This window comes from Protobothrops mucrosquamatus, unplaced genomic scaffold (assembly GCF_001527695.2).
Source record: "Protobothrops mucrosquamatus isolate PMUCROS unplaced genomic scaffold, P.Mucros_1.0 scaffold_38, whole genome shotgun sequence".
Classification (NCBI taxonomy): domain Eukaryota; kingdom Metazoa; phylum Chordata; class Lepidosauria; order Squamata; family Viperidae; genus Protobothrops; species Protobothrops mucrosquamatus.
In genome coordinates this window covers 463,210-578,004 of record NW_015386114.1, presented here as the reverse complement: position 1 = coordinate 578,004, position 114,795 = coordinate 463,210, and the positions used below count along the sequence as shown (strand labels likewise).

The following is a 114,795-nucleotide window of genomic DNA, read 5'->3' as shown; positions in this document are numbered from 1 at the left end:
CAAGATAGGTCCACAAAAGATGCTTCACCCGTTGACTGAATTAACCCATTTTCAAGGTGTGCCCTGCTAATCAAAAAGTAAGCAAACACACCAGCTTTGCACCCGCCCAGCCAAATGAAAGAAACTTTAAGCAAAGCAGAAACTGACTGAAAGTGGTGTGGATGCAGACATGGGCTTTGTACTTGACCTCATTAAGCAAGCTGCACTTCAGCGAGAGAGTTGCTCCATGGATCGGGAAATTGCTCATCCTCCTTTAAAGCAAGCACCTTCCTGAATCTTTGGTATGATTCTAAAATGTGGAATTCAGTAAGGTGGTTTCTATCCCCAAACCTAACTTTGTCTGCTTTCTCTCCTGGAAGAAAGAGAAGAGAAGAGAAGAGAAGAGAAGAGAAGAGAAGAGAAGAGAAGAGAAGAGAAGAGAAGAGAAGAGAAGAGAAGAGAAGAGAGGATAGATATGAGAAGGGAGGGAAGGAAAAGAAGGAAGGAAGGAAGAAGATGAGATGGGAGTGAAGGAAGAAAAAGGAAAGAAAAGGAAAAGGGAGAAAAATAAAGAAAATGAGAAAGAAAGAAAGAAAGAAAGAAAGAGAGAGAGAGAGAGAGAGAGAGAGAGAGAGAGAGAGAAGGAAAGAAAGAAAGAAGGAAAGAAAGAATATGAGAAGAAAGGATAGGTTAGGGGAGGAGTGGATAGGAGAGATGAGATAGGATAGGATAAATATGCGATGGGAGTGAAGGAAGGAAAAGGAAAAGGGAGAGAAAGAAAGAAAGAAAGAAAGAAAGAAAGAAAGAAAGAAAGAAAGAAAGAAAAGCATCTAAAAGCATCTTTCCCCCAAGTTTTACTGTATCTTTTGAATGTTTATAGGTAGGAAAACGCAAATCTTGCTCAAGGTAAGTAGGAGTCCGCTCAGCTACATCTGGGCAGAGGAAAGAAATGGGGAGGGGAGGGGGGGCTCACCTCTCTGCAAGGAAAGGAAAAACGCGGCTTAATGGGATCCTCGGAATTCCGCTCGGAAGGGCGAAAGAAGTGCCCGTCCGCCTCTCTGGTCAGCCGGGGCGAAGAGGGGGGCGACGGGCGTAAAACCTCCCGGGTCGAAGACTGCAGGAGATCGCCGACTCTTCCGCCTTTATGTAGCCCTCCTTCTGCTTCTCCCCACCCCCTTTTTCATCAGCGATCCCTCGAGGCAAGCCGAGGGGTCGAGGATGCCGAGATGGCCTCGGGAGGAGTTTCTTTAACCCTTCCCCTCCCTGCCTCTTCCAAAAGTCTGCCAGGAAAAAGGGGAGAGGGAGGGAGGCAGGGAGGGAGGGGGAGAGAAAAAGGGAGGGAGAGAAAGAGAGGGAGGGAGAAAGGGAGGGAGAAAGAGAGGGAGGAGGGGGAGAGGGAAGGAGAGAGAAAGAGGGAGGGAAAGAGGGAGGGAGAGAGGGGGAAAGGGAGGGAGAGAGAAAGAGAGGGAGGTAGGGAGAGAGAGGGAGGGAGAGAGAGGAGGGGGAGAGGGAGAGAGGGAGGGAGAGGGAGAGAGGGAGGGAAAGAGGGAGAGAGAGAGAGAGAGGGAAGGAGGGAGAAAGAGACGAATCCAAGACGAATCCAATCTTTGTTTCTTAATTTATTTACTTCTGCCACCATCAGCCTTTCTTTTCATTTTCTCCCCCAAAGTTCCAAGTCAAGACAGCTAATGTCTTGTAACTGACAAGCCTGGCAGGGGATTGACAGGAGTGCTCTTGGGCAAACAGGAAAAAAGAAAACAAACCGAAATGGGGTGGGGGGTGGGTGGAATTTGGAGAGGAGATTTTCTGGAGAGTGGGGTTGTCCTGCATTCAAGGGATTTTTTTCCAGTGGCTTCCATTTTTGGTACAGATTTTGTAGACCGTTCCAGAAAGTCAACCCTTTGAGGTAGACCAGACTTGAATGTTGAAATTATGAATACTAAAGCTGTTTTTATGTGCCTTCTCCTTCCTTGCCTTTAGGTTGGAGAAAACTAGGGAGAGTCACATATGAGATGCTTTCTCACATTACATTGCTGCTTTGGACTCCGATTTCTCTTATCCAGCCTAGCCTCGCCTCTTCCTCTTGTTCTCTCAATTGCCTGTAGTCAGTGCCAGTTATACAGGATTGAATTGGTCAACAGTTGGACCTCTTTGTATGCTTCTTGGCATCTGAAGGACCTGGGTTCAGTTCTTAGCATCTCAAAATGAGCTTGGAAAGCTTCCTGACCTTCAAACTGCTTCTGCTCTTCAAAGTAGGGCTAATTGCCAGTGTGTGTGGATGGATAAGAAGGGTAGAAGAAAAAAGAAAGACATCTGAAGGATGAGGAGCAGAAGACTGTGTTGTATGGACTGGCCAATATTTCATTTAGTCCAGCATCTTCTCACTAAGGAGATTTAGGAGACACACAAAAGCAGAGCCTTGAAGTCAATATTCTAGGCCAAATGACAATTTTCTATGCCAAATGTTTGACATTTTGGACACAGTTACTTTGAAGGTTCCATAATAAATCTCTCGTGTTTCTAGTAGCCAGAGATATAACCATTTTGGAAGGACCCCAAGCCAGATCCCATTGAGTTTAACTACCACGGTGCTTCATAAACTCTAAGTTGGTAGATTGCTTTACCCAAACAGGCTAGGTCGGAGGATGTTTATCCCTAAAAGGCACTTCTGATGATCTTCATTTTACTTGATATTTTAAAATGAAAATGAGAAAAAAAAGAGTTTGAGATTAAAACTGAAGTTGCACGATATTGGAAAGGAAGTCTGATCCTGTGTTCCTTTATTCAAATGTTTGTATGGAATAACCAATTAAGCCGGAGATTCTCAAGTGAAACTCACTCAGCTCAAGAATATTTGTAATATCAGGTTATCCACAGACAGTTACCAAGATGTACTTTTTGAACAACACTACTTGTTCCATGACAAAGAATGCAGAAAGAAAGCTCCATGCACAAAAACCAACACTGTGGTTAGGTGATAACAGTGTGGTGACTTGCTCAACAGTATTAGCCAATTCTGAATTTATTTTTTTTTAGTTGGCATTATTCTTGGCATCATTGCATGATTCTTGGGCCAAAGTTTTTAAAACAAATCCTTCAGCCCTCCCCCATCCCACCCCCACTCCCACAATCCCTCCAGTTCTGATAGTTTCAACAAATCAGGATTAAATGAAAGCTGCCCTTCATGTACTTTAAAAAAAAAACCCTTCTCCTGTTATAGGACACGTGGCCCTGGTATATTTGAAAGGACTAAGTTTCCTTTAATTAGCGAGCAAGCAAGACAGAGAAAACTTGCCCAGCTCTCACTTCAGGCAGGATGTTTCATTTGTAAATACGTAAGTCGGGTCCTCTTTCACAATTTCCTTCCAGCCTAACACATCATAAAAGAATCCCCTTCGAATAAAGTTCTTTTTTTGCAGCCTGTTTCAGGGATGCTTATTAAAAACAAAGATAGCAAATAAACGTGCCCGAGGTAATTGAGAACATTCTTCGCTATTAGCAGATATTGCGAAACAAAACGTTGGAGTAAGTGTTTCCTAATGTGCACATTTCTTCGGCGAATTTAAAAAAAAATGGAAACGTAAAAACTTCAGGACAATGATTAACCTGGGTTTTGCTAGTATCTCAGTCTTTCAAGAAATAGTTTTAGCAAGAGCACAACAAACAGGAAAAAAAATGCTCCAAGTTTGCTTTGATGGGATCTGAGCTAAGGTGAAGAAGGAGCTATGATAGACACAGCATAAAAGCTTCTGGCTAAGATTCATTTAGAAAGAGTCTAAAAACAAACATGTGATTTAATATTTATTTGCTATGTATATGTAGGGATGTGGGTCTATACATATGTTGTTCATAGTATGTTTAGGTGTGCGTCATGTATGTGTTTCACTTTGAGAGCGGGCAGCTAAATGTCATTTTTGATATGTGCCGTTGTGCCCACAGTAAAAAAAATGACAATAAAGGTTATCTTATCTTATTCCTTTCTACAAATTGAAACTATGGTGGCAGCTTAATATAGTTCTCATCTTACCAGGATGTCCACACTAAGATGAATGAATACCCTGAGGTTTGTTTTAGGACAATAAAACCAGTTTAAAACCATGTTGTGGGTTTGTCTGCCACTGTGGTTAGAGTGAATTGCAACTGGAGACATGCAGCCCTTTGGTCTTCTGGCATATGCTTGGGGTTTTTTTTCTTTTCTTCCTCCTCCTCCTCCTCCTCCTCCCCCGTTGGCACACAGCATCCAGATATGGTTGGCAAGTTTTTTTTCCTGGAAGTAAATCTTTCCAAAGTGGTTGTCTTATCTCTTATTTCCCGTCCAAGACTTTCTAGCCAATGCCCAGACGTTCCAAGGGGAGTGGGGACATTTATCTCGTCAAACATGGCTGGATTTAAAGCACACTAAGCCATGCTTGGCATTGGATTTATGGTTTACCACACAGGATTCCAAACTTTGGTAGAGTTGGTGAATGTGGCCTGTGGCTTCTTCTGGCACGAGGGCTCCAGCGTTGCCACATCAGTTTGGGAACCTAGTTGTTAAGAGACTGAACAGCCAGTGGCAGGAGTCCAATCATGATGGTGATTTCACACAAATCTACCTTCATCTGGCAAGGTGATCATCAGATCATCTCAAACCGTCTGGCACCAGTTCTTTGGCAGATCCTCCATCCTGATGCCTTTTAGAATGGATTCCTACAACAGGGCACCTTATCTCACTGGACCCTGGGTTAAAACTGGGAATTTCTCTGTGGACGTTCTTGAAAGGCAGTTCAAAACACACCCTCGGGATACGGAAAATTCTGAAGGGATGCTAGGTTTTGGAAAAGGATTGTACGAAGTTATTTGCCAGAACCACGTGGTGCCTTTGCAAGCCGTCCACCAAGAGACAGGTCTCTTTAGTTACTCCTAATCTACACCCCCCTCAAACGCTTTTAATAGCAAAGAGAGGCTTTCTGTACAGGATTTATGGGTGTATGGAAGTCTCTTCTGATGTTCCCAGTACAGCTCATGTGGTGTACTGGGGTGGGGAGATGCCATCTTGATAAGCCAAGCCAAGCGTCCTCCATGGCAATAGAAGATGACTGGTGCTCACACTCCTGCCAACACATAGTATATAAGGCAACATACAAGACTTAGTAACTGTGTCACTGCTCCAAAGCCTCTTTCTGGACACAGGTTCAAGATGGAAGGACTTCCTCTTCTCCTAATGAAGTTGACCAGTAGTTAAGACTGGTTATGGAAGATCTCCTTGGCTATCCACCCACGCCAATGGGCCTTTGAACCGAGTAAAGTCCTCCTTTCCCACATATGCTTTTCATCTGCTTTTTCAGCACCAGTCAAAAAGGTCTATTTGTCCAAGCTTTTTTCAGGGGGGAAAGTCTGGTTTATGTTACATTTTATGGCTTTGTGATGTCTTGTTTATTGCAACTGTTATGACCAAATCTTTAAAAGGGCACTTATTTTATTCTAAACTGCTCAAAAGCCATTAAATTCTTAAAGCAACAGATCGCATTGCCAAGACATCCTGCAGCCAGAGCTCAGCTGGAGTATCTGTTCGGCAATTGTACAATATCTTTCAACACAGGCTGTGGAGAAAGGGGAAGCTTCTCGCCAATGTAATGCCCATTGAAACCCCAGCCTTTTATATGGCCAAATTAGCTGAAGTTAGGACAAATAACAAATGTGCCAGCTGTCTCCAGAATGGGCATTATCTACTGATCTTTATGGCCCATCAAAAGGGTCTTACATTGGGTGAGGTCTGGGCCACCAGAAACTCACGAATGACAACCACACCTTCACCCCACCTTGAACTTGAAAGCCAGAAGACACATTTCAGAGAGGGGGGACCCCCTCGCTCATGTCCAACCAAGATTTGGTAGTACAGGCCAGTCAGCATTCTCATCCATGGTTAAATTGTGGACGAGGGAGGCTTTATTACATACTGACCTAACATGTAGCAGCAGCGGGAGTCCAGAGACACGAAAACTCTGGCGATGAGCTTCTGGGGTGAGGACAGGAGACCATAAGGTGATATTGGACTTGAGCAATATCCTCCTCCCCTCATCCTTCTCCCCAACGCAAAGGAACCCATCTTAACATTTATCCACAGATGAGGGTAGAGACATAGACCTGGTCACAGGTGCTTCTGCCTTGCATTTAGTGCCCCGTCCCTTCACATCTTTGAAGAGAGAAATACTAAATCACAAGGTATCACAGCTGAATTCTCCAAAATCCCCCTTCCCAATTTTGCAGTTCCTCCCAGTAGGGAGTTCCTAAGCAGTCCAGAGGACACGCGGCATACGCACAGATGTTCTGGCAGAGGGCTGTCCAAAAGGGAAGAACCAACACGATTCAATTGCAGAAGAAAACCTGAAGCCCTTATGCCTCTTTCGAAGATCCAAAAGGCCTGCTAATTCTTTTGGTCACTCACTCTGGTAATCCTCACTAAAAGCAAGATATAGAATGAAAAGGATACTTGGCTTTTGGCAAAGCGTCTCCTGGAGTTGCGGAGACAATTGTTCTCCCATTCTTCCCCCCCCCCCCAAAAAAACAATAAGCCCAGCCTAGCGGCTAAAAGTTCTACTTGGTATTGTTAAAAATATATCCCTGTATGGACTAGATAGCCGTCTCCTTGGCAAAAGCCTCATGTTCTAGAATAGGGACGCCCAACCTTGGCCACTTTAAAGACCTGCGGACTTCAACTCCCAGAATTCCCCAACCAGAATAGCAGGCTGGGGAATTCTAGGAGTTGTGGTCCACAGGTCTTAAAGTGGCCAAGGTTGGACATCCCTGCTCTACAAGATGCCTTCCTTGGAGACACACTCGGGCCTTCTTTGTTTGCATTTCCTCTGATTCTTAATCCACGATGCCTCTGCCTCCAGTTGTGTTACATTTGTAATTAGTTTGGCATTGTTGCTCCTTCTCATTTATCCTTCGGGGTTCCCTGTCCAAGTCTTGATCGGGACAGTCTACTCTAGAATTTTAAGTAAATAATTTAAACCATTTGTGGGGAGTGAAGATGGGAAGGAGAGGAAACCTTAAAATATGTGATCTTTAGAAAAGGAAATACTAATTTATATCCTTACTAATGTACAGTATTTTTTCCCAGCATACCTACTACAACCACTTGCCTTGATCACGCAAACTCAAAGTAGAACATGACCCATTACACTTATCATTAAGAACCCAGTATCCTGACATCTTCACCCAAATGGATGAGATCCAAGATCTAGCTTATTTCCACATAGAGGTATCTGTGACAACTTATAAGGCAGGTCATAACTAGCTTGCTTCCCGGAACCCAGTGTTCAGATTTCTGAACATCCTTTTCAATTATTAGGGCCACCTCAACAAACACAAAAAATGGGAGGCGCTTCAATTCCATTGTCTTATTTATAAAGGAGAATATTTGTAACTCAGGGGTGACATGAGGGGGTCCTTGGTGCTCTCTGAGCTGGGTTGTTTTCCTGCAGACGTTTCATGACCCAAACTAGGTAACATTATCAGTGCTAGCGATGATGTTACCTACCATAGTTTGGGTAATGAAACTTCTGCAAGAAAACAACCCAGTTCAGAGAGCACCAAGGACCCCTCATTGTCTTATTTTTATCACACCTTTTGGAGCAATTGGTATTTGATGGCCCAATTACTTTTCTCAATACGTTTGCCTCAAACCACGGCACAAAACTGCATTTCTTTGTGTCTATCTAGCTTACAGTTCAGTCTTCATTTCAGCTTTCTCCCCTTCTAACATTCTATTGTGTTTAGATGAATCCCCTTCCCCAAAGAACACTCTTAAAAGCTTTAAACCAACTTTGTGACTTTTTTTTTTATTGATGGGCGACAACTTTATACTCCTAGATATCACTACACTGTGTACACTTAGGAACTCAACATTATAGGAGAGCAGACAGCAAAATTAAACAAAGCAGACTAAAAGAAATATCAACCTTCATTATTTTGCCCATTTTTTTTGTTTTAAAATCCCATGTACACAGAAGCATAAATGCAGTTTTGAAATCTCTTAATAGCAATAAAGTTACAATCACCCATCTATATAGACTAACATTTTAACTCCAAATATTTTGATCTGCAATGTGTACTTAAGCAGTTTTCCATCGCACAATTATTAAAATGAGTATTTTTTTTCCTCATATCAGAAACCAGCAACTGTATATTGTAATTTTTTTAAGAGTTTTTTTTTTAAAGGAGAAACTTTTTTTTTCCTTGATAGACACTGGCTCATTTTTTTATCATTTATCAAAAAAACTAATGGGAGAAGATGTAGAAGGGCAGGTCTCTTTTTTTTAAAAGTTTTTTTTTTAAGTAAAGATAAAACATTTTCACAGAAATCTACAAGTTTTGTTGCTGGTGCAAGGCTGTTCCTATTATGCATTTAGAAAGTGGGAATCAATTGCAAATCCCATTTTAATCTCTTAGGACTTAGCATTAGCGCCAAAAAAAAAAAAAAAAGGAAAAGAAAGGAAAGGAAAAGAAAGAAAACCCTACAACCTCCATGTGATTCACAAGGCTTGAATTATGTAAGCCCAAAGACTTCATTCTGCCAAGTCAACAAACAACACCAAACTGGGTTGTGTTCACACACCTCTGGAAACCCTTTCCCTCTACTCAACAGTTGCAAAAGGGGGGGGGAGAGAGAGAGAGAGAGAGAGAGAGAGAGAGAGAGAGAGAGAGAGAGAGAGAGAGAGAGAGAGAGAGAGAGAGAGAGAGGAGAGGAGAGGAGAGGAGAGGAGAGGAGAGGAGAGGAGAAAGGTGGCCTCTGAAGAGCACGGAAAAGGAAAAGGGGAAGGAGAAAGGAGAAGAGAGTTGGCATTCTAGAAAGCAGATAATCTGGCAAACACAGCAGAAGATTGGAGGTTTTCAAAGCAGGTCAACTCGGCGATAGTACAGGAGGTAGGCTGTGCGCTCGGCTGACGGTTTTACCACCTGGTGTTGAGTAATTACTTTGACAGCTTGGTCATCTATGCGCAGCCAGCCATTAAGACCAATCTGAAAGACATCTGTAGTATAGTGTCCACCAGTTGCGCTGTTTCCATGATGGTAGACAACTGCCAAGACATTAAATTAAAAAAAAACAAGAAAAAAAAAACACAATTGTTAATGGGAAATGGGTAGGCAAAGCTGGACCGACAAGTTGCAAAAAGAGCCGGTTGGTCTAAAGCAGGGGTCTTCAGACTTGGCCCTTTTATGACTTGTGGACTTCAACTCCTAGAATTCCTCAGCCAGGCACGCGTGCCTGGCTGAGGAATTCTGGGAGTTGAAGTCCACAAGTCATAAAAGGGCCAAATTTGAAGACCCCTGGTCTAAAGCAGGAGTGAGCAGCTATGACAACTTTACTGCCTGTGGACTTCAACTCCCAGAATTCCTGAGCCAGAATTCTGGGAGTTGAAATCCACAGAGTGTAAAGTTGCCATAGTTGCTCATCTTTGTCTAGAGGCTGGTCCATTTCTGCCATCACTTCAGTATGTTGATATGGAGGACTTCTAGAAACAGCAGCATGGCCCTCACCATTCCCATACCTAGGCATGAGCCCAAAGATTTGAAGACGTGACCAAGGATGCACTGAGATATGTAAGAGCCATGTCTAGCATCTTGTTCCTCTTTAGCTAAGTGAAATAAATCTTCATCTCTCCCTGAAACTTCCTTCGTGTTTGCTACAGGCTAGTGAAAACCACAGTGATTTCTTTAACACGTGGTGATTTTACAGAGCAGTTAGAGGCAGGGGGAAAAAATCTTATTATCTCTTGCTTGCATAAGTTATCTCACCAAGGAGGATCCCTTTTACAAATGATCCCCTCTGGAGTGTTTGAGAGGACATGACAGCTATTCTTCGTAGCAGCTGTGCAATCACCCAATTTGTGTAATTAAGAAATGATTACATTTCAGAAATATCCTCCTGCCCAAACCATAATCCAAGCAACTTTCTCTCCCAATCCATAGCTCCAACTGCTAATGTTACATTTTTACCTTCACAAATGGGAAGTCTAGAACGATTTAATTAGTTCCTTTGATTTACAGAATAGGATCTAATTAGGAACTTGACTTCAGGTCCTGGAACTTCACAATTCTAAACTTTTGCTTGTACAATTATCAACTACTTTAAATTTAGGAAGGAAAGAAACCAAAATGATTTTTTTCCCGTCAAAATTCTTGACCTGAACGAGGTAGGACCACATACCTGCAAAGAGCCGGTAGGTTCTTTGGCCTTTAAAAATCTTACTTTTCACTCCTGGTGACAGCAGCTCTGAAACAGTACACAACAAACCATGTGGTGAATTAGCACCTCTAGAAGACCCAAAAAACTTCTGGCTGTTCTTTTTCACATGCAATCAAGCAAGGAACAGGAGTGAACCCAGTGAAGTCTCAAGGAGGGGGCGGGTGACAAGAGTGTGCTGGCGTTAGCTCCTCCATTCAGCTGCAATGGCCCAAGAGATGCAAAGATTCTTCCAGGGAGTTTTAGTTTAACTGTTTTGCACTTGATAGGGAGGGATAAGGAGCAAACCCACCTTGCCACACCTGCCTCATAACAGGGGTCTCCAACCTTGGCAACTTTACGACTTGTGGACTTCAACTCCCAGCATGGCTGCCTGAGGAATCCTGGGAGTTGAAGTCCACAAGTCCTAAAGCTGCCAACGTTGGAGACCCCCGCCTCATAACATTAAACGCCAGAAGGGCTTGATTTCAGCCAAAATTTGGACAAACAAAACATATGGGATTTGTTTCAATGCAAAACAATTTGGCACACAAGATGGTTGTCTTGGCATGTGACAATGGTAGGTTTTTGTTTCAGGCAAAACACGTTTAGAAGCCACGTAATTTGGGATGCCTGTGTAGGAGTTACACTTTAGTAATATAAAAGTGACTTGGGAAGCAGATGGAGAGTGTGTTGGCTCACTTCAGCTACAATATCCATACAAACACTAGTAATTTAGAAGTTGAGAAAAGTTTAAGGCTGATTTATAATATTGGGGGGGGGGGAAGGGGGATACTAAAGATTACACTTGTCAAAATGGCACAATTAAAGTGTTGCAAGACTTTTAGCCTGCCAAGAAAGAATGTCTGAGGCCTGATAACTGTGGAACTTCTGCAAGGAAAATGTTTTATGAGAAACTTTTAGAGAGAGAAAAGGATGATGATTAAAAAGCTACACCAAAGCAGTAAACGAAAAAAGCTGCCCTGTTCACAAAATTCACCTTTACTTATTTCCAGGTCAACAGGATATTCAATGTTTTTAATGAGCTTCTGGCACCCCCCTGTTTTTTCATAGACAAATCGCTTGAGGTGCAAAACGAGGACAGGAGGCAGCTCTTCCAAAGTTACTCTTCGACTAATCTCTACCTGGCAGAGAAAAAGCAGAATTTTAACTGAATCTCCATTGCCACTAATACGATTGTCAAAATCAATCCAACTGGCAATTGATACTTTATACCGGTGGATTATATGGCTCTGTTGATCCTCATGTTGCTGTATACCAGGGGTAGTCAACCTTGGCTCTTTTATGACTCGTGGACTTCAATTCCCAGAATTCCTGAGCCAGCTTAGCTGGCTCAGGAATTCTGGGAGTTGAAGTCCACGAGTCATAAAAGAGCCAAGGTTGACTACCCCTGCTGTATACTGTCCTTAAAGATTGGGATGGAACACAAACATGGCAAAATAAATAAATAAGGGAGCAAGCTCAGTTTGTCATTTCCATACAATTAAAAAACAATAAAAAACACACAAAAGGAACCTTCAGAAAAGGAGAAAGGCAGAGAAGCAAAATATCACTTTCTTCCAAAAAGCACACATAAATTTGAATTTTCTCTATTAAAAAACAAAACAAAACAGTGTGTGCCCTTTTCAAATGTTTCAGGTCCCTTAACTAGAATCATCTTTGTGCTGTCGGACATTTGTGTAACAAAAGGCTAAAGAAAAATTATGGATAAAATTATGGATAACTCCCTTGAATTTTCATCCAAGACTTGTCAAAACAACAGCAAAAAAAAAGTGTATAGATATTCTGGAACTAAGCTGAGTTCAGAATTTGAGGTCAGCTGGGAAATTTCCAAATCAGGACAAAGCAAGCTGTTTTCTAGATTACCCAGAAACAGTACACTTAAAGCTTGCAATTAGCCTAATTTTCATACGGTCAACTCTTTCTTCCTGGCACTGGCTAAAAATTAATCACTGAGTCAAGCTTAAAGAGATTGACTGCTTCTGTATTATATCCAGGAAACTATAAGCTTAATCGGTACATGTGCGCTTTTATTGTTTTAAAATGTTTTTAAATTTTTAATAGTAATGTATGTTTTGAATTGTAAGCTGCCCAGAGTCATTTACTGAGATGGGTAATTATAGAAATCAAACAAACAAATAAATGTTAAGAAATGCTACAAAGTGCAAAAGTTAAAGGGCGTAACATTCACAATGATTTTAAGGGGTTTCCCCCCCCCCAATGATTATGAGACTTGTCTGCTCCTCTCAGACAGGACACTAACACATAAATCAGACTAGACTAGCACCTTAAAGCGAACATCCTCTTTTCTGGAAACCATAATTGCAAATTTTAGTTTACAAATAAATGAGAAGACTAAAACCACGTTATGTTGCAAACCCCAAAAGTGAGTGGCAAGCCAAGCAAAACGTAGATGGTAAATCCAAAGGAGGTGGAGGATTTCTCCCCATACAAGGAGGCTTCTCAGGCAACAAGGAGATGTTCCCCCACCACCCCTCCCACAAGTGTCAGACAGAAAATCCAGACAGGTTATATATGCCCACACATCATTTTGCAAGGCAACATATTTCTCACTCTGGTTTTTCCAGGCAGATGGCCTCCCCCAACTCCTGAATGCTTAAACAGTGTGGAAATGCCAACTTTTTTTTCTAGCATGTGGTGCATCACTCTGTTTACAAAGATTTCTTGTGCTTCCTGCATTAAGGCTTTTTTTTTAATGATTATGTTAATATGCCAATCTGCTGCAGTGGAAAAATACCACAAGACGCATAACAGTTCCATTAACTGTGCATGAATTTTGCTAATCAATATAAGAAAGCAGCAGGACGTTTAATTTGCTGGTTGCTGCAAGAGGTTCCAGCAACACACACAAAAAAGTGATTTAGGACCGGTTTTTTACACTTACGACTGTTGCAGCAGCCCCGTGGTCATGTGATCAAAATTCAAAGTCTTGGCAACTGACTCATATTTATGACCGTCGTTACGTGATCGCCTTTTGCGACCGTCTGACAAGCTAAGTCAACGGGGAAACCAGATTCACTTAATAACCGTGTTGCTAACACTGCAGTGGTTCACTTAACAATTGTGACAAAGGCCGCAAAATGGGGCAAAACTCACTTAACCAATGTTTTGCTTAGCAACAGAAGTTTTGGGCTCAAATTGTGACCGTTAAGTCGAGGACTCTCTGTGTACAACACCAAGCAGGATAAGCAAATATTTTACTATCCAGAAAACACCTACCTCTTGCTTGGTTTTTGTGGTGTAGCCCTGAACAGATTCTCTTGCTACCAAGCTCTCTAGGGCATCCTGAACGGTACGTATCCTATCCGACTGGATATCCAATTGCAGAGTGAAAAATGGCTGCAGAGTTGCAGACTCTTTCGAACTCTGCTGGTAAACCACAGACCTAAAGAAACGAGGAAGAGTGAAGTGTTGACGAGTTTCTGAAAACTATTTAATTACTGAACCCTGGAAAGACAGGTAACCACCAAATGTCCAGCACTAGGGAAATCAGGAGATCCAGGTATGTCTATAAAGATTTATTGTTAAGTTTAAGCTCTCTACAAGAATCTGAACTACTAACGGTCAAGGGAAATTAGCAGGGACTCATAACTGATGAAGCGTTTGACCTCTCCCTCAGACTCAACCTGGCCATCCCCTACGCTAAATTTATTCCTACTTTTCTATAAAAAAAAAAAAAATCCAGTGTGATGTGCATTGAAAGGAAGATACCCCAAAACCTTTGAGTGATACAAACACCACAACTGGATCAGCTGTTAGAACCAACACAACATTTTTTTCTATCTGGAAAGTCACAACTTTAGGTTTCATGGAAAGACACAGTCAAGATTTAATGAGCCTATTACAAGAAATGGGATGAAAAAAAATGGGAAGTTCGTCACTTGCTGATTAACACTTGAAGACTGTTGTTTCCTTCCTCGCTCCTTTTCTTTAGAGCTGCAAAAGAAATTTTCTACATTCCGAGATCTTCAACCATACTGCTATTTCTGATCCATCAAAGATTTCAGTATATCCATATCCTCATACTGAACGTGCTTAAGTTCATGCATTACATGACATTTTGAATAAAGCCAAGGTAATCCAGTTCAATAAAACTCTGTCTCTTTAATGCTCATACACAGCCACCTTTTTGTACAGGGGCATCTTTATTTCCTGGTAAAAAGCAACTCTTTCTTGATCCACGTTAAGCCCTCATAATAGCACAGCTACTGTTTCTAAAGGGCAACTTGCTCTCCCTATTCAGTTACATTAGTGTCGTCTTTGTGACACTGTATGAACTGCCAGGTTATTTATTCAGACCGAAGTGGGTTCATTAGCCTTGAATAGCAGGGAAGCTGTCGCTGATTCAAATTAGACTATGTTCGCCTTTACAAGGACTCATGTTTTAAATTAGCATTTCAAGAGATGTTTTTACAAAGCACACAGAAGGGGTAATAAAAACCTACAGCGCCTGTGGTGGGTAATGCAGGTGAAAATCATTTCTATGGTTGTTTTTTTTTTTTTTTAAATTGATATATTACAAACAAAGTCAAGCCCCCATTTCACAAAACTGGAACCACTGTTTTTTCTTTAATCAGTGGACCAACCTGGAGCTAAACCTTAAAAAAAATAAAGCCTCCCCTCCCTTATCAACCTAGTTTCGTGTCTCTCTTTAAAAATTGGCCAATTTGAGGATCTGCTCTGAAAAGTGTACAAAAGTCGAAACTGGTGTTGACTGAGGCTGTCATTATAGTGTTTGCAGGAGTTTCTTATTTAGAATGTATTACTCTAATATTGCTTTTACTTTCTACTTAATATGCTGTTCATTTCTCTGCGTGAAAAGAGTGTGGGCCTCCAAGGTCTACAGAATCAACTTTGAATCCTACAAGTTTCTACCTGTCCCCTGAGATCACACCATACTCTATTGTCATCTGAAGTATGGCTGATGTCAAAAGGCCTCGATAGATTCTGGAGTTTCCTCCCTTGAGAGGTCAATCTGGAAATCAGCTTTTAAGCAATTAGTAAAGATAGTCTTAAATGTTATGTGACTTTTACCAGGCGAAGGTTTACTCTATTTTGTGAGTGCTCTTATAGAAGCTCAATATTCTCCATGACTTTAATTCTTTTATAGATTTGTTGTTTGAAATGTATTATAGCTATCAAAAATGCCTTTCGGTATTGCAAAACTGTACATATCTGAACATCCACTTACTATTGGAAAATAGTATTTCCCACAAATTTCAGGGGGGCCCTAAAACTGTGCTAGGAAGGGGAAGATGCTAATTCATCATTTCTGAGAAAGACATGAAAAATGCAGCAGTTTTGACGTTTTTTTTTTAAAAAGCAAATAATTCCTATCTCCACCACTGGCCTCACAAAAAACGCTTTCCAATATCCCTATGAAAGATCCTATTTCTGTGGTGACCTACTTTGTAGAGTAGGATGGGTGCGGCATAAGCAGACAACACATGTGGGAATAGAACTCTGTGGCTCTCTCCTTTGACAAGACATTCTTTTAAAAGAAGAAAACAGGAATCCCTCCGTTTCATCTTAATTGCTTTGGATGTAAAAATAGGACACCATGCTTACCCGTTAACAACTACTGTCAGTTTAAATATACAAAAGGCATTTTGAAAGTACACAAATCTAGTTTTTCAAATGTCATTTATCGAAAATGGCAAACTATGCTCTGTTTCATTCTATTTCATTTCATCTTTCAACTTGATTTTTCATTTTTATATTCTTTTAATTGATGGGACCCCCTTTGCAGTGGTACCCATACTCTGGAATGCTCTCCTGCCTAAAATGCTCCCATCCTATACAGTTCTGGGGTTCCTGCTTTCCTTTGTGCATGTTGATTGCTTGAGGTTTATTTCCCCTGTACCTTTTCAATCATTTTTGTTTCACACTGCTGTCCTTACTACTGAATTCAGAAATGTCAACATACATCACACCCTGATATATCAGAAGCAACACAGAACTCTATTCCGTGATGCTAATAATGACACGATTAGAATACAACATACCTTATGTGCCCACCAAATATGTCTGTTATTGGGGTTTGGACAAAATCTGCCTGTCGAGTGACAGAAGATTTGTTACGTGGACCGACTTGTTCCCATTCGTCCTCGCTGCCTTCACCTTGTTCTTCCTGTTCATCCTCTTCATTTACAAGCTGGGTCTCTGGGCCATTGGAAACTGTTTTTAGAGGACAAAGGAGACACTGTCATCCCTGCCCAGGTTCACCACATAATGAAGGGGAAGGATCATTTTGTTTTGAAATTGGCTGCGGGGTGACATCAAAGAAACTTTCTGTGCAAAACAAAGCATGGCTTCTATGCTGATTTTTCTAAACAAATGGTTTTATTCAAGGGCTACATTTCCTCAGGACAAATGATTGGGTGTCATACAGGTGAGATGGAAGCAATGGGTAGGGACAGAGACAAATGCACAATCACACACCTCCAACCCTCATCCCAAAGCCACAGAAAACAGAAAGATTATTCTTAGCAGAGACTAGATTTTGGGAAGCGGGTGGATATTGAAAAACAGGGCTAAGAGTGATTGAAGGCTGCATATCTCTGCATAGGAATATGGTTACATTTCTGGCCAAATACATCATTTAAATCTATTTAAAAGATAAGTTTCTTACATTAACTACTGTTAAAACTTCATGCCAAGGGACGGAGCAGTGAGGAATTACAGAAAATGATTTCCCAAAGAGACTGGAGAAGAAAGGAACCTGCCTTGACTATGACTGGCAGTGCAGATGCAATACTTAATCTGAATTGCTTTTTTTTTAGCAATTACTTCATACTAAAGGGAAAATCATTAATCACAATTTACATAGTGGAAGAAAAATAATGGCTACTCATGACACACAGTGTTTATGCAGCAGATATAAAGGAATTATATATGAGGGAGAATCATACATGTTAATTGGCTTTTCGAAAACGTACTTTCACTATGTGGAGAGAGCAATTTCTTCAGAATCAGCATTTCCTCATGTAGGCCATTTAGAATAAATCCTAGGTACTCTTCGGCATCTTCTTGTCTACCCTGCATAAATGATTCTGCATTAGGTTACTCACAGTCACTCATTGTTCCAAGACCGGGAGCTGCCTAGATTTGCTCAGGATCTCACTAATGATCCAAAGGCAAAGGGGTACACCTAGCTCCATTATTCTCCCAAATTCTATTCTAAAATGGGTAGGGGTTTTTTTTGGGGGGGGGAGGGGGTTGCATTCCAACTCCAGAATGCATTGCTAATTCAACCCTAAAGAGTTCCTCCACCGAATGCCTATGAGTTTAAGCCAGTGTTTCTCAACCTTGACAATTTTAAGGCATGTGGACTTCAACTCCCAGAATTCCACAGCCAGCAATGCTGGCTGTGGAATTCTGGGAGTTGAAGTCCACATGCCTTAAAATTGTCAAGGTTGAGAAACACTGGTTTAAGCCAAGCAGAAGGAACACATGGAAGCCTCATATCACCTCCTCCTTGGACACACTCAAAGGGTTAAAAACCCTGTTCGGATATTTGTACTAATTGTAATAAACTGAACAAATTTAAGATCCATTCCATCATTGAGAACTTTTAATATGATAAGGCCTCCATCAGAAAGAACCTACAGGTAGTCCTCAACTTACAATCGTTTGTTTACTGACTGTTCAAAGTTACAACAGCAGAGAAAAAAGTAACTTATGACCATTTTTCACACTTACGACCATTATTACCATCCTCATGGTCACATGACCAAAATCCAGACACTTGGCAACTGACTCGTATTTATGACGGTTGCAGTGTCCCGGGGTCACGTGATCCCCTTTTGCGACGTTCTGACAAGCAAAGTCCATGGGGAAGCCAGATTCACTTAACAGCCGTGTTACTAACTTAACGGCAGTGATTCACTTAACAACTGTGGCAAGAAAGGTCGTAAAATGGGGCAAAATTCGCTTAACAAATGTTTCACTTAGTAACAGAAAAGTTGGGGTCAATTGTAGTTGTAAGTCAAGACTACTTGCATTAGCATTTTGGAATTGAGGGCTAATGTTTGCGTGTACCAATTGCTAAAGCTTTATATAACCCTCTTCAGATCTTCTGACTGTAATAAACATTATGATACATAACCCACTTCTTCCCTTCCACATATGCATTTCACATGAACACCAGCGTAGACTCTTATGTATTGTCCTTTCAGCAGTTTAATTCTAAAGTTGAGGGATGGGGGGAGTTGACAGTGACATAGTTTCAAAGTTTGTTTATAGTCATAAAGTAAGAACAATATAATACATAAGAACAAATTTAAAACAAAAGATAAATGAAAAAGGCTAATAAAGGGAACTAATTCTTTCTGAAATATTTAGAAATTGTGAGCAAGAAACATGAGCATCATCAGTCGCTGATTTGGGTAAACATTAATAAAGCAATTAGCCTTGCAACTTATGTTAATCAATTCTCTTGATTCTGAATTCATGAAGTCTGAAACGCTGAAATTAAATTACTGTTTCCTAAGATTGGCAGACAAAGTAGTACCTTGTATTTGACACAATACCGATTATGGTTGATCTGCTCTGAATCTTATCAGCAACTAAGATATTATTCTTGTAACTGTTTCTTTCAGTCTGATATTATCTGGATATTCCAGACCAGGGGTCCCCAACCTGTGGGCGGCGTCCCACTACCAGGCCCCGGGCTATTGGCCACCGGGCCGGGTGAGTGGCTGACCAGTAGCATGTGTGTGTGCACGCGTGGACAGCCCCATCTACGCGAATGTTGCCGCATCTTGAGCTTTTGCAGCCCCACTCAGGTGAGCGTCGCCATGAGCATCGTGGGTATTTGCAGCACCACATGCGCAAGCGCTCACGGTCCCACAAAACCATCCCTTCTTCTCCCAACCTCACCCCCCCCCCACTCCGGGCCGCCAGCCCTGAAAGGTTGGGGAACTCTGCTCTAGACAGAGAGGGATAATAAAACAAGACATATTAAAACACGATTCAAATTCCGCTCCAGCAGCATTACTTACGTGGGGAATCCTCACCTTTTCTGACAGGCTGGATTTGATAACGGTCAACAATCTATAAATGTACGTGGGTTCAAAGGCAGCTCCAGGTCTGATGTCGCGTGCAATTTTATCACTTAAAGCTGCAACCCAAAATTAGGAAAAGTTTCTAACAGCCAGCTGCTTGAGTATATGATGACACAAAAACAGTGATCCATTTTCAATTCACTGTTCTTAAATGTTTTACTAAAAGCATACCATAAATGTGTTACCTAAAGCTATAACCATCAAAAGAGGAGAACAATTATGAATATATGAAAAACAAGAAAGGCTAACTTCTTTGGTTAGTATTGCCACCATATTATAGTGGCATTATTGCAAGACTTTCATGTTGGTAATGCCTACACCAGAGAGCTGGGTAGAAGATATGAGACAGGAGATCCGTACAGAACCACAAACACCAATATTTAAAATAGTCTTTGTTAGTTTTTGCTGGGAACCATGTTTCTTAATCCATTCTTTTATTGACAGATGCCTTTTTTTGGCAGAAAGGCAGAAGATTATTAATTCACCAGAATAAATGATGTAAGAATGCAACAGAACACAACAGGTTCAACAGGTTGTCTTCCACTCAGTTTTGCAACGTATACCAAGTATATTAAAAATACAGAAGAAGCAAATCATCATCATACTTTCTTCACAAATAAGATTGGATTTGTGCTGCTTTACATTATCTAAGACATGCTTCTAGCTAGTTCAGCTCAATGGTTACATTCTCCAGACTCCTTCCGCTTTTGTAGTAAGTAGGATAGATGCTGGTATTTTAATTGCCTACCTTGTTTTGCCTTAGGGGGGACTGGCATGTTTGTAAACTCGTTCATTAGGCGGACACTAAACAGAAAAGAAAACTGATTTCAGAAACAATAAGTCTGGCTTTATCTACAGAGATACCTGTGCAACAATCCAATGATGTGTGGGAAACGGTAAGGATCAAATGTTCTTATAACATTCAGTGTCTGCCTGCTTCATCAAAATCTCAATTCAGAATGCCATTCTGTATGTATTTCATATCTTTTCCTCAGGCAAGACAATTAAAAGTATGCATTTTCTTTGCCAGAATATGGCCAGTATTTTATATTTCCCCACAGTAGCTGGGCAAAATTATTATGCACTGCTTCTTTCTTCTCACACCAAAGTTAGGATATTGCCAAATCCCAAAAGACGAGCCTTCTACTGTTGCATGTGGAGATCATAATGATTGTGGTAACATTAAATACCTATTTCTAACTTTAAAATGTTCCGATTTTTAAAAAGAGTAGATGATCAATTTATAACCCCCAGCATCAACTGATGGGATATACTTACAAGCTGTCGATCATTGGCGTAGAAGTACATGGCCTCTGTGTTTTGGAAAACATCGGAATGGACTTCATTAGATGATACATAGGAGGGCAAGCTACCAAAGCCTGCAGTGTCTAGAGAACTGCATTAAGGAGTCATAAAAACAAATAGCTAGATGCGTTTTATACAAACATCGGACAGCCTTTGGAATAAAATACACATTACTTTTTATAGTACAAGGGAGCCACCGAGTAGCTATTATGACAGCTACTGGCTAATGCTACTTGTAATAAAATCCATTCATCCTTAGTACTTCAGAAACACAAGATATTAACAAACATGGTTAACACATTTTCAAGGTAAGGATACAGCATTGATATAACACCAGTTTCCTTTATTGATCAGCCCTCGTGGTTGCAAGGATACTGGTTTATGTATTAGCTTTACATTTTCCAGTAATTCTGTCAGATGAAAAACAAATTCAAAGACATCAACAAAAGCCTGCTCAAAGCCATCACAAATCAAGTGGGGAAAGTGAAAAACAGAATTTCAGCATCCCCTTGTGGTCAAAGAAAGCAATTTATCACTGTTTCTTGCCTACTACAGCTATGCTTTACTGGTATGGAGTTACAAATAAGGAAAACGGTATCCCATACATGGCGCAGAACTTCACCAGCAGCTGCTCAACAGAATGTGCAAGCATAACTGTTTATTACTTAACAATGCATTTATATTTATTCTAAATATTCCCATTACAACTGCTCTAAGGGCACTTGGAGGAAAATGATTAGATACTGCCATTTCTTTCTAATTACATACATGTTCAGGAGTATGAAAACATTACTTCCCAGCTAATACAATAACCATTAAGCAAAATCAAGGATCGTTAAAAACCGGACTGTGTCACAACTGTATTTATCTGATCAAATATTCAGTCTTGTTCTGAAATGCTTTACTGAAGTTGCACTAGACATTAAGCAAGGCTAGGCAAGCTTCCTTGGTGGCACAAAGTTCGAAGAATCAGACCCTTACTGACCTCAAAGCTCTTCAACCAGCACTAGCAGTAAGAGTCCCAATAATACATATTTGATAAAATCATATTTAATAGAAGACTTACTATGTACAATTTTTATTATAGACATAGTCCTTTGAGATTGAATAGCAGGAAACAAACCTAATAGTACTATTTTTAAAATGCTATAGTCTACATTGGGGGGGGGGGGATTATCCAACTAGTACAATACCACTGCTAGATTACTAGTATATAAAGAATATTGTCAATGCTGCTAACATCAGGTATTATTGCTTTGACAACAGATGGAAATGCATTCATTTTTCTCTTTCACTTTTAGAGCTGATTGATGCTGGGAGGAGGGGATGTGGATGAGAGTCCAGTTAGTCATAACAACAAAAAACTAAGCCGTGGGAACTCAAGGTTGCTGAGCCCAGAGTTGGTAACATTTGGCTGGAGAACTATGGAGAGAGCCTGTGTTTCAAGCTAATTGGGGAATGTGATTTATGACTGTTAGTTGGAGGAGCGAATTGTGCTTTGTTACTTTGTGCTCAGGGGAGGGGAATTCAGTTTTTGGCTTTAACTATGTAGTGCCGATATTTTGCTTCTCGAATAAAAGATTCTTTAAGGTAAACAATGCCTCGAAGTTCTTTTGAAGAGTTTCATCTGTGGGAACCACGACAAATATGAAATTAAAATTGGCCAAATTTTAAAGAGACAAACTGTTAAATTTAAAACAAGAGAATATGTTGCAGACAATTGTGCACTCCATCACCAGTATTGTATGCAATTTACTTTTGGATATTTTACTCAAGATAAAGAAAATCAGCCTAGGAACAAAGGGTGACTAAGCACTATTATTTTTACGTATCTGAAGCACACCAGATTTTATTCCTCACGGTTTGGAATCGATATCAAGCTCAGGATGTTAAATGGCAAATACATTAGGCAATTCAGTCAACACTGGCAAACCCATCCTTTGTGGCAAGATTCTATTATTTTCTGTACCAGGCAGAGTTAACTTATACAAGAAGACTGTCCAGGATGATATAATTATTTTACTGTACTTTGGTTACCAATCTTACTTTATGAAGACTTGGCAGCTACAGGTAACCCTTACAACAATTAAGCCTGGACGTTTGGGTGTAAATCATGGTTGTTAAGCAAGACATCCACATGACTGCCTTGCTCAATAACCACAATCCCTGTCCTCCCCACTGCAGTTCATTAAGTAACTGTGCAGGGTTGCTTCAGGGTGTGGGCAAGTCCTTGGGAGGCCTGACACCCACCAGGATGTGGAAATCTTCCCCGGCTAGGCCCAGCAGTAGGTGGGCCTCCTCCCTTTCCCCCTCCCCTTCCCAAGTGGCCTGGGTCCTCTCCCTGCTCCAACAAGACTGGGTCCACTCCATGGACTGGTTAGCTGGGAATTCTGAGTTGCAATTCTATCCGATCTGGAAGATACCACCTCTAGGCGAGATAAGCAGCATATAATTTTAATCAATAAATATCAGCTTTGGGAAAGCTAAGCTAATGCCTTCTCATTGGTTTACTCATTTGACTGAAGAGGAAATTGAGACAGGTATGATCTACTGTCACTCATTCACAATAGGCCAAGTGGGCCAGGCAAGCTTTGATTTTCCAACTCAGTGTTTCACTGTTGTCTATTACCAAGTGGTTAAATCGCTTTTCTTAAGGGGATCAGAGAGACTCTATTCAACCAATTTTCCCAACAGAGTTCAGTCCTTCAGAACAGAAAGGGGCTAGACTTCAATCAGGACAGTGGGTGAAAAAAATGGGGATTTTACATGTCTGATAGAGTCCACGCAACATCAGGACTAGAAAGAAGTTACACCTATAGCCGTGGTGGCGAACCTATGGCACGGGTGCCAGAGGCGGCACTCAGAGCCCTCTCTGTGGGCACGCGCGCCGTCGCCCCAGTCCTAGGCCTTCAGCTGGGTTTTATAAAACCTTTTCGCTTTAGGCCTCCGCCGCCGTGTGCAAAAAAAAAAAAGTTCAATCAATCAATTTCAACTTTTCACGGGGAAAAAAAAAGATCTCGCAAAGTTGGAATTGATTGATTGAACTTTTTAGTCCCACCCAGTCTGCCGTTAGCACCGCAGCCACGCCCACCCAATGGGCCGTGCCCACCCAATGGGCGGTGCCCACCCAATGGGCCACGCCCACCAGGCACCCGACTATACAGACGTGGGTTTTGGGTTGCAGTTTGGGCACTCGGTCTCTAAAAGGTTCGCCATCACTGACCTATAGTGTACTTATCAACTCAAAAGAATACTAAAAACGTAGCAATGTGGTATCACAGTAACACTCAATTACACACAATCCTCATTTAGGAACTACACTTGGGGGTATAAAACTGTCGCTAAGCCGAAAATCATGTGACCACAATGGGCTTACTACAGCAAATCACTGAGTTAGTTAAGTGAGACATTACGTGACTGCAACTTGCAATTTTACTTCCAGATTCTCCATTAATCCTACTTGAATTGAAGGTCGCAATCTTTTAGATTGCTACAGACTCCCCCACAATTAAATGCTTTAGAAGGGTTTATACCCTTGTAATTTCGAATGGTTGCTAAATGAGGCAACCAGTGAGCACTCCTTCTAATGCTATTTTAATATGTCTATGGAGATTCTCAGTCATCCAGGTCATGATTTTCCAAACGTGCTTTTTTTCAAAAGGCAACTGGACTTTGTTTTTCCTTGGAGACCTTTCGCTTCTCATCCAAGAAGCTTCTTCAGTTCAGTTATTCCATTCCCCACCATTCAGCCGCAACTGAAGAAGCTTCTTGGATGAGATGCAAAACATCTCCAAGGAAAGAACAAAGAAAAAAAAAACACCTTTGGGAATCTTTTTAATATTTTCTTATTAAACCCAATACCATGTCCTTCCACCACACAATTCTCCTCACTTATCTTCGGCTCAAACCTGAGCGAGTGATACCTGCAATCTTTATGGCTACAGGATCCTCAGAAACTGGAACGGGCCCCTCTTTCACGTCAACCTGTTTCTCAGGGACCACGGGAGATACGGCAGGAGGGACATACTTAGTCTCCACATAAGCCATAGGTGTGGAAACCGAGGGCTTTGAGTTGTGAAACAGGCTTGCCCATGATTTTGCAGGCTGATTCACCACAATTGATCCTGGAACCGGGGTGACCGCCTCGGTAGAAGGGGAAGCATCCTCCAGCTTAGCTTGGTCTGAGTCAATGTTTTCCACAGTCTGCAAGTCGACCCCATTGGCAGTTGTGCCCTCGCTAGAGCATTCAAGTGTTTGCCCATTAGTAACACCAAGGTTTTCAGTAGTTTCAGTACAAGGCTGCACAACAGCTGTCCTTAATGGGCTGTCTCTTTCATGATCAGAGGAGACACAAGACTGTTCCAAATTAGTAACACTGCATACTTCGGGCGTTCCTGTAGTTCTGGTCGTATCTAGAGCATTAGAAACCAAATCCTCCGACACAGCTTCACTATTGAAGTCCACAGAATTCTCAGGGCTGTTACAAGTCCTTGGCACATCACCTGCAAAGTCTACATCGTCTATGCTGATGCTATTAAGTCTGGATGAGCCGGCATGTCCGTTTATCAAAGCCTCAACAGGAACACCGTCGCTGACATCCTCCAAATAACTGTAATATCCAGGGGGCCTTTTCTTTTTCTTTTTGCGTTCCCGCTGTCCAAGGCTCCCAGAGAAACTGTCGCTTTCCGCATTAGAACCATTATCCAAAGCAAGAGAAGCATCGCTGAACTGGCAGTCAATGGAGTTGTGGTTGGTGTCGCCAAGGACATCACTGGGTGTCTTGGGGGTTGGCGCACAACCCAGAATGAATTCTGGTGCCTGAGGATTCAGGGTACTTGAAATACTGTAGTCGCTGTTATTCAGCACAGATGAACCTGCCTCAATCACTTCATTAACACCAAATTCAATTCTCTGATATTCCTCTCCTAGGAGAGAGGAAAAAATGTTATAATACATAGCAATTAAGGAAGATGAGGAAAAATGAATAAGGCAGAAAAAAGCTTAGATTTAATGCATGCAAAAAAGCTGCGCAAATACAAATAATTAGCTCAAATCAGATCTTTAGAAAATCACAATAAAAATAAGTATAATCTTGTGTTAATTATCAGTTACCTCCTTAATGATTTAATATAAATATCTTAACTGGGATCACACACACACACACATACAGAGAGCGAATGCATGAGACAGGGGGGAGGGAGGTGAGGCAGAAGAGTGCACTTTGGAGTACCGGTAATTGCACAAGACTGCTCTATGCTGTTCAGTACTAAGTGTGAATTCTGCCCGGTGAGAAACTAATTAATTATAAGCTAAATATATTACTCCTAATATATCAAAGAACACAACCTAACAATATTTTTGTTTACTTCCTATGGTAAAACAGTTTAAATATTTTTCTTTCCCTGTTCAAATAATATTCTTTCTCTCTCTCAACAAGCAAACAATAATTATATAAAAGGTCACTTCCATTTTTCCCAATTTCAAAGATGGGTTTCCTAACTAAGAATCCAGTAATTTTAAGATTTGGGAGTTCCAAATTATGAACAATTATCATGGACACCCAAAAGGGCTCAAGATACCTAGTCGATTTAAAATAAAACTATTCAAAGGATCAGTGAGAAGGTAGGATGAACTATTAGTTAAGCATACTATAAAATAGGAATAATTCTGGTAATTGGGTTAGTAAGCTTAAGCTGCAAAGTAATCCAAATCCCCAAAGCTGAACTCAAATAACGAACCTGCAATACACTGGACTTCAAAAGGTTTGGGAAAACAGTGGTGAAGAAGGAATGGCTTCTTACCATCATGGAGCTCTCCTGTGGACTTAAGACCACATGAAATGGTGTCATTGTAGGGAGGCAGCTGCATAGAAATAAATGAAGAATTGGGGGAAATTATTTTAACACCAGCAAGTTATCTGTTTATTAAATGATACAATCAAAGCATTTCAAATCTAAACCATGGTTAAGATAGTAGCCAACCACATTACATTCTATCCCCATCTCTTTCCTCTTGAATGTTATGTGCTTCTTCTTCTATACAATAGGAAAACATAGGGCTTTTCCTGAATTATTTGAAGTATATACAGTGGCCTTTATTACTGAGACGGTTAAAAGAAATTTATACATCTGATTTATCAGAGGAAAATTATGTTTAATAGACAAAACAATGTTGTAAAATTTAAACTGAAACAGGGCACAATGGCAGTGCTTAGGATTTATTGCTCTTTATAAGAACTAGAACTTTCTTCGCTTTTTAAATTTTTAAATTTGTTCTTACCTCAACAGAGCAACGGGGGGTCACAAAAAACTGATTAAATTCATCAGGACTGAATTCCCCAAAGATATACTGAAAAATAAAACACAATGTAAGTAATTTATGAATTTCAATAGTATCTTGACACACTGTGGCTCTTCAGCACAGGGTACCATAAAATCTTGCCTTTAGTTTAAAATAACCTTACCTTCGGCAGTCCTTTTCCCAGAAAATTAAGAGGATCTTGAGAAGCTGACAATTACCCAGCTCTGTGTCCAAAGTCGTAAGAGGTAACTCAAGTTACAATCTTAATATTTTAGATTCTGGAAAACCAGGCTGCACCTACAGTCTAAAAACCAGTACTAAAGTCAGCTGGGTTAATGGGGCATAGGGCAGTGGGGATCTGGGCTGGGGTTGCTTCTTGGGGCGCACCAAGCACCCCCAGAGCCACGAGGTTCTGGGGCTGCTTGCTGCCCTGCAAGACAGTGCACAAGGCAGCCAAAACGGCAGAGATGGGCAGCTGGGGGGAGTTGGAGACAGCCCCTTATGTAATTGAGGCTCAGGGCTGGGAGGGACCAAGCCTGGAATACTTTGGCTTGGGGTGGGTCCTCAGCTAATGACTGGTAAAATTTGCTTAATGACAGCAACAGGGTTTGTTGCCATTATGTAATGCAGCCACACAAGATGTGTCACTTTACAATTGCATCACTTAGTGACTGAAAATCTGGTCCTGATTGGGGACGTAAATCGAGGATTACCTGGGCTAAAGTAAAATTGGTTTGGAAATCCAGTCTAAAGCGTTGGTTAATCCATTAAGGACTATCTAAGCAGCTGGTAGGTATCAACTATCCAACAACTCAAAGCAATCTGACAACTTAAGCATGCCAAAAGTCATTCTCATATTTCAATGAATTTTCAACAGCACTAATCAAACCTAATTTCAACTGATACTATACTCTGGTAACATTTCAAATTACAAGAACTAGCACAACTTGTTGAACTGTAACCTGAGATGTATTAGATGAAGTTACACAACACAACCAACATTTAAAATGCTGTTACCGCTTATTCCTATATAGACATTCCTCTTAAAGGTTTAAATGTTTAATTTACCACTTTGCTGAAGTGGTGCCTCAAAATATGAACCGATCATTACCCCTGCCCTTTCTTAGCTTATATTTAGGGTGTAACATTTATCCTTCCACGATTATTCCTTCACAAAGAGGCAAGGCACGAAAACCATCTTTCCAACAGCTCAAATCTGCTTGAGAATGGGCTCCTTGCTATTCAATCCCAAAGACATCATACAGCCCATAATAAGTGTCAGGAAAACATGGAGAAATAGTTCCGCAAACTTCATTTAAATACCCTGTGCAGGTAGTCCTCAACCACAATAGGGATCGGAAAAGTTGTTGTTAAGCAGCATGGTCATAAATTATCATGTGACTACACTGATTTTACTACTTTTCTTGCCATGGTCATTAAGCAAATGACCTTCAGGTAACCATGATTTGCAACCTCCTGCTAGCTTCCCCACTGACTTTGCTTGTCAGAAGCTGACAGGGAAAGTGGCAAATAGTGATCACGTAACTGCAAGATGCTGCAACAGTCGTAAATGTGCAAATGGTCGCCAAATTCATGATCACCTGACTGCAGGGTAGCTGCGACAGTCATGCGAGCACCTATATTGTAAGTCATTTTTTTCCAGTGCTGACATAACTTTGAACAGTAAGTGATTGTAAAGCAAGGAATACCTGTAGTAATGTAAAATATCCTAAAACAGTTGCCTTACATAGCTATAGACTATTCTGTTAACAACCCGTCCCCTCTTTGCCATTTGTCTATTTTACAGGCGCAGCAGAATAAAGTAGCAAAATCCTGACATGACAAATTGACTGCACCACTCCACAAGCCATCTTTACTATTCACTGCATAGTAATTCTATGACTGAAAAAGAATGCCTTTCCTGCTGTGCTTAGATGATATCTGAAGAGTTTACAGAATGAGTTTTACTTTCAATACACTACTACAATACAATAGCAGACTATTCTGAACAATCCAGTCCAATTTACAATTCCTTTATTCCAGCCTAGGCATATGTCCAGCTACTTACACCAATAAGCTAAATTATTAGCTTATTGTAATAAACCATTTATTTTGCTATTTCTCCCAGTAAGTCTTTATATGCATTCATTCTGGACAGGCAGCAATCATTTGTTATTTCTAAAAGAAATCTGTACCGCTGTGTACTCGCCCACATTTTGAAATTACTTGTAATTCATGTCTTCCAATTGCAAAAGGTCTTGCCTGTGGAAAAGGGGAAAACCCACTGATATTCTCCTATCAGGCTATTCCAATAGGTCATCTAGGAAGCTGCTTGAATCACTACCCAAGCAAATCCATAATATAAGAACTTATTTTAAAAAATGCCTTTTGTTCCAGCATAATAATCCAAACAGGATGATCCGAGGATGAAAAGACAAAGACAAGGAGTGGGAGGAATTTAGTTCTTGAATGAAACTGTGCTCCAGGCAGATAGTATCTACAAGATTGCGCTAATGTCTTCCAAAACCTGCAAATCCTGCTGGAGAAGTGGCAACTACGATGACAAGAAGTCTAAATATTTGTGGCCTATTTTATCTGACAATTCCCCAAGGACAGACAGTATTGCAGGTTTGGTGTTTTCTGGGGAATAATAAAAGACTTCCTACAAAATACTTCTCAGCTAAAATCATCTCCAGCCAAAATAGCCCATTTAAAATTGGGTGTCACAGATCAGACTACACTAAGGCAAAAGCTGAGACCCAATATTTTGAAACAATGGCATTCATTGAAACCTTTATTTTAACCCAATGGTCGCACCTTAGGATGGAGACAACTGGTTTGGATTTTGGCAGTCTACACGGTCAGACATGTTACTCAGTTCCTCCAATCATTCTTTTTTTTTGTCTTGATCAGTCCAGTCCACCTTCAAGCTTAATCAGATAGCAAGCAATTAAAGCCTCTTATCAACTCACCAATGAAATAGGACCTGATGTCCATTTACCAGCAACCTCTCTGCCTTCACCTTGGACAAACACACTTCACAATTTATTAAGTACAAGGCAGAATAAGAACATCTCTTTCCAAGTCCTAAATAAACTGCTTCAGAGAAAGGATATACAATGACTTTAATTACATTAGTCCACCCATCTATGATGGGGATGGAAGGATGACACTGTCAGAGAAAAACACTTTTACTGCTAGTTATACATTAAATATTTAGAACAAATTCCCATCGCCACATGCTGCTGAAACCGAGAACAATGGTACTTGTCAAACGGTGCCTTAACTATTGCATTTATGATTTAAACAATGTTGAAAGGATTTTTGTTTTGGTCTCCCATACAGCTAACCAGTTCCACAACTGCCACAAAATTACAAAGTTTTTCTTTTGAGGATTACAAATTATGCACAGGGAAATGAAAACATTCTGGTTCTAATTACAGAAGTGTTTTAAAACAGAAAAGTTCTCATGCCGTGAAACACCACTGCTATTTAAATGCTGAGCGTTAGGCTAAATGGTTATATATAAAGCATTATACACAGCCATATATCTACTATTTCAATTGGAGAGAAAAAAACTGCATGTCTAGCAATCTGGGTCTTTCAAACTCACCATCTATTTTGCTGAAACAGCATTAAAGTGACAAATGATTATAATCCAGTGGCTCAAAGCCAGAAAGTTCTAATACAAAGATCTGTAAAAAGGAAAACAAAACCCTGACAACAATAAGCAAAAAGTAATATTATAGTAAGCTGAAACTTAAATATATGTATTAGCCATAGAAGCTCACCACAGATAATTCTGCAGAAAGCATGTTCCATAAATGCACATTTTATAATGCTAATTCTACGGTAAGGCTGAACCAGGAAAAATTATCAAACTTATCTGGAGGAATCATATCAAGCCAATATGATTCCATACACCTTTTATTTTTAAATGAAGGCTGATTTACAAAATTCCTTTGAGAAGTTAGTTATAGCTACCATTAAAATATATCCATATATGCTAAGTCAGAATGTTTAGTCATGGTTTGTTGAACAAGCCATGGTGATTTGAGACAAGCATCCTACGTTGACATACTACAGGTAGTCCCCAACGTACGACCACAATTGAGGCCAAAATTTACGTTACCAAGTGAAAAATTTGTTAAGTGATTTTGCCCCATTTTACGACCTTTCTTGCCGTATTTGTTAAGTGAATCACTGCAGTTCTTAAATCAATACATGGTTGTTAAGTGAATCTGGTTTTCCCATTGACTTTGCTTGTCAGAAGGTCGTAAAAGGGGATCACATGAACCCTGGGCCACTGCAACCATTGTGTGAGTTAGTTGTCAAACAGCCAAATGTAAATCACGTGACTACGGAGATACCACAACAGTCTTAAGTATGGCCATGTCACTATTTTCAGTGCTGTTATAACTTCGAACCGTCACTAAATGAACTGTTGTAAGTCGAGGACGTCTTGTACATGAGTTTCTGCATCATAAACCTATAGTACAGTACAGCTTGGCACTGAGGTTGACAACACTGCCTAGAGATACCAGAGTAACTGCTTATTTCCAAAAAAGATATACTGACTCTACCCCAAATTGCTGAAATCACATTTGAAATCTTGCAAAGCTGCAGCAGTTTTGTGAGAGCTCAGCCATTTTTTGTATGTACAACAAGCCTGTCACAGAATGAAGCCTGGGGCTGAAAGAATTTGGCTGAACATTATGTGAGAAACAACCTTTTCTACCGTTGCATTCTAAATCAAAATGTTGCTCTGTAGATTGCAATCTACATTAAAAAAAACATATTGCAAAAGAATTAAGTCACCATAATTCTAATTTCAAAAAAGTAACCTAAATTCCAAGGAAATTATATTCTAGACATTCTATTTAAACAGCCTGCCAAAAGAAAAAGAAAAAAACATTCTTCAACAACTGCAGTTAGCAGATTGTAATATGAATATTTTCATTTAAAAAGAGTTTAGTACTTTGCTTCCGTTAAAATAATTGTGTTATCATTACTATTTTTGTGTGTGTGTACCTTAAACAAAGTCACACAACTTTTAGAGAGACTACTTTGACAAGTCCTTGCAGTTTTCTTGGTAGGATTTTAGAAGTCAGTTGCCATTGCCTACTAATTAGGTTTGAGACTGGCTGTCCCAGTTTGATTTATACCTAAGGCAGAACTGGAACTCACAACCTTCAAGATTCTTTTTTGATGCCTTAATCACTACATCAAACTGGCTCTCAATCTTGTTTTATCATTCTTTAAAAAAACTCTATACACTATTTAATTATTACCAAGGTAGAATAACAAAGTTAATATGTAGTGTAAGAGAACTGCCAGAAGCTTCAAGTTCAGGCACATCTTAATGTGCAGAAATTTAAAAATCCAGACTCTTAAGAGATTTATAATAGCAAAATGACAGAACCCTACAGATATGATTTAGTTAATATAGTGTAAGAATTCAAGCTAATTTTAGCATAATTCTTCTCATTGAATTGAATAAAATGCATACATACAATATATGTGCATATGCACAAATATTCATGCCATGAGTATACAGTGGTTTTAAGGCAAGTATCTGCATCAAAACCATAGCTTTTAAATTAACAAACAGGCAGTCCAGCATATCATATTACTCATTTCAGAGGAAGCAACAAATGACATGAATTTAATATATGATCATATTCCAACAGGATTTGAAAATATGCTTCTGGTCCAATACATCCCAAAACTAGGACAGGAAAGGCCTCATAAGCTTTACTACAAATAATGTAGCACCTATTAAAAGCTAATTTTCATAATAAAATATAGTAATAGTCATTTACAAACTGCTAATTTTCTATTTTTTATTTCCACCCCCACTATTACTGAAAAGACCAACCAAAAGTTTAAAAAGAAGAGTTCTGGAGAATTGAAAAGATTACACACTTTCCTGGAAAATAGGTATAGCATCCCTAAGCAACTGATGAAAAATTATCCATTAGTCTGGGTCTTAAATGAAATGCTGTAGACGCAGATTAGAAACAGATTCTTTTAGGTGCTTTTTTAAAAATCCAATATAATTACTATTTTTTTAATAAAAAAATCCAGTATGTTTTTTGAAGCAATTTACAAGGTAATTTTAAGGAACAGAACACCAATCCTAAGGCTCCAGATACTAAATAGCCTCACCACAAATGGGGGGAGGGGGTTTCTTGGTGTTCTCTTGAGCTTGGTTGCTTTCTCCCAGACATTGCATTACCCATAGTAACATTATCAATGCAATATGCGTTTAAAAACTTAAAATGTCTTGCCCTTATATTTTCTCATACTAGAGTAAGTAGTATCCTTGCATCTTTAAAGGGACCCTAAAGAGACTGTTGCAACTACGATATCATACATGCATGCAAATTAAGCATTTTTTTTCACTTTCTAGTCCCACAGCAATGCCTCCAGCCTTTCAAAAAGCAAAATATAATCACTTATTCTTTTTCACCGGTTATTCCTTAAATGGGTAGAAACTAAGCACTCATTAAAACATGATCAGTTTTTCCTAAACTACCTCCATATATATACTAGGACTAGCAGTTAAAAACATAATGCCTAATGTATCTCTATGAAATGGATTATACTCAGTGTGCTGTCCAAGGCTATATGGTGAACTTTATTACTGAAAAGTACTGTGAACTTTGCCTTCTCCTGTTAAAATCTAACACTTTAAGCGCTGCACAAAATTGGGTCGGTATTGAAAAATCACTTTTAAGATTAATTTGATTTTAAAAGCCCACAACCTGGACATCTTTCCCTGGAGAAGTTAAATGCACCCTAACTTTAAAATACAGTCCAATTTTTTTTTAAAAAAGAAATGCCTTTTTTCTACTCCTTTTAAAGTCACTGTTACTTACACTGAAAATCAGAAGCAAGATAACCACAAAACTTTCTCCTACTCACAATAACACAAGTAGAGGATCTCCTGTGTTTCATGATGAGAGTTACAATCAATACTGAAACATATTTAATTGAATGAGGATCTACTCAATGGTGTAGTAGTCTTAAGAATTAGAGGAGCAAGCCACTCTTACAAATGTAATGTCAAAAGTTGTTATTGCTTCATTCACAATGCAGAACAAACAGCACGTGGTAGATATAAGCACAATTCAGATTCCTAGCTACATAGAGGCAATATATGAAGTTGGGGCTTAACTGGCTGGCAGTTATTGCTATTTCAATTACAACACCAAAAAGGAAATTTAAGTACAGGATATATAAGATTTGTGTATACAAATATAGGCATCAACTAATTAGATCAATTCAGCAAGTGACACCAAGAAAATGCAATATCTACATAGATTTGCAAGAGCTATGTGTAAATGCATGTCTCCCAGAGCCAAACTGATTGTCTTTTCAAGAAGTCATTCAATTTTAGCTTCCTATGCAAAAATCAGAAATAAAACCTAAGAACAAAGTATGCAACCTATATTGAAATGCTAAACAATAAATCAAGCAGAAATCATGAGAATACCACTTCAAAACATCTGCACTCCTTTTTGGTTTTTTAAATGCACTGATGTAGCGCTTTATATTAAAAACAAAACTTTGATGACATCAACAAAATAACAAGGAAGAATCCTGAAACTTTTAGTCCAAACTGACATGGCCAGCTAACATTCTATAAAGTGTTGCTTTTAAGTATACATATACAAATAAACATAAAGACTGAAGTTCTATTTGCTAAATTGAGTAGGCAGAATTCATGAGGTGCGATACACAAAAGTTGTAAACTTTCCAGAGTTCCATAAATTAAGACAGCACAGCTACCATTTATTTTTTTTACAACTATGTATTTCCTGACTATTATAAATAGGAATGTAACCAAGTTGCTTTTTGGAGTATGTTTTACATCTCATCCTTCAGGCAAAAATGCCACATAAAAATCAAAAGGACATGAGGCACTTTCATGACACCCAAATCAAGAGGTAAAAACCCTCTTCATTACCTAAACAGCATATCATCACTTTAAAATACAGCATCCCAATAACTTTTCCGACTGCATTCCTAACAGCATGTTTGAAAACTTACAACTGTGAACAAACAAGAGTCAGCAAATGAAGAAAACCTTCCCACCCCAGCCATCAGCAAATGCTAAAATGTTCTGCTCAATAAAAAGGGAAGATGCCAAAAATCTGTCCTATCTCTATTCATACCCAAAAATTATTATCCTCCTTTTCGCCCTTAATACACTGCTATAAAAAAACATAAATTTATTACCAGCTCTCCTCCAAAAGCTATTCATCATCCCTTTCTTATATGTATGCATGTATATGTGCATATAGGCGAGTATTGAATTAGTTAAGAACGGTTGAGTGCATATACACACACACATAAAGCATACATTGTATATATATATATATATATATATATATATATATATATATGTATATGTATATGTATATGTGTATGTATGTGTGTGTGTATATATATATGTATGTATGTATATACACACAAACGTGCATGTATGCGTGCATATAGGCAAGCATTGGATTAGAGTTGAGTGGTTGTGTGTATATACATACATATAACACACATGTATTTGCATGTGCATGTGCACATGCATATAGGCAAACATTGCATTAGTGAGATTGTGTGTATACCTACATATAACACATGTATGTATGCAGAGGCAACCATTGGATTAGTGTGGTTGTGTGTATACATAACACACATATATGCATGTGTGTGTGTATGTGTAGTGTGTGTATGTATATGTATGTATGTATATGTGTGTGTGTGTGTGTGTGAGCATTGGATCAGTGTGTGAATACACCCCCCCACATACCTATTCACACAAATACATATGCATTATGTGTGAATAGGTGAATACTGAGCTAATGTGTATGCGCATGTTTGTATACACACACACCCCTACCTCCCCCCAACTCCAATCCTCACCCTTACCTGGACTTTCAGCTCGACACAGCCCAGCCTATGCAAGACAACCGAGCCACAAGGAAAATCAGGCCTGGGAGCTAACCCCCCACCACCACGGAAGGCAAACGGCAGCCCCCCCCCCATTCCCTGGGAAGGAGAAGCTCCGGCGGGCCGTCTTCCACAACCCCAACCCGAGTCCTCCCATACAGACAGCCCGGGCGGAGAAGGTGGGAAGCCGAGCCGGGCCAGGCCGCCCCACTGGGGCCTGCGCGGAAGCCCCTCCACGGGCCCGGCTGCTGAGCCTCCGGCAGGGGCCGACCAGCGGCCTTCCTCCGCCGCCCGCCTCCCCGTTTGACAGAGGGCAGCCCCCCCACCCCATGACCGACCGACCGCCCTCCGACGGGGGCCCCGGAGGGGTGTCGGGAAGGGCCCGCCTCGCCCTCGCCCTGCAGCCACTCCGCCCGCCCCATTGAGCGGCCCTGTGGGGAAGGGGAGGCCCGCTTCGGCCCCCTCCCCGCCCAGCACCACAGCGCCCATCAGCCCCGGCCGGGACGGGCCCCTTTCTCCTCCTCTACCTCCGCCGCCCGCGAGCGTCGCCGGGCCTCGAAGGGCTCCGCGGAGCTGCAGGCACCGGGCAGGCCCGGCCCAGCAGCGTGTTCCCGCCCCGGCGGGAGGGCCCACGGCGGTTTTACCTGCGCGCTGTGGACCGCCATGGCGACCCGGCCCCTCGGCTGAGGGAGAAGGCGGCAGCGGCGGCGGCGGCGGGCTCAGCCGTCTCCCTCAGCGCCTCACGCGGCGGGCGCCGCCGCCATCTTCTCGCTCACTCGCTGCTGGCAAAGGCGCACGGCCGCCACCACACACGGCGGGCGGGCGGGCGGGCAGGGGAGGGGCGGCCGCGGCGCCTGCGCAGTAACGGCACGCGCGCTCGCGGCACGCGCCTTACGCTCCCACAGCCGGGCTCGCCGGCTCGAGGTGAGCCACCCCCCCGCTGCTCTGCGCATGGGCCTTCCGGAGATGAGGCCTGGAAGGGAGGCCAACTGTTGGCTGCGCAGGCGCGCGGGAAAGCGTCGGGGCGGGGCGGTCTGAGGGGAGAGAAAGGCGGGTGTCTTGCGCAAGCGCGGCTCGCCTCCGGAGGCGTTTCCTTAGCCTCAGTCATTGATCGGTGAGGGTCCCGTCTTCCCCGGTTTGGGCCTCGTGGGAGTTTTTATATCACTATGCCCCGAGGAGCGTTGACCTTATTCATTATGGAAATTAATGAATGAATGCGAGGGAAAGGATTGGCACGCATCTCCTCAAGGTGGAGGGGAGCGGGTGTCCATACACGCGCGAGGGGAACGATGGAGACATATTTGCGCACGCGCATTTCGGCCATCGGGAGGGAAGGGAGCCGTCTGCGCATGAGCGCTTATTTGAATACATTTTTGTGCTTTCCCCGAGAGGTGTGGCTCCTTGCGCATGCGCGACGGGAAGGCGATTGATTGGCACTGCGCAGGCGCTGGACTTTACCCAGAGCACGTGTCGGAGAGAGCTGCTTGGATTTTAAGAAGTAGGGAACGGGGTGTTGTCGGAATAGGCCACCTGAATCGAAAGACTGGCTCCCTCTTTGCTAAAAGCAATGTTATAGTTTAGGGTTGAAATGAGGAGTGGTCCTTACTGCTCTCTGAGCCTGGTTGTTTTCTTGCAGACGTTTCATCACCCAAACTAGGTAACATCATCAGTGCTAGTAAGGAGTGGGGTTTGCTTTGGAATTATTTAAATTTCCTACAACATGGTATTACTTTCCTGCAATATTTTACCTCTGGTCAGCTTTTCTCTCTGTGACAGGGAAAAATGATATTGCAATCCCATTTTGGATAGCTGAAGGAAACAAGCATGTTGGGTGTGATCCAGCTGGACTTTTCATATGAAGCCTGGACAATTTTACTCACTTTACATGCGCAGTTCAAAATTATTCACTCCCTCCTTTTCAGAATCCTGATGATGGAAAGCAGCATCTCTGGTCGATCAGTATGAAACAAGCCAACTCTTCTTTGGAAACAGTTTATTGTTTGAAATCCAAATTCAGGATTAAACACACAAAAAGATGTAGAGGAAAGGAGATTATATCGTTCCAAGCTAATATTGAGCATACCTTGTAAAAATGATCAGCTTCATTCACAGGAAAGAATAATATTACTACACAAATTAGTTCTCAAAGATTGTTGTTTCCCCAGTGTTTTTACTCCTAGAGACTACATTGATGAGTTCCTGTAGTTTTTTTAGGCATTGTTTTCAAAAGTAGCCTTTTCAAAAGTAGCCTTCGGCTGAGAGAGGACTGGCCAAAGTCACCCAACTGGCTTTGTGTCTAAGGCAAGACCATATTTCGCTGCTCCCAGCACTAAACTGTTTTTCAGTGCCCAGCTAAGTACGGTATTAGGAAAACAGGGTCTTCTACTAATAAAGGCTTCCTCAAATGCATGAGAAATGTGTTTTGCCTGAAACAAGAATAATCTTTAATCATTTAAACTATTTAAACCTATTTTCCAAAGCACCAGAAGGCAAGTCAAGAAACAAGGGATGGAAATTAATCACAGAGAAAAGCAAACTAGAACTGCGGAGAAATTTCCTGACAGAATAATTAATGGAACGGACAATTAATCAATGGAAAAAGCTTGCCTTCATAAGTTGTGGGTGCTCCATCACTGGAGGTTTTTTAAAAGAGATTGGACAACTATTTGTCTAAAATGGTATAGGTCTCCTGTTTGAGCAGGAGGTTGGACTAGAAGACCTCCAAGGTCCTTTCCAACTCTATTCTGCTAAAGTACCTCCAGATGCTGATAAGATCTTCAGGCAAAGCATATGAGTAGGGTTAAAAAAACCTGTTTCAGGAACCTCTTAGCTCAGGCATGTCAAACTGCTGGCCCGCGGGCCGGATGCATCACGCCAAAACCATACCCACCCCATTGCCGGCAATGGGGAAAAAGTTGTGATACGTTGTGCGATGTCACGTGACATTGCAAGTTTGACATGCCTGTCTTGACTGCTAAAAGCAGTATAAATAAATGAAGTGCTTCAGAACAGTTTCAGAAATCACAATTCAGCCATAAGGGACAGTTGAATGTTATTCTGTCTCATTCTCACTTCTCCATTTTCATCCATTTTTCCCAAAGCAGGATTTTAATACAGGAAGTAAGTTTTGATGGACAGGCTTTTATTGATACGATTCTACCTTTTTAAGAAAAGGAGATCTACCTGCTCCACTTTCTCTGAAGATCTCTGACATTCATCTCCTTAGTTACCATTTGTAAACGCTCTGTGATTTTGTCTTCATAGACTTTGCGCCCTAATGCTGAGGTTACTTCCAAGATGAGTAACATTTATTGGTGCAGCTTACTCGCCAGTCCAGAGAAGCAAAGATGGACAACAGAGGAAATTCTCCAGCCCAAGTCAAGAAAAACTGTTCTGAAGTTTCCAAAACCAGTTCTCTGTACAGGCTGTCCTTGATTTAATGACCATGCATTTAGCAACCACTACGAAAAGTGACTTACAACCAGTTCTCGCACTTAAACAACTGTTGCAGCGTCCTCATGATCAAAAGTCAGGCACTTGGCAGGGGGTTAGGAAGGTTGCAGCATCCCAGGGTCACATGATCCCCATTTGCAACCTTCCCAGCCAGACAAAGTCAACAGAGGAAGCTGGATTCACTTAACAACCATGTGTTTTCCTTAATGACCATGGCGATTCACTCAACCATCACGGAAAGAATGTAAATCGGATACAGCTCCGCTTAACAAGCACTTCGTTTAGCAATGGAAGTTCCGGTCCCAATTGTGATCATAAGTTGAAGACTACTTGCATCAGGAAAAGGTACTGACAGGCTTCGATCCAAGCCAAAATCCATCATCTCCCTCGATCCTGATGGCGTTGCAGTTTGGACTTTTTCTTTTTGTCGTACGATCTGGGCCTCAAAACGCAAACGCAAGCCGAAACGCCGGCTATGGCTTTGGGAAGATCATTCCCTTTTTGCCATTGCTTTGTTGTTTTGTCATAGACCTGAACGGCCCTGGAGAAGACTGTGTTTTCCCAACTGTAGCCTCCCAGAATGTAGATCTTGCCATCCCACGTGGCCACACCGGACTCACTGTTGGCCTGGAGTAAAGGTGCCACTCTTGTCCACTGATTGCACTTGGGGCTGTAGGATTCCACCGACAGAATGTCAAAGCGCGTCATGGTCTCCAGGTGGTCATCGCTGCCCCCAACCGAATAAATGTCGTCCTGTAGAGTGGACATGCTGTGCCAGCCCCGAGCGGTGATCATGGGCCTCCTCTCCTCCCAGCTATCTGTTCGATAATCATAGCACAGCAGGTTTTTGCGATAGGGACCGATCTGATAATCGTGGCCTCCCGAAATGTAGACGAGTTCCTCGTGGACAGCACCCGCGTGGCCGTACGTAAACCTGCAATGGAAGGAAAAGCCAAACAAGACTTTAAGCAGCCCTTCCTAGCAGGAGGAGAGAATGCTTTCAAAACCCCGTTCTCAGATTTAATTATTTACTCTGTGGTGTAACAGGACATGCCTGACTGTGTTTTGAGTTTCTCAAATCCATGAATTAAATTCTAAAGAGAGTAGAGATAACATGAGCGAAGAATCGAAACACACCCATGCAAATTGGCAAGAATAAAGGTTGGCTGTGATCTAAAAACAGGCATTATTTTCTGGAGGTTTTTGCTCTTTTGTAACTCTCTTCATTTTTTATAATTTTAGAATTGTAAGCCACCCAGAGTCCCTTGGTAGAAATTGAATGAATAAATAAACACAAAAAAGGACTCTATTCAGCTGGGAATCTGATTTTACTCAACATATTGCCAAGTCCAACGGCTGCTCTCTTTGATTGCAAGATTATTTTTATTGTATTTTTATCCTACCTCAAGGCAGCAAACATATCCAACACACCTTCCTCCTATTTTCAACAACAACCTTGTGAGGTGGGTTGGGCTCAGAGAGAGAGTCTGGCCTAAAGTTAGCCAGCTGGCTTTTGTGACTAAGATGGGACTTGGATTTTTGAATTTTGTCTTACAGTAGCTGTCTCTCTGGGGCCAGGAACAGAGAAAGATCCTTCCCATTATTCAGTACGTAAATCCATGCAATCTGAACTATGTGTCCCCACACTGAATTATTTTTGACCCCCTGGGCACAATCTTCCGTTGCCGAAGTGCCTTTGGTGATAGATCAGCCGTGACATAAAAGTAAGCAACTGGTAATCTTAAGAACTGGAGGCAAACCCTGACCTAATTTCAAGACTGTTTTGCAAGAAAATACCTGTGGGTTGCTTCAGCTTAGTGCCTCAGGGAAGGAGGGCTGGGACAGAGAATTAAGAACTAAGCAGAAAGAGAAAAAGTAATTGTGTGTGTGTCGGAAACGGCTGAGGTTTCTGATGCTACCAGGTTTTCCCTGCTCTTCTCTCCGGAGGCCTCCTTAATCTGATGCTTCCCAGATGAGTCACAACTGCAGTTGCCTGAATTAACAGAATAACAGAGTTGCAAGAGACCGTGGAGGTCTTCTAGTCCAACCCCCTGCTCAAGCAGGGACTCTGTGCCAGTGATGGCGAACCTTTTAGAGACCGAGTGCCCAAACTGCAATCCAAAACCCACTTATGCCGGGTGGGTGTGGCCCATTGGCTGGGTGTGGCCCATTGGGTGGGCGTGGCTGCGGTGGTAACAGCAGACTGGGTGGGACTAAAAAATTCAATCAATCAGTTCCAACTTTGCAAGATTTTTTTCCCCGCGAGAAGTTGAAATTGACTGATTTTATAATATTTTTTTATATTTTTTATATATTTTATATGGGTTTTATAAAAACCCAGCTGAAGGACTAGGACTGGGGCAACTGCGCGCGTGCCCACAGAGAGGGCTCTGAGTGCCGCCTCTGGCACCCATGCCATAGGTTCGCCACCACTGCTCTATGCCATGTGGCTGACTTGAGTCTACCTCTTTTTTTATAATATGGTGAGCAAAACTGGATGCAGTATTCCAAGTGTGGTCTTACTAAGGCTTTATAAAGTAGTACTAATACTTCACGTGATCTTGATTCTCTCTCTCTCTGTTAATGCAACCTTAGATTGCATTGGCTTTTTTGGCTGCTGCAGCACACCGTTGGCTCATATTTACGTGATTTTGTCCACTGAAACTCCAAGATCTCTCTCAAGAGTTACTGCTTTTGAGCCAGGTTTCACCTAATCGAAACCAACTATGCATGGTCATTATTGGCAAATCCAACATTTGCAGAGGTCATTGGGGGAAAATGCAACAGTCTTAACTTGGGCAGACAAGCTTTGGTGCCCACAATTCAATTTACTAATCCAAGCCGCACCTCCAAAACTAAAGGTCGTATCTGGCCTTCTTGATAAAGACAGTTGTGTTCTTTGATTGCTCTAAACACACACATCCCCTTGCCAGCACCAAGAATGGGAACTGACCCACAGATTGCTTTGTCTTACAAGAGGTCCTTGACTTATGATAGTAATGGCATCCAGAATTAAGTCAGAAGTCATAAATTGAGGTATCATGTGACTGGATTCGAAGTTACGATAGTTTTTATGATGATGGTTAGGCAAATCCATTGTCCTTAATGAGTGTCTTTTGCCACAAAATGGCAAAAAAATTGCAAATTGCTGTCCCTGCAAAAAGCCATAAAGGTGAGTCAGTTGCCCAAAATGTGATTACGTGATTATGAGGGATACGTGTTTGTGTCAACCCATTCCGGAATGTCAACCCATTCCGAAAATGGGTTGTGAATAGCTCTGGATAGGTCCGTTGTAACTTTGAACAGTTGTTAAGTGGCCAGTTGTATGTTGAGGCCTGCTGTCGAGTTTTTCTCCATCTGAGTGACAGTTTCAAACTTAGACCATTTCCCACTGTGATCAAGTCAACTCGTAGGTGAGATGGGCAGCCCAGGAAAGAAAGACGAAAAGAAAAAAAAAAGAAGAAGGAAGGAAGGAAAGAAAGAAAAAAATGGAAGGAAAGCAAGAAAAGAGGAAGGAAAGGAAGGAAGGAAGGAAGGAAGGAAGGAAGGAAGGAAGGAAGGAAGGAAGGAAAACAGGAAGGAAAGAAAGAGAAATTTCTCTATCATCTGCTCTGTTTCACCTGGGCAAGCCAGCGACATAGGACCAGGTGTCCTTCTCGGGGCTGTAGGTCTCAACCGATGACAGCGCTCCGTTTTCATTCCTGCCACCCACAGCCACCAGCATGTCTCTGATGGCCCCAAGGTAAAAGTCCACTCGCTGTTGCTTCATCGATGCGAGCTGAGAACGAGAGAGAAAAGCAACAATGTGCCAAAGGTCATCTGTCACAGAAAGCGACAATTAAAAACAGCATATTTGTCACAACTTAGGGCAGGGATGGAGGACTGGCACAGAGCAAATGCAAGCTATTTGCCTGGGTCCCACTTATTTATATATGTTCATTATTTGCTTGGTTCCTGATAGGTTGCGACCAGATGTTTGTGCTTTGGTTTTTTTTAAAGGCGACCATTTCAGAAATACTGTTTTCCCAGATCCACAGAAACCATGTGGACAGACAAACTGGGAACACTGGGAAACCAAGCCGTATATTTTATCACTCTTGAATGAAAGCATTAAACTCTCTGACTTGGGTTTTCCCAGAATCCCAAGAGTTGTAGCCCATGGCCTGCTGGGACCCCCAACCTCACAGTTAGAGAACATTGATTTTTATTATTTTGGGTGGCAGAAATCTTGACCCCTTTACAGATAGTCTTCGACTTACAAACTTCAGTTAGTGAACGTTCAAAGTTACAACAGCACTGAAAAAAGGGACGGCCATTTTTCACTTACGACTTTTGCAGCCTCCCCAGGGCCACATGATCAAAATTCAGACTTTTGTCAAATGACTCATATTTATGATAGTCGCAGCGTCCCAGGGGTCACGTGATCCCCTTTTGTGACCCTCTGAAAAGCAAAGTCAACGGGGGAAGCCAGATTCACTTAACAACCATGTGACTAAACAACAGTGATTCACTTAACAACAGTGGCAAGAAAGGTCATAATTGGGGCGAAACTCACTTAACTTTCTTAGCTATGGAAATTTGAGGCTCAATTGTGGTTGTGAGTCGAGGACTATCTGTATCTGCAAACACACAGAAAGAAAAAAGTATGAGAGCTCAAGCCTCACCTTTATCCACTGTTTACACCGAGGATCATACCTATAGAGAAGATTCGAAGCTGCATCCCCACCGTTGTCACGGGAAAAGCTGCCGCCGGCGAGGAAGATAAACCCCCCAAGAACCACAACACAGTGGTGGCTCCGTCTGGCGGGCAGCGGCGTCTCCTTCACCCACTGTCCCGTTTTGGGGTCCAGGAAGCAGGTATCGTCACTCAGCTCCAAGCAATGCTCCGACACTTCTCCTCCGACAAAGAGAAGCCTCTCTTCCTGGGTCCGGAGAACCGTCCGCTTGTTCTGCAGGACAGGCTGAGCGGCCACCTGATTGTGGTAGTTGACCGCCTCTTCCACAAAGTCTTCGCAGTGGGTTTCTTTGGGAAGGAGGGAGCAGATAGCCGGCTTGACCTGGTGCAGGAGGTCGCTCTTTGGGATCAGAGGGAAATGGATGTTCTCCAAGACTCGGTAGGCCTCTGTTTCCCGCTCGGGGTGCTGCATCAGCCACCGCAAAGCCGCCTGCAGCAAGTCGTGTTCACACTCCTCTTGCACGCCCGTACTGCCGAGGTACTGGCAGAGTTTCTCGACAGGAAGGTTTTGCAAGAAGTCCGGCGTGAGCGAGAGAGTGCCGAAGTTCTTCATGATGAACGTGTCAATATAGGAGTCCAGGCGCTTGAGGTTGAAGATGGAAGCAAGTTCTTGGAGGTATAAGTAGTTCTCTTCGTTGACCTCGTTTTCCAAGTACTCACAACAGAAATCCACCACCTTCCAGATTTGCAACAGGTGAGCCGTTTCCAAGATAGAATGGATATTTCCACTGTTGAGAAATAGATCGCACCCATAGAGAAAGTCCAGGACAGCTTTGAGGCCGACGCAAGTGGCGCCGAAGAGCTCAACTTCTTTCTGGTGAGCTTCTCGCATGCCGATCGTGAACATGGTGTGGAAATAGTCACTGCACACAGCTAGAACGTTCCGGTGAGCGGGGACTTTCTGCTCCTCCACCACTAACACCACATCACAGAAGAGGTTGCAGCGTCTCTGTTCATTCAGGCTCTGAAGAACAAGGCTGGAGTGGTCAGCAAATTTGTACACCTGAAAGGAGGATAAATTGGATCAGAAAATATGTCCTGCAAGTTAGGGGTGAGTCATATGCCAGGACATAGTTTGCATCATGGGTCAAGATAAGTCAAGCTATTTTCCAAAGCACCGGAAGGCAAAGACAAGAAGCAACGGATAGAAACTAATCAAGGAGAGAATCAACCTTGCGCACAGTCACCCATGCTCTTGTCACCTCCCGCCTGGACTACTGTAATGCTCTCTACATGGGGCTCCCCTTGAGGAGCATTCGGAGGCTCCAGTTAGTCCAGAATGCAGCCGCGCGAGCGGTGATGGGAGTGACTCGTCGCTCCCATGTAACGCCGCTGTTGCGCGAGCTGCACTGGCTGCTGGTGGCTTTCCGGGTGCGCTTCAAGGTGTTGATTATCATCTTCAAAGCGCTCCATGGCATCGGACCTGGTTATCTCCGAGACCGCCTTCTGCCTCAGATTACCTCTCATCGGCCGATACGCTCCCACAGAGTGGGTCTCCTCAGGGTGCCGTCAGCCAGACAGTGCCGGCTGGCGACCCCCAGGGGGAGGGCCTTCTCGGTTGGAGCCCCCACCCTATGGAACGAACTACCCCCAGAGATCCGGGTGATTCCGGATCTCCCCTCCTTCCGCCGCGCCCTCAAGACATGGCTATTTAAGCTAGCAGGNAGGGTTATCTTAATTTGGTTTTAAAATAATTTTAAAAAGAAAAGGCCAATAATTTAATATTCTATTTTAATTACATTTTAAAATTAGTATTTTTGTATTATGTACCTGTTTTAGATGGCTGTAAGCCGCCCTGAGTCCGCTGGGAGAAGGGCGGGGTAGAAATTTAATAAATAAATAAATAAATAAATAAATAAATAAATAAAACCTAGAATTAAGGAGGAATTTCCTGACAGGACAATTAACCAATGGACCAGCTTGCCTTCAGAAGCTGTGGGTGCTCCAACATCGGAGGTTTTTAAGAAGAGACTGGACAATCACTTGTCTGAAATGGTAGAGGGTTATTTAGAAGTTGCCTAGTTTGGGTATTGAAATGGCTGCAAGAAAACAAGCAAGCTCAGAGAGCACCAAGGACTCCATAGTCCTCCTCCTCCCCCTCCTCGTTCTCCTCCTCCACCACGCAAATTCCACTCTCTTCTAGCACTGAGGATGTTACCTAGTTTGGGTAATGAAATGGCTGCAAGAAAACAAGCAAGCTCAGAGAGCACCAAGGACTCCTCATGTGAACCCTGAGCTACATTCTCCTTTATTAATACTTTTTACTTTTTAAAAACTTGTTCACAATAATATATACTAGCCACAAAAAAGAGAGGAATGCAAAGATAAAGCAGCAAAGCAAGGGGCAAAAAGAGAGGCCGATTAAGGGATTAAAAGCCCTTAAATCCCATGACCTTCCCCAACCTGGTGCTCTCAAAACACTCTGAGATTGGAACCCCCCTACAAAAGGTGGAAAGGAAATAAAAGTAACCAGACCTTTGAGGATTGGCTGATCTTGGGTGGGCGAGAAAATCTGATTTGCCTGAGGCCTTCCATCAAGGCAGCGGCTTGCAATCCTGGGGAGGGTTGGAAAAAAAACATCAGTGAATGGAAAACAGCCTCAGTCTTGCAAGAGGACCCCAAACTCTTTGCTAAAAGAAACAAGCAGTTTTAGATATTAGCCAGTGAAGCTCCTTGTCTTTACTCCTGAGTAGACCCACAGAGAATCACCCTGCAAGGCTGGAACGCCTTGTTTTGAACAGGGGGAGAATGTCTACTCAAGAAAGGGATTTACAGTATCCCTCCATCAAAGGGTGATCTTAAATCTGAACCTCAAAGGTAAGAAATTTGGTTGCTGGTAGGCAAGTTTGTTAGGAGCACATGATTTAGGCATGCTTTGCTAAACAATTGTGTGTGTGTGTGTGTGTCTTCGAGATAGTGCTGACTCTTAACAACTGCCTGAACCAGCCAATGTGGTTTTCTTGGCAAGATTTCTGGTTGGTATGCCCTTGCCTTCTTCCTAGGGCCAAGACAGAGTGACTGGCCCAAGATCACCCAGCAGGCTTTGTGCCTAAGGCAGGACTAGAACTCCCAGTCTCCCACTTTCTAGCCTGGTGCCTTCACCCACTGCACGAAACAGTCCTCTGGGCATGCCAAGTCACGAACCATGGTTTGCAGACTGCAACGCCAGGAGTAAGCAAACCACAGTTTGGTCCGGGCGGGGCCCAGGGGGAGGGGTCTGGACTTCAGCCACTGCTGCCTTGGGTCCAGTCGAGATTTCCCCCCTTCCCCAGGAGACCAACTGCCTCCCCCTCCCCAGGAAAAGCCGAGCCCCCCCCCCCCCACTGGGGCAAGGCAGGAACCTGCGGCAAAGAGGGCCGCGGGAGTTTCCCATCATGCCTCAGTCCCAGCATCCCTGGACTTTGCAGCCAGCCGGAGATGCTGCGGCTGTTCTTACCGCTCTGCCCGCGGGAGACCCTGCTTCCCCCTCCGCTCCTTCGGCAGCCCAGCCTCGCAACCAGGAACTGGCAGGCCGGAGTGGCAGCGGAGAGGGCCAATGGGAGCAAAAAAAGGGGCCTGGCTGGCTAGCGAGGGGGCGGGACTTGTCCGGGCTCCGCTGCGGTGTAAAGGAGAAGCGGCGGGGTTTTGGTGGCGGTTTTTTTTTGCAAGGGTTTGAGTGGCAGGGGCGTCCCGTGCGCCCCCTCCTCGCCATTAGCATTCCTCTCAGGCGGCTGGAAAGGGAAGGGGCCCCCTCCAAGGACCGCCTCTGGATGCCCCGACAAAGAGGAGGGGGAGACCGAGAAGCCCCACGCCGTCCTCGGATGTTGTTCCGCCGTTGCAACTAAATTGCACGTTCCATAAAACACAAGACTTGCAACATTTTACGCTTCGGTGCTCCGTATTTATGTCTCGGCCTCGATTAGAGGTTAAACCAAACAAGACACCGTTCTGTTTTTTTTGTGTGTGTGCTTTGTTTGTTTGCTTGCATTTCTGACTGCCGAAAACTCTGGACAGCCGACAGTCAAATGGATGGATTGATTCGACCGTAACTGGGCCAAGCGCTCCGTGGGCATACCGGGGTTGCAGAGGACTACAGTGGAGAGGTCAAATAAGGAAAAGAAAAAAAAAATCTGTGAAGAATAAAAGGACAAGCACTTCTGTTTTCTTGCTGGGAAAACTGCACGATTGTATTGGTAGAGTTGTTTTTATTTTTAAAACGGTTGTCCTGGACATTTTAGGCCTTCAGCCCAGTTAATAAAACTTCTGCAAAATTTAAAGGCAGCAATATTGTAGTTTCCAAATGCCAGACAGAGACAGGATCTGTTTCCTGATCTTTGCGATAACCCAAGTAATCACCGTTGACATTTAATTTATTAGATTGCCACCCCCCACCCCAGGCTGGGGTGTCCGAGGGTTTCTGTCCCCCAGCCTCCATTTGCTTTTGTTACTTTTAACACTCACAAAAAAAACCCCAGATTTTTTTTCCAGTCCAGCAGAGGGAGATAGCTGCTCTTGAAATAGATCCGAAGAAATAAAATTCAATTTCCACATTCAAAGGATAAGTGGCCCAGAGGGAGTGTGTAAATTGAGAGATAACTGGTCTGCCCTAGTTTTTTACGCACAGGTTTGCAAGGGTGAGTGGAAAGGGGGAAAAAAAGGAAAGAAAAAAAAATCTGTATGAATTGTGTGCTCAGCTGTTTCTTCTTTAACTGAAAGAGTGGCTTCTCATTGTTAGACACGCGATCTCATTCATAAGGCTTCCAAAATTTGATGACCACACAAATCAGATTTATTTATTCTCTGCTCTCCTTTGCAGGGTTTGTCTATAAGCGATTGTTTGGAAGTACACAAGGAAAATCTTCTAAAGACTCTGGGTTCACACGGCATATTAAGGGGTGTCCGATTCCTTGATTTCGCCTTTCATCAAACCGAACTGTTTGGCCAAAACCTTGTTTGCAGGAATGAACATTTCTATATAAAGATAAGTACGGTGGCAGCCATAAAAGTCAGACCAATGTCATGAGCACAGAAACAGCAGAAGTACAAATCTTGCTTTGTATGTGCTCGAATTAGACATTTTAATGTTTTTTTTTACTGTTTTATTGCTTTCACTGAACTATTTAGAAGCAATATATCCAGGGGACCTAGGGCCTCTTCTCCTTAGTGGGGAAAAAATCCGGGGCCAGACAAGTGATTTAACAGTAATTATTAAGGAGTTAAACCTTTAAAAAAAGTTTTTAAAAAAACCCCTAATAAAGGCTTCAAAATCAATCCGGTTTATTACAAAGCGGAGTTTGCGCTAAACTTTCTCTGCAGATTTCCGGGTCTCTCTGCTGCCACCTAGTGGCCGCCCAGAGTTTCAAGCGCAGATCCCGCCGCCCTAATCCGGTTGCTAAGCTCCGCTCCCTCCCTTCCCACCTAGCCCTCTCGGTTCGGGTTGCAAACGGGATGGGGGCGGTTGCTATGGCAACCCCTGCGCCGCATCCAAAGGGCGGGCAGGCAGGCACGCAGGCAGGCAATCAATCCATCCTCCCCTTTCCTTCCCCTTTAACAGAACAATTCCTCCAAATCATCTTGTATAGGTAGCTCTCTAGCTGACTGTCCCCCCACCCGCGGTCGCCCACCCGCCCACCCACCCGAGGCTCGCAGACACTCCCTCAGACCCCCCCCCTCCCCTCCCCACTCCGGCGCACACCAAGCTATACAAATTCCAGAGGAGGAATAAAAGCGTTTGCATTCTCGGTTGCACCGCCTCCATCCCTTGTCTCCTTTTGCAGAAGGAGGGGAGGGGAGGGGAGGAAGAGCCGCCAGGAGGCGGGCAGAAAGACCCCCCCCCTTGGGCTGGGAAGAAGGGGCGTCGGAGGACGCGGTTGCAGGGAGGGGAGGAGACGGCCCAGCTCGCCCTGCTGTTCTTCCTCCTCCTCCTCCTCCTCCTCCTCGGACCAGGGGCCAATAAAGCAGCTGCAGAGCCGGGCGGCCGGCAGAGAAGGGGTTAAGCCGGATCCGCTCGGACCGATCCCTTCCCGGCGAGGCTGCGGGACCGACTGCAGCAAGCAGAAGGGCTCGGCGGCCGCCTCCCCCGCAGCCTCCGCTCAGTCCTTCGGATGCTTGCCGAGCCTGCTCTCTCTTCAGGGCGCCAGTCGGAGGTCCCTTTCGCTCTTCTCCCGCCGCGCGGGTGGCTCTCCTTTTGGGGCGCCTCTCTCGCGTCCGCCTTGCCTCGGGATCTGGAAGCGCCTCTTAGAAGCGGCGATGGCCACCAAGATCGACAAAGAAGCCTGCCGGAGGGCCTACAACCTGGTCAGGGATGACAGCACGGGGGTGAACTGGTAAGGAGCCCAGCCCAGCCTGGGTCGCAGCTCACCGCCGGGCAAGCGAAAGGGACAGAAAGCCAGGGAAGAAGATCCTTTTAGTCAGGATCTTTCTATGGGATTTGCTTTGCTTGGGGAGGGTGGGGAGGGGTTCAAGGATGCCTGTCTTGCCAGGTTAGCAGAAGGGGGGGGAGGAGGATGGGCATTGGAGCCCGTAATACTTGTCTTCCCAAGCTAGCACAATGGGGAGGATAATGGGCTTTGGAACCCTGGATGCCTGTCTTCCCAAATTGGCATAAGAGGGAAGATAATGGGCATTGGAACCCTGGATACTTGTCTTCCCGAGCCAGCAAAAATGGGGGATGATGGGCATTGGAAACCATGATACCTGTCTTCCCAAGCTAGCAGTAGGGGGAGGATAATGAGCATTGGAATCCATGATGCTTGTCTTCCTGATGATGATGACGTTACCAATTCAGTTGTGTCCAATACTTGGCAATTCTCTAGGCCAGGACTTTCCACCTCTTCCGATCTTGCACTGCTTCTTTGAGTGCCTCGGCTAGCACAATGGGGGAGGGTGATGGGCATTGGAACCCATGCCAATCTTCCCAAGCTAACATAGAGGGGATGATGGGCCTTAGAACCCATTGTGAGGTCCTCGTGTGAGGTAAGATTTTTCTGTGTTGGCTAAGCTGGCCTCTTGCTTGAGGCCCAAACTGTTCGACTTGCATGGAAGGAACTCAACTTATCATTAGAGTTCTTGCAAAGCATATTTGGTTATGACATCATCTCTCCCTGGGAGCCACTAGGCTCTCCTCCTTCTAAGCTTCTGGGGCAAGGTAGGAACTGGGACATCTCACTCTATAAAAACCTGGTTGGGTCTGGCTGGGGAGGTGCAAGACTTCTGAAATCGTGCAGATGAATTGGAGATGAATCATCTCTTCTTCTTCTTCTTCTTCTTCTTCTTCTTCTTCTTCTTCTTCTTCTTCTTCTTCTTCTTCTTCTTCTTCTTCTTCTTCCTCTTCTTCCTCTTCTTCCTCTTCCTCTTCCTCCTCTTCCTCTTCTTCTTCCCCCTTCTCCCCCTCCTTTCTTCTCCTTCTCCCCCTTCTCTCCTGCTTCTCCATCTTCTCTTTAACCTTCCTTCCCCCTTTCCCAAAGGGTGACATTTAAGTACGAGGGCTCCACCATCATCCCAGGACACAATGGCGTGGAATACGAAGAGTTTATACGACAGTGTACAGGTGAGCTCTCTCTTGCTCTCTTCAACCAACCCATGTTCCTCGGTTGCCAAGGGGAAGGAAGAAAAGGCCAAACAGCTTGAAATTTGCTTTTTTAAAAAAACACTCTCCAACACCCCCTTCCTCCAAAAATGCTTTGAAAAGCCCTGAACTGTAATGATGTCATCCATCTCACAAGCCTTTTGTTGGGAGATTCTCAGTCCTCCCTTCAATGAAAAACTCAAGAGGGTTCACGGGTGCTTTTATTTCTTTCAACAAGAGTCCAAATTCCAACAAGAGCGACTTTTCCAGAAATTATTTGTCTTGCTCGGCCTGTCAGTGGCGACCTTTGAAACTCGGTCTTGTTTTAATTCACACCCAAATGCAGTTCCTAATTTTCCTCCAACATCAGCCGTCTGTTGCAAGTGATGTAAGAAACACGCAGAGCCTGATGTTATTTTGGGTGGAGGAAGTTGTATTTCAGGAATGTCACCTTAGGCTGGCAGAAATTCTCCTTCTGTATCTCAAGAGCCAGCATGCCTCAACACGGATGTGTGGCTCAAGGGCCAATGAGAAGGGCCGCCTACCAATGTTCAAACATTCTTGGGCATGGACAGAGAGGCAGATCAAGAAAACCCAATTCTTCACCAGCATAAAGTAGCATTTCTGCACATTCACCCAAGCAAAGGTCTGGATTGATGATGTGTATGATGTCACTTCCAAGCAACTGCAAACTTGCTTATTCATTTGATTTCTATAGCCACCCATTTTGGCATGAATTAAAGCAAGAAAAAGAAAAAAAAGAGAGAGAGAGAGAGAGAGAGAAAGAAAAAGAAAGAAAGAAAGAAAGAAAGAAAGAAAGAAAGAAAGAAAGAAAGAAAGAAAGAAAGAAAGAAAGAAAGAAAGAAAGAATTAGGGCTTTCAGGAGAAATTGTGAAAGGGGTTTGATAGAGACCTGGATGTCATAGAGTCATGTGAATGGATTGATTATATGGTTATGGCCACCCCCCTTGACTTTTTTAAAAACACCTTCCTCTAGACACCTCTGGATCCAAAGTCAACAGCAGGATTTCTCAACCTTGACAATGTTAAGGTGTGTGGACTTCAACTCCTAGAATTCCCCAGCAGCCATGAATTAAAGCAAAGGGGAAAAAAATAGGATTTTTTGGGAGAAATCGTGAAAGGGGCTGTTAGAGACATGGGTGTCATAGATCCATATAAATGGGTTGTTCTTTTATATATATATATATATATATATATATATATATATATATATATATATATATATATATATATATATATATATATATATATATATATATATATATATATATATATATATATTTCAAAGCCCCCACTCCCTCCTTTTTTTACTTCCATCCTGCTTTCTTTTGCTTTCAGCTTACAGAAAAAAAGCTTGCAGCAGGAAACATCCTGAATGGTTCATGTCTTGTTTTTCATCTTCTATTCCTGCCACCCTATGCTTTCCTCTTTCATGTTGACTTTAAAGGGCCAACAGCCTGGGAAACAAGGCATAGCATGGCTGGGGGAGGGAGGAAGAGGAGCCCTCCTTATGGTATTCATTGTGGTTGAGGTTCTCATGGACAGCCCATTCCTGTCTGTCTGCAAATCATTTTTCTCCCCTTTGCTTTTTGCCTTCGCAAAAAAAAAATAATTCAATTTCCTTGGGCTGCAGGACAGATGCCATTTTTTTTTTAGCTTTTCCTTCTGCTGCTGCTTCCAATTTCCAGTTTGCTTGGAATTCCAGTTTTATTTTCCACAAAGGAAAGTCCCTGATTTTTTTTTTCTTTGCCTTTCTCTGGCAATCCTTGTTGTTTCCCCGAACACACACATGTACATGCATACAAATCATGGCCTGATGTGTCTCTACTTCTATTTACTTCCTTTTTCAGTTTTTCGGCATAAGTTCTTTTGTGCTTGAGGATGTTCTAGAGCAGAATTTGGCAAGGTTAAGATGGCATGGCCGGCTGGGGAATTCTGGGAGTTGAAGTCCATGTATCTTAACGTTGTCAAGTTGAGAAACATTGCCCTAGACCAGTGGTGGCGAACCTATGGCACGGGTACCATAGGCGGCACTCAGAGCCCTCTCTGTGGGCACTCGCGCCATCCCCCCAGCCCTAGGCCTTCAGCTGGGTTTTATAAAACCTTTTTGCTTTAGGCCTCCACCGCCGTGCACACAAAAAAAAGGTTCAATCAATCAGTCAATTTCAACTTCTCACGGGAAAAAAAAGATCTTGCAAAGTTGGAATTGATTGATTAAACTTTTTAGTCCCACCCAGTCTGCCGTTACCACCGCAGCCACGCCCACCCAATGGGCCACGCCCACCCAATGGGCCACACCCACCCGGCACCCGACAATGCATAAGTGGGTTTTGGGTTACAGTTTGGGCACTCGGTCTCTAAAAGGTTCGCCATCACTGCCCTAGACCTTTGGGCCAAAGGTGTCCAGAGGTAGAAGTTAAAAAAAAAAAAATCAAGATGGTGGCCATAACCATATAATCAAAACCTTGCTCCTTTTTTACCTGTTGTCGTGACTCAGTAGTGTGGAAAGCCCCACAATTTCTCCATCTTGAAAAAATAAGTAGCAGTAGCCAAAACAACCAAGCTCGGAGGGCACCAAGGACCCCACAATTCAACCCCGAGCTACAAATATTCTCTACTATAAGTAGCAGAATGGCAGATAGGATATAATCCCCAGCCATCAAATAACTCACAGGAGGTCATGAATCCTACCAATGAAAATTTGTTTTGTATGCGGCTGGAGGAAGTCGAATTTTGCTTCTCCGTCCATTCCAGTCCATTGCTTTATTTTCATTTTATTTTTTTTATTTTCTCAAGATGACATTCGGTTGTTTGGCTTCATCCGGTTCACCACTGGAGACACCATGAGCAAGCGAGTCAAGTTTGCACTGATCACCTGGATAGGGGAGAACGTCAGTGGCCTTCAGAGAGCTAAAACAGGGACTGATAAGACGCTCGTGAAAGAAGTTGTCCAGGTAAGTTGAGGTGTTCATGTCAATGTTTCTTGTCCTATCAAGAAGGTAAGATTTTTGTGAAGCTGTACAAGAAGACTGGAGAAATGAAGGGGTCCTTGGTGCTCTCTGAGCTTGGTTGTTTTCTTGCAGACATTTCATTATCCAAACTAGGTCACATCATCAATGCTAGAAGGATTTGCTTCCAGCTTATAGCACTGATGATGTTACCTAGTTTGGGTAATGAAATGTTTGCTAGAAAACCACCAATCTCAGAGAGTACCAAGGACTCCTGATTCCACTTTACTGAGCTGCTAACAAGAGACATCCTTGGTTACACCTTGAGTTTTGATTCCTAGTATCTTCTTTTTAATGCGGACCAAGGCGCTTTATTGTACCACCCTCAATTACTTTTATGGCTCCGTTAGTTGGAAGCGAGAGTCCATAAATTGGGAACATGGCAAGTTTGCTAACCTTGGGCTTACAGCAGAAATAAAGAGGGCAACATCTTCTAGAAATGTTGGATTCAACTTCCATTAGCCTAGCTGTTGTAACCTTTACAACGGGTTGTACCAATTGCAGTCAAAAGAAGGGTGCTAAATTGATTGAATACATTTGATCTGCACCAGTGATCCTGAACTGCTTTGCGTCCTCGTCCTTCTGCTGAAATGAGGAAGCCAAGATCTAAAGGAAAATATCCTCCAAGACAATTAAGCTGGCTAATTTACATGTCCTGATGCTACTGACCGTAAGGTGGAAAGAAGCTATGGAGGATATTAATGCTTGGCTGCTAAACTACAAATAAGCTTCAGTTTCTTTGCTCCGCCCAAGGGACTGAATCAAATGTTTGCAGAGATGTTTGTTGTGGTTCTCCTTGGTGTGTTACGCAGACTCCGCCTTTTGTGTTGTGTGGAGCCATTCAGGTTGTCAAGGCCCCTCCCAGCTTCCTGGCCCCAAACAAATGGATGTATTTGTTTGTGGGGCTCACGCCCTCTAGAAGGAACACAGAGGTGGTCATTCATCCCGAGGCCATCGCCAAGGTCAACATGGGATGGCAAATTGAGTGTGGGGTGTGTGTGTGGAGACTGAAAAGCCCTTGTTTGTCTTGGGGATGGCATTTTAAGAGGATCCAGAAAATGGTTTCAGCAGGAAACAGACAGAAAGAACCCTCTCTTGTGTATTTCAAGAGGGTCATCAGCTTAAGAATTGCTCAAATTCGGTGAGCTATGCTCAGTCTCATCCATGAGGAATTGTTCTGACCACACCTGCTCCTGTCCTCCTTCCTGGAAAAAGAGAGGAAACATTTCCCAAACTTGGGACCTTCTGTCTGTGTTGAATTAAAGGGGGTCTTCAACTTATGACCGATTACTGAGTGTCTGTTCAAAGCTCTGGTGGACCTACCTGGAGGTAGTTATGACCCAGATTCGAACTTCTGATAGTCACCCTTGTAGGATGCTGCAAACCGCTCGGTTGCCGGGCACCTGCTGTGCAGTTATACCACAAAAAAGGTCGTAAAATCAGGTTGGTTATGTGACTGTTTACAACCATCATGAGTTAGGACCATGATAGGCAGCCTCCATTACAGTCACAACGTGAGGACTATTGGTACGTAACGGATGTGGTTGAGACTGGAAGTTCAAATACAACACATCTGATATGTGCTAACATTTGGGAAATAACCTTTTTCTATGTTTTCTCACACCTCTCTGCAGCCATCCTGATGACGATGTGATTACTGCTGGGTTAGGTCCCTGCCGTAATGGTTTCAGATGAATATTAGAAGGGGGAGGCATTATGGCAGTGGAAAACTACCCCAAACTCGTGAAAGAGTTTCTCTGGAACTATTTTTTGGGAAATCTTTCCATTCCTGTTCAAAAAGTGTGCAGTCCACCATCTCCTTCAGCCCTGCTTCCTAGGGAGGACATTCTGCTATCCGGTCCCATCCTAAACAGGCTCTACCTTTTTTGTCTCCTGCAGAATTTCGCCAAAGAGTTTGTGATCAGTGACCACAAGGAACTGGATGCCGATTACATCAAGAGTGAGTTGAAGAAAGCCGGAGGTGCAAATTATGACGCTCAGACAGAGTAAACCCGGAAGAGGAACACACCAGTGCCTCCTGCAGCTACCTGAGTAGATGTGTCAGTATAGGAGGCAGGCAAGCACAATTTATCTGTGAAAACAAAACTGGAGGATGACTTGAGGCAAGTTTGAGAACGAAGCTACTTCATTGAAGGCCTCTCCGAAGCCTGTTCCTGTCTCCAGAAGTGGACCTTGATTTTTTTTTTCCATTCCATCTGCCAAACCAACTCCTTCTTGTGTGATCTTTCTCTCTTGAGTTCTTTTTTTTTTAACCACTGTCTTTCTCACCAATATTACCTAGGGGACCTGGCCCCATAAGAAGTTGGCCAGAAGTCAAGGTGTTGGCTGAAGGACCTGCTGAATGGTTCTCGAGAGCTTTAGATCTTCCTGTGAACCCTTCTGTCGGTCTAGAAAGTCTCCCAAGGATGAAAAAACGAATTCATTCTTGACGGCCGTCTCCCCTAACAGACCAACTGAAGGGCTTACGATGTGCGGAATGAGTTATGCAGCCCGTGAACCGCATGCTTTCTTCCAAAGTCCTCTCTGCTGTGTTGGATGAGAAATCCACACCACAGGAGGATTTATTTCTAGGTTTTACCAACAACAAAAAGCACAATATCACTGTTTCCCCCAAATAATAGCAAAAGGGCTGTGGCCTGAGCCCCCACCCCCAAGGCTAACTGCAACTCTCTAAAGTTACTACAGGGTGTGATTGTTAATGAGGTAGAAGAGAGAATGTTAAATACAGGGTGGCATTAGATTCACTGAAATGGAATCCTATTTAAATTGGGCCAGCCTCTTTGGCCAGGCACCACCTAGTAGTAAAGGGTGAGCACTGATTTACTATTTAAAACCAGATGGGAGCCTTGACTGAAACAAGACATGTATTTGTGGGACATAAAGTTTCCTTTATCGCACATAAGCAAACTGATTTACTCAGATCTCTGTTCCCAGAAGATTTGGTTCTTGGGTTAGGTACGTGCCAGATTGTGGGTTTTTACCATTGTGCTTAAAAATAATTTCCTTATGCCCAATGGAACTTTGTCACAAAGAGCTGTGCAGAGTGGTGTAGTCTTCAGTTGCAATCGCGCATACATTTTCCTAGGAGTAAGCAACACTGAACATAACGGGATTTCTAAGCATGTGGGTGTGGGTGGAAGGTCGGAGGGGATTTGGGGTGAGTAGTGAATGTGTTTGTTTGCAGCCCCTGAAATCCACACATGCTAACGTCACTAAAGGTCAAAGAGAAGCTGAAATATTTGGCATTAAACAGCCATCAAGGGAAAATACAATCTTTTATTTCAGTTTTTCATGGAATACGAAGAAATATAATTTGCCTTAAAGGAACAGCTTGGTTATGCATCATGTGATCTTTCTTTCTTTTCTTTCTTTCCTTCTTTCCTTCATTTTTTCTTTTTTTTAAAAAAAAACATTGCTGTAAAGAGCAGTAAATAAGGGAGAAAACAAAATGTCTCCTTTTCTGATTGTACTGTTTTGTACTGCCATTGTTCACTTTTTTTAAAATTTCTGCATTTGTACCCTGAATGTGTAAGATGATTGCTGGTGAGGACTTGTAAACAATTATACAACAGCCTTGAGTTGCACTCTTGTGAAATGTTGATGCTTGAGTGTTTCCATTTGCTTTGGTGGGGGTTCAACTGGGAATGAATGGGAACTGTGTGGTCTCCTCTAGTCTTTCATTAGCAGTTAAGAGTATTGGATGTCAAATCATGGACCATGTCTACCTTACATAGTTCCACCAGTTTTTGGTTGGGTGATCAACCAGTTTTTGGTTGGGTCCAGTCTGAAGAACGTCAAGTCTAAAGAAAAGACGACTTGCAAGAAAGCTAAGCCATCTTCAGGAATATAGAGGGAAGCTACAGGGAAAAATGGCCAGAAAATATTTTACAGGCCAACAGAAAGTAAGATCAGAAATGACCAGTGTGCATTTAACTACCTAGATGTCATTTAAATATTAGAAAAAATTCCTGAAAAACATCCATCATTGTCTAGTACAGAAGTGGGTTCTGAACACCTTTAAGAAGAAGCTGGACAGCTACTTCTTGATGATTGTCTGATTAACAGAATAACAGATTTGGAAGGGACCTTGGAAGCCTTCAAGTCTAACCCCCTGTTCAAACAGAAAACCCTACACCATTTCAGACAAATAGTTATCCAGTCTCTTTTCTTGAAAACCTCCAGTGATGGAGCACCCACAACTTCTGGAGGCAACCCAGATTAATTGTTTAATTGATTAATTGTTCTCACTGTCAGGAAATGTCTCCTTAATTCTGGGTTGCTTCTCTCTTTGATTAGTTAATCTTCTTGCACATTGAAGAGAATTGTACTAGATGTTTCTTGTGGTCTCTTCCATCTCTAGAGTTACATGATTCTAGATAGCATCCTTTTTTTTCCTAGATGTAATGACCTTTCAGAAGGAGCCAAGAGGACACCCTGGCTTCAGCAGCTCTTCCCTGTTGAGTAGCACCTTGTGTACTGGGGGCGGGAGGGGGCATCTGGGGGAACAGGTAGAAACCTTGCATGTATGCTTGTTCAAAGCCCAAGCTCCGATGTTCTTCCTAACCCTTTTTGCATCAGGACAACAAGCATTCAGATGAATGTCTCATTGGGTGTCCAGGATGAGGAACCCTATGACTATCAGACCTGAGGAGGGTCTGCTAAGAAAGGGAAGTATTTTGACTGGGTCTCTGATGATTATAATGGGGATGAGAAGGGTTGTGGGGCAGTCCCCATCCCCATCTCTGCAGCCCCACAGCCACCCTGTGATTCTACAGCTTTCGGCTCAAGGTGCTTTCTAACCAAGCGTATGAAATTGTGCTCATTGACCTACATCTATTTCCCACACGCTCCCGATCTGAAAGCACATTAGTGTGTTGTTATAGTGATAAAAACAGCTGCAGTTCCTGGAACCCTATGGAGGTGTCCTTAATCTTGCCTTCGGCTAGGATTTCTTGGTGGTTCTCAGCCTATTAACTGTGGCTTAGGCGTATATCTGGCCTCGGGTGACTTTGAACAAGGTGGCAACTCGTTGCTCACCATCTAATCCAAGTCAACCGAGAAAGGTCCAGAAATTGCAGTTCCTTCCAAGAGAAAAATGACGAAAACAGCTCCCGCTACGAACAAGTCCTTAGCACGGTTCATTTACTGACCATTCAAAGTTACAACGGCCCTGAGAAAAACTACTTATGACTGTTTTTCACAGTTGCCACCATTGCGGCATAAATTCCAGACACTGGGCAACTGACTCATATTTATGACGGTCGCCGTGTCCCGAGGTCACGTGATCCCCTTTGGCGACCTTCTGACCGGTAAAGTCAATGAGGAAGCCAGATTCACGTCACAACCGTGGGACTCACTTTACCAACTGCAGTGATTCATTTAACAACAACAAAGAAAAGTTGTAAAATGGGACAAAGTTCACTTAACAACTGTGTCTGGCTTAGCAATGGAAATTTCGCATTTGGATTATGGTCGTAAGAGGGTGGGACTGCCTGTAGAAACCAAGTTGACCCATCTTTCTATTTCATCCGTTTGTGGGAAGACTTCAGGTGTAGATTTTGAGTCGACCGAACAACCCTTACAAATCACATTAGGGAGGCGATATTTCGGTTGCCAGAATCCAGATGTTTAATAGAGGGCATTAAAGAGATATGCAACACTCCTTGGAAAGGCTGTACAAGGAGATTGCAAAGCGCCATGATTAAAATCAGATTTTTTTCTTTCCCGTCCTCCCCCTCTGAGCGCATTGTTATCAGACTCCTTGACAACAGTTGTCATAGCAATCCAGCCTTTTTCCTCCACCTCCAAGATGTATTTGCACCCACGGTCATGGAATAAACCCAAATCAGGTCATTAAGGGAGAAATAAAGCGAAATTAACGTCTTCTCCAAGTCGAGGTCAACTGCCCCCCACCGCATGCTGAAACCAGTTGGCCATTGTCTATGTTCAGATCTGCGTGTTCTTTCTAACTTCCCCTCCAAGAACAGACCAAGAAACAGAATAACAGAGTTGGAAGGGATCTTAGAGGTCTCCTAGCCCAATTCCCTGCTGGATCAGGAGACTCTATACCAGTGGTGGTGAACCTATGGCACATGTGCCAGAAGCGGCACTCAGAGCCCTCTCTGTGGGCACGCGCACCACCACTGCCAGCAGCTTGCGCAGGTCCATTAGGCCGCCGCCGCAGCCTCACCCAGCACAAAGGAGGTGAAGCGGCCAGCTAGCAAGCTCGAGTAGAGGTGGTAGAGCACGACCATGCCCAGCAAGCCAAAGGCCACCCCGAGCAGGGAAAGCCAGATCCCCATCGGCGCCATGGTCCCCCAGTCCCAGCTAGGATTGCGTGCCTCCCCCCATCTATGCTGGGCCTCCTGCTCACCAGAGATCCCCTGGATCTCCAACCCTGCCTGGCCCCCACAGGCGTCCCCCCCATGAGCAACATCAAGGTGGCCATGCCCACCCCAGCCATGTCCACCCAGTCTGCCATGACAACCGCAGCTATGCCCACCCAGTGGGCCACGCCCACCCAGTGGGCCACGCCCCCATGCCCCCCCCTGAGGGCACCACAATGCTGATGCGGCTCTGGCACTTTGCAATAAATAAATGGATTTTGGGTTGCGGTTTGGGCACTCGGTCTCTAAAAGGTTCGCCATCACTGCTCTATACCATTCCAGACAAGTGGCTGTCCAATCTCTTCTCAAAAGCCTCCAGCGATGGAGCACCCACAACTTCTGGAAACAGGTTGTTCCACTGGTTAATTGTTCTCGCTGCCAGGAAATGTCTCCTTATTAGGAGTTTGCTTAGCTTTTTTTCAAGATATACCATGTTTGAACTAAGCACTGCCACTTAACGATCTGACTTCATCATAAGTCTGACTTCATCATAAGCAACATTAGGAAACAGAGGTCATAATTAATAGTTGAATTTTACTTCATTGAGAAAGGCTACAGTAACAGAATCTTGAAAGCTTGATAACAGCTCTCCTTTCTTGTCTCTTATACCAAAGAGACTCAAAGTGGACAGTCTTGAGTTTCTTTCTCACGGCTTCATGTTCTCCTGGGCTAAGTTCATGTTTTCCAGACATCTTCCATATATTTTTTTCAAGGCTGTCTCTGTGCAGGTACTTTTTCACCAAGAGAGAGGGAGGGAGAGAGAGAGGGAGAGGGAGAGAGAATGAGAGAGAGAGAGAGAGAGATCTAGGCTGGGAAGATTTATGAATTGGGTAGTAATGATATAAATGAGGTCTGTTCTGAAAGTAGGTTTAAAGATGGTTTAATTCAGAGCTCCCCAATGTTTCTGGCTTTACAGACCAGCGGGGGGGGAGAGGGGATGGTTCGCGCAAGTGGCTGACGAGCACAAGTGTGTAGCTGCATTTCCATAAGCAGTGTGCCTGTGTGCCTGTCGCTCACACAAATGGAGAGCGCAAGGATGTGTGCTTGCCGGCCGTTTCCACAGTCCAGTTGCAAACCCCTCATGGCCCACCAGTGGGCTGCAGCGCACAGGTTGGGGACCCCCGGTTTAGTTCATAGGCTGGAAGAGATTGTCTCCCAAAAAGTCCATGCATATTCTGACTTCATAGGTGGAGAAGGCTAAATGCTGCCCTGGGGAATCTCTGAAATGTGATCTGTCACTGTAGGACCTCTTGAATTGCTGAAACCATCAGAGTTTCCTGTAGAGGAGTCATCCTTCTGACTCTCCAGCTGTCTGGGTGGAGTTTTCGGGTCCCGTCTCAGCTGACTCAGCAACATGGAGAATTATTAAGAGTTTCCAAAGCTTAGGAAATTCTCCGTTGCTCCACGGAAGTCAGGCAACGAAGACAGCAACAAAGTTGGGCAGGGAACTGACCAACTTCCTCTCCAAGAGGAAGTGTAGCCAAAGCTGAAGGAGATCTTGGAACAGGGACCAGGTCAGGAAGATGATATGGAGCAGAGGCCTTAAGGAGGCTGGTCAGGAAACAGACAAGAGAGGCAGATATGGATTTCATTATGAATTATTTTCTCTTCCTCTGTTGTAATATGACAATTTAGGGTCATCCAATGTACTAGGAGGTTGAGGGGATGACAAAGGGATCACTTGCTTTTTGATGGCAAACATCCATATTTTATCTAATTGCCTGGCCCAAGGCTTAGTGTGACTCCCAAAAGCAATGATATGGATTCCCGAGCCTCTTTCCTAAACATACAATATAAAGGGGCCTCTCCCCCACCAAAAGGAGAAGCGTGAGGCTGCAGATGCTTCGTTTGGGCCCTATCCTTGAGGGAAAAAGTAAAAATGCCACCCTATGTGTACACAGGTCCTATTCTATTACAGGGCATTTTCAGACTAGGGGATGCAAATACCTAGAAAGCCTTCAGTCTGGTGGAATGGCATATAAGAGAAAACCAGGTCAGCAGAAGCAGCCTTCAGGACTTCAAGGCATACGGTAGACTTGAAAAAGAAAAAGAAAAACGCCGGGAGACATTCAAAGGAAATTCTAAGGCACCCTGAAGGAGGCAGAACCACCAGGAAAGAAAACCTTTAGGACAGTGGAAGGCAAGTTTCACAACAGAATCACAGGAAGAACAGGAAATTTGCGTTGTTCTCCAAGGTTTCTTTTTCTGGGCAAGGAAACATTCAGTGGGAAGGGAAGGGAAGGGAAAGGAAAGGAAAGGAAAGGAGAAAGGGGAAGGAAGGTAGGAAGAAGAGAGAGAGAAGAAAAAGAAAGGGGGAAGGGACAGAGGGAATAAGAAGGAAGACAAAAGAAGCAGAGGAAAGAAAAGGAAAGGACAAGGATGGAAGGAAGGAAGGAAGGAAGGAAGGAAGGAAGGAAGGAAGGAAGGAAGGAAGGAAGGAAGGAAGGAAGGAAGGAAAGGAAGAGAAGGAAAGGAAAAGGAAGGGAGAGGTGGAAAAGGAAGGAAGGAAGGAAGAAGAGAAAGGAAGGAAAGGAAAGGAAAAGGGAAGGAGAGGTGGAAAAGGAGGAAGGAAGGAGAGGAAAGGGCCCCATTTGAATTCTATTAACAATATGTCAGGATATTTCACGCTATAAGGCTTCAAAGCTGCTGAGAAACAGATCCTGCATAATCAATGTTTCATTTCTTCTTAATCCAGGGATTTATTCTTTCGGCAGATGAAAGGATCCGGTTGCACAATCCCAGCCAACATAGTCTTTTCTCCATCCACAATTAGATAAAGATTTTTTTTTTACCCCTTTCGCTCAGTCTTGATGTCATCTTCAACCACAGGAGGGGTGGAAAGGTCTCCATCTGGTTGGGAAGGTTGAAGAAGAAACAGCTGTTCCCAAGTCCGGCAGTCTCTCACTTCCTGCCATCCCAACTGACCTGGCGGCAGATGAGATTAATTAAGCCCTATTGACCCGGTTCCCTGAGTAGCTGCCAGGGGATGAAGCAGCGTTTGCTCGCATCGCCGGTCAATTAAGTCCAGCCTAGCGCTGTGTGCAGGCCTCAATCTCCATGGGCACCCACAGAGCAAATCTTTGTTTACACCCCACATAACCCAACCAGCAATGTCGAGAGCAGGGGGGTCTGACCTTGGCCACTTGAAGACCTGTGGATTTCAACTCCCAGAATTCACCAGGCAGCTGTAGGGATTCTGGGAGTTGAAGTCCACAAGTCCTCAAGTTGCCACGGTCGAACACTCCTGCTCGGGAGATGTTTGCATGTGAAGAGCGCTTGGGATCCCCTCGAGAGGAATAGAATATTCTTTATTGGCCAAGTGTGATTAATCACAGAAACAAGTGATAAATCATAAATCATAATCATACAGTTAGTCCTCAACTTACGATCACGACTGAGCCCCACATTTATGTTGTTGTTAAGTGAGTTTTGCCCCCATTTTAGGACTTTTCTTGACACCTTTGTGAAGTGAATCACTGCAGTTCTTAAGTCAGTAACACGGTTGTTAAGTGAATCCCCCTTGTCTTTGCTCGTCAGAAGGTCCCAAAAAGGGAATCACGGGACGCTGCAACCATCATAAATGTGAAAAACGGACATAAGTCACTTTTTTCAGTGCCATTATCACTTTGAATGGTCACTAAATGAACTGTTATAAGTTGAGGACTACCTGTACAATCCTGAATCCTATGACACAAACAACACGGTGATAAATTATAAAATATCAATAGGAGAAGGTAATAGGAAAAATGAGAAGGATAATAGCAAAAGAGCCCCACTACATGGGCAAATCTGCTTAGGCATAAAACATTATGAGGGAAGCATTATTAGATGCTTGCTAATGACTTGGGTGTCCGCTGGAGACTTCCCGTTTGACCTGATTCCAGAAAATAGATGCTCCAAATATGGAGCAATACCTAGGGGATAGATGCACCATTTCTAGAAAACTCATTCTTCTCGGTAGAATTTTTACTTCTATTCAAATACTTCTAGTAGTACTTGAGGGGCTGCCACAAGGAAGAGGGGGGCCAACTTATTTGCCAAAGCACCAGAAGGCAAGACAAGAAGCAATGGATGGAAACTAATCAAGGAGAAAAGCAGCCTGGAGTTAAGGAGAAACTTCCTAACAATGAGGACAATTAACCAGTGGAACGGCTTGCCACCAGAAGTTGTAGGTGCTCCATCACTGGAGGTTTTTAAGAAGAAACTGGACAGTCACTTGTCTGAAATGGTGTAGGGTCTCCTGCTTGAGCCAGCCATTGCACTAGAAGACCTCCAAGGTCCCTTCTAGCTTTATTCTGAGTGAATTTCTAAGATTCTGCATTTATTTAGCCCAGGCTAACATTAAAGGCATCTTATGAAATATGTGTAGTCCTTGCTCAGCTGTGGAGACCTTCAGCTCAGAAGGAAGTGTAATGTTTTTCAAGGGGGGGGGGAAGATACCAAGAAAGTCCAGTTGCTTTTTAAAAAACATCGCTGGGATTAAGCTGCAATGCTCTGGCATTATGGATAAATTGGCAAGTGGGTACCAATCCCTCCAAGTTTACATTATAGCTTATAGATGAAGTCAAGGGCCTTCCCTGCATGCAGAGATCTAGCCTCTGTTTGGGTTCTGCTTTTTCTGTTCAAACAGTCCGAATGAAAGTGCAATCCATTGAGTTCATCCCCAAGGGAAGGATGTCAGCTTGCTTCAGGCCCTGATTAAACAGCGGAAACCCCTCAAAAACACTGAGTTATTTAAAGCAGCTGGCCTGCTCGGTTCTTATTTCCCCCCCCCTCTTCAATCTGCTATTGATTCAGCCTCCGCTGCGGTGTGCTATGAATTAATAGGCAATTTCATTGCTGTTAGAAGATGCATTTAGTGCTGGCCATTAATAACTCCGTTAGGAGAACTGAAGTTCTGGATCTAAAATCTTCTGTTCCTTCAGGAGATCAAGGGCTGTTTCACACATGGAGCATCCAGCTTGCACTGTGGACAACACACTGCATTCCTTCAGACCAAGGGCTGTTTCACATACGAAGCATCCAGGTTGCACAATGGACAACACACTGCTGTGGACATCACTGTGGATTGTCCCAGATAGTCCTTGACTTACAACCCTTTGTTTAGTGATTGTTGGAAGTTACAACAAGCACTGGAAAAAGTGACTTATTTTCACACTTAAAACCACTGGAGCATCCCCACAGTCATGTGATCAAAATTCGAACGCTTGGCAACTGACTCGTACTTATGACGGCTGCAGTGTCCCGGGAGGGTCCCGAGATCCCTTTTGGCGACCTTCTGACAAGCTAAGTCAACGGGGAATCCAGATTCACTTAACCACCGTGTAACTAACCAGAGTGGGATTCATTTCGCTGCGCTGGCAAGAAAGATGGTAAAATGGGGCAAAATTCACTTAACAGCTGTCTCACTTAGTGGCAGGAATGTTGTGCTCAGTTGTCGTAAGCTAAGGACCATCTATAACCGGCCCTACAGACGTCTTCATTGGATGGAGGTCCACACATGCACTCTCCCCCACTTCGTGGTGGAAAGTCAAGAACTGCCCGGATGTATTTACAGGGTGGACAAAATGCTTATTTTGGAACCGACACTCCAGCTTCACTCAGGTTTTCTATTTCAAATCCCTCCCCCTTGTTTAGCAGTTTAAAGAGAGTTCAAAGGTCCCCAAGAGAAAGGTGGGGGGCTGCCCCTGCATTGCTGAGACATCGGCCTTTTGCTGGTCAGCAAAGCCAAATGTAACCCTGTGGGGGGTGGGGAAACGCCCGAGATCTTTTTTCCCAGGACCGGCTGACGACCAGCTTCTGATTCAGCTCAGAACAAAAGCTTCTTCTTCAGGCTTCGTAGCCATATATGGTCAACACGTTTGCAGAAGGAATGTCAGCGAATCAGGTAAGCCATCAGTCAAAGGGAACCTTGGCTGAGCCGAAAACCAAACCGCAGGAAGATGACTGTGCAGATCGAAGTGGGCCAGTGGGAGCCAAGCAGAAGGAAAGCTTGCCTTTTATGGTGAAAGGGGGAAAAAAACCCAAAAAACAAAGCAGTAATAAATTTAGAAGCTTTGCTGCAATCTAAATCTACCGGTGAGTCAAATTTATTTAGCCGGGGTTGGTCAAGGAACTTAAATTGCCAGAGGCTCAGCTTCTGATGGGTGGGTGGATTTGATCGCTACGTTTTCTTGACTCAGGTGTGCAATGCAATTCTTTTTTTCCTTATATGGAAGGTTTCCCCCCCCCCCTTAAATAATGTGCATGGAGAGATAGTCCTTGACTTACGACTATAATGGAGCCTGCCCCTTACAGTCATAAGTCACGACAATTGTAAAGGCCAGTTACACACCTGGCTGAGTTGATTTTGCAACATTATTTTTGAGACTATTATTAAGTGTCTGTTTGATGTTACGACCCCCCCAAAAGGGACTCACCAGCCAGATTTGAAGTTCCAACATTCACACATAACACCCCCCTCCCCCGTCTCCCCGTTCACATAACCACATTTTTGAGTGCCCAGAAACAGCCCACATTTACTGCTGTTTGTAGAATCCCTCGGTTAGGTAATTACTATTCCCCCCCTCCCAAAAGTATTTAGTTCTGGTTTTGGAAAAACAAACAAACACCATAGCAAATAGTAGGTTTGTTGAACAATCACAGGGTTCAGCTTATGATCATGGTGTCGCTTAATGACTGCCACTTAAAAGCTCGTAAAATCGGTCACAGTCATACGACGATCCGTTTTTATGACCATCACAAAAGATGACCAAAACTGTGGGTTGAATTATGGTCGTTGAGGACTATTTGTCTTAGGGGATAGGTATGAATTCATAAGTAGCTTCTGGGATCTGACAATCTGGCTATGGCGGGATCCTATCTGAGTCGGTCACTGGAACCAACGGTTCTTCTGAGCTTCCGGACTCGTGCTGGATGCCATTTTCCGGGAACTTCCCAGTCTCTCCAGGATGTGTGCACTGGGTTGTTCTATGCGTAGTATTTATGTGGTGTCTGGTCGTATGTGGCTTTTAGTTGTTGATTGGGGTGTTGATGGCCGGTTATTAAGTCATTGATCGTTGTTTCTTGTGCTGTTGCCTCCTTAGCTCTTAAGTATCTGGTAAGCTGGTGGTAAATCAACCCTCCCGTTAATTGACAAAGGGCCTGTTTCCCAGGCTTCAATCTTTTCCCAGGCTTCAATCTTTTCTCTGGCTATTTTTGTCCCTGCTCAGCCAACAATCTTAAAGGCTGCAAAATGGAATGCATGACTTTGTTCATTGCAATGTGAGGCTACCTGTCAGAATCCAATTATATTTCATTTCTATCTTCCTACTCTGATATAAAACCAATTCTTACTCTCTTCTGGATTCTGTCATACTACGGAAGGGGAGGAGGGTAAACATGGGGGTTTTTATGACTCTCACTTCCTTCATAACTACAAAGTGACCGGTTGTTGATTCTCTTCGAGAGGAACAATGTGGCCATCGCCTTTCATCTGACTCCTTCTGAAGTTCTCTCCTTGCCGGCAGTGAGGGAAAAGGGCGGGGGGAAATGCAACGCCTGGGATCTGGGAAAAGAGAGAATGAGTGATCGTGCCGACAGAGCAGACTGACGGATTGAATTGCCCGGAAGAACTGTGGGGTGGGGGCTGCTTGGGAACACTTTAAAACATTGAATGGTGGGAGAGGATTCCCCAGATCCTGTCTAGCATGCCTGCAATCAGTTTCTCTTAATAAAGGTTCCCGTTGGAAGAGACATTCCAAGAGTTCTGTCTTAAGATGTAAAATTGAGGTGGGTCCTTACATGAGTTTGGGTCTCCTCGTCTGATCACTCGCTCATGTTCTTGTACACTGATGGTTATTTTCCTCCCTGTCTGTCCTACATAGATACAGGGGCAATGCATGCAGAGGATCTGGTCAATCTGGATATCTGATTTGTATTTGTATTTCAACTGCAGTTGCAGGCAGTGCTCTTAATTTAGTTCATCACATCTCTTATTCCCAAGGGGTGGAAAAAGTAGGTTCAGGAAAAACTTGCTAGTTCTGATCTTATTCTCCCCCTCCGAGTCTGATTTCCCCACCCAACTCAAGCTGCACTTCTTTTGAAGCCGAGTCAAAAGGGATTGTGATATAAACCCAGTGTTCTCCCCGGCATCAATTGCATCGCACAGAAACACAGCCCAGATCTTTGTGGCATTGCACAACAATGAAAAATGTGGAAGGCGATGATTGTGACTGCAGAAATCGCTTCTTCAAGGCGATCAATGTGGAACTCAAGAGGGGAAACAGCGCAAGGCTGCTTTTTTGTTGCACAATTCTCCTTTCATCCCGTCTGAACAGCTGGGCACACAATGAAAAGGCTCGTTTTTCTTCTGGAACAAGTTGTGCGTTAATAAACATCCCACTGCCATCGTGTGGGCATCAGCCCAAAAAGCACAAGGCGGGTGGCTCCATCCTGGGCAATTTTATTCACACCCAGCCAAGCTGCCACCCTGTTGCATCATTGGAGGGTTGCTAAAGGCGGGGGAGGCTGATCTGGAAAAGGCAACAGCCAATGGCAAAGCCTAATCACTCCATTTTGAAGGGCTTGGGTTTTTTTTTGTTTTTTGTTTGCATTGGTAGTCCAACCAGCTGGAAGAGTGTCATTAAAATGCAGTTTGTCTTTTGCAACCAGCTCTCCTAATGGAATGCAGAAAGTCAGGTATGATCCGGATGGACAGGCACAGAATTAAAAACCTCCAGGAAAAATAAAATAAATAAAATATCTTGTAAATATAAATATAATTTATTATTATTTTTTAAAAAAAACTTTCCTCTGGGACCAACTGGGACTCGAACTCACAACTTCAAGGCCCGCCTTTGAGGCTTTTGCCCGTCTCTCCCGTAGGAGAGTTCTCATTGGCTGCGACAGCCGAGTTGGGCGGGCGCTGAAGAGGAGGACGCTCCTTCCGCAGGAGGGCGCTCGCTTAAGAACGCCTCTCCTAAACCTCCACACCGTAGAGCACAAAATCTAGAAAGTCAAAACCCCTTCGCCCTTCACTTCCGGCATGACTGCACAAAGCTCCCACGAGGGTTTCTTAGCACAGAGCTGCTGATGGCTAGAATGGCACATATGCAGCACGCGAACTCCGCTTCTGAGGCTCTCTAAGCCGTATGGCTGACGGAGGCGATGACGTCACCTTCAAAACCGGCCTCCCAGGTCCTCCGACACTCCTATTGGCTGAGTGCTCTGTTGCTCAAGCGGGCCGGGGGCGGAGCCGCAGCCAGCGGCTGCTCGGAGCTGAGGGCGGCGGCCGGGGCGGCGCCGCGGCGAGGCCGCTGAGGGAAATCGAGCGGCGGGGACGCCTCCGGGCCTCCGGCACCGCCCCTACGAAGCGAGGCGGCGGCAGCCGCGAAGTCGCGGCCTTGACGGAGGGGGCGGAGTCCGCACGGTGCCGCCATTATTATCCATGCGCGGCGCGAGGCATGGTGGGTGGCCCTCACTGATATTCATGAGCCTCATGCATATTAATATATCATGAATATAAAGGGGAGGAGCCTTATTTTTTTTTCCCTTTCTCATTTCCCTTTCCAAGTTCTCCAGGCTTGGTTAGACCAAATAGGTATGTTCTTTTTGAATGTTTTTGGTAAAAAGGAAACTTCCACCTCTTTCTCCCCCTTTTTTCTTTGCACAACAGCCTTGCAAGGTAGGCCAGCCTGAGACAGAGAGCAGTTGCATTCCTTGCCCAAGCACTGGGCAAATCAGTCAACTTTTCCTGCCCCTCCTTGCACTTTGGGCTGCTTGCTTAAGGCTCCCCCTGCCCCCCCCCCCGACTTTCTCTCCCTTTGTGCTCTTTTTTGGCAGATTTTTATTTTATTTGTTAAGTTCAGTGGCTGCCCATCTTGCTGCGGGGCGACTCTGGGTTGCAATAAAACAGGGAAGAAAAATGATTTTTTAAAAAATGTAAACATAACATTTCTTTTTGCAGGAAAGCTGGGTTGGTCTGTGGGAGCCAAAGGTTTGGAGGCATTGGGCAGCCCTGTTTCTCTTAAAAATGTTTTTTGCCTTATAATCCCGAGTTCAAGCCAAATATTTATATTTATTTTTATATATATTGCAACTCACTTCATCAGGGGCATGGAGAAGCTGGACTCTGCAGCTCAAAAGGTGGTGTTTTTTTAATGTTTGTATATGTGCATATAAATGTAGATAGATATAGACAGAGGATAGATAGCAAGGTTAACATAGTTAAGGGAATTGCATCTGATTTTATGATTTTTTTTGCCATGGTTAAGTTTTTAAGTGAATTGTGCTATCATTAAGCGAATCCATTGACCTTGGTTGTTGAAAACCGGCTGCGAAAGGTGATCACATGATCCCCAGGATGTCACAACCCTCATAAATACATTGGAATCCACCCATCTTAAAAGTTGCCAAGTTTAAAAACTTCTGCTCTCATGTCTGCTTTCTCTGCCTCTCAGATCCTACCTTCCAGCTTTCAGTTCTACATCTGTTGAAAAAATTGGTGCAGCCACCAAGGAGAAGCATAAATTGTTTGAACAATTTATTTATACACTGCTGAAATCAGAAAGCTAAACCTGGTGGCTTGTGATGTGCTTAGAAAGGCTGTTTTTTTCCCCCTTTACTAGGTTCCTGGTCCATGAACATCAGTCTACCACCGGCCAAGACGTGCTTGTTTGAAGAGATGAGAAAATAAAGGAGCCATATTTCAACCGTTAAATTCCTGCATATTCTGGGCAAATCTTGACTTGAGTCACACCGAGAAAAGAAGGAAAAGCAACTGTCTTGTGAAGGCTCTTCTCTTATTTTTAAAAAATAGGTAAATGCCTTGTTGTCTCTGGAAAGCTGTCAGGAATTTAACTTCATTATGCTAAGCAGAGATAGGCAGCATTCATTGTGCGTGATATATTTTTATTATTCCTGATATTTCTCATGTGGTTTTTCTTTGACATGTTTTTTGGCTGTTGAATAATTCATCCTTGGGAAACTGAGGGTTTAAAATTTGTATATCTGTCTGGAGCTTGTTTAATTTTTTTTTAAAAAAACCTCATGTTCCATGCTTGATTTTTTTTTCTTCTCCCGCTCTTTCCGCTGAGAGAGAAAAGAGAAGATTTTTTTTTTCTTTTTCTCAAAAGGAGAAAAAGGAGACACACAGGCTAGTGGTAGTGATGCAGGCGTCTAGCTGCTGTATTGCAAAAGTTTTCTGGTCTTCGTGAAAGTTAAGACCAGCCACTTCAAAAGGAAGATATAATAACAACAACAATAATCATAATCATAATCAAATTGGAAGGGACCTTGCAGGTCATCTAGTCCAACCCCCTGTTCAGGCAGGAAACCCTATACCATTTCAGATAAATGGCTGTCCAATCTCTTCTTAAAAACCTTCATTGTTGGAGCATTCACAACTTCTGGAGGCAGGTTGTTCCACTGGTCAGTTGTTCTAACTGTCAGGAAGTTTCTCCTTAGTTCTGGGTTGCTTCTCTCCTTGATTTATGCAGAACAGGGGTGGGCAACTATGGTCCCTTCATGATCTGTGGACTTCAACTCCCAGAATTCTGCTTGCAGTGCTCAGAGCTGAAAGTTAAATGGTCTGTCATTTCTAGGAAACTCAATCTAGATGGCTAAGGATGTTGGGACTTGTAGTTGGCTTCAAGCCTCTCCAGAACGTAGAACTGCCTTGAATCGAACGAGGGACTTTCTGCAAGCAGAGGACCAGTTTGGCATCTCCCTTGACTGCCTCCAGCAAATGCATGGCTGGCTCAGGGTTTCTGGGAGTTGAAGCCCACAAATCGTAAAGGGGCTACAATTGCTCACCTCCGGTGCAGAAGACAAGCAGTCCTTGACTTATGACCACAGCTGAGCCCAAAAATGTCAGCGAACTGAGAATTTGCTACATGGGTTTTGCCTCATTTTACGATCTTTCCTGCCACAGCTGTTCAGGGAATCATCACAGTTAAGTTAGCAATCTGGTTGTTAAATGAATCCGGCTTCTTCCCCCATTGACTTTGCCCATCAGGAGGTCACAAAAAGGGATCACGTGACACACTGGGACCGTCATAAGTATGAACCAGCTACCAAGCGTCTGAATTTTGATCACCTGATCCTGGGGATGCTGCAAAGGTTGAAACCGTGAAAGATGGTCTCAAGTCAGTTTTTCCAGCGCCGTTATAACTTTGAACAGTCACTAAATGAACTGTTAAATCGAGGACAAGCTGTAATTTCCCCTTTGTGACAAACAACAGCATCCCGGGGTCAGACTGTCGCCTTTTACGACCTTCCCCACTTCCAACAGGCAAAGTCAGTGGAAGAAATTCGCTCAGTGACCCTGTGACTCGCTTAGCAGCTTCAACAGTTCACTTAGCAGGTTGTAAAAATGGCACACGATTCACTTAACAACCTGCTTGCTTAGCCAGGAAAGTTCTGGTCCCAGTTTTGGCTTGCAAGTCGAGGACCACCTGTGCAGAAGCAGCTCTTGAACTTACCGGCTTTTTTCTGTTTTTATTGCTTTCTGGCTGTGTCGGGGTTTGCAGAGAAGAAGCTTTTCAGAAGCCTCTTCATTTTGTAACATCCTTTTCTCCTCCTCCTCCTCCGATTTCTCATTCGGCCCTTTGAAGTAGCTCAGGTCAAGGAAATGGGTTGCACAAGGACTCCGTGTTGTAGTAGTTGTTGCAGGATTTAATAACAGTCGTAACATAACCAAATAACAGAGTTGGAAGGGACCTTGGAGGTCTTCTAGCCCAACCCTCTGCTCAAGCAAGAGACCCTATACCATTTCAGGTAAATAGTTGTCCATTCTCTTCTTGAAAACTTCCAGTATTGGAGCACCCACAACTTCTGGTGGCAAGCATTTCCACTGGTTAATTGTCCTCACTGTCAGGAAATTTCTCCTTAGTTCCAGGTTGCTTCTCTCCTTGGTTAGTTTCCATCTGTTGCTTTTTGTCCGGCCTTCAGGCACTTTGGGGAATAGCTTGACTCCCTCTTCTTTGGGGCAGCCCCTCAAATATTGGAAGACTGCAATCATGTCCCCCCCTCGTCCTTCTCTTCATTAAACTTGACTCCTGAAAGCCTGACCGAGTTTCTCTCTCCCCTCCCTTCTCCTCCTTAGGGCAAAACAATCTCCACTTTTCTCCTTTACTTCCTCCTTCCTTTGCAGACTAGTCTGGTGTTGACCTAAAGGCTACTAAATACCTCTCTCAAGGCCATCTCGGTGTCCCTCTGCAACCCACTGTTTTCTCCCTCTGCTTGATTCCCCCCATGCCCTCGCAGGGCTGAGTCCCTCCGAGCTGGCTGCTGTTTTGCTCACTTGCCTCTCCTTATTTTTTTTTATTTTATTTTCCCGATTCCTGGCAGGATTTCACCGCCGGCTGAAGGAAAATGGGCAACGTGGAAAGCAACAGCTCTTACCAGAAACACCTCTCCAGGTTTCTTTCTGATGAAGTGGCCGACATCGACGGCGTTTTTAGCGCCTTATCTGGAGCGGAGGAAGCCGTCGTCGTAAAGATGGGGAAAAAGGCACAGACCAGGGTGAGCCTTGAAGCACTCAAGGTAAGTGAGCAATGGGCAGGCTCCCTTACAGTCGCAAGTCGAGGATTACCTGTAATTCGGTTATTTATTAGATTTTTTTTTTTACCCTGCCTTTATTACCTTATAAGTGATTCAAGGCGGCAACATCATAATGCTCCTTTCTCCTCCTCTTTTTTCTCACAACAACAACCCTGTGAGGTAGGTAGGGGCGTGACTTGGCTTCTGGCCCACGTCAGAGTAGCTGTTCTAGGGTCTTGTTCATCTGCTACTTCTTAACGGCCACCATTAAACCCAACATTTCTGTGGCTAAGCGAGACCATTGTGAAGTAAATTTTGCCCCATTTTACAACCTTTCGTGACACAGCCGTGAAGGGAATCCCGGCAGTTGTTAAATTAGTTGCACAGTTGTTTAAGTCAGACATGTCAAACACAAGGCCCGGGGGCCGGATGCGGCCTGCAAAGTGGTTTCATGTGGCCCGTGAAGCCATCCTGGAAACAGGGAGGGAACGGCCGCCGCTGCCTTGGTCCAGGCCGGCCAGGAGCCAATGTACAATTTTGTGGTGGCCATCTATGCTGAGACGCATTCAGTCTTAGCTCCACAAGGCCGTCTAGAAACAGCGAGGAACCAGCCCCTGCCGCGTTGGCCCCGCCCCCTGGGTGCGTGCTGGGGAGGGGTCACCCTTTGTGAGGAATGAAGAAATGGACCGTGCCTTGGCACTTGCCCCGGTCCCACCCCCTTCTGCCAGAGACCCTCAGATCTGTCCCACTCCTGCCCAGGCCCCCACAGGCACCCTTGACGCGAACGATGTAGAGCTGGCCACGCCCACCCAGTAGGCCACACCCACCCTGGCCACACACCCCCAAGGGGAACCGCAATGCTGATGCGGCCCTCAATGAAATTGAGTTTGACACCCCTGGTTTAAGTGAATCCAGTTTCGCCCACTGATTTTGCTTGTCAGACGGTCGCAAAATAGGATCATGTGGCAGTCCAGGACCCTGTGACCGTCATAAATAGGAGCCAGTTGCCAAGCGTCTGGATTTTGACCATGGGGAGGCTGCAGCAGTCACAAGTGTGAGAAATGGCCATAAGTCTCTTTTTTTCAGTGCTGTTGTAACTTTGAGCAGTCACTAAACGAAGCGTCGAGGACTGGGTGTATTTCCCTTGATGCCTTTGGTACTTTTTCCAGGCCTACGTCAAGGACGCTCTGCCTCCATCCATGGTTACGAGGCTGTACAGTGGGATGAGAAGCATCCAGGAGACCCACCAGTCCCCAGAGCCCAGCACGTGGCTGGCCAAGGAGCAGTTTGTGGTCTTTACATCCACCCTCTTCAAAGGCAACGCCCAGGAAAAGTGTGGAATTGTCCTGAAGATGGTCTCAGATGCTCAGAAGACCGTCAAGGGAAGCCAGATCCTAGAGGTAAGTCGACCAACACCTTGTTTGCGTTCAGGGGAAAGGTGAGGTTTATTTCTTCATTCAGCATACGGCCTCTTCTCATGCGGTCATCGATAACGCAACGCTAATAAAGCACAGTATACATACCGACACAAATATAGAGCTGGTGTAAAGTATGTGGACAATACAGCATGTGAAATGTTATATGAAGGTTAAAAAAAACGTCATAAAATCACCATCGTCCTTTCAGATAAGCAGTTTTCGCTCCTTATGAGAGGATTTCTTTTCAGAAGCAAACCATCCGACGCCTTTAAAAACCCTCCTTATTTCCTTGAAGTTTGCAGGGGACCTGATCAGCTCTGTGGTTCACGTGCTAAACTACAGGAAGTTGCTGAAAGGGTGGAAGCCAAAGAAGCTGAATAACTCCATCGCCAGCGTAAAAGCCTTGGCTACTCAGCTGGTCTCTGAGCTGAGATCTGCAGGTGAGTGTGACCTGGGATGTACAACAAAACAGGACGTACAACAAAGGCTTTCATAGGAAGTCTGAAAGAGCCGGTATCAAACGTTGTTTCGTACAGTTTTCTGACTTACATCCCTCGACTTACGAGCCCCAAATTTCCGCTGCTAAGCAGGATAGTTAAATGAATTTTGTCCCATTTTACGACCTTTTTTTGCCACCGTTGTTAAGTGGTTATGACATCCGAAGGTATTTACAACCCAGTTCTGGAGTTTCGGTGGCAGCACACCCAATCCACCCCTGTGGTTTTTAGGAAACATTTTGTCTATTTTAAGTCTTTACCACCAGTTTTCTGGCAAAACAAACAAACAAAAAAAAAACACCAGAAGGAACAAATAACGGGTGTTTGCTTTACGACCGCTGCATTCACTTTACACCCCAAAAAGAAAAAGTGCAAAAATCAGGCGAGTCACGTGGGGGTACCTCAATTTACAATTGACTTAACGGTGGAAATTCCAGGGTCCATTATGGCCTTAAGTCAAGTCCACTCTGAAGCTGGGGAATTCTGGGAGCTGAAGTTGCCGAAGTTGAGAAAAGCCTAATCATTTGGGGTTGCGTGTGGTGTGTGTAGGCTCCCTCTTTCCAAATTCTGATTTGGCCCTGGCCAAACCTATGTTTCTTGCTTCAGAGGGGAAGAAGATGGAGGGAGCCTCTGTCTTGGATGCCACCTGTGACCAAAACAGCATTGAAGATTGGCTTTTCCGAGTCCCACAGATCTCCACCTTCCTCAAGGTGGTGCTTCAGCAGGGCCTGCTCCTCCTCCAGCCTCTCTCCGACGAAGCCAACGAGATCCTCCATCTGCTGCCGGAATGCCGAGGCCTGCAAGGGACGGCCTTCGTCAGCCTCCTGGACGTCCCTTCCATCATCTACCTCAATGCCCACCTGCCTTCTGAACTTCGGGATCAGTGGCAGCTTCTCTTCACCTCCCGGGTTCACGGGGAGAGCTTTACGCAGCTGTGCGGCCATATTGTCAACAGAGGCCCCTGCCTTCTGGTCCTGAAGGACACCGACGGCTACATCTTTGGCGGGTTTGCCTCCTGCTCTTGGGAAGTGAAGCCCCAGTTTCAAGGTGAGGGTCTTGAAATTCAAGGTGAGATGAAAGAAAGTTGCCCCCCCCCCCGGTCTGCAGAATTATGCATAAATTAGACCACATAAAATAATTTTCCCAGCCATTTCATTGCATCCTTTAAGTGGATTTTAAATATGTTGATTAAGTATGTTGATGCACCTTTTGGGGTCCCTTGAGGGTACAAACAGACAAACAGATAGCTCACATTGAGAGTTTTAGTGGTAAATACGTAGATAATACACATGCATACAAAGAGTGTAATAGCTCTCGTTATCCACTAGGTGGCAGTCTTCTCTTAGTTTATGATTCCCCCCCAAGATTAGGAGAAAAAAAATGGGAAATGAATGAGGACTAGCAGCTTAACTTTTTCCAGTTAGGGCTCTGCTGGGATGAATCTTGCTGCATTCCTCTCTCTGGTCCCTAACTCTTCCTTCCTTTGTCACTTACAGGAAACAACACATGTTTTTTGTTTTCCATTTCTCCCTCGCTCGCCGTGTTCACCTACAGTGGCTACAATAACCATTACATGTACCTCAACCACGGGCAGCAGACCATGCCGAACGGACTTGTGAGTAACAAATGGTGGTCCGTTCTGGTTTGCTGTGGCCCCCCCAAGGCTTTTATCCACGATGGCTTGCACAGCTACGCATGCTTTGAAACGGCGTCAAAACGGAGGTCTTCAACCGTGGCGTCTTTACAACTTGTGGACTTCAATTCCCAGAATTCCTCAGCCAGCCATGCTGGCTGAGGAATTCTGGGAGTTGAAGTCCACAGAGTCGTAAAGGGGCCAAGGTTGGAGACAGACCCCTGAATCAAAAGGTTCATTTTGAACTTTGCCCAAATGGCACATCTCTCGGCTGTGACTTCCAGCACCCTTGCCAGTGTGAGAACAAGGTGCCCTAACTTCCACAAAAATCAGATGTGGTTTCCAGACAGGCTGCTGTAATGAGTAGCAGAGGTCCAAAGTACTTCTTCCCAATCATTTTCGAAGTGCATCCAGCCACAGGAGAGGGCTTTTGCGCTTAGCTCTTTTTTTATATATATAAAAAAATAGATTATAGTTGTCCTCAAGTTACAACATTTCATTCAGCAACCGGCATTACGACGGCGCTGAAAAAAAAGGGACTTATGACCATTTTTCACACCTCTGTAATTGGTCCTGCAGGTGTCCCCATGGATTGGATTCTTGCATTCTCCAACCTTTTCTTACCCCAACACAGGCATGTCTGTCGTCTCTACACTAGACTGTTCCTTTTCCTTCCAGGGCATGGGAGGGCAACACGAATACTTTGGCCTCTGGGTGGACAGTAACTATGGGCAAGGCCACAGCAAAGCCAAGCCCCGGTGCACCACCTACAACAGCCCTCAGCTGTCGGCCAAGGAGAACTTCCTACTGGATTCCATGGAGGTGTGGGCTGTGGGAGACTTTCCTGAAGCCAAAAATGTAAGTCTTGTCGTTCCAAGCAAAGCCACCTTAGATGCTGATAAAAACTTCCTGTTGGGCCAGGAGTTACCTGCCCCAAAGTAGGGCTTGAAATCCATGAGTCAGACGTTTGGGCTTCTGGTTTGCACCTGGGGGGAGGCTGACAGGGTCCTGCAGCAGAAGATGGGAAAGGTCCTCAGGATGGGTTGCATGGAAGTCAACCAAACACATGACCAAGTTAGGAAGAGAAGAAGGGGAGAGGTCTTGGGGGCTCTGTGGTGTCCTTGGTGTCTCTGAGCGGCCCATGGGAGAGAAACAGGATGAACAGAAGACAGAATGATTGACAGGGAATAGAGGAAGTGGGGAAATCAGAGAGGCCTCCTTAAGCACATCTGACTTCAACCCGAGCCTGTTTGGCAGGTGGTTGCTGTTGCCACGAGGATGTAAGCTCCGATTGGCCTTTTCCAGGATGAAAGCAACTCTTGAATATGCAGGCCCTTTGCTTTCCTAGGTTAGGGAATACCATTTGAGCAAGAACAAGGAGGATTTATCAGAGTATGTTCTACTCCTCCATCAGAATGGATTGAAAAGGCCTGGGATTTCTTGGTGGTTTCCTATTTACCTACTATCCAGGTCCAGCCCTGTTTAGCTGCCTCCTAACTTGGCACCACAGGCATCAACTTAAATTAAAGCTTATCGTTGTAAGCTGCCCAGGATTACCCTGAGGTAGGATGGGAGGCCTATACATTTTATAAACAGTCAATCAATCAATCAATCAATCAATCAATGTGAAGGGGTAGTTTGTGGTCGAACGTATTGGGTTTATCTCGCCCTTGGCTCATGGGGTGAACCAGCCCATCAGCTTCAGTCAGCACAGGGTTGACTTGCTTGCCCGTAGCCTGTTGAGGTGTTTTGCTAACCTGGGCTTAGTATTGTGCGTATTCACTGCATATTCCATCCATGCAGCTCCACTCCTAGCAAGGCAAATAGGCTAATACAGGACATTGACTCTTAAATTCTCAGGAGTTCGGTTTCTAAGATCTTAACACAAGTGGGCGGCTGTGTATATATTGATCTGTGGCTTAGCAGCTGCATTTTCTCTTCCTTTTGAACAACTTGGGGAAAAAAACCCAGTGCTCTTTGATTCCTTCCTCCCCCGCGATGGCCCAGCTTCAAGAGACTTACCAGTCAGAAACTAACATAAATTTGCTTTCTCATCTGACCTAACCTGTTTCACTGATTAGGTCAAAGTAAAACCTTTCCATGTGTGCCAAGCGGTAGGACGAACAAGGAATCCACCCAACTTCCTTAGCTGAAGTTTCAGGAACAAACACAATCGCTCAGAGGGGGTTGCAAACCAGATCTGCGCACCTTCGGCTGTGGTTGTGTCAGTTTTTCCCCCAATTTCTCTTCTGGGTTTGGCTTTAGGGAAAAGGTCCGAAGAGCATCTTAGACACCGATCCCGAGGCTCAAGCTTTGCTAGAGATGATGGGGAAAAGCCGCCAGAGTGATGGGTTTCGGGAACCACCTGAAGATGAAGAAGGAGACAATTAAGGTCTCATCTCAGATATTTTTTTCCCACCAAGCCTGACCAGGATTTTGCTGGAACACCTTCCGAGCTTTCTATTTTCCACACGTCGGTATCCGTTGCCCCATCTTTTAAATGTGATGAGATTCCGTTAAATAACAATTGGTGTCTTTACGAACTTTGGACGTATTATCTTCAGGGTTTTCCTTTCCAGGGATTGGGCGTGTATTGTACTAAATTCAGGACCTTCTTTTTCTTCTTTTCACATTATTCACATTTATTTTGGGCTCAAGGGGACCCCCCCCCAAGGGGACTTCCAGATTAATATTCCTTGGAGGGATCCCAGTTCACTCACAGAGTTCTCAAAACTCAACGTCTTCTATGCAAATTGAGCCGTATTTCGTTGGGACAATTTAAATGCTGCATAAAAACGTATTTTGGGTTTGTTGAAGTGCCATATCTGGAAATCAGGAGTTCATATCTGAATTAATCACAGCAATATAAACAATTGGATCAGATTCAGCAGAAGTCTTTTTTAGAGACTGGCTGTGAATTTCCAGCTTCATGGAGCATCAAAACCAACAGACTGTTAATGTGTGAATCCAGCCACTGTTTTTTTTAAAAATCCTAATTGAACACCAAAATCGCAATATCCCATTGACCCCACCCCAGAAGACACCAAGGCAGACTTTATTAACAAGTGTTTTTATTACATCTTAAAATAAATAAAAGCAGGCAATTCCTCAATTTTGAAAGGGGGGGGGAACACAATTGTCGGATGACTAGATAGAATCCAGGCATCATTTTTGCAGGACCGGATGGTTGGTGATTAAAAACAATAACAATGGATCGGTCTGTGATAGAGTTGGGGGCAATCAGAGATGTAGAAGAGACGCAAATAGTCCCAAGGTAGCACTGTAGAATTGTAGAATCCGACCGTTCCCTTGAAAAAAATTGAGGGCAAGGTTCCAGCCACGCCAGGTTAACCAGATAGGAACCAGGATCCGATGAGCTAATTCTACTTTGTTGTGAGGCTACATTGCAAGCCTGGACATACAGATCTTCTGCCGCCTCCTTTACAGCCCAAGAAACCAGGCAGGGTGTCTTTGAACCCCTTTCCCAGTCCAGCTGAGGGCTACGCTGCCTCTTATTTGACCGTCCCTTTGGCAGCCTCTCTTTGCCCCATGCCCCAGGGTCTTTTCCCTCACGCCGTTCTGTGCCATCAGACCATTTCCAGCGGTTTGTGATCTGGCTTGGACCTGCAACAATATTTCTCGCACGTTTTGACCAGTTCCGAGAAGATGAAGACAGAAGACGCGAGGGTGGTGAGGAACAACAGGTCTGTCAAGAGAAGGAAATGAAAGGGTTACTAAACATGGACAGCAAAACATCAAGGAGGCATCGGTTAGCCACTGAGAATCATCTCCCTGTTCCATTGGAATTGCATTTTGAAGGACTTCTTTCTCACAGTTAATGGGAGCCATCAAGATGCTGACATGAAAATGGAAGGGTTGGCGGTGAACTTTTTCCCAGAGGAGATGTGTCCCCTGAACCTCATAATTTTCATGATTAACGTTTTTTGAAGGTGGCCATTTCGGCTGGTTGAAAAGAAAAGATGTACAGCTTCCTTCCTTCCATTCCTGATGTTCATGAGCTGAATTTTGCAGACCGTGTTATTAGGGCCCTGACAATCTATAACCGAGAGCTTAAAACCTTTTTTATTTAGAAAGATTGAAATCCTCCTTCGAAAGGGTAGCTCTGAGACTTACCCAACGGGCCTAAATTCTCTGTCTGGAAGATCTTTTGCAGCGGAGGGATGTAAATAACGGCCATTTGACCCAAAATAGATCCCAGCACAGAATATAAGAACATGCGGTTTCGGAAAAGGCCGATTTCTAGTATCAGTTTCGTCTGGAGGGGAAAGAGCAAGATCAGATCATTCAATAAGTCATTTGGTCTTTTTTTTTTTTTTCCTTACATGAGCCCAGCCTGGTTTTTTCCAAAACAGAATTTATTTTTTTTAGCAAATCAGATGATTGGGTTGTATCACGTATTCGATAGCAAATCAATGCAATGCCAATGCAGGTATTTTTTAAAAAGCAGGGGCTTTTCTTATTATTGTTGGTATCAATAAGGAAGTTCAAGGAGAGAATTTTGAGTGAATTTAGTATTTCTCCTGCATTGCCAATTTGTGGTTTTGTATTTAAAAGGGAAAAAAAAAAAAGAACCCTTCAGATATCTTAAATGCACATATTTAATGTGCATAGCCGGGTCATGTATCCTACCAAACCAGAATCTGCTTGGTTTACTTTGTAATATAAAGCTAAGCATGCTTGTTTAATTACGGTTTATGGCTTAGTACAGTAAAGGGCTGCAGTAGATTATGGTTTACTTATCAGCCAAGGTGAAGCAAACCATGACTTTTCACTTTTTTTTACTGATTCAAAATAAAATTACGTAGCAGTTTCCTGTTCAAATTCTTTCGAAGAAACAGTGACTCTTTGTTGAGGGTAGCAAGTGAGGATAGCAAAGCAAATTGTTCTTGCTTTGACTTTAAATTATTCCCCCACTCCCAGTACACTGTCTTGAGTGTTCCTGTCCGATTTTGCTGGTGCTTTGCTACCCATTCACCCCAAGAGTTTTATTTCATCCCCAGAAATCTTCTACCTCAAATGACTGGAAAAACACTTGAAACAGGACTTATTAAAAGAAACAGCACTGAGTGAAAAAAGAGAGTCTGGGAAACGTTCTCTCCCTGTCTCTTTCTCTCTGCCTCTGTAAATAATACACCTTTCCTAATTTTTCCAATCAGCAGCCTTCGGGTTTACCGAAAACAGGGTTATAACCATTGTGCCGTAATAGCATTTCTAGCAAAAACCATTCTAGAAGATGTTGGAGACTTAACAGGCGAATAAAAAAAATGGAATTCTTACTTTAAAGCTGGTTGTTGTGCCTGCACGAATATACATTTTGATGCTGTAACTTTATAGTTATTCAATTTAACCTTATATGTATGTATGTGTATCTACATGCATGCATGCTTGTGCACGTATACGTTCTCTCTCTCTCTCTCTCTCTCTCTCTCTCTCTCTCTCTCTCTCTCTCTCTCTCTCTCTCTCTCTCTCTCACACACACACACACACACACACACACACACACACAGTATTTTAGCTTCAGTAAGATCTACTCATAGGAAAAAAAAGCAGAGATTGTTTTCCTCCGACTGGAAAATGGGAGAACAGCATAACAGTAAGNCTTCCCAAGCAAAACAAAAGTTAAGCTGCCTCTTGCTAAAACGTTGTGCACGTTCCTTTCTTTATCAATGGATTCTGCAGAATTAGCTTCCACTCTCACCTGAGATCGACAAGCCAGGGCGTTGAAGAGGTCAAAGAAAACAAAGCAAGTGAAAGTCATTGTAGTTGTCCGGGGCGTTATGCCACGTTCTGGAATCTGGAAAGGCAACGTGGTAAAAATGTATTTATCAAAGAGAGGAGGAGGGGGGGAAACCCGAGCGTCAGCATGAATACTGAAGGCTCTCCCACCTCACAACGAACCTTTTGTTGGTAAAGTCACAATCACCTTCAAAACAGGTTGTACTTCTTTTGAAAAAAAAAAGGTTTAGAAGGAAAGTAGTAGTGCCAAAGTATATAAACAGCATGGGCATAAATCTACACCTGCTGACAGACAAGCCAGCAGAAGATTGGTCAAGGCCGAATGCAGCAAATGTGCCCATTTTTGCCACTCTGCCAATTTCCACCTGCAAAAACTCCCAAAGGGGCTTTTTTTTTCCTCAAAAGGCCACTGGACTTTCTGTGTTTGTTCTCTTGAAGATTTCGCTTCTCATCCAAGAAGCTTCTTCAGTTCTGACTGAATGGTGGAGGATGGAAGTAGTAATTATATCCTTGCAGTCATCTGGTCATTAGCACTCTCTCTGAGACTCACTGAGGCCGCTTGGAGGTTTCTCTGCACCCCTTGGGGTCACCTGAGTAGTGCAAATGGGTGCGGGGCCTTTGTGGAACTGCTGGAACGTCTTCCAGGAAATCCCAAAGGTGCTTCCTCAAGAGGCAGCTGGACTGTCTTCGTTCTTGCTGGAAGACATTTAGCTTCTCATCCAAGAAGCATCTTCAGTTCCGAAGAAGCTTCTTGGAGGAGAAGCAAAACATCTTCCAAGAAAGAAACCAAGGAAGCCAAGTTGCCTTTTGGAAAAAAAAATCACCTTTGGGACAACCATGACCTGGAGGAATGGTTGGAAACTGATCAAAGAGAGAAGCAACCTGGAATGAAGGAGAAATTTCCTAACAGTGAGGACAATTAACCAGTGGAACAGCTGGCCTCCAGAAATCGTGGGCGCTCCATCACTGGAGGTTTTTAAGAAGAAGCTAGACAGTCACTTGTCTGAGATGGTATAGGTTCTCCTGCTTGAGTGGGGGGCTGGACTAGAAGACCTTCAAGGTCCCTTCCATCTCAATTCTATTCTAAAGGCTACTGACAAAGTAATTTGTATATCTTAAAAACAACAACAACTTTGGTCTGGATGTTTAAATTCAGCCAATTTGCACATCCTCATCCTGAATGCAAATCCAGAGCTGAGTAGCGAAGGCTCAATCTCTGAGTTGGATGTATTAAGAGAGTAAAAAAAATTCACGTCAACGAAAGGTGCATATTAGGGAAAATACAGGAACTGTGTCAACAAAGAATGATGGAACCAGGGATGGTCTGTGATGATCTGCTAGAATCTCACCTCCTTCCAAAAGACGTACATGGTCCCCGCGATGATAATGGTTGCCGAAAGTATAATTTTTAGAATCAGAGACTTGCTGAGGATTGTATCGGTGGTGTTTCTTGGAGGCTTTTTGATGGCATCTTTGTCTACTGGCTCAACACCCAAACTGTTTCCGATCCCAGGATGATAATAATAATAAAGAAGACATTGTTTTACAAACACAAACTAATTGCTTATTTATATTTACTAGGGAAATCACCCTGGTTAGGATTTGAGTCCCTAAGGATGGACTACACCAGACTAAATACGGACAGTGCTAAACTTGGGAGAATTTTAGAAATAACTGAAATAATTATTTATGAAGAAAATAAGTTGAGGTATCATCTTAATCATAGAGCTCTTGCTGTCTGAGCTTGGTGGTTTTCTTGCAGACGTTTCATGGCCAAACTAGGTAATATCATCAGTTCCAGCATAGTCTTCGCACTGTTCATGTTACTTAGTTGGGTCATGAAACGTCTGCAAGAAAACAACCAAGCTCAGAGAGCATCAAGGACCCCCCCACACACACAGTTCAATCCTGAGCTACCAATATTCTCTTCTATCAGTATCATCTGAATTCTTGAGAAAAAAGAAAGATTTGATAGTAGTTCTGTAAACTCTCATTTCAAAAGAGCTGATTGTTGTACAAATATTGCGTGCCTATATTTGTCTTTGGTATATTTGTAGTTTGGTGGAAGGATGGGTGTCACCCAGCTTTCCCTCAAAGTCACTTTTCATATCCAATTTCAAACAAGGATTTTCAACTTCTGCTTTAATTGTATATTTAAGTTTTTGTGGGAGAAGTAGAAAGGAATCAGATCTGGATTTGGGGATGGGAAGGTCCTAATTTTCATACGGGGGTGCTCACCTTTGAGCTGGGGGACCATCCATGATGATATTGATCCATAGGATCTGCATAGCATTGAGTGGATTTGGCAAATTGAATATCGTGGACAGAGCTATTAAACTTAGAGCAGAGATGCTCCTAAAAGGAGGAAAAGTAAAAGACAAAAAACAATCAACATTCTCCATTCCTCTTTGAAAACAACCTCAGTTGCATTTTTAAAGAAAATTTTATCGATTTTCTAGTTTTACATTTAAATATTTGAAAAGCAACGTGGCGACTGAGTTGGTCAATAATTCAGTAACATACAAATAACTTTAGTACAGGTCTCAAACTATTACATTAAATGTTTCCTCTCTTTTCCCCTTAGTATTTACTGTCTCATATTTAAATTAATACAATTCTTACTATATATCGATTAAATAAAAATAACTTTCTTACATTTATCAATAATTTTTATGTTATACAGTACATATCCTAATTGTTTTAACATTCAATCTTTTTAGACAATCAATGTCCTGGTTAGTTTTTCCCAATTTTTAGTTTCTGATTAATATTTAAATTTAACGTTTAATATTTATGATTTCCAAGTTTTAAATAACCCCAGTTCCCTTTATCACATTCTTGGGATCCAGTGATGACTTACGTGCTGAGTTGAAATCGAACAAAGTTCTTAATGTTGTAAAATATGCCCTTCCCCTCTTCTATGGCGTGTCTGTTGGGAACAAAACACAATTTCCATACTCGGATATAAATAGTTAAGCTCAGACAGAGTATCATCCATTTTTTTGTAAACCATTTTTATTTATATATTAATTTGAATAGAGATCTTTTCACACCAGGACCTTTTCGCACACTGTTCAGATCTTCAATACAGGTAGTTCTCGACTTACCATTGTTTGTTTAGTGACCGTTTCGAAGTAACAATGGCACTAAAAAAAAAAGTGATGCATGACCATTTTGACACTGTAACGACCGCTGCAGCATCTCCATGATCACAGGATCTTCAGTTGCAACCTTCTGACCAGCAAAGTCAACGGGGAAGCTGGATTATCTTAGCAATTCAAGTTACTAACTTAACAACTGCAGTGATTCATTTAACAACTTGGACAAGAGACATCATAAAATGGGGCAAAACTCACTGAACAACTGTCTCGTTTTGCCACAGAAACTTTGGGCTCAATTGCAACTCGTAAGTCGAGGACTACCTGTATTAGGGATGTAAATCAGAAAATTGTACAAAACCTTTGATACCGGCTCCGTTTTATTACCTTCATCCAGGAGTCAGTGGGAACTTTAACAGAGCGCCGTGGTGGCGCAGTGGTTAGAATGTGGTATTGCAGGCTAATTCTACCCACTGCCAGGAGTTCGATCCTGACTGGCTCAAGGTCGATTCAGCCTTCCGTCCTTCCGAGGTCAGTAAAATGAGGACCCGAGATTGTTGGGGGCAAGGTGCTGACTGTGTAAACCGCTCAGAGAGGGCTGTAAAGCACTGTGAAGCGGTATATAAGTGCTATTGCTATTGCTAATAGCAGTTGGCCTCCATCATTTCATTCCCCCCCCCCAATTCTACCCTCTTCATCCCCAGTAGAAGAAGTGGGCATGAATGTACACTCAGGAGTGCTCAGTGGGCTGTGTGGTGGTGCCTGGTAACATCAAAGGATTCCAGAAATTGTGTGTGTTTGTGTGTCGGAGAAACATTTCCGGGATGAACCACTTACATGATTGCTGAGAAATTGTCGTCCACAAGAATCATGTTGGCAGCCTCCTTGCTGACATCCGTGCCTGCCCGTCCCATCGCAATCCCAATATCGGCAGACTTCAAAGCCACGGCGTCGTTCACGCCGTCCCCTGTCATGCCCACGATGGCCCCTGCCCTTTGCAAAGCCTGCAGAAATGACAGAAGAGTTTAAGCCTCGGCATCCGCCTGATTGGATTTCTTAGGTAAGTAGACGGAAGTTTTGCTTTGGAAAAACGAAGCAGACTTAAATTACAGGTCATCCCCGACTTAACAACTACAACTGGGGCCAAAACATCTGCTAAGCAAGTTAGTCCTTAAGGGTAAGTTGCGGCCAATTTTATGCCCCCCCTTTTTTGCTGTGCTCGTTAAACGAATCACACGGTCATTAAGAGAATCCAGCTACCCTCGTTGACTTTGGCAAGAGCCCCTGGGAAAGTCACACAGGGTGATCATGTGACACCCCCCCACACACTTTTGAATGATTGTTAAACAATGGTCACAAGTCAAGGGCATTTATTATCAAGAAAAGAGCTAAATGTTCAGAGTAGGGAATCTTAAGTTATTGGTGCTAAAATGTACACAGATGTTAAAGTCGGCTTTTGGAAACCTGTAAGCGTTAATTCTTGCAATTAAAGCAAAGTAAGATTTGTGATCTGCTGAAACCTCCTTATCAGAGATTACAGAGATTAAATCCAAGGATAAATGTTCATGCAAAGATAATTGCTAGACACAAATTAAACCACCTTCGTATTGATGCCTTAATCCCACATTTGCCCAATGGGTGCTTATCCAGGTCTGTTTAAATGATTATCTGATTGTCCCTTCATGATTGTCATAAACTGGAACAAGGTGTTTGTGGATTAGCTGCTGGGAGTTTTTTGAGCTAATTAACCATGCTCCTTTTAAACCACAAGAAGCCACAAGACTCAGATCAACAACAAATAAAGGTTACTTGCACCTTGGGCAAAGAAAACAGTAATAATTCGATCAAGGCCACAGTATATTTTTACTAACAAGTTCAGTCTATTTTTGCCTGCAGTTTGTGGTTGATTCATTGCTTAAGGAAGCAGAACAGAGTTGGAAATTTCCTTTGGCCAACTAAAGAGCAACAGTCTGATTTTGTTACCACTAAAAGATCCAGTCTCAAGTTTTGTAAGGAAAAAATCAGTGATAAAAATACACCCTAGTTTGCAGTGATGGCGAACCTTTTAGAGACCGAATGCCCAAACTGCAATCCAAAACCCACTTATGCATCGTCGGGTGCCGGGTGGGTATGGCCCATTGGCTGGGCATGGCTGCGGTGCTAACGGCAGACTGGGTGGGATTAAAAAGTTCAATCAATTCCAACCTTGCAAGATCTTTTTTTTCCCCGCGAGAAGTTGAAATTGATTGATTGAACCTTTAGGCGGAGGCCTAAAGTGAAAAGGTTTTATAAAACCCAGCTGAAGGCCTAGGACTGGGGCAACAGCGCCCGTGCCCACAGAGAGGGCTCTGAGTGCTGCCTCTGGCACCCATGCCATAGGTTCGCCATCACTGCTAGTTTGGAATTATTTCATTTTTCACTATTGGAATAGCTAGGCAGAGACAGTCCCTTCCTCCTGATTGTCAGCAAAGAATGAGTAGACCTTTATTGTCGGAAGGAGTGCAAGAAGAACGAAGGAGGAGGATGAAATCTCAGTAGGATCTTATTCTGCAGTCAACAATGAATGTGAAAGGGAGATCACCAAGAAGCAGAATCCATAGTAAGGAAGGGAAAAATTATGGCCCTCTAGAGTACAATCGAAAGGGTACCTTTATTATTTTAACTTTGTGTTTGGGGCTTGTTCGGAAGAAGATGGAAACCTGGAGGAGGGGAAGAAGAGATGTATGTGAGACCATGGCTTTGAGAAGAGTTGCCCAACATCAGATTCTCATGACTCCTTCAAACACCGTTACATTTTTGACTCTTGAAGACAGCACCGAGTCATCAATGTTTTCCAATTCTTCCCCAGACATAGCGTTCATTTTCCCATTACACAGACCAATATTCTTCCCTGCAATGAAAGAAACGCATTAAGCACATAATAACAGATTTAACTTATACAAACCATACGTACATGGAAGAAAAAATGGCTCGTTATGATTCAAAAGGGGCATTTTTTTAGTGTTTCAAAATTGGACGGCCTCTGAGACTTTCCATGGTGGGGTGTTCTGGACACCTCTAGCCTTTTTCTTGGTCTGTGATTCTCTGGCTGCATCTCTTGAGTGAAGGAACCAATAAATGATCTTAAGGGATCTGCCGAGGATGTTGGCTTGGAGCCAGATTTAACTCCATTGGAGTTCTTGGACAGAAATATCCATGCAACCTTCTTCAGAACTTCAGAGAAGGAAATCTAGAATAAAAATAAAGCTAGGATCGTGCAAAGTTTTAACTTGCCGTTGGATTCTCAAAAGGTTGCAGGACCATGACATGTGACTTCTTTGGAGTTGGCAAGGGAGGGGAAAGAGATCTGCATTTTCTGAATTCTGAATGAAATCAGATGATGCAAATGACAAATGGTTGATGATCTCTGACTTGTTAAATGAGCAGCGTAAAGCAGTTTGTAATTAAGAAAATAGTATTGTGTGGGTTAGATTAGAGGAAAACAGCCTTGCTGTGTCCAACCTGAATCCTTCAGCCCAGCTTCATCTATATCTAAGAGTAAATCAAAGTAAGGATCAAAGCAAATGGGACAGTCTCATTTTTTTTTTAAAAAAATGGCTGCATTTCATGTCTTGCTTACCAATGGCCAAAGCTGTTTCAAAGGCATCTCCAGTTATCATTTTCACAGCTACACCTGAGTCGTTGAGCACTTCAACGGCTTCTTTGACGCCTTCTCGTGGAGGATCAATGATTCCGACTAGACCCAGAAACGTTAATCTGCCAAGTTCTGGGCCAGAAGCCAGGGCAAGCACTAAGATGAGAAAAGGAGACTGAAAATAACAATGGACCATACCATATTACTTTCCATTTACATTATTGGCAGGAAGTGGCCTCTAGAGAGTTTGGAAAAATGCAGTTGGTACAGAACGTTGCAACGTGATTCTCCTGCTAATAGGTCATGTTTGACCCCTCTTAATTCAGTTGGGCTGTCTTCCAATTTGTTTATCCATCCAAATAAAAAAAAGTACATTCTAGATTTTTGGCTCTTGCCTATAAAATAAACTTTTTAGGGTCAGGGCATTAAAATTACTACTTCTTTCTATGAGAACCTTCCACTAAATTTACAATGTTTGTAAGAGGTGCTGTTTCACGTCCCATTTCTGGAAGAAGCTAGCACTGATTTATTTATTTAGTTCAACTGCTTCTAGGTTGCTTCAGTTATGAGGCTAAACACCCAGCAGTAATATAAACACAGTGTCAATGCTACATTTCAATCACCATAGTAATTAAACAATAGCATATAAAGTTTCAACTATAATAATCCCTAATACGAGTAAATGTAAACAAATTGTCAGGCTTAGCTCAAGAACATCATGAAACAACCCAGCCAATGTTCAGTTCATTTGCTTACGCACAATAGACAGAATCTTGCCAGATTAAACAATTACTACTCTCACTTTTATAGATATGCCTTTATGAGAATGAATGGCAGAGCCTGGGAACAGAGTCAAGAGAGGAATCAGCCTAGAGTCTCAACATTCCCACAAGTGGACTAAATCTAACCCTCTTAAATTCCATTAACCCTTAGCTAGTGCAAAATGTTCTAATCATTGACTGACTAGATTCCTGTCCATAGACATGAGCAATACATCAGTTTAATTGGAACTTAATGTGTGGCCCTGCTTTTTTGCACCTGACAATACCCTGGGAGATTATAGCGAATGGCTATTCTAAATCTCTTCCTCTGATCCAGCCCCGGGCCAGGTTGCTTCGTGTCTCACCCCTCTGCCTAGAATTTGCTCCTTCCTTCCTTCCTTCCTTCCTTCCTTCCTTCCTTCCTTCCTTCCTTCCTTCCTTCCTTCCTTCCTTCCTTCCTAGGAAACTACCACTTCACTGTAGTCCATCATATCCATAGCATCGTTCATAATCAAAATATCCTGGTCATCCATCTCAGTTTCCTCCATTGCTCACATCCCTGTCTCCAAATGTTCTTTGAAAGAGCTTTTGTGAGCCTGGAGGGGTCTTTTTGATAATGCTATCCTTAGTATGGAGCTGTTTTCCTTAGTTGGTTGAAGACTTCAGTTTTGTTCAAGAATCTTAATTTGTTGAGCACGTCAGATTGGGGTAAAATGAGGCACAGGCATGGACTGACCTCGCAAGCCAAGGGAACCCATGGCCTTTTCTTCTTGGGCGTAGGAAGCTTTCTGTTGGGGAGTCAAGGGCAGAGCAATCCCCCCATGGTTGAACATGGTGCAATGCTGCATCACTTCTTTAAAGGCCCCCTTCATGAAGTAGATGTCTTCTTGATCCTGGGAGAGGAGAAGGTGGAAAATACAACTAGGAGAACCCAAAGGTGCTTTTTCAGGAGGCAACTGGACTTCCTTGCTTTTCTTCGAAGATGTTTCGCTTCTCATCCAAGAAGCTTCTTTGGCTCTGACCAGATGGTGGGGAAGGGAAGGGTTTATACTCCTTGCAGACAGCTTCCATTCCCTCCTGAAAAAGCATCTTTGGGACAACCATGACCTGGATGACTGAGAATCTCCATAGACACAACCAGGAGAACATTTAGAAATGTTGACCCTTCTATATCCTAAATTAATTAGTTGGTTTGGTTCTATTATATACATAATATCTTTAAAACATGGCATACTGTGCCATATTAACAAAGGAAATATTTTGTTTCTCCAACTTGGCATGTGTCGGAGATAGCCGTGAGGTGAACCTTCACGCTAAGCTATGGCGTAGTTTATTTGACATGGGTTTATGATGTGGTTTGAATCCCACAAGGACAGAGGAACACAAAGCATAGGAGCAGAACTTCTTCCTGAAGGAAAAAAAAACAGTCCAGTTGCCTTTTGAAAAAGCAGCTGTGAGAGAAAGGACCATATTTGAAAAGACCCCTGGATCACCCAGCCTGGAAGGCCATTGAGTAATGTTGGGTAAACTCTACTGAGCTTTCCTTAAAGGGAGTTGTGAGGATTAGAAAGAGGGAAATGGTGAGATATAACTGCGACAACATGCCGTTAACTAAAACAGATTCCTACGTGAATGGTTTCTTCTTTTAGTTTCTAAGCTTGGTCTTGAGACAACTAAAACAAGCAGAATTGTTTCTTCTGTACCTGATTTTTCAAAGCACACTTCACAGCCATCCATTTTTGTTCTGAGCTAAAGGGAATCTCTTTTGTCCGCAAGTAAGTATCGTTTGTATCATCCAGGTCCATCTACAGCAGATAAGAGAAGGACAGAATGTCACTGTGAATTCATTACTCATAGTGCTGGTTGCCCTACAGTAGACTTAAGACAAAATTGCATCAACACCTCTCCGATCAAAAGCTGAATATTTAAGCAACAAATTTCCGTGTTGCTTTTGAACTGCAACATTGGGTTTTGGAAAAGGTTATCAAACGGGGGCTGTTTAGACTGAGTTTTCTTTTGAAGGCTCGAGTTCCTTATCGGCCTTCCTTTATTGCAAACATATAAGCAGACTGTGTTCCCAGTTAGGTCACCTTCCTGCCAGTGGATTCACCTCTGTTAATTGGCAACACACAATTTCCATGCCTGGAGAATTGGGGAGTGGCAATTTTCTAAATCTCTCCAGCTTCCACCAAGGATTGTGGCCTCTTTTGTTCTACCAGAGCATGACCATCCATGATGCTCCAGATTGGTTTGGTACCACCACCGTGACATTCTGGAGAGTTTGCCCATTCCATTCCTATTTCTGCCACTTTTTTCCTCTCTTTGTGGCAGACAAGGGATGAATGTGCCCATAACTAAATAGCTGTAGAGGTGACCCTCATGGCAAAGCCTATCTAGAAGCCTAGATTAAACCTAACTTTAGTGAGAAGGAAGAGAAGCCATTATCCTCTCCCTCATCAATTTTTCAAACGACACCACTGAGCTCCATGGGCCTCAAATGGTAGCAATAAAGGAGGATATTTGTAGCTCAGGGTTGAAATGAAGGTTCCTTAGTGCTCTCTGAGCTTGCTTGTTTTCTTGCAGATGTTTCATTACCCAAGCTAGGTAACTAGCACTGATGATGTTACCTAGTATGGGTAATGAAACATCTGCAAGAAAAGAGCCAGGCTCAGAAAGCACCAAGGACCCCTCAAATGATTTGGGTTAGATCTGGATGTGAATTAAAGTATTGAGATGAGATGTTACCCCCTTTTCCAGTGATTCATGCTTACAGGAAGAGGACAATTCAATAGGTGGTCTATCTCAGGGGCTTGGAGAGTCAACATTAAGATGTCTTAAGTCAGTGGTGGCGAACCTATGGCACGGGTGCCAGAGGCGGCACTCGGAGCCCTCTCTGTGGGCACACATGTCGTTGCCCCAGCCTTGCCTCCCTGTGTGACCCCCTCCTCACCAGCAGCCCCCCTGGAGGAGAGTTGCCCCCGAGGGTGGCCCACGCAGAGCAGCACAGCCAAGGACATGGCAGCCAGGCAGCGTAGACAAGACTCTGCCCTCACGCCCCATCACACACAGTTGATGCTGCGGGGCGTGGGCAGAGGACGTGGCCACCATGGCGCTGCTGGGCTGCCTGGGCGATGTGCGGCGGGCCCTGGAGATGGTGAGTGGCCCTGCGGACAGGTGGGGTGGGGGCAGGGGATGGAGCAGGGGTGGGGCCAGTTTTTGGGCACTTGGTTTCTAAAAGGTTCGCCATCACTGTCTTAAGTTTTCCGCCAAGGCTTTTGTCTTTCTCCATCTTTCCAGTGCTACATTCCTTCTTTCAATCACAGCTATACTTCTGGAAATAATTATCCTTTATTAAAAGACTTCTGTTTTTCCCAGGATCCTATGTTTCTAGTCAACGATCTAACAAAAGTGGTGGCTGGGGTCAGGATTGCGGCATCTTTCCTATTCTTTGGATATTTTGTGTGTGTGCATGCGGAAGCACGTGTGTATGATTAACTGGCTAAATTTCAGATCTTTGAAGGGACATTAAGAAGAAATGGTAGGGCTGTGTAATATGCAGACAACTGCTATCCTGATTGATTGGTTTTTTTAATCGTACAATCCTTAGAAAGTTAGAATATGTTAAATAATTCTCTCCTATCTTGACAATCACAGTACAGCAAGGTGCTGCTTCCCTGCCTTTTCAGATTAAACAAGACCAAATGAAAATTAAAATTAATAAGACTAGGAATCACAGTAAAGGACCTTACCTTCATAGCCAAGGCAAGGAGGGCTCCTTCCGTGGGTTGTCCCATCACCGCTGCCTTTCTGATCACTGCATTGTTGGCCACACAACCAGCCTACAAAAGTTTCATTTCAACTTTTAGGAAGTACAGAAAGAGGTGAATGAATCACCTCCTCTATATCAGCTTTCTCTCATAGTGACAGATTTTATTTTCCTGGGCTCCAAAATCACCACAGATGGGGACTGCAGCCAAGAAATCAAAAGACGCTTGCTCCTGGGGAGGAAAGCTATGGCAAATCTAGACAGCATACTAAAAAGCAGAGACATCACCCTGCCAACAAAAGTGTGTATAGTCAAGACCATGGTTTTCCCAGTTGCAATGTATGGATGTGAAAGTTGGACCATAAGAAAGGCTGAGCACCAAAGAATTGAGGCATTTAAACTATGGTGCTGGAGAAGACTCCTGCGAGTCCCTTGGACTGCAAGGCGATCAAACCGGTCAGTCCTAGAGGAGATCAACCCTGACTGCTCTTTAGAAGGCCAGATCCTGAAGTTGAAACTCAAGTACTTTGGCCACCTAATGAGAAGGAAGGACTCACTGGATAAGGGCCTAATGCTGGGAAAGATTGAGGGCAAGAGAAGAAGGGGATGACAGAGGATGAGGTGGCTGGATGGAGTCACTGAAGCAGTAGGCATGAGCTTAATTGGACTCCAGAAGATGGTAGAGGACAGGAAGACCTGGAGGAACATTGTCCATGGGGTTGCGATGGGTCGGACACGACTTCGCAACTAACAACAACAACAACATATCAGCTCTGCATTCAGTTTGACCCAAGGGATGAGCCCCAAAGCCAATGAGCCAGCTCTATAGCCTTGAAAGTTAACTTTCCTCCAATAAACCAGCATTTTGCGTGTCATGAAATTTTGCTTTACTTAAATGAGCTTCCTAAGAAAAGAAGAATAGCCAGTGATCTCTACTGCAATATGTTGTCCACTGCAAATATGTCATCCCTTATGGGACAAACCATTTTTGTGGGCAGAACTTTCAAACTATTAATTTCCCCTTTATTGAGATTTAGACGATTCAACATGGACTTTTAGCAGATGCTCAGTTCATGCCTTTTGCTCCCTGTTCAAGTTTTTATCCTATTCTTATTGTTAAAGGTCTTTCAAGATTTTTTGGAAGCTGCCCTAGAAGCCTCAGAAATGATTTTTTTATAAGCAAATAAAAATATTTATGCATGCCTCAGAACGGGAAATGAAACTTCACCAGCAGCATTCTGTTTTTCTGGAAACGCTGTGTTTGTTTTCATCCTTCAAGGCGTTGTTATTAATAACAACAGGTTAGGGGAATAACCTGTTATTTGAAGTAATCAAATAATTTACCTCCACAAGTTTTCCCACTGAGATGTTTGAAAATCCTTTGATGACTTCTTTAGATGGTAAAAGGCAAACATTTCCTTCTCTGTTATATCCAACTCCACTCACCTGGAAGAATATAAATCAGTAATAAGGAACGTAAAGACACAGCCAACCATTTCTATCTACATTACAAAGAGAAAGTCCTGATTAGGAGGCAATTCTCTGGGATTTAAAGAATTGAACAATCTCTAAGCAATCATAAATCAGGGTAGGAGACGTATGAACCGCATTTAACAAAAAACCTGCATGGACAATTTCCAATCAAAGCTAAAACCTTAGATAAGAATAGCTAAGATTAAACCCATTACTGCTAGCTTACAAATGTCTGTGGAAAATTCTGGAGTACCTCTGCCTTAAATCCATCAGAGGTCACAAGCTGAATCACGGTCATCTCGTTCGTAGTCAGAGTTCCGGTCTTATCAGAACAGATCACGTTGCAACAGCCTGAGAAGAAAGGGTTGTCCATATTGGGTCTATGTTAGTAACTAACAAGAGACCCCTCAAATGCTAAAGATTTAGTTTTCTAGTTTAATGAAAAGAAGGACTAAGGGTAACAGGAGAGCAGTCTTCCAATATCAATGGGGCTGCCACAAAGAAGAGGGGGTCAACCTGAAGGCCGGACAAGAAGCAACGGGTGGAAACTAATCAAGGAGAGAAGCAACCTGGAACTAAGGAGAAATTTCCCGACAGGGAGAACAATTAATCAGTGGAACAACTTGCCTCTAGAAGTTGTGAGTGCTCCATCACTGGAGGTGTTTAAGAAAAGACTGGACAGCCATTTCTTCAGAATGGTATTGGGTCTCTTGCTTGAGCAGGGGGTTGGACTAGAAGACCTCTAAGGTCCCTTCCAACTCTGTTATTCCATTATCTATTTGAGCCAATGTTTTCTGCCTTAGGGTGACAATCCAAGTAACTTCAGAAGGTCCACCAGAAAAAAAAAGCCACTTCTCATATCAGAGGCCATCTAAAAGATTTATCCTCTTCCATGATTATGTCTGCCAACATTTAAAAACCACCTAAGCCAGCAGCCATCAATTCAACCTGTGCTAGAAAAATGTTATTAATTTTATCTCCTTCATCTAACCTTCTCCAACGTGAATCTGAAGAGCTGTTATCTCTTGCCTTTTTCAGAATGCTTGAACTAATAGAAGATAACTTCTTAAGAATAAATCATGAGGAGGAATCACAAATTTAGGGCTTTTCAACCTTTTCACCCATTGTACCACTTTTAGGATATAGCAATATCCGAGTACCACCAGTCGCCTAGCAAGGTGTCAAAAACTTGATGACCCCCCCCAAAAGGAAAAAAGTGAGAAAGTACAGATAGTCCTCGACTTACAACAGTTCGCTTAGTGACTGTTTGAAGTTACAATGGCACTGAAAAAAGTGCTCCTTAAGCCACAGCTGAGCAAGACACCTGCCTACCCACCTGGCAGCGCTCTTCCTCCTGTCTGAAGTTTTCATTGTTGTGAGCATTTCTGTTGAGGATTGGCAGTGGGGGTCAGGTGGGGGGTGTTTGGTTTTTATTCCCCCCGTCTGCTGGGTGGTTGCAGCAGGTTTTGGCCACTTCACGTGACCCTGGGACACTGTGACCGTCATAAATATGAATCAGTTGCTAAGCATCTGAATGTAAATCAGAAGACCCTGGAGATGCTGCAACATTCCAGCTGATCGGCGCTTTTTCTGGGCTCAGCAGAAGCACCAGGATCAGCACCAAGCTCCAGCTGGAGCCTGGCGCTGATCCTGGCGCTTCCGCTGAGCCCTGACAGCCCTGCAGCTCCAGCCGTCTCTCGCTCAGGCTTGTGCGGTGCTGCCACCAGTTCAGCTCATTCCCCTCCCCCGCTACCACTTTTCTAGGATGGTTGCGTACCACCTGCCAGGTGCCAATGTACCACAGGTGGTACCCGTACCACTGATTGAAAAGCCCTGCACTAATTCATTTCTGTACCTGGAATTAATGTATAGTAGCCAGAGACACCCAGTATATTGTCTGTTTTCATTTGCTTCATCTTATAGCAGTTTTTCCTGAAAATGTCTAACAGATGGCTGTTCAGGAATATATTATTGTTTTATTGCAAAAGGAAGGACAGAAGGAAGGAAGGAAGGAAGAAAGGAAGAAAGGAAGGAAGGAAGGAAGGAAGACGGAAGATAAATGGAAATTAAAAAAAGAAATTGAGCAGAAAGGAGAAAGAAATGAATGCAATATTTTTATACACGAATGCCACTAAAATTAACTTTGAAGAAAAAAATTATATCTGAACATTTCTCCTTTTTCAGATTTTTTTTTATTGGCATATCCACTTTTTGACCCTCCCTTTCCAAAAGCAAGTCTCTGGAGAAATGTAAAGCCAAGCTTTGAAGATCTTTAGTATTTTTACTAATGAAAAATTTCCCCCATATTTTACCAAGAAGTATTTTAACATATCCCAAACAGAAATTTAAGCCAATATGATAATCTTAAATGAATATAGGTTTCAACAATAGCTACATACAGCCTATTCATAACGAGGACTTGGAAGATGAATGAGAAACTTTAAATATCAGTGCTTATGGAATCACCTTAAATGAAAGAATGGAAACTATCATAGTTGAATTAATCTCAGTATTAGTAAATTCAATTGTAGTATATTTCCTATTATTACCAGTTTCCCCCTAACAAGAAATTTTTATGACTCACCTAGAGTTTCCACTATGGGCAACTTCTTCACGATGACTTGTTTCTTGGCCATTCTCAAGACACCCAATACTAGCGTCACCGTGACTACGATGGGCAGGCCTTCAGGGATGGCAGCCACCGCCAAGCTGCGCACACACAATCATTTACCACTGATGTTACACACCACTACCTCTTCCTGCAAGGAAGTATATCCAAGCATCAACTTGCTCCAAAACCCTCATTCTAGAGTACAGACAGAAGACCGGAAGGACGCTAATCAATTATTGAGATCTAGCTAGACCTTTACCAATGAACTTGGGTAAATGACCCAGGAAAGCAGGGGTTTGTGGAATGTCTATTCCAGGAAAGACTGTTAGGTTGAAGTTGGCTGTTCAAGAAGACTTCTAGTTCTACTGTTTTGACCTGATGCCTCTAGGGTGTTGGGAATTGTCATACAACATATCCAGACAAAGCTAGATAGAGGAAATATATTGTAGAAGACTGTCTACAATCTTAAATTAGAGGCTGGACAGCCCTGGAATTCTTTCACTGAGCAGGAAGTCCACTAGATATGTTCCTTCTTGACTCTATGAGAAAGTTTGTATACCATACTGATTCATAATGTAGAATATCTGGCTTTGGCTTTGGCCTAGCGTGATGAGTGATCCCAACTACTATGGGTTAACTGAAGTCAGAATCAAATTGTTATGATTTTTTTAACCAATTATAGTTCAACAAACCAAGTCTCAGCTAGTCAACTCAGCTTCAGGTCTTTTGATAGTTCAACATGCTACGCCTACATGTGGAAGAAATCTCTCTCAAACTTACCTCACTCCAATGGTGAACATGTCAAGGAGATGTTTCCCTTGCAGCCAGCCAATCAGCATGAGTAAACCTTGAAAAACATAGACATCATCTTATTTACTCCATTGCATCACAGATCTGGCAAAAACCCCGAGGCCTTCTACATCAGGGGCGTCAAACTCGCAACGTCACGTGACGTGTTGCGACGTATCACAACTTTTTTTCCATTGCCAGCAATGGGGTGGGTGCGGTTTTGGCATGACACATCCGGCCCGCATGCTAGCAGTTTGACACCCCTGTTCTACATACTCAAAAAATAGCTTGTTTTTCTGATCATACCCATAAACATACATATCTGAAGAGGAAAAACAAGACCCCACATTTAATGCAGACCACCATTTCTCAACTTCATTAGTTTGAAGATGTGTGGACCTCAACTCCCAGAATTCCCCAGCCAACCATGTTGAAGTCCGCACATCTTCAAGTTGATGAGGTTGAGAAACACTGATGTGGACAGTGGGAGACTGAAACCGCCCATATAGTCTCCAAAGCTTTTTTGGGGGGAAAAAAGAGTAAAACTTACCAATGATCCCAAAGGAAGCAATAGTAAGTTGTTTTCCCAATTTATCCATGTTTCTCTGCAAAGGTGTCTTTGGAGTCTTGATGCATTAGACCAGAAGGAAGAAAAAAATGGAGGGGGAAGGGCAAAACACATGAAAGAAATCTATCAAACTGATTGGCCACATAATAACACTATCACAGCATCTCCACTGGCTACCATGTCAGCTTCCAAAATGCTATTTGCCATCTCTAAAGTCCTACCTGGCTTAATGTAGAAGGAATATCTTGAAGAACAGGAGGAAGAGCTGTTACAAAGGAAATGGTCATATAAGAGGGGTTTAAACTTAGGCAGTTTGAGGATGCCCTTAGTTTACAGAAAGATAAAGGAGGTGGATGGTACCAATGGAAGAGAATATTTATAGCTCATGGTTCAACTGTAGAGTCCTTGGTGGTCTCTGAATTTGGTTGTTTTCTATTAGATGTTTCTTTACTAGGTAACATCATCAATGCTCAGGAAGCACATTCAGAGTTGCAAGATTCTGTTATTATAACTGTATAGTAAAAGTAGACCTAGCCTGTATGGCCATCAAGGACAAACATCTTAAAATGTACCTGGAATTCTAGATCCCACATAAATTGAACTATAAGCTGGCATGGCCAGGCACTGATCAACAGATGGTCCACTCTACCCTAAATCTTTGCAAGCTCTACTTGGCTGTGGCTGTAGTAGATTTTACACCATGTTGCTGTAGCTTCCTTTTATGTTTTGTCACGTGCTGTTGCTAACTATGTCAACACCTTTTTCCCTATCCGGTCATCCTGAATGGAGTGGCATCTGCAGTCTAGTACACAGGACAAATTAAGCCAGGTTCTTAAAGGAATATTTTGGTTTTGAGTTGAGAACGACATGTTCAGAGTCTGTTTCTCTGTGTTGTCTTACCTCTTCTTCTTGCATCATTTTGAAGACCTCCCCAAACTGTGAGTTTTCACCGGTTCCAATAACAATCCCCTGCAGAATAAAAAGAGGTTAGAAAATGGTATATCCAAAGCTGACTTTTTGCTTAGATTCTGAAATTCACAGTCCCAAGTTGCAGACACTTTTCTGAAATAATGTAGGGAATTTCTTACACCCTAATCACCCCAGCCCCCTGTTTACTTTTAAAATATTTGAGGGACAGCTATGCAAGTTCTGCAACAACTATAAATGCAATTTTAAGATCTTTTTACTGTGCTAAAGGCTTGAGATCCAGGTTACTGAACTGGGAAAGGAGCTTCTCGCTTTTTCTATTTCCAAATTAAATAGTCTTCTCTCTCCAAGCTAGAGTTTCCCCCTTCATATTAACTATGGCCTATTTTTCACGAAGCAGTTGAGGGCTGTAGGAACAATGAAGACATGATTATCCATGGTTATGTGAACATAGTTTATTCAATACACCCAATATGCTCGATTCACATGACATGCTGAACCACAACCTAACTGCGTAGGCAAGCTTTGCACCACGAGCTAACTTAAATATGGTTGCCTAGTTTGTGATTTAGTGTTGTGCAAATACAGCTTATACGTCTCAAGGGAGATTTTCTTGAGAAGCAGGCCAGTATCCAAAACTCCAGGAGGAGCAGGGATGCACATTCAGAGAAGAAACCTAGATTCAGAAGTGGAGGAACCAAGAAAATGGAGACATATCATTGATCAAAAAGGAGCCTTTTTCTTAATAAATATATGACAGATAATCTTACATCTCTTCCTGATCAATAGACAAAAGCTGTTTTTATATTTCAAGAGCTGCCATCATGCAACTCCATGGCTCACCACTTGGAAGAGTTATCCACCAACCCAACATCTAATGAAAAATGTCTATTTTTGACCACAGTGATCCATTTCTAGTGAATTCAATCTCTTGAATCCCTTTTCTTCATCATGTATAGGCCCTACAGCTGATAGAAGGATGAATTAGAAAGGAAGGAATCCAATCTTGAGTATGAAACCATGTAGCATCCTCAACAGACAACTATTTTGGAGGGTTCTCTCAGGACCTGGCAAAACTGGAGCTATCCTTTGTCCAAAGTGTCCTGAAACAGGTCCATGGTCTTAAAACCAGAAAAGGTCATGTTCCCACCCGTCAGAGCAGCAAAATCTCAGAATCCAGAGACAGGTCAAAGATTGAGATTCCCAACAGCAAGAGGCAGCCCAGCCATCTTAGAAAAGAATGATTGCAATGTAAGAACCTCAACTAGTTTTACAGCTCTGTTGGTTCAAGATAGGAAGATACGAAGAACTGATTCAGATTGCAGAGCCTCCAGACAGAGGTCATCACTCCCACATGGAGTGATGAGGCTATGATTGATATCCAACAGCCCCAGTGAAGATCTCAAGCAGCTACTAACACAGAGCAAACTTAAAACACACCACACACCCAACCATACCAACTATCTTGGTTATTTGACGAACAGAAAGCCACTCACTTTAGCCTTGCCATATCTCACAAGGGTTCCCATGAAGACCACATTGGTGAGGGCTGTTATGTCTCCCGAAGTGGCTAAGATGCCATCATTCTTACTGCAAGGTTCCACTTCACCAGTCAAGCTGGACTCATCCACCAGAAGGTCTATCACCTAAAGAAAATTGGGGTGAGTGCACTTGTTCACTGCATCCTTTGAGTCCACACTGCTCTTTCACTTAAACTAGGAGAATCGCCCATAGTCACTTGCTCATGAGATGGGTGACTACAGAAATTAGATAAATAAATAAAGACACAAAGACAAAGGGGGTCACGTTATTCTCCAAAGCACCAGAGGGCTGGACAAGAAACAATGGTTGGAAACTGATCAAAGAGAGAAGCAACCTGGAATTAAGGAGAAACTTCCTAACAGGGAGGACAATTAACCAGTGGAACAGCTTGCCTCCAGAAATCGTGGAGATCTTTAAGAAGAGACTAGACAGTCACTTGTCTGAAATGGTATAAGTCCTCTTGCTTAAGTGGGGGGGGGGGATTGGACTAGAAGACCTCCAAAGTCCCTTCCAACTCTATTCTATTTAAATGAGGAGATCTTCAAATTATGATAATATTTGGGACCAGAATTTCCATGGCCAAACAAGGTGGTTGTGAAGTAAGTTGCGCCCAAGTAATCTACAAGTGGACCTCTTCTCCTTGAATCTTATTTCCTTGGCCATGACATGCTACATCTCCAGCCACAGAAAAATCTTGGAGTAGGGACTCTGAAAACACTTTTCAAACACACGGGTGTAAGAGGTTTGTGTGGACTTCCTCAACTCACCTACTCTTAGTGGTTCAGAATCATAAGAACCACCAACATGGGACTATCTATTGAATTTCACTCCAGATTGATTCATTTGACCACATGCATATGGGATGTTCAGGACCGTTTGTGTCCTTCAAGCATTACCTCTACGAGTCTTATGTCTGCAGGGATGCGATCACCGATGGAAAGACAGACAATGTCTCCTGGCACAAGTTCTCGAGCAAGAAGGTGTTGCATTTTTCCTTCTCTCAGGCTGGATTTTCAAAGAGACAAAGAAGAAATACTTACATACGGCAAAACACATTTGTGAATGGGATGTGGATGTGGATGAAGATAGGGAGGAGAGAAGGAAGGAATGCTGTAGGCATGATCAACTTGAGCCATTGGGAACCTATCAGGGTGGAATTCAACTTCATGGAGCTACTGTACACTTCAGCCAAACAAATTGTTCTCTTATCTCTAAAGCAGGGGTCTTTAAACTTGGCCCTTTTATGACTTGTGGACTTCAACTCCCAGAATTCCTCAGCCAGCTTGCCTGGCTGAGGAATTCTGGGAGTTGAAGTCCACAAGTCATAAAAGGGCCAAGTTTGAAGACCCCTGCTCTAAAGTCTGAATCCAGATATAGATGGAATATAAAAAAAGAAGGCTATCAAAGCATGTATTGATCTTGAAGTTTAATAGGCCAACCTCAGATTGGACCAAACTGTTACACCTTCAAATATATTTGCCCAGGCAAAGTTGTTTTTCCTTGAACTCAACGCAGAAATAGACATCTGTCCAAGAACTGATAATGAGGATTGTAAGCAACATACATATCACATAAATAAATCACCAATACTGATAAGGAAGTAGGAATTTTTCATCATCGTTCACATTCAGCCAGCAGAGAGGATGATCCATGGTCAAGAAGATGGATCAACTGGCCAGCTGAGGACAAGAAGCTCTGGTCCTGATAGCTCCCTGAATTCAGAAGTTGCCTGAATTTTTGTTGCAAAGATGGTGGTCAGAAGACTTCCAAAGCAGAATGGAAGAGAGGAAGAGCCAATAGAGGCTCCCACCTCAAGGAGTGTGAGGTATCTTCCAAGGATCCTGCTTACCAGTTGCACTCTGGTGGAACTAACTTGTTAAGTTCTTCCAGCGATTTTTCAGAGCGATACTCCTGCAGGAAAAGAAACATAAAAGAAAATTTATGTTTTTTCACTGATGGCTGCTGCTACTACTACTAATAGTAATAATCTAAGATGGAAAATCATAGTACCTGGACAAAAGCCACGGTGACAACAATAACGACAGCCTAATGGGGAAGAAAAGATAAAGTTTGTAGATAAATCAGACACATTTTTAATGCCAATAAACGGTTCAGGCAAATCCCACCTTGACTATCTGGATCAGTGGTTCTCGACCTTTTTAATGCCGTGACCCCCAACCGGTCGTAAGTCGAGGACTAAACTGGTTGTAAATCGAGGACTAAACCAGTCGTAAGTCGAGGACTAAACCGGCCGTAAGTCGAGGACTACCCAACCGGTCGCAAGTCGAGGACTTTCCCTGCCCGGGAGCGCCATGCATGCGTGGTTCCGCTCCCTGCGCTGGCCGAGGCGTAGCTGGCAAGCGGCAGAGACGGAGCAGGCCGACCACCTCAAGGCACCCGCCGGAAAAGGGGAAAAAAATGGCGGACAGCCTTGCTTGGTGACCCCCGTGAAATGGTCGATCGACCCCAAATGGGGTCGCGACCCATAGGTTGAGAACCGCTGATCTGGATATAATAATTAACTGCACTTTTTTTAAAGGGTGAAAACATTCTCATCCCCCCCCACACACATATATGGAAGACTTTCACACAACATAATCAGCAAAAGATGGATTTTACAAGAAACTCTTAAGATTTTTCTTCTTGTCCTTTGGCACTGTTCCCTTCTGATCATGCTGAGGTCAAGGATTGCAGAAGTCACACTTGTAAGGGAGAGAAGTCACGTACCATTGTGATACTCACGGCATCTTCGTACTCTTTAGTAATCAGACTAACCACTGCAGAAGCCAGCAGCAAAAGGATCAAAGGGTTCTTAAACTACAATAAAAGGAAGAGTTGATGTTGACGAAAGTCATTCTTGTTTTCTTTGTTTAACAGCCTATAATGAGACTTGGGCTCAAATTATCCTACTTTGGATGTGTTATGTGAAGACCCGTCTCTCTGAAGGATGCTATAATGCTGGGAAAGGTGGAAGGAAAGAAGAGGACCACCACCAGCAAGGTGGAGGGACTCAGCTCCAGGGGTTGTGGGTGCATCATTGTAAGAGCTGAAGGACCAGTTTAGGGTCCATCTGTCTATGTGGTCACCAGGAGAGAAAAAAAAGATTTGATGGCACATCATCAATTAATCAATAGTAAGACTAAATGTTGCTACACTTTACTTCACACCCAGAATTCATTGCAAGAGATTCAGATCTTGGCACCAACTCCAGAAGTTCTCCAGCCACCTTAACCACAGATTTCTCTTGAGCTTCTGGACACATTGAAAGTACATTTTTCTCTCTATCTCTTAACTTACTTACTTACTTACTCCCTATAATCCCATCTCAGCCTTAGAAGGAATATTGTGTCTTCTCTACACCACTTTGCAACCCCAAATCACACCTTTTCCTGCTGCTAAAATGTGCTACCTGGTCAAGGTATTTCTTCCACACTGGTTCAGTATTATCTGCCACAAGTTCATTCCAACCATGTTTGATTCTGCGTTGCAGCACTGAGAATTCTGAGAGTCCTTTGTCTAAGTCAACCTGGAAGAGACACCCAAAAAATAGAGTCAAGACTTTGGAGCAAAATTGGCTTGGCGCAATGGAGCTAAACATCTGTGTCAGCAAACAAACTGACTTTGATCAGTTACTCTTCTTTGACCTTTGGGTTTCCTAGCACTCGGCTCCACCATCATTAACATCTAGAACAGTGCTGCTCAACCTTGGCTGGCTGGGAATTCTGGGAGTTGAAGTCCAGTTCTGGGAGTTGAAGATGAAGTCCATTTTAACGTTTGACAAGGTTGAAAAACACTGATTTAGAAGAACTTAGAAAAACTTCCCAAGATGGGGAACTGTCGCTCTGCAAATAATGTCTTCAAGGAAGTAGGGACCCTGATGATCAGAGTTGCAAAAGACGTAGCATCCAAGGCAAGAGGCCTTCTCCTTCCACCTCATTGAAGGCAGGAGAGATAAGCAAATGGAGATCTGATCTGTTCTTCTCCTCACATAATTCTGGTTGGGGCCAATGTGTGTATCTTCATTCAAACACTTGAACTGAGATAGCCTAGATAAAACACTTGACTAGCCTGAAAACTGACCCGATTGTGCATGTGTGTGTTTGTGTATACAATGAGATTTGAAATGTCACCTTTCATTTTTCACTTTTGCTACTTGCCTCGTAAATTCGAAAGAAAGAGGTGCAGTTAATTAAACTGCTTTTCATTGTCCTCCGTGATAAAAGGGAAAGTCACAGTGAATCAAAATCTTGGCTTCTCAGTTCTTGGACACTTTTTCAATGTTGTGGCTACTGATTAGGGGGGAAAAAATCACAATCTTGTGTTTATTCCTAAACTTCCTTATTCATACACTTCTTGCACTGGCTTGAATCTTTGCAAAGCGATTGTCTTCTTATGCAGAGAAAACATTGTGGCTGGAAAAAAAAAAGTAATTATCTATCAGCCCTCTTCGGCTGACATTCTTCACCTGAACGGTTTTAAGCTGGTTAGCAAACATTCCTTCGCTTCATAAAAAGCTCTTCAGATAGACAATATTTACCTTATTCTGAACAGATCTTTTTAAGCCATGGAGGGTTAAACCTTTTCCTTCTAAAGGGATAATACTAAACTACTCCTTTGAGGGCCCGGTGACACTTACCTGCAAGGTTTTGGCCAGCTCTTCTACTTGACATTGGCAAGCTGTTTTGGGTGGAATGGCCTCAATTTCTTTCTCTTGATGAAGTGACTTCAGTTCAGATTCATCTTCTGACTGCGTCATGTAAGCAATAAATTGAGAAGCATTAGCCGTTAAGACTCTCCTTGATCCTTGTCATAAATCACTGCTTGGGGTAGAGAGGGTGCCCAGTGCCCAGTTTCACGCATAAATGCCAATTCTTTGTCTCTAGCAAACATCAAATGAACTTTGACAAAGATGAAGGCATTATTTGTCCCCCCCCTCTTGATCAGAGGTGGGCCTTTCAAATCCGTTAAGCAGAATTATGGGTCTTCTGCCATGTTGGGTTACTTTGCCCATCACAAATTTAACACTCCGCTTTACAAGATGTTGTATTGTTGTGTCTCTGGAGGCCATCAGGCAGATGCTTCTACCGATGAGCATAGCGGGAAACGATGAAGGAAAGGCTTGGCGTATGATAGCTGATGTCTCCAGTGGTGGAATTCAGCCGGTTCGCACCACTCCGGCAGAACCGGTAGCTAATTTTTTGCTGCCCAGGCCCAGAATAGACTTCCGGAAGTGGCATCCACACAGAGGACCGGTTGTTCACCTATTTGAATCCCACCACTGTATGTCTCCACATCTCCACATCTTAGAAGGGTGTGACCATGATTCATTTTCAATTCAATTTGCTTTCTGTGAATTTATTTGGGGTACATTTTTTTCCTAGGGTCCAGTGCAGTAGCAGGCTTAGCACAATGCATTTAACCAGGTTACTGCATTAACCCACTTCCCCAGTGAATCATATTCACTTCAACCTCAGTGACCCCTTACACTGAATCCTATGTTAACAAAATGGTCTGCTTTCATCCACTATGCCCATCCATCCAACTCTAACCAAGTGTTTGGGAGTGCCCTATGCAAACTCAGCCAGTGTTTAAGACAGCAACAAAACACACTTCAGGTGGTTTTTTTTTTGCAATTGTCTGTCTCATTTTTCTTGGGAAAGAATTTCTGGAGGTCACCAAAAACGGGGTATAAGTTCATGGGGCTATGGATTGATTGTGGATGCACTAAGGTAGGGGTCTTCAAACTTGGCCCTTTTATGACTGGTGGACTTCAACTCCCAGAATTCCTCAGCCAGGCACGCTGGCTGAGGAATTCTGGGAGTTGAAGTCCACCAGTCATAAAAGGGCCAAGTTTGAAGACCCGTGCACTAAGGTTTCCTTCTGTCGTTCCACTACTAGGAGTTGAAGTCCATACATCTCAAAGCATGCTGGCTGGGGGTTTTTGGGAGTTGAAGTCCACATATCTTGGGGAATTCTGGGAGTTAAAGTCCATAACTGCAAAGCTGCCAAGGTTGAGAAATATGCTGTAGCCTAGCAGGCTAGAGCTAGGTAGTTTCTGAATATGTGGCTTTTCTTTGTTCATGATAATTAATACCCCAGGCCAGGAGTTTCATAAGTCCTGGGTTGTGAAAATGAGCACTCTGTTTGTTTGGTTTTCAAATTTTTCCCCCCTTTCTCTTTTGCTCTTTTGATTAAGTTCACTGTGACTTCAAGTTTAAGAATTAAAGTAAACACTGGCCTTAAATCTCTGGGAAGCAGATAAATGCTTTTTTTTTGTTGTTGTTAAGAGAAGCAATCCAGAATGGACCCAGAGCTGCAATGCATCAGGAAATCTAAAGGAAAGACTTTTGTGTTTGCATTTGGTTTGGTGTGCCAAGGTTCCCTTTTGACAAACTTTGGCCTTGACAAGCTAAATACAATAAAATAGGCAGGTTGTCTCTCACCAGGGGTTTTTTTTTTTTTTGGGAGGAAATAGAATTATTAGTTTAATCAGGCCTACGTGGACACTGAGTAGGGGTGGGGAAGGTTAAACATGCTTTTCGATGAGCCAGGATTAGCTTTGCAAGGCTTAGATTTGACACAATGCATAGACATCCAAATCAAAGACAGGGGTGTACAGGTTTGGCCACTTTTAAGTCTTGGAGACATCAACTCTCAGAATTCCCCAGCCAATATGGAATTCTGGGAGTTGAAGTCCACAAGTCTTAAAGTGGCCAAGGTTGGACACCTCCTGACATAAGGGTATTTTACAGCTTTTCTCAGTTCAAATAAACCAAGTTTATAGTCTTCAGGGGTGTGATGGGAATCTTGTAAACATTTCAACAATGCAACCTCAGAAGCCAACAAGGAACCAGATACAATTTTCTTCCAGTTAGGGAAATGACACTTTTATATCTTCTGTCGTGGGTGCCTTTCTTCATATTTTTTTTTCATTTTTTAGTGTTGTTCTGTTTTGGGAACAACTGGCGTGAAATTCAGGTGATGGATAGATGGATGGATGGGTAGATACTGTGTTCTTGATACAATACTGTATTTTTTTGTATTTTTTTTAAAAAAGCTCTACTCTTTCATCTGGAGTGCTAATCTTACAATTTTTGTTGTCCATGTATATATAACAATTTTTAAATCAAGAAATGGAGCTCTGTCCACGAAGGCAGTTTAAATATTAAATATTAAAGAAGGAAACGGAATGAAGCAATATGAAAAATGTCACACTGTAGTTAGTTACTATTGCAAATACCTATACATTTCCAAACCAGAGGCTACTACAGGTTGACAACTTCACAGGGCTAATAAAAGCACGAATGTCCTGGACAAGTCGAACCCATTCAGAGGGAGACAATGGATCCTGAACTGGATAACATTTGGGATACAACATTAAAACCTAACTCAGGTTTTCCCAAGCTCTGACTGAGTGCTATAAATACAGGCTGGTCCATGCCAGGTTTCCTCTTTTCTTTTGTCATGTTTCAGCAAGTTGACCTCTTTGGGGCCTAGAAGCTGCTTTCTTGGATGGGAGCAAATGCTTGCTAAAATGAACAAATGAATCCAATCAATCAATCAATCAATCAATCAATCCAATCAATCAATCAGTCCAGAGGAACAGGGTGTAGTACACAGGGTGTGGTCAAAAAGAACCAAGAAAGAGAGCTTCTTGCCTGCCAGCTGGATATTTTTATGACTTCTCTGCAGAAAATCCTCGACTTACAACAGTTTAGTGTTTAGTGACCACTCAGAGTTACAGCGGCACTGAAAAAAAGTAACTTAGGACCATTTTCCACACTTACGACCGTTGCAGCATTCCCGTGATCACGTGATCCAAATTCAGACATCTGGCAACTGACTCACATTTATGACGGTCGCCGTGTCCCAGGGTCACCTGATCCCCTTTTGCGACCTTCGGACAAGCGAAGTCAACGGGGGAAGCCAGATTCACTTAACCACCACGTTACTCACTTAACAACTGTGGCCAGCAAGGTTGTAAAATGAGGCAAAAGTCAGTTAACAACTGTCTTGCTTAGCAAGAGAAAATTTGGTCTCCGTTTGTGGTCATGAGTTCGAGGACTACCTGCCTTGTCTTCCAACAAACTTGTGTTCTGTTTTCTGGCACTCATAGGCAACCCCCCCCCCCAAAAACCAGTTGCCTTTCCTGATTAGTTACCATTAATTAACATCCATTCCAACAGATGTAAAACCAGCATTCCAGCTAAAGAGGTGCATTAAGCTCCTTGCTTAAAAAAAAAAAAAAGGCTTATTCAATTTTCCAGGAGCAGTTTTGATTACTTTATGGACCCATTTTTAAATAATACATTGCCCCCCCCCACCCTTTGCTTTATTTCTAGGAGATATTTAATGCAGGGGAGCACTTTCTTAAAAGGGCCCAGATTTAAACTGCAACTATTTTCTTTATTCTCTGGTTTTATTGCCATCTTATTACTGGTTTCCTGCTGGCTATTTCAGGCCCCGAAGGGGAAGGAAAAGAGGCTCCATTTATTTCTCAGATCACTTTAAAAAAAATACCTGCCAAATTTCATTCCTTGGGTATTGAATATCTAAATAAACACGGTAACCAGCCTGAAACTTTCCTATCTCTTTAATGGCTTTTGAAATAGCACAGGATGCTAAAAGTATCCGCTCTAGCTATTTTATCCTGATAGCAATCAGGTGCAATGAAAGATTAAGCATTTTTAAAAGGGTTCCTTCCCCGTAACAGAAATGTTTGCCCTGAGTTTTATTAGCATAGTTTCTTGCAGAGGCTGTGCACATTAATCTTGTAAGAACAGAACAAGCTGGCAAAGGAAAATTTGGAGACAAAAATACACAGGCAGTTTAACTCCCCCTCATTTGGCAAGTTAGTTCTTGAGTTTTCAAGAATTCTCCTTTTGATATGTGAAACAGTTCTTGGATTCTCACAGCAGAGTGAATCCGGACAACGGGCAATGAATAGGTTATGGGTGAACGTGTAAAGGGAAACCACCATTGGTTTGTATCAACCCAGCCACCCTGTTTTGCTACACCAGAATGTGGGCTTAGAGAGCTACATGAACCCAGCAACTGAAGGGACGAGGAAGTTTAAGAGTAGTGAAGAGCGGAAGGTCAACCTTTTGAGTTGAGACTCATGTTAAACGTTCATCCTGTCCTACATCAATCCTTTCTCTTTCCATTCTTCCACCAGTCATGGTGGGGAAAGAACATTCCTAGGACTTTCCTTGCAATGTTGTTGAAAGAATGCTGCAAGAGAATCAATGTAAGGATTAACAAGGACTGTGCAAATGTAATTGGAATGATAAAAATAACTTTGAACGGGGCAAAAACAAGGAGAGTCGCTCTAGAAGCAACCAGCCAAATAAGGTAGGAGAATCAGCCGAACAGTAAGACTTCTGTGTCTCTATCAAATGTTGCAGTCACTTAGAAACTCACACACAGGTCTGTGTGCCTCCACCAACTCTTCTCCCTCTTGGCAAGACCCACATTTTCCCCTCTCTCCCTGGAGATTAACGAAAGTTGACCCAGAGGACAAGTCAGACGGTCAGTTCCAACCCAACATCCCCTCCAGAGAAAACCTCTCCTGACCTGGTCTCCGGTCTCCTTGCTGCCCAGGGACTGGTATTTCCGACCCAGATGGAGGAAGGAGGACCCATCCTGGAAGAACTTGGCAAAGCTTTGTCTGGCTCCCATCTTGGTGGGCAGAGTGGGAGCAGGCACAAGTGTGTATGTGTGGGGGGAAACACAGCTCAAGAAGAAACTGCCCCAGCTACAGCTGCTGCTGTGAATTACCTTTTTGTTTCCTGGCTGAAAGGCTCACATTCCCTCCTAAGCTGAGGAGGTGCATGGAAAGGTGAGCCGTGGGTGTTACCTGATACAGACACACAGCAACGCCCCGCCTACCATTCCGTAACAAGTGCCTGGGAGGGGCTAAATTCTTCTTCAGAACAGCTGACCTACCTGGACAGGTCCGGTCTGTGGAGGCTTAGCCTTCCCCCCCCCAGGTCCTGGGAAACGTGGCGTTGTATGTTTACAAGAGTATTAAAGTCCTGTCTGTTGTCCCAGGTCAAAATTTGGGCAGAGCTCCTATTCTTGCGTAACCATTCATTCCGGCCAGTTTCTGCAACTGTGTCAGCTATGCTGTATGAGTTGCAAGCCCCAAACTGTGGTTAGTGTGTTTCTATGTATGTATGCAAAAAACATTTGCAAAAATAGCTGGGTTCAACTATTGTAAAATTGCATGCATTTTGGAATGGAGACCTGTGTTTCTGTCCCTCTGAAAAGGCTGATGCCGTTGACATCCCCTTATGCTCATAGTTCAGTTGTAATTTTTTTACAAATATTAAATAAATGTTCGTAGTGTTTCCAACAATGTTGGCTGGGGATTTCTGGGAGCTGAAGTTCATCTGATGAAAGTGGCCAAGTTTGAGAGGCAAAAGGACCTTTTAAAAAATCCAGTCTAGGCTGACCTAACCTTTAGGAAAAAGTTCAGTGACTCTGCCTTCCCTTGATCTTTGCAGAGAAATGTCCTCTGTTTGCATGAGTAATGTGTATTTACAGAGCAGAACACAGCTAACACTGAGCAGAACAACTAGGGGTCATAATTACCCCACTGGAAGGCTGCATCAGGAGCGTTACACAATGGTTAAATCAACCATCCTTTTTTCAGCCCTTCTAAAGCAAACCATTTTCTGTTGATTGATTTCTTCCATTCAAAGAGCTAAAACATGACACCAATTTTCCCCAAGTCGAAAAGAACATCCTTGTGTCACAGTCCGTAGATCCGTGTGTGAAAATTGCACGGCTGATGAATTCTTGTCCAGACGTGGAATAAAATACTGTAGCTGCTTTATGGAGGGTCATGTAACCTTGCAGACAAGAGTTCTCTAGTGTTCCATAAATGGTGTGTTTTTTTTATCCCAAGTATCTGGAATTTGAGATTTGCAAATGGATCCTGAAGATTTTTCATGTGCAAAGTGCGTTGTCCATTTTGGGGCCAATTTGTCACCTGATCCCATCACATAACATTTCAACTTGCTCATTCCCAAATCTAATTTTGTATCGTTTTAACCTTAGGAAAAACATTTACTTAGATCTGCTGAAGGTTGAGTGGAAATTGGCAAATAGATCATGCCAGACAAATCTTATTGCATTCTTTGACCAAGTGACAAAATTAGTGGATCAGAGGAATGCTGTGGACATAATGTACTTGGACTTCAGTAAGGCATTTGATAAAGTAGATCACAACCTACTACTTGACAAGATAGAAAAATGTGGGGTAGACAGCATCACCACCAGATGGATCCGTAGCTGGCTGACCGGCCGTACTCAGCATGTGGTCCTCAATGGAACCGCATCTACATGGAGGGAAGTGTGTAGTGGGGTGCCCCAGGACTCTGTTCTGGGCCCAGTGCTCTTCAACATCTTCATCAACGATTTGGACGAGGGGATAGATGGGGAACTCATCAAATTTGCAGACGACACTGAGCTGGCAGGAATAGCCAACACTCCAGAAGACGGGCTTAAGATACAGAAGGATCTCGACTTCTGGTGGCAGGCGACCTCGTTGGAAGCAGCTGTTTGCTGCCTCCCACCTGTTTCAGCGTAAAAGCCGTTTTGACAGCTAGCATCAGCTGTAAAACGGCTTGATACCTTTCCCCTGGGCATAAGGGGATAGGTGAGCTGCCCGGGGTAGGAGTTGAGTTCCCGAGTCGTCCCATGTGGACGATGTAGGTGAGAACTCCTCCGGAGCCCCGAGGCTTCTCCGCGATCCAGGACGCCTTCGCTTCGGC

General features: G+C 43.4%; 5 protein-coding genes across 5 annotated transcripts; 2 read left to right on the top strand and 3 right to left on the bottom strand.

Annotated features, from left to right (window-relative positions):
* Positions 1 to 8,721: 8,721 nt before the first annotated feature.
* USP10 (ubiquitin specific peptidase 10) lies at positions 8,722 to 36,531 on the bottom strand. The gene is made up of 14 exons (XM_015810537.1): positions 36,498 to 36,531; positions 26,881 to 26,949; positions 26,403 to 26,463; positions 24,525 to 25,526; positions 20,920 to 21,011; positions 20,575 to 20,684; positions 20,045 to 20,100; positions 19,249 to 19,352; positions 17,170 to 17,269; positions 16,237 to 16,408; positions 13,451 to 13,616; positions 11,190 to 11,334; positions 10,175 to 10,240; positions 8,722 to 9,044 (listed from the first exon to the last, which is right to left on the bottom strand). The coding sequence occupies exons 1-14, from the start codon at positions 36,516 to 36,518 to the stop codon at positions 8,857 to 8,859; spliced, it is 2,352 nt and encodes a 783-aa protein (XP_015666023.1). The 5' UTR covers positions 36,519 to 36,531; the 3' UTR covers positions 8,722 to 8,856.
* Positions 36,532 to 39,630: 3,099 nt separating this feature from the next.
* On the bottom strand, positions 39,631 to 46,576 carry KLHL36 (kelch like family member 36). The gene is made up of 4 exons (XM_015810592.1): positions 46,517 to 46,576; positions 43,971 to 45,044; positions 42,927 to 43,084; positions 39,631 to 40,240 (listed from the first exon to the last, which is right to left on the bottom strand). Exons 1-4 carry the CDS (start codon positions 46,574 to 46,576, stop codon positions 39,685 to 39,687), a joined length of 1,848 nt encoding a protein of 615 aa, XP_015666078.1. The 3' UTR covers positions 39,631 to 39,684.
* Positions 46,577 to 50,252: 3,676 nt separating this feature from the next.
* On the top strand, positions 50,253 to 56,802 carry COTL1 (coactosin like F-actin binding protein 1). The gene is made up of 4 exons (XM_015810526.1): positions 50,253 to 50,346; positions 51,487 to 51,569; positions 54,405 to 54,562; positions 56,516 to 56,802. The coding sequence occupies exons 1-4, from the start codon at positions 50,270 to 50,272 to the stop codon at positions 56,624 to 56,626; spliced, it is 429 nt and encodes a 142-aa protein (XP_015666012.1). The 5' UTR covers positions 50,253 to 50,269; the 3' UTR covers positions 56,627 to 56,802.
* Positions 56,803 to 74,376: 17,574 nt separating this feature from the next.
* Positions 74,377 to 80,975, top strand: MEAK7 (MTOR associated protein, eak-7 homolog). Its single transcript, XM_015810579.1, has 7 exons — positions 74,377 to 74,547; positions 75,714 to 75,944; positions 76,258 to 76,402; positions 77,066 to 77,506; positions 77,956 to 78,074; positions 78,771 to 78,950; positions 80,358 to 80,975. The coding sequence occupies exons 1-7, from the start codon at positions 74,377 to 74,379 to the stop codon at positions 80,481 to 80,483; spliced, it is 1,413 nt and encodes a 470-aa protein (XP_015666065.1). The 3' UTR covers positions 80,484 to 80,975.
* A 171-nt stretch (positions 80,976 to 81,146) lies between these two features.
* Positions 81,147 to 112,804, bottom strand: ATP2C2 (ATPase secretory pathway Ca2+ transporting 2). Its single transcript, XM_015810516.1, has 27 exons — positions 112,592 to 112,804; positions 107,655 to 107,765; positions 106,428 to 106,544; positions 105,746 to 105,835; positions 105,029 to 105,064; positions 104,868 to 104,929; positions 103,915 to 104,023; positions 102,973 to 103,122; positions 101,450 to 101,518; positions 100,532 to 100,607; positions 99,973 to 100,039; positions 99,166 to 99,290; positions 96,835 to 96,932; positions 96,453 to 96,554; positions 95,092 to 95,181; positions 93,046 to 93,147; positions 92,079 to 92,235; positions 90,567 to 90,737; positions 89,740 to 89,837; positions 89,596 to 89,646; positions 87,785 to 87,951; positions 86,710 to 86,778; positions 86,088 to 86,204; positions 85,199 to 85,346; positions 83,812 to 83,907; positions 82,227 to 82,368; positions 81,147 to 81,798 (listed from the first exon to the last, which is right to left on the bottom strand). The coding sequence occupies exons 1-27, from the start codon at positions 112,694 to 112,696 to the stop codon at positions 81,680 to 81,682; spliced, it is 2,844 nt and encodes a 947-aa protein (XP_015666002.1). The 5' UTR covers positions 112,697 to 112,804; the 3' UTR covers positions 81,147 to 81,679.
* Between the last annotated feature and the right edge of the window lie 1,991 nt (positions 112,805 to 114,795).

Bases quoted from the DNA above. Each gene is read 5' to 3' on its own strand.
- ATP2C2 (XM_015810516.1), bottom strand. From the start codon at position 112,696: ATGGGAGCCAGACAAAGCTTTGCCAAGTTCTTCCAGGATGGGTCCTCC. The intron at 99,291-99,972 runs GTAAGTTTGAGA...GTGTGTGCGCAG, and splicing joins ATGTTCACCATTGGAGTGAG to CTTGGCGGTGGCTGCCATCC. The intron at 87,952-89,595 runs GTACCCTTTCGA...TCATTTCTGCAG, and splicing joins ACAAAGTTAAAATAATAAAG to GCTTTGCAAAGGGCAGGGGC.
- MEAK7 (XM_015810579.1), top strand. From the start codon at position 74,377: ATGGGCAACGTGGAAAGCAACAGCTCTTACCAGAAACACCTCTCCAGG. The intron at 74,548-75,713 runs GTAAGTGAGCAA...TACTTTTTCCAG, and splicing joins TGAGCCTTGAAGCACTCAAG to GCCTACGTCAAGGACGCTCT. The intron at 78,951-80,357 runs GTAAGTCTTGTC...GTTTGGCTTTAG, and splicing joins ACTTTCCTGAAGCCAAAAAT to GGAAAAGGTCCGAAGAGCAT.
- KLHL36 (XM_015810592.1), bottom strand. From the start codon at position 46,576: ATGGAAGGCCTCAGGCAAATCAGATTTTCTCGCCCACCCAAGATCAGC. The intron at 45,045-46,516 runs GTCTGGTTACTT...TCCTCCTTTCAG, and splicing joins AGATCAGCCAATCCTCAAAG to GTGTACAAATTTGCTGACCA. The intron at 43,085-43,970 runs GTGAGGCTTGAG...TCTCGTTCTCAG, and splicing joins GGTGTAAACAGTGGATAAAG to CTCGCATCGATGAAGCAACA.
- USP10 (XM_015810537.1), bottom strand. From the start codon at position 36,518: ATGGCGGTCCACAGCGCGCAG. The intron at 26,464-26,880 runs GTAAGAACAAAT...ATTTCTATGCAG, and splicing joins CCCCCCGTTGCTCTGTTGAG to CTGCCTCCCTACAATGACAC. The intron at 17,270-19,248 runs GTGAGGATTCCC...TCATTTATGCAG, and splicing joins AATCCAGCCTGTCAGAAAAG to GGTAGACAAGAAGATGCCGA.
- COTL1 (XM_015810526.1), top strand. From the start codon at position 50,270: ATGGCCACCAAGATCGACAAAGAAGCCTGCCGGAGGGCCTACAACCTG. The intron at 50,347-51,486 runs GTAAGGAGCCCA...CCTTTCCCAAAG, and splicing joins GACAGCACGGGGGTGAACTG to GGTGACATTTAAGTACGAGG. The intron at 54,563-56,515 runs GTAAGTTGAGGT...TGTCTCCTGCAG, and splicing joins TCGTGAAAGAAGTTGTCCAG to AATTTCGCCAAAGAGTTTGT.